We start from the raw sequence: 139,665 nt of genomic DNA on the forward strand, positions 1-139,665 counted from the left end.
TCCTTTTCTTAGAGAGAGAGAGAGAGAGAGAGAGAGAGAGAGAGAGAGAGAGAGAGAGAGAGAGAGAAGGGAGAGGCAAGAGCGTGCAATTAGAGATATTATTTTCCACGGGTGAACCAACAAGCTACGCAAAATGGCTCCGCGTCGACATCGCAGAATCTTCGGTCGAAATTGCGAATAAGATGAGATTAGATTTCGCGGCACAATTCTCACATCAAGCCTGTAAATTCATTAAGCCCGTAAATACCCAATTTAACTGTGCGAGGGTAGCTCGCGGCACAACGAGCTCTGTCACATCCACACACACACACACACACACACACACACACACACGTATATGTATACAGACATACGCGGTGTGCTTTGAGGGTCTTTCATCGCGTATCCGTGGCAAATACCTTGCGAATGTGTTACTTCTATTCACGAGCCGCATCCCGAGGTTGCAAGCACGAGGCGCTGATTTTGGAGGATTTCGGACCATAAGGCGACATTGATTCGAGGTTAAAAGATTAGTCTCTCGTCGCAACTTTTATTCCTGCGTGACAAGAAAAACGATCGAGAGATTTGAGCGACCGTGCCCGCGGTGTTAACCCTTTCACTGTTAGTGGGAAGTATTCTTCCCACCTTTTCTTGATTCAATTTTGCGTAAATCATATAATTCTGAAGAACTAATCGGGGATTTGAGTTTTCCAGATAACTGAATAGTTGTTCAACATACTCCAATAGGTTTTTAAACCCAATTATTCATTTGTGATTATTTATAACAAATCAAAGTTGAAAAAACATACTTTTTTTAGGGAAAAATCGATTCCTCGCCGAGTATTGAATGTAGAGATCTGAAATTTTCACCAAATATTTTTCTGATGTTGTACAAAAACGCTTATATACTTTTTTCAGTATTTTTTTGCAGGTTAGATTTTTTTTTATAAACAAATATTTCTACGGCCGAAATTTGATCTTTTTGCACTTTTCAGCTCTATTTTCCTAGTTTTCTCATTCTGTATCTCCATCTTTTATACATATTATCAATTTATCATATTATCAATATTATTTTACTCAAAAATGAATGTTTAATCTCTAGTGAGTATAAATATGCAGTATTGAACATTTTCCCACATAAATTTTTTCCAGCTCGATCAAGTTCCATCGTCTAGAATCATATGTTCTTATTACGACCTGGTCATTATTTAATAATAATTGGAATTTTCATTAATTTTGTACATCATGATCGCCATATTGAGTGAGCCATTTTGAATTTTGTAAATTTGACTTTAGATTCGTAATCAGCGACCTAAAAAACGTAGGACTACCAAATATTTTACTAATTTTCTCAAGTTGAAGTTAATTCAGCAGTGAAAGGGTTAACAGCACAGTGGCTAATCGCGAATTATCGCGCTTATTAATTGGCCGTAAAATGTACGAGTGAGTATATTTTGCGCGAAGTAAACGTTGCATAATTTATGGTGAACTAGTCGACAAAGCGCGCGCACGCATGCAAGGTGATCTCCGCGGCTTGTAATCTGACTATATTATATGAATAAAAGTGAGATAATTGCTTTAAACGGTAAATGGTGGCTACAGCCATTATTTTCGAATAAAAGCGCACGAACGAAAACGCACTCTACATCTCGTGCAAATAAATTCCTGTTTTGCCGCGCAAAACATTTGTTTTGCACTCCGTGCAATTTGATTACCGTGCAAATGTCATGCGATTTTCGGGATAGATATTAAATAGTTTTACTATTTAAGCGCCGAAGCGATATAATACGCATAGTCATTATGTGCGCAATTCATACTTTCTGTTCTCCGTGACTGTCCGATGACCGTTCCCCTGGAATGTCGCGTTCACCGCAGAGGTGGACAAATTAATTTCAAATACGCGCGTGCACGTTCCGTAATTTTTTTCGAAGTAAGCGCTGCATTGGCTCGTATAATCTGATGTGATGTATCCGAGATTTTAATCACCACGTGCCCGATAATTAATCGCTTGAAATCACTTGTGGATCGATATTGTCGACTAATACCAGGATCTCACCGACCTTATTAATCGCAAGAATTTTAATGAAAAAGATTTGAATATCGATGACAATGAGACGTTTGAATTTTCCTCGAGAGCTACTGCTCTCGCAATGGTCGGTAAACTGTAATAATCCGCCGCGCTAAGTACCTCGAATTATTCGCAAATTAGCTACAGAAGTGTAAACTGAAATGTAAACTGAATTAACGCCGACGTGCTTCGTCAGTTATCGTCACTAAGCGACCCACAGGCTGACGAAGTTACGACGCATTCGATCAATTCTGCATCCGCACGGTAACGCATTGCGTTCCGCGTGAACACATAGCTGGCTCAGTTTACATAATCTTAATGATGCGTAACTGTGCGACGCACACAGTACATGGCCCAAAGGTCCACACTGAGCCGGAGCTTCGCAAATAAAGGGTGTCCCAAAATTCACGCAAGAAGTAATTTTGATAGAAAACACAGGTTTATAATTAAAAATTGTAAATTTTTTATTGATTCATAAAGTATACAGTATAGGGTTATGTATGGAATAGCATATCGGGTAAACGGCCACAGCGAAGAGAGTTCGTTGAATGGATTATGGAACAACAACAAGTGGTTGCTGACTTTTCGAACAAAATCATCTTCAGCGATGAGGCTCATTTTCATCTTGATGGCTTAGTTAATCGACAGAATTGTCGTATTTGGAGTTCAGAAGATCCACGAGTGATTGTTGAGAAACAAATGCATCCACAACGTGTCACTGTTTGGTGCGGATTTTGGGCTGGAGGCATCATCGGACCATTCTTCTTCGAAAATGCGCCTGGTCAGGCAATATCAGTTAATGGTGCTCGCTATCGCGACATGATAAACCAGTTTTTTGTGCCTAAATTGCAAGATATGGATGTGGACGACATGTGGTTTCAACAAAACGGTGCCACATGCCATACAGCCCGAGAAACAATTCAATTACTGCATGAGTCATTTCCTGGTCGTGTAATTTCTCGTTTTGGTGATCAGATCAGGCCGCCCAGATCATGCGATTTAACGCCGTTGGACTTTTTTCTTTGGGGTTTTTTGAAGTCTAAGATTTATGCCAACAAGCCCACGACCACCCACGCCTTGAAGGAGGAAATTGAGCGCTGTATCAACGAAATTCAGCCACATTTATGCAAAACGGTCATGGAAAATTTCAACAAAAGAGTGCATATGTGCCAGCAAAGCCGTGAAGGCCATTTACCCGATATGCTATTCCATATATATAACCCTATACTGTATACTTTATGAATCAATAAAAAATTTACAATTTTTAATTATAAAACTGTGTTTTCTATCAAAATTACTTCTTGCGTGAATTTTGGAACACCCTTTATAAAGGACAACACCCTCCGTGGTCTATCCGCGAATAAATCACGGGTCCCCGCGCACGACTGCGCCAACTCGGTCTTATAAAACCGACAACGCTCGTCGTCAAATCTGACAAATGAAATGATACCAGCCGTACATACGTACGACCGTACTCACACGTTGGACGAGAAAGAGAAAGAGAAGAAGAGAGAAACAAGAGAGGAAAGGAAAGAAGCAAGGAAGGAAGGAAGGAAGGAGATTTTCCGTTTTTTTCACCCGTAATACCGGACGCACTACATCCCCGTCGAGAGGATGCGCGATTCGCGAGCGTTTAACGTGGTTTTTCATCCGAAAGGAAATTAACGCGACAGAGTATGCAGGACGGTGATGGCTTTCGGCAAAATTTAAACGCGATAAACCGGATGAGATACAGTCCCGCGTTGAAAAACACGTCAAGCGTTTTTCATCTCCGCCAAAGCGCGCGTGGAGGGAAAGTCACACGATATAAAGCGTAACCGCGCGCGGAAAGAGATAAGCGCCCGTTTTGCATTAACATCGCAAGCGCGTTTATTTAAGCGTTTATATAAGCGTTATTTAAGAGAACGAGCGGTCATTCGGATCGCCCGATCCAATCGCTTTAAATTTTACTGCTTCAGCTTTGACATTATCTTTTTTATGTACAGAGCAACCTATTGGATTTTCCCGCAATATTTTGCGATTGCGAGATTCCAAAGAATCGGGCGAGTTCTTACGTAAGTATGTTAGCCGAATCTACGTATTTTCCGGCGTATTTCGCGGAGTGGAAAATCTCAAATAGCAGCTAGTCACACGCGACGCGTAACACACAGCGCTGAATGGAGAATAATGCGTGCCGGAACGAAATGAAGAAAAACGTCTACATAGTCCATTATAGCGCAGAATTGCAGGACGATTTCGTCTCCGATGTAACTGCGGGGGAACAGTCCTGTTAGCATGGAGCAACGTTAATTATAGTTTCATTATACTCATTCCCGTTTGTAAATAGCGGACCGATCCTTCGACATCGAAACTTTCCCGAAGTAACTCATTTATTTTGCAAGATTTCGTCGGCAAGAAGTTTCGAGAGTCGCTGATAACAGCGACTCTTGTACAAACAAAAGATTCTCTAGTTGCAACGTGCGGTTCTTCCCGGCAAACGAAATTTCCCGTTGCGGGGTGTCTTATGAGAATTTACTTGTCGAGGTACGTCTTTACTATCTCCGTTGACCTCGAGGAGATACGCGCGTCCTACCGCGTAGCACTTGGGAAATCCGGAAATATGTTACCGAGCGGACGCATGACTTAAACAATCGTCCTCGGGACCAGACGAAACTCCGTTTCATTTTCGCAGGATGAACGGCAATCTGTCGAGCTAATATCGAACTCTTGGCATTATACGGATTCGTCCCATGAAATGGTGAGCGAGCTTCCATTGGGATACATTCCGCACGGCGAAGCTTCTGGCCTGCTTCTTCGCCGATGCTACGAAACACACACACACACACACACACACACACATAGCCGGAGTAGATCAAATTTATGATCGTAAATTCTATCTCAAGTACAAAGAAACGCGTCCAAAGTGGCTCGCGGTTTGTGGTCTGTGGTCCAAAGTAATCTGCGGTCAAGATTGCACATCGTTAGCTTTTTCTATATCGTCATCTCTGCGAGTCATATTATCGAGAAACGAGTTATTCGCATAAACGTTCCAGCAAGACGGCCATGTGTCTTCACCTTAATCATGTTATTGCTGCGAACGTCACATTCGCGCATAGAACGACGCGGCGCGCCGGGGGGAGGGGGGGGATTTTCGGAAGAGTTATAGGCGCTTAGAGAGATGAGATTAATTAATTGTGTTTCTAGCCGCGGCAAAAGCTTCTGAGCGGATGCGTATAATTCGATAGTTCGCGTAATTGGCCACCGGCTATGTATGATTCATAGCGTAGAATTATGCGAGAGGAAGAGGAAGAGTTACCGCATCGATTGTAGAACTCTATGGTTCTTCATGCTTCGTTGTTAAATCATCTTTTTCTCTCACTCCTATCCCCTCTCCCTCTCCCTGTCTCTTTCTTTCTTTCACTCTCCTCATTTTCCTCTGTGGACCTGCATCATGAGAAATTCAAAACCGATCGAAGAAGAAAACTTCTCGTTATACTTGCTTGTTCTTCTCTTCGCCCAAACTACTTTGGAAAACTCACAAGCCGTGCATTTCCGTACAAACGATGGCAATATCGGAATTTCAGCATAGTTACACACTTCACGATAATTAAAGCTCGCGTCTCCATTTTGCAAATAATAACTCGCTGATGCATCTCTCTATGCGCGATTTCACCGAAAAGCTCGCGCGGATATATTCACGTGACCGAATTACTCATTCCAATGAAGCGACTCAAGAACTTTACACGTGTACGCGCGCGAGACTTTAAATAATAAATGACAGATTGAACGGAGAAGAGTTCGCTCGCGATAAATAATTCAACGACGTACATTCCGGAAACTTGTACACACCGACATGCCCGATTGCCAGCGCGCTCATAATTTAATCGTAGCAAATCTGATTTTGATAACGTACGAATTCGCGAGCGTGTTTCGTTTGCGTGTATGCGCACAGTGGTCTCGAGCGACGACTGGATAACGCTGCTTGTAATCTTTGACACGGCTCAAAGTCGCCGTATTTCGCAATTTTCTCAACTGTTATTACAAGATACTCAAACTCCTCATGTGGCTAATACAAGTTCGGAATTCATAAACATCAGCTGGCGCAACGTTAACGGCGAATTTCCCCGAACGGGGTGAGACTCTAATTCCGAAGTGTTGACGCAATGATAACATTTAAATGGCAAACTGTTAAACTTGGCGAATCTCAAGATGTCGAAAGTTCAGGCATGTTCAGGTCCGGTATACTCCTTCCTTCCGCCGTAACTAACAGCACAAACTTCTGACGTGTCGATTTACAACTTCAACAGTTATCAAGATCTTAATATTCCCGGCGTGAATAAGCTGGACAAATAAACGAAATGACGAATGAGACTCCGAAATGAAAGTTTCGTCACAAACATTCTGCCTCGAGTATGCTCTTCAAAGGTGCGTCGATTCGAAGTTCAAAGTGATTGTGTATCACCGTGATTTCAATAAAATAATGTTCAATATATCCGGGAGCGTATGATAATTAAAGAGTTCAACACCATGTGGCCTCACTATCGTACAGCATACATATACATACACATGCGCTATGTTGGATCTGCTTCTTTAATATATTTGTTTCAGGATACGCAACGAAACAGATATCTTTGATAGCAATATCAAAGATCCCTCTGGTATCCCTCGACCCTTCTGGTTCAGACCTTTTTATCCCCTCCTTTTTTTATTAAAAAAACGAAGGGCGTAAATAAAAAGTAAGTAGTACGCGACTAAAATTCATGTATGCTTTTTGTGTTTCTGTTTATAAAATAAAGATAATTCTGTTATTTTATTATTAATGAACTCGAAATGCGTTCGAAGCATCAGCTGGGTTATTACTTTGTACCAAATCCCGCGAAAGAATGCGAAGATGGCCTCGCTAAGAGCTCCGAGACTCTAAGATAATCTAAATTTTACGCTCGCAACAGACGCGATCTGTCAGGGGACGGTATTAAAGAGGGATTTGCGAGAAAGCACGACAACTTGGTCGTCTATTAAACCGGTAGGTGCGACTTATGTATTTGACATCGCGAAACGCGCAACGAGCAATAGTGAGGAAAGAAAAGCTCTCAAGTCTTCATGTTTCATGGGAAAGTTCCAGAAGATAGTGCGCGCGCGCGTGTTTGTGTGTGTGTGTGTGTGTGTACATACGTATGTACGTGTGTCTTCTGCAATGAGCAACGACTGAACTGATAATAGCGTTCAATGCCCGAAGAAAAATAACAAAAAGGAAGACGAAGAAAAAAGAGATAAAGAGACGTTTATTTCAACTGCGAGTAACTGCGGATTGTTACGTGGCGTCTGATTTTCTTCAAATCCACCACCGCTCTCTGCAGTTCCACCGTGAAAATCGAGAGAGTTCCCGACAATATAATCGCCGTTTAAACTATTCGACAAAGGCCTCAAAGGATTACATCGTTCGTGCATTAGCACTTTCGACGAGCGATGCGACCGCAACGCGATATATCTATCGGAAGGCAACGTGAATGTATGTTAATTCCATTCGTTAGATTCAGATCATTATTAATTAGAGAGAGCTGAATATGTGGCTCGCACAAATGTTGCACGATGTTCCTGAGAGTGAGTAATTTCGTGGTACGTGGAGTCGCGCGATGATGTTCCGTATTGAGACATTTTGATTGATTATCGGTAACAATGCCTCGCGCGACAGTACATACGCTTCCTTTAATAATATAGAAGCACTGCAAACAACCAGAATATTATTACCAGAATATTATTACCAGAAAAAAACCAGTCCAGAAATATTAAACACGCGCAATGTCGACCATGATATCGTCTATAATACGTAACGCCTATAATACCCGCCCCAACGGAGTAACTCATCCAATTTTAACAAGTGAGAATAATAAAAATTAATTTCGTAAAATTTACGATCGCATCAAAGTTACGTACAGCACTCTATTTTAAATTCAAACAGGGGTGAAAATTGACTCAATACCTTCAATCCCCGCGGAACTATGGTGAGATTGTTTCTATGAAAGCTTGTCCGATTCAGTCCCGAAAGTCTTGATAAATAAATGGTTACTTTCGCCTAATACTTTTATACGAGAAAACACTTAACTTTACAAACAACCATGTGCGAGATTCGAGTAAGAAATTTGCTGAATAATCTCGTGTGTCCTACCGTCCTCATCCTTTCTCCGTTTCGCCGGAATTTTCGCGTTAATTTATAGCGAAACGTGATCATTGATCTTCCAATTACGATATACCTTCGTTTGCAGGAGATTTTACATTCTTTCATTTCCCACATAAATTTTACTTGCGCGTGACATTTTCCTCATTTCATCCAGTTTTCGTAATGATATCCTAACATTTGCCATCGAGGGATACGTTGTTGCTGAACACTTTCGCATTTTACACGGTTAAAATGATAGAAGCTGCCTGGCGGATTATATAGAAATATATTAATCGAATCTGATATAAAAAAGTGATTGTTGAGTAACGAGCGATACGTACCACCAATTGATCACATTACATTTCTTACCTCCATCAGCGAATATCAATTGAAAATATATCATTATGTTAATGTCGGGAGGAAGAATTAACGCGGGAAAGAATTAATGCATTCATGTTCAAGAATTTCTCAAAACAGCGACACGTGTAATACACGGAACGATTACATCACAGTTCATTTCTCGTATTGTGGAGTAGTTCCTTTTTCAAATCGCATTCTACTAGCATCTATACACGAGAAACATGTACGACAGACGTGGACATTCTTCGTGTTATCGTTTTAAGAACAGACTCGATGAAATCTCACGAGTAGCACGCGAGAAGGCTGTTCATCAACCGCATGACAAGAAGTAGATTTTCGGACGAAGTTCAAATCTCGAATGTTCGCGTGTCTCGAGTATTCCAATCGGCATTCGTACTACTCGTCGCGTTCATGCAAAAATTTCAAGAACTCAACGTGCTTTACCAGCTGTACGTTAGACATTGGAATGTTATATTGAATATGCGCTACATACCGTTCTGTTTATATCGCGGATCTTACAAAGGAGTCACGACACGATCGAGCTTTCATCTTGTATCGATCGCCACTGTGCAAGTGCACGTCCGCGAAATAGCACTCCAATGCTTCTCACCAGCTCGCTTTTATTAGAATTGAAAATCGATTTAATTGAACAGGACGAATCATGCAGTCATCGGCCGAGAATTTCATCCGCAAGAAATATCGCGTTACCTGCATACCGAATGAGAAATCTCGAAAGCTCCGGCGCCACTTAATTGCTATTGCGTGAAGAGAAAATGAAGCTTACGTGGCGCGTCAAACTGACGAGAAGTTGCCCGCCAAAGAAAGCAATACTGCGCGTTAAAGCTAAGTCTATAGAGCGCATACGATATTTAAAGTGACGCTTCATATTATCCTATATAAGAAAGCATGCATATGCAACAAATACGGCTAACGAATTTCGCAATTACGGTATAATCTGGTGTGCAACAATATTATCGCGTAACGTATAGGTATATTAAAATTAGAGATGTGCGAATCAAGAATTTTTATGTCGAATCGAATCGAATCGAATCTAATTTTTTTAATTCGAATTCGAATCGAATCGAATCTACGAAATTTCATTCGAATTCGAATCGAATCGAATCATTAAAAAATTTAACATGACTATTAAACATGTACATAATGATGGAAGATTTTAATATGAAAGGGGATATTGATATTGTAATATCATCTTACAGTAAAATATATATTTAAATACTTAAAGTAATTTATAATTAAGTTATTAATTATAAGTTGAGTTAATTACAAGTTAAGGGTTCAAATATACAGGCCCAGATGGCTGGTTTTGTACCTGATGCATGTAAATATAATGCACGTTAATATATTTTATTCGTAATTGAATCTTCGATTCGAAATTTTCGAATTATTCGGATTCAAATTCGAATAGTTCGCACATCTCTAATTAAAATATCGTTCCTTTCAGCGTCGCGCAATCTATTGTACATTTATTCAGGCAAGAGAATGCCTCACGATCGTGCATTTTAGTCGGAGATATAATAAAATCGTTCATACCGATGGTCGTATATTTTGAGGCGCACATCGTAACCTCATTTGTTAGAATTCCTGCTCCGTGAATATAAGCGAAAGAACTTTCCCATTATATCATTATTATTGATCGCGAATGTGTCTCGTGGATGATAAAATGTGGATGGCGTTAGAATACGCGTATACGCGGAGAGCGGCGCGAGAAAAATTTATCTTATACACCTAACCTAACACGAGTTTTATTAACAAATCGAATTAATCCGATGTTATCCAATTCGTGAATATTTCGCGCATATACTACATCGTAAATTAAATTTATCGTAATTGGGAACGAAAAAACAGGTAAGAAGGACAAAAGACAGATTAAGAATTAGAGAGTATTCGCGCGAATGGCACAAAAGGTCGCTGATTATCGAAGGGATTATATTTGTTGTTCATTCATTACTCATTTCGCAACGCGGTTTGAGCGTCGCGACTTTTAATTAAAGTAATGAATTGAATGACAACGAATTATCGCCGCTATAAATTCAGCTTTTCCGCGACATTTTTCGTTCTTATTGTATTTTAGCTACAAGCAGCAATAACCATGACTGCAAGCGACACGGGTACACAGCGAGTGCACGTATCTGTGCGCAATTATTTTTCATTCATTGGTAATTTCGTTGGTAATAGACACGTATAAGTACGTTGTAGACATATAGATTAGACTCAACTGAACAAATCAGATTCACGCGGATTATTCTTTATTATCGGCCATGACGAAGCATTCGCGCTTCTGATCGATAAATATAAACTACTGAAAAACATGACGAGAGAGAATCTACGATATCTCTTTGAAATCACAAGCTTTGCTTCTCATGGTGACTTCGAGGGATTCAAGCAAAAAAATTGTTTGTTGCAAGAAGATTAAAAATAATGGGAAAAAGCAAGTTTCCCGCCCTTTGTAGTTTTTGTGTACATCCTCTTGAATAAAAGCATGCAAAACCGTCGCAAATGAGTTTTACGACTTATTTTATAATCTCGACTTTCTCGCTGAATCAATAAGTTCTTGCAAGAGGCCCAAACGATATTATTTATAGTTAAAGCAAACCGTATTTATTTAAAAGCTTGGAGATAAGTTACTTATCCGTTGCTCTTCTTCATAGCAGATGACAATAACATTTTGAAATTATTATAAATAAAGTTTACATCTTCTCATTTCATACGTAGTCATTTTAACGTAATCACATATAGTGAAATAGAGACAAATGATACAGAAAATTTTTTTAATGCAAAGAGTAAAATACTTTTTGCGTAAGTTAAATTATTCCTATTAAAACACTTGGAAATTAAAATACTTGGGGATTAAAGGTATTCTTCAACTTTAATCATTTACGACGTCATCACGAGTTACACAATTATACAATTTATATATCGCGATAATTATAAGAAGCACGAAATCAAAATTATTCAGAGCATTCGAAATTACCTTTGCAAATCAACATTTCCATTTAAATAAAAGTTTAGCAGATATGCCGAAGGACTTAGAATTAACTTTTAATTACTTATTTTTGAGTTTTTGTTCAAAACGCGGAAAATGACGCGGAATGGTAGGATTCAAAAGATTGTATTCAGTTATTCTATCCACAATAAAAACTGTTATATTTTTAGCACTATTAAATTATATCTTGCTATTGTATCCATTTCTCTTGTTTTGCATAACAATCAGATAAAAAATGAAGATATTGATCAAGTTGAGTTTTTTCGTGTCTAGATAATAAATACGCCCTAGGGCGTCAAAGTACAAAAGTAATAATCAATAATAATTCTATGTAATAATAATTGTAAATAATTATAAATAATAATATTTGTAAATGTAATAATAATTGTAAATTAGTTATGACCTTTAATTGAGAATATAATTACGAATTCGTGATTATGAATTCATTATTTGGTTTGTTTGCATTGATATTTCTCGCTATATAAAGTGATTACTGTACAGGTTAACGGATAATCAAAGAAATTCATAAGTATATAATCAAGCTATAATTAATCAAATATGAAGACGGGCTGTGAAAACCTAAATTTCGATTCGAAATTTCAGACATCGAAATTTTTATTCTCGGTAAATTCATCACGTCAATTTAAATCGGACGTCTTGCATAATCAACGATCTCACATACCTGAAGACATATGCTATATCGCTGTTCGCGTCTCGATTTTCTGGTATTTTCTGGATTCGACATTCTGGTACACGACATTCTCGTCGTAGAATTCTGGATACTCATTTGTGGCATCGATGCTGAGACTCGCACAGACTAGATTTGATTGAAAAAAACGCGCGTTAAATAATGGTGCAATGCCAATACGAAAATCTGATTACATATTCCATAAGCCGACGAAACGTTTCAACTAACCGACAAAAGTAATAACTGTGACACTGATATGTCTCTTATTCTGGTCTGCGATTTAATTCAATACGTGATATCGACACGCGTATACTCGTTTATTTGCTCGAGACAAAATATTCGAGAAAGTTCGGCCACTCTTCCGTTCCGGCGGCATTTTCGGGGTTATGAATCAAAATCGTCAATTTACATAATATTTAAGATTCAATGACAAATATACTTGTTAGGGCACTTGTTAGACATAACAGCGTTGAAGTTTCTTGAAAAACTTATGAGGGTCAAAGACGTATTATTTTATATAACCTTTCTTACTTATTTGGAGAATACTAACCGTAAGAATATTGCTGTTGAAAGTGTCCATCTGACTGGTCGCTAACCATTTAGGCCCAGTTTTACAACTTGCTTTAAACTCTGTTTAAAGCAAGTTGTGAAACTGAGCCTTAGAGTATGTTATTACTTTGGTTAAGAAGTTTCTGATTGTATTGGAACGTCGGTAACATTCCGACAGTACGTATGTTGCATATCACTACTAGCAGAGAGAAATCTAAGAGCGGCTACCGGGCCGGTTATTCCGGAACGCTTTTTCCGATGCGCCCCCTGAGAAAATATGTGCACACTACGCCCGTCCTGGCGATAACGACAAAGCGTACACGGTTCTTATTCACTCTACTTCTTTGGAAAGATAGTAAATTAAAAACGCACAGCAACAATAAATTGCATTGATATAGTTACTGATCAAATTCTAATTATTGAATCAATTGACAACTTATCACAGCAACTGTATAATTCATTCAATCGACTAAACGTCTGATTAGCGAACTTTTTCGTTCACACAAATTTTGATAAACTGAAATATTTTCCATTCTGAGTGTAGTAATGTATATAATCAAATTGTCAAAACGATGTAACGCTGCTATAATATCTAAAACTGTAACAATATCAATTAAATTTTTCTTGTTTTAAAAATTGATTTGAATTTAGTTGGACTAAAACATGTTGAAATACATTTTTTATCGTCGGGTTATCTTCGACGTAGCTAAAATAGTCGATGCGGTCATGACTTTTGAATTACCTCCAGGTATCTCGGAGCTCCTTTATCAATACAAAAAATTACCCAGAGCAGATAGTCTTCATCATTACCTGGTTAGTGACCACAGACTTCTATATTATCAGCAGAGAGGAACATGAGAGCGGCCAACACGGCGTTTTCGGCGACACCGACTTTCCGCACTGTGAAAGGGCGCCATCTGCATCCATTCTAAGAGGGAAACTACGATGCTACATCTATTTTTAGGTTTCAGCGGTAAAACCTACATGCACTGGCAGTACGTACTACAACCATTTTCAGGCGGTTTATGTCCGTGCTACAATCATAATAGCCTACTTGACAAGCACGGCTTCGCACATTGTTAATATCTCCGTTTCTATTGAGAATTGAAAGCCGAGCTTTATGGTGAGAATAGGATAGATATAGGACGATATTGTGGTAAAAGCGTGCTCCTGTATCTTGAACCGTTTAGGAGATATCGAAGGATATATTTTTTAATTTTAATGTTCATATCTTCGTTCCTACTGGGAATTGAGAGAAGAGCTTTATGACGAGAATAGGGTTGATATAGGACTATATTGTGGCGAAAAAAGGCCTGTATCTTGAGCCGTTTAGCAGATATCGGAGGTTAAAGTCTTTCAACTTGCACCGTTAATATCTCTGCTTCTAATAGGAATTGAGAGTTGAGATTTAGGGTGAGATTTAGGGTTGATACAGGATTATATTGTAACAAGAAAACGTGCTTGTATCTTGAGCCATTTAGGAGATATCGAAGGTTAAAAGTTTCGAAGGTTAAAGTTTTCCAAATTGTACCGTTGATATCTCCGCTTCTACTGGGAGTAGAGGGTAGAAATATATGGTGGGTTGTAGGGTTTTTACAGCACTATATTTTGGTCAGAAAAAACAAGCCTGTATCTCTAGCCGTTTAGGAGATATCGAAGGTTAAAGTTTTCCAACTTGTACCGTTGATATCTCCGCTTCTATGGATTGGAGTATTTATGTTTTAATTTTACACTATATTTTGGTGAAAAAAAAACAGGCCTGTATCTCTAGCCGTTTAGGAGATATCGATGGTTAAAGTTTTCCAACTTGTACCGTTGATATCTACGCTTCTACTGGGAATTGGGAGTTAAAATTTATGATGAGAATGGAGTTGATATAGGTCTGTATTTGGCAAAAGCGTGCTCCCGTATCTTAAGCCGTTTAGGAGATTTCGAAAGTAAAATTTTTAACTTGTACTGTCAGTATCTCTTTTTCTACTGCAAATTGAGAGTCGAGCTTTATAGTGAGAATTGGGTATATGTAGTACTATTTTGGCAAAGGCGCGTTGCTGTGCCTTGAGCCGTTTAAGAGACAAAGGCGCGTTCCTATATCTTTAGCCGTTTAGGAGATGTCGAAAATTACTTTCCGCATACTTATCCGCAAAAATGGTCAAAATACGGATTAAACAGCCGCGGGAGCAGCTGCTGAAGGAAATTCAATGCGATTTTTAGGACCTCAACAGCTACAGGCTCTGATTTCTTTTCGTCTTTATCACCGACGAAAGAAACGCCCATTTTAAAGGGTGATCATAAAATACGCGACTACTTTGTCACGTTTATATCATCAACGTCCGCGTCAATCTCCCACCCTCGATAGAGTCTCAACGCACGATCTAGCGCGAGTTATGAAGATTCAGTTTCCGCGAAGAAACTAGTCGGAGGACGTTCGCAGTCACGGTGGAATTTACCGCTCACGTTCGCAAGAGCCTAACATTTTACTCGCGAAGGGGCGCTATTGCCCCTCTTTTCACAATGGTGCAGATGTTTATCTCCTTTTTTCCTTATTTTCCGCGACGATACCGCGACGAGGTGCTAACGAGTCAAGTTCGCTTATAACCAGTGTTTATGTCAAGAATGCTTCTCGGGAACATTCCGCTCGTGAGATTAATCTGCGATAGAAAACGACCGGAGGCTGCTGTGGTTTAAAGTTAAATTGCAGCAACGCATTGCTGCAATTGCTATCGGGCCGCTCTGACACGGGCTGCTGGCATCCGTCCATGACGTCTGCCGCGCGCCTTTGCGATTATTGACAAATTCAGTTTTCTCGATTGTTCGCGCGATTTCAAGTGGCCATAATATATGGCGATAATACATGGCAATATGTGGCAATAATATGGAAACAATATACGGCAACAATATATGGCAACAATATATGGTAATAATATATGGTCATAATATACGGCAATGATTCATGGAATATATTTTTCGTTACAAAAGTCAATGCAAATTTGCGGCATGCACAATGTAATAATAAAAGAGCTCTCTGTGAGCATTGAGTCAAACACTCACCGATGATGATATTGATGATGTCCCGTTGCATCTAACCAGATCAGTCAATGTCCGCCCATGTCCGCTGCCGCTCTTCATGTCGCGCAGCATCCATCTTGCAGTGCGTCCCACGTTGATTACTACACTTTCGCCACACTTCCGCGACGTGGTCGATACTTGTATGAGAGCGGCGATATTTGCGTCAATTAACAAATGTTTTACGTCGACATCGTTGGAAACTTTTTACGCGCTGCGAAACGGACTCTATAAACTCGATCAGCTAGGAGCAAGAACCGTGTAAAAATTTATCGACTCGTCCAACGGATTTTTACGGCGCTTTTCGCGATCGCGTCTGAAAAATCGCGAAAATGCCGGAGTGTCGATATGTACGAGAATATTCGCAAATGCATGTGAGAAAAGATTTGACAATTAGAAACCGGTCACTCCGAGGGAGCGCAAAGAGAGAGAGAGAGAGAGAGAGCGGGGCAAAGTTTTCACGCATAATAGTTCCGTCACGACGAAGCTTACATTCGCAATACTTTGGCGAAATGAAAATTTAAGCTTTCTTTGTTAGCAGCGCGGGTAAAAACGCGTATATTGATAACCGCGGTCGCGATATTCAAAGGCACGCGAGCGAGGATACCTCAAGCTCGGCGTGCGCTGGCGCAATTTCTGCTCGCAGTATACGCTACTCGAGACAATAGGGATCGTGATGAATGGACAATATTGCCAAATAATTCTACAGCCTGTTTTGGAAATAAAAGAAAAGTAGCCAATGGTATCGGCATTTATGCGTATGAATACATTTTACACGGACAATTGAATATTGTCAAATAATTGTCGTTAAATAATTCTGCGACCCATTTGAAAAATGAAAATAAAGTAGCTGATGACGGTATCGCGTTTGTAGAAATATCTCTTATTCAGATGACTGAACATCAGAAGAGAATCATTCGCTATTTTAAATTTCGTATGTAATGCAGGCTATCGATCAAGTAATCCCCTGATTGTTTCGAGCAATGTATTTTATTCAACGTCACAAACACACACATGCAAAATCTATTTGCAATTCGCATTGACTCGAACGATATTTTATCTCCCATAGTTCCACATCCGTCATGCAGAATTTTGCTTATCTTTTCATTTTGCATTTACTCACCAAAACGACTTGCAGTCAGAGCCGGCTACGTTCCGCTTCAACTCTGTAACAGAAAATTCACATTCGCTTATCAGATTTGACCAACGAGTACGAGCGAGTAAAAGAGTAGTTTACCCTCTGCGATCCTAATTCAAGTCGAGCCGGAAATTATAGCCCAGCTCTAGATCGCCAAAGGTCAAACAGTGGACTATAGTAAACTTGTAAGCTTACCTTCAAGCCGACTCTGCTTGGCCCGAACCGGATCCTCCGGTGCGGCATCCGCGTCCGTCGGATTGCTGTTGCTTTCCGCAACAACTGAAACAGAAAAATAATTTTCCCGGTTGATAACCTGCGGTAGAGAGAGAATATCTTTAATCGGGACAAATCGAAAATACGGAAATATTTTGATACCGAATTTTTATCTTTATATTTTAGTTCCAACATTGAAAATTTAAATGAGACATGAAGCTTTCGAGAGAGCTGATGAGGAACAAAAGCAAAGATTGTAAAGAGTTGAACACAGATGTGTAGGAAACTTGTAAACTTTACCTTCCGGCCGACCCTGGTCTGCTCGAACCAAATCCTCCGGTGCGGCATCCGCGTCCGCTGGACTTGCTTCCCGCAACGTCTGGAACAAAAATTTAGCGTTCCTGGTTGGTAAGCTGCGATAGAGAAAGAATGTTTGGTCGGGATGAGTGGAGAATATTCGCTACGATTCTTTTTCTTCATTGACATCGAAAGTCTAGATAGGAGCTTTTGAAAGAGCTGACGAAAAAAAATGACAACAAGAAGCGGAAACAACAGTTGTGTGCTCTCGAAAATACTCTTTTACGAATGGACATTTAAATTTAGATCCCGTAACGAGAGTAAACAGACTTGGAAGAAGCGCTGACCGAAAACAAAAAAGGTCGCAGTCTAAAAAGAAGGTATGACGTTGAATATTCTGCACAAGACCGGTATACTCATACAGTTGGGAATTATTCAGAATGTTTGATTAAGAACATGATGAATTAGGGATCTGCATTCATGGACCGTTATCCGTCTCTGTCTGGATCGATGTCTTTTGTATACAACAACGCAATAAATAGATAGACAGACAGAGATTGACGAGAGTAATTGCAAATTCACAAAGTGATGATTACTAGTCGGATGATGACGGATTATGAATGCCGAGCGCGAAATTCCGACTTCTTATTCCCGGAAAATTCGTCAAACGTCCGCTCTCGTTATCGGAGACCTCTCGCATAATAAATGATTCCACATACCTGGAAACGTGACGTATCGCTGCCGGCGTTCTGCTTCCAGACTGCTGAAGTCCTCTGGATTTCACTCGCTCACGCTTCTAATACCGATACTCGCGATTCGACCGTGCGGTTAATGAACGCGATGCCTACACGATGCCGATTGAGTATCTCGAGGACCGACGAGATATATTTCTTTTAATTACACGAGATGGAAGTGACGAGTGCGTCGCGCACTGTTGCTGTTGATGGAATGAGGTCGAGTACGCGAGGTGCGCAACTATTAATACGAAGGGCAAAAAGTGTCGTCGCTCGCGAGCCGATCAACACAATCGGCGCGATGTAAACATTGCTGGCCTCGGCGGCGGTTGAAGCAAGAGAGACTTGCCCTTGTGCGTCTCTTCTTTTCTCGAAGGTTCCGAGACGACGAGAGGAATGCGAGGAGGCCTTTCAATTGTATGCGACATTGATTTACTATTTATTGATTACTGAAAATAAAAAAAATTACTCTGTCGAAACATCGGACATTTGTTAGCTTTATGTTAATTAAAGAGGAATGTGTACGATTAGAAAATATGTTAGCAATTAATTGTACAGAGTGTCAAAGTTATTGTGACGCCGGTTTCGGAAAATAATTGAAGGTGATAGCGTTAAAGAAAGGAATTTCATCCCATGCGAAATTTGTCTCGTTCTTATTAAATGTTAGATTATCCGTTGCGGACAATAACTCTTCTACTTTTCATCTAATATTCAATGATGATAAATAACATTTAATTGCATTCGTTTGACTTCTTTTATTTCGAAAACAAAAAAATATATATCAGGGTGGGATTGCACCTATGACAACATCAACGTGATTTTCTTTGATGCTTTTTTTAAAAGTTCAGATATTTCGTCGACTCGCGAGATATTTATAATCGGAGTTTCGTCGCGTTAATTAACACGTGCTCCTCTTAGAGGATCGAATGCTCACCGACGGCCACTGTCAATGCCACGAGCGAATGTCCGGAACGGACGGAATGCTGAATTGAGCAGCAAGACGAAGGAAATGGGATACGAGCAACGATACATTATGCGTCTTCAGACGTGTCAAATCGTTTATTGTACAGAAGATTCTGATACAGCAACATTTGAAGATTTAATATTTAATACGTACTTTTATTTTTCCTGCTCCTGCCTCCTCCCTCCTCCCCCTCTCTTTTTAGACCTCCGGGCATAGTCTGGCATAGAGATGACAACTGTGGTTGCAGCACGGACATAAACCGTCTGAAAGCGGATGTAACACGAACTTCCATCGCATGCAGATTTTATCACCGAGACCTGAAAGTGGATGTAGCATCGTAGTTTCCCTCTCAAAATGGATGCAGATGGCGTCCTTTCCCAATGCAGAAAGTTGGTGTCGCAGAAAATGCGGTGTTGGCCACATAGACTTAGGGCAAGAGCACAGGCTTTTGCATAACACATAATACATAACACATAAGAAAATCAATCAATCAGAGTTCTTCATTTCTGTCCTGAGGAGGGAAATGAAGAAAATTAATTGGTTTATTCTCTTATGTGTTATGTATTATGTGTTATGCAAAAGCCTATGCTCTTGCCCATAGGAATATAGGGACAGAGGAACATAGGAACAGAGCATAGAGTTGCGGGGGGATAACCATTGCGGGACGATGCGACGAGGTAAACTGTGCCTAAATCTAATTGGTGCCGTGTGTAAGTATTTGATACATACATAGATGTGTATGAAGTTGTGTATGTGAGATTATGAAAAAAAGACACATGCATAACTTTTGCAAAATACTGTCAGTGTAAATAGTTCTTATCATTTTGTTACATTTACTATTTGCCAGTGACAGCCAAGTCATTGCATCACGCTCTCTGAATATGCGCACTATTGTAGCCAATGAAACTTAGGCATAGTCACCCCCCGCATTTCAGCACAACTCCCCTCGCCTATCTTGCGGGCTTACGCTCTGTCTCTATATTTCTATGTCTATGATTAGCCGCTTTCAGATTTTTCTCTTCATTGTATGAAATTAAAAAACATGACCGACTTGCAAATACGTACCTCATTTCCATCATAGTTATGTCATACACTACAAAAATAGACACACAAACTTCTCATAAATAAAATGTCACTTTTAAAAAACTTATATGCACGCTGTTTGGCAAAGGGGTTCGCACAGTTTTTTAGATATTTCCAATGGAACGGATTCAAGGGAAAAATTGCAAAATAAATTTTCAACTGTGATGAAATGAAATTAAAATATTTTCTAATAATTTTATTTGATTTTAAACAAAGCATGAAAAGAGGTAGTTATATTTAGAAACAAAATTATAATTCTTTTTTTCGAACAATATGATATATGTATATATGCAGAATTATTACACACATTCGGTATGGTACTTATAGCGTGACATTGACGATGAGCATGTGCTTTTCCTTTATTAGAAATCAAGTAAAGGTATATAAAATTAAAATTGTAATTCAGCAATATATTTTTGGAGTTATATTTATTAATGTACATTAAAGTATATTCTTTTTTAGGAATTGATACATCAAAGTAGAATGGTACGTTAAAGTGTATTCTTTTTTAGAAATTGTAGAAATATCGTTGTCGAAAACAGTTATCATCTGATTAAATCCATTCAGATAAAAATCAAAACAATTTGTTTTCTCATATCGAACGATTGCGAAAACAAATTCCATGATATCTTCATCATTACGAGTGTCATTGGTTCTTAGTCCTTAATTTCTTACTTCTTCTTATTTTTGTTAATCCAACTTAAGAAAGAGGACACTCGTGTAAATACATCAGGACATCCGAGCGCGCATGGTCTACCAAAAGAGGCGATTCCGACTTGAACGTCATTAATCACCAAAGGTCCACCAGAATCACCCTGAAGTAAAAGTACGGATACCGATAAAGAGATTATATTCGGTTAGTATCGCGTCGATAGTGAATATTTGTTTATATGTTATTAAATGTTAGTCATAATTTCTAATCGTCTTTTTGCCTGCGTTGCGATAAAAAATATTCTTGTTTGCGCAAAATAAGCACAACATTTTATTCAATGATGTTTGACGTACTTCCAATAATATTGTAATAAAATGATATAAATGCAATATTCTATGTAATATCAATGCAAACAACTTACATGGCAAACACCTTCTCCTTCTTTCGTCAGAGTACAAATGTGAGTTTTCTGAACTTTTATATTCTTTTTTTCGCACAACGAGAGAGGATATATCTCCAAATCGGTTTCTTTCAAATCGTTTGAAACATCTCCACCGAGCTAAACAAATAAATTATCAGAAAAATTATTACATTATTGATGAAATTTAAAATTCGACTAGTGTATTATGAGCACACAATTACATACGCAAGCAGATCCCCATCCAGTTAATTTGCACGGTCCGTTATCGATGTTAGTAGCCGTAAGATAGATCTTCTGCACCTTGTCGTTAAACTTGATTGGTTCTTTAAGATGAATCAGACCAATGTCATTAATGAGTAGAGGCATGCTATATCTTTCATGGGCAATGAGAGATTCAACTGAATAAACCTCGCCTGTCTCATTGAGAAAGTTCGTGCCGGCGTGGACTTTCAAATAATTCAGCTGGCTTTTTAGCCTAATAAGCAATATAAAGACATGCAAAACTAAAGTTGTATTATACTTGGACGGTAATACATATAAATGAACGCGAATGGTTTGAAACGTACCTTTCGATACAATGTGCTGCTGTTAATATGTTATTTTCGTCGATGATAGATCCGCCGCATATGTGAATCCCGTACCATCTTAACGATATATGAAACGGATATTTTTTGATTTCAACAGTTGTATCCACAACTTGGGAAATCAGCGATCCTTAATGCACAGAAAGAGAGAAACGCATTTCATATCATCGCGCAGAATATGTATCACTGGACACTGTACACACACTGTATGTGTGTGTGTATTTGCGAATAACTTCTAAATAGAATATTGATATTTTATCCGATAACAATTAAGAAATTTATGGTTACATTAGAATAAAAAAAAATATTTGATGGCGTTGACCATAATTACACAATGAATTTCTGTTAGGACAACAAAAGATAGTGGTGGCGGAAATAATTACAATTTTAGTGATTTAATATAATAATCTAACATTTGGCCAGATCATTTGCGACAACAAAAAGTTGTTGAAGTGAACAAAATCAAACAATTTCTTTTTCTTAGGCGTGCTATTTAAAAAAAGATTAAAAGTTTCCTGACAAATTGCGAGGAGGACAAAAGATAAAGATAAAAAAAGATAAAAGATAAAAGACAGACTTGTCGATACTGCGATAAAAGTGACAAGAATTATTTAAAAATTATGTTATATTGCTATCTGCCGCACGCTTATTTTTGTCGTGAGAAATTTTTGTTATACAATCTACACACTCACCCTGAGCGGCGCATTTCAGAGAGATGAGCACAAGAAGAATATACACAACCATTCCGATTCTATGCAGACCTGTCAGTATTGGTTTAAGAAAAATTGTATCCATGAGTTTGTATATGTTTCAATATTGCTTGCGAAAGAGATACGGTTATAATAATAACATAATAATGACGTTTATGAATGAAATTTTAATCGATTTCATACCATGCACAATAAAGCACGCTTAATTTCGTTGTAATTTTTATGTTTCTACAGGATTATTTGAAACAATTTACTGTCCTTGAAATTACATGTTCTTAAATGAATTTTAAGACAATTTTTCCTCTTGTAAAGTGTTATCCGAAGCTTACATTTTAAGTTATAAAGGTAAGTTGTTTGCTTGTTACAATTCGAGCATGGAAGGTATAGGCAGGGATGGCAAGCGTTGATGTTGAACGCGTGATGCGATGAGTTTATCGATTCATATGATAACATTTTACACATCATTTTTATAACTTCCGTTAATGATCATGCGGTTGAATCAAACGCCGCGAAAGAAATTTGCAAAGTTGATACGCGTTTCTCTCTTACGCAAACGCGTATGATTGCGTAGAGAAACTTAATAGTTGACAGCGATGTTGTCTGCATATAAACGGGTTAATGTGATCATAAAACAGCAAGGATTAATGCGATCGTAATAGCGAATTAAGTGTTTTAAATTAGTAAGACACGATTGTAACATAATGTTTGAAGATAAATTATTTATTACGCGAGCATTCTTTTTCAAACTGAAAATGAACTCTCTAGGATGCTAACTTCGTCAAATATGTGTGTTAGCAGATAACTATCTAACAGAATGACATTACGATATACGAGCAACCTTTTGATATCTGTATTACATGACTTTTCCACAAAAGTGATGCAAAAGATCAAGAAATGTTTATTTACAATGTCGTAATAAAAATAATGGTAAAGCACAAGGCAAGTGAACAAAGAGATATGAAAGACATATTAATATTGAAAGAAGTTTTAAACATAGCGAGATATACGTACAAGTTTGCAGTCATATGAAACGATAGAACGTACCGAACTATACATGTTCTTATATTATTACTTATCAGCTTTTATACTATTCCTTATATCTTATTCCTTATAACATATACTTATCTGTATCATGTTTATTCATGATTTGCGTTTCACAAACATGGCTGACGCGACATATTTTAAACACACTTCAAATAATAAATCTAACTTCAACGTAACTTGTTATTAAGCTTTTACTAGACTTATAAATAACAGAACAGAAATAAAAAATAAGAGGAAAACAGAATAGAAATAAAAAGTAAGAGGGAAACGGACGTCGATGAATCATCATATCGAGCTGGTTGTTGATATATGAATATTTATTTATTTAGATATTTGCAGTTAGGAGTAACATTTTATTATATATAATTATACGATGTTTTCAGTACATGTCATGGATTAAGTGGCAATTTCACGTGAAGATATATGACAAATAATAAATCTTACTCCAACGTAATTTATTATTACGCTTTTATTACACTTGTAAATAAATAGAACAGAAATAAGATAAGACGGAAACAAGGACGTCGACGAATCATCATATCAAGCTGGTTGCTGATATGTATACATGAATATTTATTTATTTAGATATTTGCAGTTAGGAGTAACATTTTATTATATATAATTATACGACATTTTCAGTACATGTCATGGATTCAGTGATAATTTCATGTTAAAAAACATAACCGATCTTGTAACTACGTGTATCGCTTCCATCGTAGTTGTTACATCACACTCTACAAAAATAAACACACAAATTTCTCATAAATAAAATATCACTTTCAAAAAACGTATATGCACGCTGTTTGGCGCAACGGTTTGCACAATTTTTTAGATACTTTCGACGATTTAAGGGAAAAATTGCAAGATGAATTTTCTGACAATAATGAAATTAAATCAAAATATTTTCTAACAACTTTATCTGGTTTTAAATAAAGCATGAAATGGGATAGTTATAATTAGAGACCAAATTTAATCTTTTTTTCGAACAGTATGACATTTGTATATATGCAGAATTGTTAGACACATTCGGTGTCTACTTGATACTTATGGCGTGGCATTGATAATGAACGTGTGCTTTTCCTTTAGAGATCGAGTAAAAGTATATAAAATTAAAGTTGTAAATCAGAATTGTACTTTTGAAATTACATTTATTAAAGATACAGGAAGTCCCATTTTAAAGGACCCACTCAAATATCTCAGAAACACTGCGTTAAATCGAAAAATGCTTAAGACAAAAGTTTGTGTAGCTTGAAGGGGGATATAGACCAGCGATAGCATTTTGTTTATAGATGGTTCCATTTTCGAGATATTTACTGATTATCAATTTTCTTAAATGAAAATTCAAATTTTTTTATTATATCATCTTCTTCTACTAATTAATTTGAACAACTTTTGTCTGAAACATTTTTTTATTTGCTTAATACATTGTGAGATATTTAAGGAAAACTTAGTAACTTTTTCAACATTTACCTTACGATATCTCGCTAACTATTCGTCGAAAGAAAAAATAATATTAGACTTTTTACTTTGTTTACTGTCAAGAATATATTACTATAATAGTGTCCTAACTTTTATTAATTTAATAATTTTGAAATTTCCAAATGTCAATAAATTAATAAAAGTTGGGGCACTATTATAGTAATATATTCTTGATAGTAAATAAAGTAAAAAAGTCTAATACTATTTCTTGTTTCGACGAATAGTTAGTGAGATATCGTAAGGTAAATGTTGGAAAAGTTACCAAGTTTTCCTTAAATATCTGAAAATATATTAAGCAAATAAAAAAATGTTTCGGACAAAAGTTGTTTAAATTAATTGATAGAAAAAGATGATATAATGAAAAACTGGAATTTCCATTAAAAAAATTGATAATCAATGAATATCTCGAAAGTGGCGCCATCTATAAACAAAATACTATAGCTGTCCTATATCTCCCTTCAACCTCAACAACTTTTGTTATAAGCATTTTTCGATTTAACGCAGTGTTTTTAAGATATTTGAGTGGGTCCTCTAAAATGGGACACCCTGTATATTAAAATATATTCTTTTCTTAGAAATTGTAGAAATCTCGTTGTCGAAAACAGTTATCATCTGATTAAATCCATTCAGATAAAAATCAAATCAATTTGTATTCTCATATCGATCGATTGCGAAAACAAATTCCATGATATCTTCATCATTACGAGTGTCATTGGTTCTTAGTCCTTAATTTCTTACTTCTTCTTATTTTTGTTAATCCAATTGAAGAAAGAGGGCACTCGTGTATATACATCAGGATATCCGAGCGCGCATGGTCTACCAAAGGAGACGATTCCGACTTGAACGTCATTAGTCACCAAAGGTCCACCGGAATCACCCTGAAGTAAAAATACGGTTACCGATAAGGAGATTACATTCGATTAGTAGTATCGCGTCGATAGTGAATGTTTGTTTATATGTTATTAAATGTAAGTCATAATTTCTAATCGTCTTTTTGCCTGCGTTGCGATAAAAAATATTCTTGTTTGCGCGAAACAAGCACAACATTTTATTCAATGTTTTATTTGCTTATTCAATGATGTTTGACGTACTTTCAATAATATTGTAGTAAAATGATATAAATGTAATATTCTATGTAATATCAATGCAAACAACTTACATGGCAAGCACCTTCTCCTGCTTTCGTCAGAGTACAAATGTGAGTTTTCTGAACTTTTATATTCTTTTTTTCGCACAGCGGGAGAGGATATATCTTCAAATCAATTTCTTGCAAATTGTTCGAAGCATCTCCATCGAGCTAAACAAATAAATTATCAGAAAAATGATTACATTATTGATGAAATTTAAAATTCGACCAGTTTATTACGAGCACACAATTACATACGCTAGTAGATCCCCATCCAGTTAACTTGCACGGTCCGTTATCGATGTTAGTAGCCGTAAGATAGATCTTCTGCACCTTGTCGTTAAACTTGATTGGTTCTTTAAGATGAATCAGACCAATGTCATTAATGCGTAGAAGTATGCTATATCCCTCATGGGCAATGAGAGATTCAACTGAATAAACCTCGCCTGTCTCATTGAGAAAGTTCGTGCCGACGTGGACTTTCAAATAATTCAGCACGTTTTCTCTCCTAATAAGCAACATAAAGACATGCAAAACTAGAGTTGTATTATACTTGGACGGTAATACATATAAATGAACGCGAATGGTGTTTGAAACGTACCCATCGATGCAATGCGCTGCTGTTAATATGTTATTTTCGTCGATGACAGATCCGCCGCACATGTGATCTCCAAACAATCTTAACGATACTTGATACGGATATTTGCCGATTTCAGCATCTTTGCCACCCACAATTTGAGGAATCAGCGATCCTTAATGCACAGAAAGAGAGAAATAAACGCGTTTCATATCATCGCGCAGAATATGTATCATTGGACGTTGTACACGTATGTGTGCGTGTATTTGCGAATAACTTCTAAATAGAATATTGATATTTTATCCGATAACAATTAAGAAATTTATGGTTACATTAGAATAAAAAAAAATATTTGATGGCGTTGACCATAATTACACAATGAATTTCTGTTAGGACAACAAAAGATAGTGGTGGCGGAAATAATTATAATTTTAGTGATTTAATATAACAATCTAACATTTGACCAGGTCATCTGCGACAACATTGAAATTAACAAAATCAAACAAACAATTCCTTTTTCTTGGGCGTGCTATTTAAAAAACATTGAAAGTTTCCTGACAAATTACGAGGGGAACAAAAGATAAACATAAAAAGAGATAAAAGTTAAAAGACAGATACTTGCCGATACTGCGATAACAGTGACAAGAATTATTAAAAAAAACACGTTATATTGCTATCTGCCGCACGCTTATTTTTGTCGTGAAAGATTTTTGTTATACAATCTACACACTCACCCTGAGCGGCGCATTCCAGAGCGACGAACACGAGAAGAGCGTATACAGCCATCCTGATTGCAGACCTGTTGGTACTAATTAGAACAGTATTGCATTCCTAGGTTTATATGTGTTTCAATATGCTTGCGGACAAGATATGGTTCACGTGATAGCAACGTTCATGAATGAAATTTTAATCAATTTTATATCATGCACGATAAAGCACACTTAATTTCGTTGTCGTAGTTTGTGTCTCTAATATAGATTGACGCGAGCGTTAAGACGGATCAATTTCGCTTTTTTATCCAGAAGTTTTTAAAAGATTAGGAAATCCCTGTCGGTTATCAGAGAAGTACGGATTACGGTCTCAAGGTTAGTTTATTTTTATCTGGTCTACATATTTCTATATCTCTCACAATTTATGATAACGCCGTTATATCGAATGTGATATGTGCTTAATCCTGTCCGTAACCGATGTATCTTGTTTTAATGAGCATAAACAAAAGAAAAAAAATTGATAAATATAACGAGCAAATGGAAAATAATGTTCTATTCGTCGCAGTTGTAGCAATTGTCTCTATTGGATTTAATTGCATGTAATTAGATTGGTAAAGTAAAATATAAACCATTTCTTTACAAATACTAATGTAATATACTCTTAAAAGGTAGATATGCCCAAATAATATTCGAATGTATCGAATATTAATAATATAATAAATTTGTTGAAATTAACTTGAATGTATCGACATACTACTGTGATAAAAAAATAAGGTCAATTTTTCATTTAAACTTCGCGGGTATTATAAAATCATGAAATTATTTTTTTGTGGGTTGGTAGCACTGTCTTTGACATTTATGCAGAGTTTCATGTCAATATATTCAATTACTGCAGAGCTATACGTGTTTTTGTAAACATACAAAAGTGAGTTTTTCGATTTTTACTATGTCTGATTTTGTTGAGCAAAGAATTTACATTAAATTTTGTTTGCGGAATGAATATTCTGCCACGGAAACATTGAGGATGTTGCAGAAGGCCTTTGGTGATAAGGCTATGTCGCAAGAAAATGTTTACAAGTGGTACAAAGACTTCAAAGAAGACCGAGAACGAGTTCAAAACGAACAACGCTCCGGACGACCATCAACATCTACCGATGAAAGCCACGTCAAGGAAATCAAACTGTTAACAAGGAATATTATTTGAGTGTTATGCGCCGTTTGCGTGAAGCTATTCGCCTCAAGAGGCCAGAATTATGGGCAGACAATTCTTGGTTTTTGCATCACGATAATGCACCGTCCCACACTGCATTGGTTCTTCGAGAACATTTCGCCAAAAATTCGACCCATATCGTTCCACAACCACCGTATTCGCCTAATTTAGCACCGTGCGACTTCTGGCTGTTCAACAAACTCAAAAGACCGCTCCGGGGACACCGTTTCGACTCGATTGAGGAGATAAAAGCCGAATCGAAGAAAGTATTGAAGGCCATCCCGGAAAAAGACTTCTCTGACTGTTTCGAGGATTGAAAAAACCTTGGCATAAGTGCATTGTGTCGGACGGGGAGTACTTTTAAGGCGATGAAATTGATTTGGAAGAATAAATTTGGAAGAATAAATAAAGATTTTCCATTTTAAAAACAAATTCACCTTATTTTTTGATCACAGTAGTATATTACACTTATAGTACGCTATTGAATTTTATTTGAGCCTGAAGTTCCATATATGAGTGTAAAATATATAAAATAAAATATATTAATAGCTCGCGCGCATTGCAAATTTATCGTTAGTTTTTAGTGCAACTGCGCCAAGATTTTGCATTAAATATTTTTATTGCATTGCACAATTAATTGTAATAATTATTATAATAAGTAATTGTAACTCTTGATACGTTACATAGTTACGAGGTTGACTGATATCAGCGACGAGCAATTGCTTTTTTATCCTTCGCAAACATGAATTTAATAATTCATAAGTATAATCTATAAATATATCGTTGTATGATCAAAATTTGAATAAATATATTCGTTAAACTCTTATGGTGGTCTTATGGTGGTCTTATACATGATACTTTTACAACTTTTATGACTCGTACGTTGTCATTAACAATGAAAATTTAAGATTTATAATATAGTGTTTTATTTTATAAATTTCGCGGATAAATTTTATTTTTAAGATGTGGTATATACATGGCAGTAACAGAAAAAGACATAGCTTTTGCTAATAGGAACTGCCATAGCCCGAACAAATTTCGAATACTGTTCGAGTACTGCAGCTGATATGAAAGCCTTCTCTAATATTTTCAACTGTCCAATGGGAAACTTACCGAATATTAAGACGAATTAAATAAAACAAAAATGTTAATCATTTAGAAAAATAACATGTTCTATCATGCGAAAAAGGCGTTTTTAATACATTAACTCAACAGTATAATTAAGAAAATGGAAATTAGATAATATTATAAAATCTCTTAATGTTGCTAAAAATAAAAATAATGTTCTACTTAAAACAAACTAGTTGTTTCGAAAGTTCAAAATTGTACCTTTTTATGTACATTGATCTGGCATTTTTAAAATAATCTAATTTATGATATGTAAATTTAAGATTTAACACATCCAATATATTCAGTGGATTCAACTTTTGTTAACATTATAGCTATTAATGAAAGATAAACTCATATAATAAAACTTCATATTAGAATTGGTCGCTTTGGTCCAATATGATTAGAAATCCCGAATTCTATCGGCTAAATAAAAATTTAAAAACTGGTCGCAAATGGCGCTAATATATTTTATGAATATATGTATATTTTATGAAACTGTATAGAATTATGATTAAAAATATAACACATACCATAAGAAAATAATAAAAATTGAAGATACATTCAAAAGAACATATAATTTCTGTTGACCTACAATCTGAAATTATTATTCTGACCTTACGATATTCAAGGGAAATATCATACATAACCCGCAAGGCGGATATAAAAATGGCGAACTTGTCATAAAATCAGCAATTAACAGAGCAAACATGAATTTTCTTTTTATTTCTATTCTATGTGCTATATAGTTTGAATAATGCAACTTAAATTAAAAATTATCGGTTTATGCTTTGCTCTTCACTGGTGACGACGATGTCCGCGATAATTATCGCGTCTTGCTTCAGAGAAGTATGTGGAAAATTATCAGACATATTGTATTTAAGGATCTTTTTTATTTATGTCACAAAAGGTCAAAATGAAGTATTTCTTAAAACAAAATACTCATACAAAAAGTAAAAAATTGGATGTTTTTTTACATGTACCTAACACTTAGGAGATAATACAATGTAACATATTATATATAAGTACATACATACGACGTAACTTCGAAAACTGTTAACGTAAAATAAACTCCACGCGTACTCAGAGATCAAGTTTCACGTACTTTCTATTTAAATTTCCTTTCGCAACGTGTGATATATTTTCTACCATAACAATAAATTCTACGTAGCATGGCTAGTATCACAATTCCGGCGTTTTATCTCTGCAACAAAAGTACGATATGCGCTAGAGAAACAGACAAGTAGACAAAAAGTGAAGTACGTAAGAAATGTGTGGTACTCTCGACTATAACTTATAGAATGATTCATTTTTACAAATCTTAATGAAGTTCATGATGAGACGGGTCTATGTACAAATGAAAGTAGATACACTATAGGTATGAAGAACGCAGTAATTCAGACACGTCGACGTAGAAATTCGCTGTTTTCTTATAACATATGAAACCTTAAGTGTGTGACACATTGTGTATGAAGCTATGCTAGAATCTGCACATTACAATAGCAGTCATCTAATTCGCTGAGCACATCGAAGTACATCTACAATACAATGTAAAGTACAGTCGTTCTACACGAAAACTTAACACAAGTTGTAAAAAATAATACTAGTATTGTACAAGCGAGTATATCTAGTAGCTGCACGACGAGGGTCTCCATCAAACGAATACTATCTGATATTTGTACAAATTAAAACAACGGAACGTTCATCCGAATGCTCCATCGAATGTCACCTAAAAACTTAACGAATCACTATATACCGATTTTACGTCTAAATTTTCCTGCCTCTAACGCTGAGAAAATCTCCCTTCCTAACCTAAAAAATCTCATGGGCTGCATGCAGCGTCGGCTCCCAGCATGCGAAAAGTGAACGCATTAGGGTTTACAGTTCAAATCCTCAGTATTGTATACTTGCAATCGTACGCGATACGAACTTTTAAAAAATGCAATAGGCATTTCGCACCACGACGGTAGAAAATGTAAAGGAGATTTAGACTTTCGTCTACGCTAACACTTTGTAATCTTGTTGGCACGACGATCAATTAACTCGCTACGGAGAAGACGATTTTCTCTTGGGCCTTTCGCCGAAGAGGTATGACATTCGATGAGGTCGACGAACCGTCCGTACGAGAAATTCAGGTGGCTCAGGTGGCTTTGTTGCCCGCGCGGAAGCGAGACATGTAGAAGTCGCAGTCCGTGCAGTAGAGCGTAGGCTCGAGCACGGTTCTCTTCCGGCAGAGGTTGCACGGATTCACGCACGCCCTCACGGTGGCCACGATGCTCGTCGGCGTCTGCATAGTGGACTGCGTCATTATCGGTTGCGTCATCGAGACGACTTTCGCGGTGGACATAGCGAAGTGCAACTGCTTGGGCAGCGGTGGGTGTTGGTAGGCGGGATACTTCATGTTCGACTGTATCTGACCGTTTTGAACGGTCTTCGGATAAGTCTGATTGGAACCCAGGATGTTTGGCTGATCTACCTTTTGAGGTGGCCGCTGATAACTGTCGTGTCTCTGTTGATAATTCACTGTGTTTTGCTGTTGCTGCTGTTGTTGTTGTTGTTGTTGTTGCTGCTGCTGCTGCTGCTGCTGCTGCTGCTGTTGTTGGTAAGACGTAGCTGGAGGGTTGGGCGGTGGTTGGTACTGCGGCAACGGTTGGGTCATTCTACTTTGCGGAGGAACAATTTGGTAGGGATAGGGAAATTGACCGTATTGATACGGACCTGGTGATTGATTGGGAGGATACGAGAACTGTTGTTGCTGCTGCTGCTGCTGCTGCTGCTGCTGCTGCTGCTGTTGCTGTTGCTGCTGCTGCGAGTGCTGCACGGTTATCGGGCTAGCGTTGTGCGTCGGGATTCTCTGGCTCAGGGTGTTCTGTTGCGGCTGCACGATCGCCTGCTTGTTTATCTGATTGTGCTGCTGCTCCAGCTGATAATACGTCCCAATGGGGTAGGTTTTCGGCAACAGTTTCGCCTGCTGGATACCGTTCTGGATGTATTGGCCATGTACTTGCGTGGGATATGGGCTGGCTGGTTTCTGGGCTTGCGACTGAGGAATAGCCTGATTCCGTGGATGAGACGTCTGCGTCTGCGGGTATAGCGACTGCACGAACGGCGGAAATCCATTCTGAATGTACCTGATCGGCTGCTGCAGCTGCGGCGAGTACGACGCGGGTTTCGTGGTACCGTTGACCGGTGTGCTGGAGTAAGTCTCTCTGACCACGTCTTTACCTTCGTTCCCGTAAGGCTTCTTATCCGTTAACGAGCCGATCGAGTCGCTCGAATTCTGTCGCCCGAACGTGGGCTTGATGGTATCTGGGATTAGTATCGGATTAACGCTCCTTAGCTGATCCTGGAAGGGTGTCGCTGGCACGCTGTCGGCTTCGCTCTTCAAAGGAAGAGTCTGCTGCTGGAACTTTGTGGCAGTGTTCTCGCGATTCATCTCTGCCTCTTGGAGGCTTCTGATTTCTCGCAGTACTTGGGCAGTTTCCGGTTTGTTCATCGCTGAACGTAGGACCCTCTCTAGGATAGGATTGGGTATGTATGAGTCCTTCTCGTCGTCTTCCGCTGTGGCTACGAGCACTACTTGGTCGCAGAAAGACACGCTTTTCTTCTTCCCCATCCGCCGTTTCACCTTTCTCGGAGCAATGTCCTCTTCGTTCGGCAAGATCGTTGTGTTCTGAATGGTGTTCTGCATCGCCACCTCGCTGATGTCGTCCTCCGGATAATCAACAGGCAAGCCGTTCTCATGCGGTAGCGTCAAGGACATCGACAGTATCGCCGCATTTAGCCCGCTCTGTTGAACGCTGGAATTGTTCGGCGGTACCAGCGAGATAAAAGTGTTTTGGCTTGAGTTCGACTCGAAGCCGGAGTTCGAGACCGACTGAGAAGGCGGGACTTCCGCCTTCGCGAAAGCTGTCGGATTCTCGGATGATAATTTGGCCGGTTTCGTCTCTTCCACCGTTGACACTTCCTGAGGAACATCGGACGACAATAGCATCGGGGACAAGCAGTTCGTGCTCTGCTTTGCCTGGACTTTTATGTCCACCTCTGATTTCGAGGTCGGTTGCAGTTTGATCTGCTCGAATCTGGCAGCCATGTCCTTCACCGAGGAGACTACTCGTGGACAGTCTGTGACGTCGCGACCTACTTGATCGTATCCCTGTCCAAGACTGTTCATCATCAAGTCGCTGGTTCGCCTGGCAATGGTTGATCCTTGAATCGTCGGTGTTCTCACCTTCGGAATATCTTGATCCAGGGATCCTTGCCTCTTCATCTTTCTCTCAGCCTGCTTAGCTTGCAGCTCTCTCAGCCACGTCTCGCTGGACGACTTCTCCTCTTCCTCGTGCTCCTCCGGCCGTTTCTCGTCGTTCAATTCGCCAGTCAAGATCTGCTCCCTTTTGCTCTGTAATTGCGCCAATAGACTGCTGATCTGCTGCGCCTCGAATTGCTGCGGACGTTGCTGCAGCTGAACGGAGACTTGATGCTGCTGCGTCTCCTGAAGATGAATCGGTTCGTCGATCGGCGGCGGTGGCGGCGGAAAGTCCTCACTGGCCTGTCTCGAATGCGACACTGAGTGAATCGATGGATACGGAGGTGGTGGGAAGTCCTCACTCGGTTGCCTCGAATGCGAGGTGTTTCCGTTTTCGGGGTAAGGTGGCAAAGGGTCCAACTGGGACTGTTGCTTAGAGGGACTCTGCTCGTTGTGCACGTCGGCGCGAGTGACGACGAAGGTCGGCTCGTAGAGTATGCCGTTGGCGTATTGCACAACGTCGTCTTGGATCCTAGGCTTGCTGTTGTAGTTCGTTTGACAGGTGCCAGCGACATTAGCACTCTGCTCGTTGTAGGACGGTAGGAATGGAAGAGAATGTGATTCTGACGAGTAATCGGAATAGTTGGAGTTCCTGTTGGACGCATTAGACGAGTTATTAGTGCTCATGTGGTTCCAATAAGCAGCGTTCTGATCCTGCGACTGGTTGGCTGTACACTGACCGTCGGGCAAAGGATATGCAGTCTTGTCGGATTGCTGCTCGTGCACTTCGCCCGAACACTTAGACTTGCTAAGCTGAGAAGTGGTCCTGAGCGGAGGGGGCGGAGGCACCTTCGCCACGTGTAACACTTTGCCGGCGCTGCCGTGGAAGCTCTTCCTCATCAGCCGGCTTCGCTCGAGATTCGGGTTGCTAGTGTTCCCTGGTCCGCCATTTCCGGCAAACTCCAGGTGTCCTTCCGAGAGGTAGCCGCTCAGCGATTGACTCACGTCGTTGCCCTTCAAACCGACGCTGGAATCGTCCACTGACTGCTTAGGCAAGGTGTTGGAGGTTCCCTCCGCGTTCTCGTTCGCTTGGCCGTCTTGCCCTTCGCGCAAATCTGGCATGCTCCTGTTCTTCCTCTTGATCAATCCGCCCATCAGCAGTTTCCTGCGAATTTTGTGCTGCTTTTTGCCCTGCTTCTGCTCTATCACGGCCGCGTTGTTGTTAGGCTGTACGCTCCTCACAGTAGACGTGTTAACCTCGACGTTTTCCTTCGGCTTCTCAATCTTCGTACCTTTTGGCGACGGCGATGCTCTGGACGGTGCTATCGAGAAGTCCTTCGATACGTTTTTGTTCCTCTCCTCGCTCCTGGCGCGCTTCTTGTCCTTCTTGTCGTCCTCGCAACGTTTCGTGCGGCTGAACAAACCGGTCCTCTGCGTCGGGCGATCGTACAGCATGTATTCCTCGTCCTCGATGACGTTCACTGCCGTCGCTTTGCTACGTAGAGTCTTCTTCTTCGGTAGAGTCGCGTAAATCTCGATGCTCTTCGTGGCAGGCTTGTCCACTACCGTCGGCGCGGCGTTCACCAGGAGCTCCCGGCTATTCTGTCGAGAATGATTACCCTTGTCCCGCGAGCTCTGCCTCGAGTGTTGACTCGACTTGCTGTTCTCTCGGGAGTGTTTTCCTTCCGGTGCCCCTTCTAAACAAAGAAAAAAATGTCGAATGCTCCTACTACTCGCACTATATTTATAACGATTATCAACGATGCCTCACCTTCCTTGTCGCCATTGACGGTTGCCTGTTCCTGCAGCATCCTCCGATGCAAACTCCTCATCCGCATGACGCAGGTGTTGTGTTTCATTCTCGCTATCGTGATCGTGTGAGGATTGTTGTACGGGGCGTCCATCGCGGCTCTGGCTTTGCTGCTGGCCGCGCTGCACAGCGCCACGGCAGTGCTGAGATCGCCGGCATCTTCAGCCGCGCGCGACTTGTCCAACAGCGCGTCCGTTTCCTTGCACAACCGCTCGCAGTCGTCGCCGGAAGACGGTTGGTAGCCCTCTGGTATTTGAGCAAGCTGCAAGACGAAAAAGAAATTTGTGAGTATCTCTTGCCAAGTGAAAGTTTGCGATACTCGAGACCTGATGACGTCCCGTGATCCTCCTCGACACTCTTCCTTCACCTGTAAGTTATGTTTCAGGCCTTGCTGAAGCGGAAGACTGTCCGTAGAAGACAAAGAATACGAGTCGTAGCCGGCGTCGTAATGACCACTGCTGCTGCTCGACAGTTCCCCGGACTTGCTGGTGGGGCTCTTGGGTACACCCGAGTTTCTTTGCATCTTGTTGACGATGTAAAGGTACGGGTTGTCCATGGTGGTCGAGGAGCTCGAAGACGCGCTGTTCCGGTCACCGGACCAATTGCCGGAATCTCGTCTTCGGGGCACATTCATGTGATCAAGAATGCTGATTCCGTCCTGCGGCGCTGAGCCGGCGCTTAGACTGCGCGTCAGTTGCATCTGCTGCTTCTTTTGATGCTGCATCACGTTCTCCACGGTGCGGCGACTGATATACTTCGACTCCACCTCGCCGTCGACTACGTCCACACCCTGCGCAAGATGAAGTTCAACTTATTCAACTGCTGCAACGTCCGTGTCTCGCGACGAAGGGAGCGCAGATTCGCGAGGGACCGTTGATAATTGCTGATTGTAACGCACCTGATTGCCGAATATGTTGTTTTGGATGTCGGTGAGATTCTGATAGTCGCTGTAAATACTTCGCTGAGTGTAAAGATGGGGCGGACTGTCAGGATTGGGTGTGATGGCACGCCTGGCAGTGCTGTTGATGGATGGCTTCTCAGGACTAGGTGTAATGGAACGGCGAACGTTGTTCTTCGGGGACGTCTTCAGGCCATTCCCGTTCGGAAAAGGGATAACAGTTTTTGGAGCGTTCTCGGTATTAACGGGAGTTCCGGCGGGCGTTGCGTACAGCAACAGCAGAGGTTGGTAACGGCCTCTCCTGCACTTCTCCACCACTTGCTCCCACCGAGGTCCGATCTCCTTCACAGTGGCGTCATCGAAGTAGATCCACACCTGGAGTGTTAGTTTTCCCGAATTGCTAATCGATTCAGTCGCCATAATCGTGAAGATTACCAAAATCTATCACTGACCTTTAACTTCGTGTGAAAAAAGAAGGTGGAATAGTGTTTCCCATAATAGGTGACCACTCCTACGAGATTATGCACAGTGGAGGCGCCCCATCGGGAGTCTACGACGCTGTGGAAGACATCGCTGAGCCGGAGGCATGTGCCCACAGTCGCGAAGACGTCCATGATATGCTCCAACGATGGCCGCTCGCTGTCCCAGACGACACCGACGGAAACTATTTCCGGTCGATTCATCAGAGTCCGGCATATTTGAATTTTCGCTCCGCAGGAGCTCTGTGAACGAAGGAGGCGAAGAGGAATATAGTTTTCGCGCGGTGTAGTAGCGGCCGCAATGATGATGACTCCAGGACTATGGATTTCGGTCAATCCACCGCGAAAGCTTCCGAGCGAGAAAGTTTCGATGACCGTGATGAGACACGAATTCGTGAGAAAAGAAGCATTCGGAAGATGGTATGTGGATGAGTCAGTACAGTTCGATGCGTCACCCTTAGGCTTCCTTGGACCGTAAAACCCCGTAAGATCCTGCACGCGACGCGTCGCTCACAGCGTCGACCGAGCGTTTTACGAAACAACGCGTGCAATGGAGCCTCGCTTACCGGGCAATCGCGGATGTCTCCCATCCCGCCAGCCTTCCGGAGAAGTTGCCCGAAGAGGTCCGGGCTGTTTCTGGAACTCGGCGACGTCTGGCGAGCCTGCGACGTCAGTGCCGACGCGGACACGTAATGCACCATCTGCGAACAGAACGATGGCGATGTCATAACGCGTGCGTTTGTCCAGCGGAAACTCACAGGAGATTCCGAACTTGCGTTTCGCAAGTTCGGAAGCTCAGCTCAACGCTGTAGGTAGGTTAGTTGACAGCCAAGGCTACTCCCCGTGGAGGTGGAAGTCGACACTTTTTTGCACGGCGAGCGAGAGACGGTAAAAGCTATCGGCCATGACCGATACATAATAGCAACTAGTTTCATGCTTTTTATGGTTCGCCGATCAACGATGCCCGATACGAGCACGCCAAGGGAAACCAACTCCACCCACGAGATGCTGGACGCCGTGCAGAACGTTACCCTCTCCGTCGCCCGTTGCAAGGAGCTCCTGTCCGACTTGAATCACGAAAAGAAGATGCGAGCCCGAATTGCAAGAACGTATCTTTTCGGTTGTAACGTTAACGACAGCACATTAGAAGGCAGTTACGTAATTACGAAGCTCATTACAAAGCAGTTATACAAGGTGAGGAAAAAGTCCCGGACCGATAAAATATCTCGAAAACCAAGCATTTTAGAAAAACATGTTTCGGACAAAAGTTGTATGATTTCAAGGGGAAGATAAAACAACTATATCATTTTGTTTACAAATGGCACCACTTTCGAGATATTCACCGATCATTAACGTTTCTTGGAAATGGAAGCCCCGATTTTTCATTACATCGTCTTTTCTTACCAATTAATTTAAACAACTTTTGTCTCTTTTTTTTAAACATTTTTTTATTTGCCTAATATTTTTTGAGATATATAAGGAAAACTTGATAACTTTTTCAATATTTAATTTTACGATATCTCGCTAACTATTTGTCGGAAAAAAATGGTACTAGACTTTTTTGCTCTATTTAATCTCAAGAATATATTGTTACAATAGCGCTCGGATTTTTGTTAACTTACTGACTTTTGGAAATTTCAAAATCATTAAATTAACAAAAGTCAGGACGCTATTGTAACAATTCTTGAGGACTTTTTCCTCACCCTGTATAATTCTTACGCGACAATCACGATTACATCACCGTCTATTAACTAATATCGACTTCTTTTCTCAGAAGCAGAATATCCCTGCGTTCTTCCCGCGATTTTTTCGGCATTCAAAGAGATTTTCACGGCTACAGGCGATTGTAGATAACTTACAGACAACGACCGTAGAAGATTATATTAGTAGCGCCAATCTGATATTGCTTTCGTCAAGAACTTTTTTCCCTTAACGATCCTTTCTCGTGAAAACTGAACATTTTGACACAAAAGATTTTATATTTTTCCGACGGTCACACACAAAAGAGGCGCCAGTTTTTGTCCGAAAGCCTGCTGACCCATCTGTGTCTGCGCTTTTAGATCCGTCAAGGGTTTTACTACCCTTCTTTCCCACAAGAAAAGGACCGAAGCCTCCTACGAACCTACTACAGACTTACTATTACTACGAGAGTAGTACTATATCCATTTTCTCATCTTTGGCGACTATGTGCTTTGTCAAGCCGTTTCGAGCCACGGAGGCCACAAAGATTTTATACAGAATGTCTCGAAAGTCCGGCTAAATATCTCGAGAATGAAGTATATTAGAGAAAAATGTTTCGTACAAAAGTTATAGAATTTCAAATGACGCATCATATATCAATACTAGTATGACCTTGAACAGCATCATCAAGATTATGGGAAAGTCACCTTAAATTTTTTTTTAAATAGGAACCCCCATTTTTTATTATATCATCTTCTTCTACCAATTAATTCGAACAAATTTGTCTGAAACACTTTTTTTTATTTTCTTAATATTCTTTTCAACTACTTGCCGGAAGAAAAAGTGGCGAGGGTACTGGACATTTTTACTCTGTTTGGTCTTAGGAATATGCTGTTACAATAGTGCCCCAACTTTTGTTAACTTGATGATTTGGAAATTTCCAAAGGTCATCAATTCTTTCTTTCCAAAGATCGATCAATATTTTCGAGATATTTGGCCGGGACTTTTTGGACACTCTGTATAACACAGATCAAATCCACCAATGTAACACCTGGTGGGACCGTTGATACGTGATATAACTGACCGAAGGAAGATGCCGAAGAATGACACTATGAAACTGGGCGTTTCAGACTTGCAGACGAGATCCATTGTCGGTCGTCTACCTTCGCGAATTTACGGTGCTCGCAAGAACCCATTATGGGCACAGAAAGATCTACAAGCTCGCGCACGTACGAAAATACGTAAAAATTATGCGGCAGTTTACTAGCTAGCATGAAGAATATTAAGCAATTCATAAAAAGCAGAGAGAGAGAGAGAGAGAGAGAGAGAGAGAGAGAGACGCATTTCTCAGACGCAGCGTCCTTCCGCGTTTCGCGCGCGGCTAAGCAACCATACCCAACGCATGAGAGCGAAAAGCATGATATATTAATTACACGAACTTGTGTAAAAGGCAGTGGCTCCGAGGTTGCACCGCAAGCCCCGCAGACGCTTTGCTCGACGAGAGTCATAGCGAACTTCTGGTGCGGCACACAATGCCTCGCGCTGCACATATCCTCGGCCTCGCCACTGGCGATATGCAGGTGTATGCGTAAGAGGATGTTTTCCTGAAATTGAAAATTGCCCGTTAGCCTACGCGCGCGCGGCTCCCTATTGTTCGCCGGGGCTGCTCGCAGCTGTAAGGCCAGCTTGAGTCAACAGAGATACGTCCGTCCTCGCCGTTCGTCGTAATGCCGCGGGAAACAAGTCGAACTTTTCCGGTAAAAAGAGGAAAACGACTTGGCGATGAGCGGCGCGGTCAACTTTGCGCGCGATGAAAACACGCGAGAGAGAGAGAGAGAGAGAGAGAGAGAGAGAAAGAGAGCGAGAACAAGTCTCTCGCCGCTGGATCCAAATGCCGCGCTCGAGAGTGCTCGAAATAACGGTACGCTACGGGGTTACACCTCTGTCCTTGCTTGTCTATTGTACATTCTCGCGATGTGAGCATGTGTGCGTGCGCGAGTACGCGCGAGTAGCAGCTTGCATCGATATTACTCAGCCGACCGGTATCGACATACATACGGACACACTAACGTCCAACGTGACTGTTGTGTAAACGAGAAAGTAGTATCGCGGCGGTATTTGCAAGGCTCAGCCAAGATCGTTACCGCCAGTCCGATCTCTGTAACTAGCCATCGTCAAGAGCGCTCGATCGGCTTCGAGGTGTTCGCGAGAACGTTAGGCGGAGTTCATCTGAGCTGATCTGAAGGGAAAATCCACGGAGGAAAATCGATTCGATGGAACTGCGCTGCATCTTTCAGCCGACCCCCTCATTATACAGCGTTTTCACCGTTCAAATGCTCGCGTCGTTTGCCGAGAAGACCGAAGGTCAGTCGCAAGCGAAACTGCAATCGCAGCAAGAGCGAAGAGCGCCGCGATAACGCGCGATCGTTCGCGAGCTGAGGAAGTAAAAAGATCGCTCGATCGCGCTCGATCGACCGGGGCGATTCGCGGACTGCGTATCGATATCTCGGCCGTGCCAATCAAAAATGGCGGCAATGGCGGCGGCGGCGACGGCAGCGGCGGCGGCGACGAAGATACTTACGAAACATTCCGCAGCGTCGTCCATGAAGCCGAGCTGGAACCTCTGCTGATCGAGGAAGCTTTCGGCCAAGGCGCGGCGCAGCGTGTCGGGCGGCAGCGCGCTTTCTTGCGAAAATTGCAGCTGCGAGAACAAATCCTGAAACGAGACAATGTGACGAGGATTTAATACGGGAGAGTGCTCGCATAGAAGCGGCCGCGTCGTCGTCGTCGTCGTCGTCGTCGTTATCCGGGAGACGCCGCCGACACGAGACGGCGCGAAACGCAAATAAATACGGTTTCCGCCGAGCAGGTGCGGATTCGAGCGCGGAGTCAACGGGCGGAATAAATTTTCATCGTGTTACGGGAGACAGAGGGGCTTCGGCTTTTCGTCTAGCGAGCGTAGCGCGCGCTGCGACTCCATCCGTTCTCGGCTGTCTGACGGATGTCGTCTCGTCGGTCTCCTGAATCACGCACGCTTATGCCCACCTTGATTAACTCAACCGGCTGCTTTCATTTTTAACCAGGAATCGACCAGACGCATCTGTCGTTAATCAGAATTAACAGTTGCGATTGGTCGATTTTGATGGAACAACCAGCTGATTGTATAAATTAACCATTAGACCAAGGGTTCCCAACCGGGGATGCGAGGAAAAGCGATTGTAATTAATAATGTTTCAGATGAATTCAGGAATAATCCGGCATTTTTACCATCAAATTAAAAAAAAATGTTATTAAAATTATATATTTTTACGTATTTGTACATATATATTCATTACGTATCACTATGCAAAGCATGGCTAATAATAATTTTATAATATTAAAATGATGGTTAATTTCTATAAAACAATACTATGTAATAATAAATTATTATTATTAATTAACTTCTTACCTTAAAACCCTAACAATTAATTTTTACCATAAAACATACGAATAATTTTTTTTTGTAGTGGGTGCGAAGGTTCATTAATAAATTTTTAGGAGTGCGGAATACAAAAAAGATTGGGAAACCTTGCATTAAACGGAAAATCATCTTCGCGGATTGGCCAAGAACCGGCCGAGATGGCCATACGGAAAAAATAGCCACGGACTGTAATTTGCTCAATTTTTTCTAGTTATTCTCACAAAGATAGTTGATATTCACAGATAGTTGATATTTATGTATTAAGTTTGTGCAAAAATAATTGCGATTTTTATCGTTTTAAGTTTGGCGGCGATTTTTTTAGAGTTACCGTTATCTTTTCCAGAATTCTATCTTGAATAAACAAACTTGTTGCCCGTTGGGAGAAATGTGTGCAGGCCAATGATCTTTATTTTGATTAACTAATATAATTTTTAACTGACATATGCATCTTTATATTCGATATAAAAACCGCAATTATTCTTGCACCAACCTAATACATACTCTATTCGAAATAACATACCGATATAAATATTATATCATAGCCATCTCTCAGCTGAGTTTATTTTATTACGCGGAGTCGCGATTATTCATAGCCTAGCGGAACAGCATCGCGATTCTCAGTTATATCTGCGAATATGGATTCTCCCGTCACGCGGAGACTCGTCTCACCTTGGATGGAATAATTATGCCGTTATAGGTAACGATCGCGCTGCATCAAGCGAGTAATTCCAAGCGCTCGATCGCGAGGACGGTCTCGGCAAAGGTCTCGCGCGAGCAAGCGGCAGGAGGAAGTTGATTTGAATTTTCTCGTCAGCGCTCTTACGTCAGCGCCGATAAAGCCGCGGATTTCGCGATAAAACCGCGACTGTGCATCGCGCCGCGCCGCGCCGCGCCGCGCCGCGCTCTGCTTCTTTCATTTGCCTAATCAACATATCCGCGAGATGATCGCGGACGCGGTGCATAGGTAATCTCGCGGAGCGAGTCCGGGCGATTTCGCAACGATCGGCCGAGCGAAAGCCCGGACTCGGCGGGCATGCACACGCGACGGGACATCGACCACGCGTTACCTCGCGATTTTTGCGACTCGCGTCGCCGCGCCGCCGCGCCGTGGTGCACGGCGGAGGTCAAATAGAAGTGCCGGCGACCGGTCGTAATTCGCGACCTATCGGCAGCAGACGGGCCCGCTGGCTTTTGCAACCGATCCCCCGGCGATCGTCGAGCAGCGGTCGCGCGTAGAAAGTCGCAGTCGCGGCGTTTGCTCAATACGCTGTATTTCGCGAATGTCCGACAAAAATGCACCGGCTGGCTGCAAGAAGTAGGAAGAACGGCTCGAGCCGAGACGCGGCCCGATCCCTCTGCCAGAGTTGTGCCAATTTTGCTTCTTACGTCTTAGGGTACAGTCATATGACGCTCAAAATAACGGAACGGAAGAGAAACGGAAAGAAAACAAGCGGTCAGGGTTAACCAGTCAGAGCAATTCCGTTCCACCGTTTCACTGTGAAACAACGGAACGGAACAGAATGATTGGTTAACCCCTAACTAATTTTCCTTTTCCGTTTCTCTTCCGTTTTGCTATTTCAAGCTCCACGTGACTGTACCCTCAGGGAGGAAGAAGAAGAAGAGAAAGAAGAAGAAGAAGAAGAAGAAAGAGCATGTGGTACTGGCATGTGTAAAACAGCAAATCGCGATGAATGGAGTAGCGGGGGACAACCAGGCGGGTTCGATTTCTAGGATTCCGCGAAGAACGCGGATGTTTCGCTCGGGATTCGTGCCAGTCATTGTCTGATTTGTTACGTCCGCGTGTCGACACCGAGGTGGTGATCCAGAGTGATCCACACTGTGTCAATTCGCGTGTCGAGTGAAATTCCTCAATGAAAGTCGCTGCGCACGACGCGGTCTGCTGACGCGGTAGTGACAGATGTGGTACGAGCGCCGGTCGACGTAAAAGCGATACGATAGTAACGGCATGTCCACGTGCGTCAGGAATAGGAGGATGCGGCACCTGTTCGTGGCGGACTCGCCGACTGGCGAGGAGGAAGAAGAAGAAGAAGCCAGCCGGTTTAAGCCGGTCTGCGCGCGTCTGAAAACGCGTTTAGATCGTCGGGCGAGAGCGTTGAATGAAATCGTCGCTCGTCGCGCTGACGCGTTTTCGCGCGAAAAATTACTTTTTTTCTTCAGTGTGATATATAATGTAACGTATATTATAATATTTCTCGTCACACATCGACGTGCGCGCTCATGCGCGCGCGAATAGGAGAGAGTGAGCTCGCAAAGCGCCATGTGCTTTTTCAGAAGCTTTCACACGCCCGAGCATTCTCAGGCGAGCAGAGCCCCCGCGGTAATATGAGGAGAAACCGAGCTCACCTGTCTGTCCTGATTGTCTCAACGCGCTCGGCCTAATGACTAAATTCATTATCGATAATTTGTCGCAGGGATTAGATTAATTAAGAAGCAGCTGCACGAAAGCCGGATTAATTGCCGCTGCGTCTGCCGTTAAAAATCAATTCTGGCGCGATGTGTATCGATGAAGCGAATAATAAGGCGTAGGAAAGCGTACTTTTTTCAAATCGCTCAGCTCATTATTCGACACCGTGTCCTCCTTCTCCATACCGCTGTCCTCCTCCTCCTCTTCTTTGCTGTCAACTTCCGCCTCGGCCCTCATCTCATCGGCCTTGATTTCCGGACGAGGCGCGGCTGATAGCGCCGCTTTCGGCACGGACGCGTTCGTCGCCGACGCGTTCTGACGAACTTTCATCCACTTCAACATCTTCACATTGCCCGCACGCTCGGAATCACAGGCGTTAACTTTTTCGTTCCGTCATCGTCGCGTTGTTCCGCGACGAGTACCTCTCGCGGTTATCTCGGCGCGTTAAGCAAATTTATACAGCGACAGACTCGGCCAAAGTGCGGATGGCAAGTCCAAACTCAGAACGAAAGCATCACGCTAAATAAACCGAATGTCTTCCAGGGACCCGCTGGAGATAAATACGAATTTCCATCCGGCGGGAAACTCCTCGTGCTGAATCCTCGACCCGATTCCCGCCGGCTGTTTGCAGTGCCTGCACGCGACACGTGTGATAACCTCACTTGGTACCCCGTATAAGCTCATAATACGCTTCCTCCCAAGCATTCCACCAAGCTTTTTAAACAATGGCGTGTCCCTTCAGTCTGCTATTTCCAAGCAGCCTCGAGCAGCTTAACTCGACCCTCATCGAACCTTCCAAATTTTTGACAAGGACCACTTCATACCCCGCTCAACCTTCCTGACATTTTCTCTCTTATCTTCGAAGTATATCGTGCTCTCTCGTGCTTTTCGCAAGCGTGGATTGCGGCTCGATGTCGCAACGTAAGGGACGCCACCGCCGACGACGTCCCTCGGTTTTACAACGTGGCTTTTGAGTAATAACACTCTCCAGCGCAGCCACCGAGATGTCAGTCAGATAAACGAGAGAGTGTTTAGGCGCATAAAACGAGCGAGAGAGGAAACGCGAAGGTTGACGATGAGCAAGCTGTTATATCTCTGGCGAGAGAGTCTCGAGGCAGATGCTGCTTCATAAAGAATGGAGGAAGAATCATATCCAGCAACAGCTTGCCGGATACGCCGGCGGGAGAACCCGTTGCCAGACGAGTATCGTAGACTCGGCAAGAAAAAGAAGACTCGTTCAGCCGGTGAAGTCACCTCGTAGATTCGCGAACTTCAGCCAGTTATCGGGACTGGCGCGAGCCTGGCAATCGATTGCGACTCCGATCCTCCGGCCGAGCTCCCCGACATGATCCCGCGGCGACATCCCCGATGAGAGAACTCGTTCGCTCGCAGCGAGGATCGGTCGGCAGGATCGTTGGAAGAATTTCAAGTGATCGCACGGCAAGAAAAGAAACGAATCTCCTTGGAAGATGATCTCCAATATCCGCTGAATATTTATGAAGATTATACCAGAATTTCCCCAGCTAGCTAGATCAGGGTGCAATGGCTGCTCGTAAATCCCAGAGTGGACCTTCCCCCCGAACGGCAACGAGATCGCTTCCCGAGATGCTGGCGATTACTTTGCTTCAGCCACTTGGTTCCATCTCGACGTACCACGTGCAGCTCTCTCTCTCTCTCTCTCTCTCTCTCTCTCTCTTGCTCTCTCGCTCTCTCTTTCTCTCTCTCTCTCGTCTCGCAGCGTTAACTTCTCAGAGTGAAGAAGAGCGACCTTCCGATGCCGTAACCGCCGCCATCGATCCACTACATCTTCCAGCACGAACATTCGCCGAGGAGGACTCCGACGTCGCTCCGCCGTACTCGCTCTCCACCATCGTTATTTAACTGTGCTGCAGCGCGTATGCACCTTCCGTCAGACGTGCACCAGAGAGAACACCATCGCGAAGAACTCGGGAGGGACCCGCTCGCGAAATCTCCCTCCCCGTGAACTTCCTCCAGAGCACTTCCGGGTCATCGAGAGAAGCCGCCGAGTCCAGAGACGCGAGCGTTCGCTCGCGCTTCGGCCGAAAGCGATGCGGTCGAACGCGCGGAGAAACGTGACGGCGAAGGAGCACAGAACTACCTGCACGCGGCACCGTGCGCCCGTACCTGAAGCCAGCGACTCCGCGGTGTGCTGGCGAACACCCCCACCCTCCTGGCTCTCTTCCTCTTCTTTCTATGGGGCCGCAGCGCGGTGCCCCTTCTCGCTTCATCCCGCCTTCCGATAGATCCAAGAAGCCAATGACGTCACCCGTTTAGCTGTCCTACGTTCACCTACCTACCTGAGCGGCCCAGGTGAGCAGGGCCGTAATTCTTCGGCGCTTCGGGGTCGCTCGTTTCGACCAGGCCAAAAAACAGGCCGGAATTGTCCCGCCGGGGAGGGGAGGGGAGGCATCGTCGCTTCCGCGAGAAAACGCGACCGATTGCGTTTGCATCGCGTTACGTCGGCGGAGAAAGTCGCACCGTCGCACCGGCTGCAAGCGCCGCTATGCGATAGATAACGAATTTATCTCGCCGCTATGTTGTAACGTCACTCTCTCTCTCTCTCCCTCTTTGTTGTGTTGCAGGTTGCGTGCGATAGGGATTATTGATGTCTCGGAGGAGCGAGAGGACATTTCTGTCTCGCGTAGGAGCGCAGATTGATATTCCCCTTCCGACGTCGCATCTTCGGTTCCCTCCGTTAGCAATCGAGGCAAGTTGTGACAAGCTTCATCGCTACAACGGCGAGGGCACCATCGCTCGGCCGAGTCGAAGCTGCAGAGACTCCGTCGGGCTGAGCGATCTTGCGGGCGACCGAAGCTCCCGCTCCAGTCCTGACGCTCAGCCAGCGGAGTTACGAGAGTCACGAGGAGCGACTTCGCGCGATTGTATCAATGTACGTGCCGGCACGTGTGTAGAGGCTGGTAGATTGTGGAGAAAATATGAGAGACGTAGTACGTGGAGACTGAAGCAACGCGCAGCCAGGCTGTTGCGTCTCGGCTGCGATTGGGCCTTGTCACTGGCACACGCAACACACGTGAGGCCCAACGGAGAAACGTCGAGGACAACACGCGAATTCTGCGCGAGCGGTGTGCTCGGGCTTGACTCGCGTCGGGAGATTTCGTTTGTTTCGTAACAAGCGTTGGATTTTGTAGAACGGGCATGCCTAAGGATTTCTTCGGAAAGGCGTTCATGGAAAGAAAATTTTGCAAAGGATCAAGAACACAGGAGTTCCCAACCGGCGGTGCGAAAAAGTAGAATCTTGTGGGTACGAGGAAAAATGATTGTAATTAATGATTAAAATGAATTCTCCGGGATAATCCGGCATTTTTACCATCGAATTAAAAAAAATGTTATTAAAATTATATATTTTTTATTATTATAAGATTATATATATTTTATATTATTAAAAATTGAATATCTTTTTTGATTTTTAACTTCTTACCTTAAAACCCTAACAACTAATTTTTACCATAAAACATACGAATAATTTTTCTTGTAGGGGGTGCGAAATACAGGGAAACCCTGATCAAGAATGATTTATTATAACGGTACACTGGTCAAATGTATCACAGAGAACTGATCGCTCGATCGGGACAGCGCCAGGCTCCTTTTCTTGAGTGTCGGCGATATTATTTAATCGAGAAGTGTGGGCGCTGCGTCGTGTAAGAGAAGTAGCCGCTTGCTCGGCTACGTGGGTTTGGGACATTTCCTCCTTCGTTTACGCGGCAGGATGCGAATCCCAGTCGAGTCGAAGCGTGTAAGACACTTCAATCCGAACGAGTATTTACAGATGGCGATGACACCTACCTGTCAGCCCTCAATTTTGTCGTGGAGAAACTCAGCAGTTCCCGAAAGAAAGAGTCTCCTTGTAAGCCTCGCCTCGGGAAGATCTCCCGAAAAACGATTGAGACATTTTATGTAAAGCATACAGAACGTAAACGTCGGGACTGTAAAACTTAAGAAAATAACAACTCCGAGTCTCCTCCCAGTCTTCTCCACCGACGAGGCGAGCTCGGAGGAACTATCGGCGCCGACCGGAAACGACCCGATAATAACGGGAAATTATGTCAGGTGTCTGTAAACGCGGTGGTAATCCGTAAACACTACCGTCTCCTTTCCGCAAATCGAGTCGAGGTGAAAAAAGCTACAGATCGTGCCTTCGGCACGATCGTCAGATATCCCGCGCGTTTCTCGGGGGGAATAACGGTTGTTGTTCAGCGACACCGGCGAACATTTCTAATTGACGATTCTCCTAATTACGTGCATAGTCGCCAATTATCATCGCCATCTGAGGAGTAACTGTACGCGAGACAGGGAGAAAGAGAGAAAAGAAGCAAAAACGAGAACATGCAAAGATGCGAGAATTATGCTCGAGCATACTGCCGATATGATCTGTGCCATTAGGGACATTCTACGGTTCATATCATACAGCCGCATCGGAACTGAATCTCATGATACAACGATTATATGCACGTTTAAACATTGTTCCGGCCTTTGAGAAATTGCAAATGGGTAAACAGGAAGTACAGCGGGAGGAGCTAGCGCCTTATTAATAACCATAAGCTTGAAATTGCCTGCTCGAGCGACGTTACCAATTCCATCCGCTTCCTGAGTTGTGACTGGAGGCGTCGTAATTTGGATCGGTCGCCGGCGATAAGGCACCGGTAATGTTTGCAGGTTAGACGAGCGAGTCTTTACGCCCGGTGTTCGTCATAAAAATTGTAAAACTTCTCGTTAGAGCGTTAGAGCCATGACGCGTGTATTGGCGACCAGACGGTAGTCCGGGGATGCCGGCGGTATCTTTGTGGGCTTAAGAATAGGCTTTATTAGGCTCCACTCTAAGGCGCTACCGCTGCTACCACATGAAAATCACAATGTCACTTTGCTGGCAAACATCAGACTCATTTAACGCTTAATTCGCAGTCAAAACATAAAAGCTTTGAAATTCAGCACGTGTCTAAGAGAGAAAGGTCGTGGCCACGCGACGAAAAGGTTCTTGTAATATCCGAATGTTCTCACCCTCCAGGATGCATTCGTAGTGAATCATCTCAGGTATGCCGAGTATGAATACGAACCTCCTCGTCAGTATGCGAGAATACAGCCCTTTCTCAGGGTCCTGCCTCCATCTCTGTCATCTTATCGCTCATCCATTTAATATCAAAATCGATCAATCTCTAATTTAATCTAAAATTTAATTCAGCGTCTTCTTTTCAATAATTATTTTCTCAAGCCTAATAATATTAGGAATGTGATTTACTTTTGAGCATTTCTTTTCTCAAAAATTGATTTACTTAAACAAGATAATGAACGAATATTTTAATCAAAATATTTCCCTTCGTTTCCTACTTTTTCCCATCTTTTTGACAAGAGATGGATTTTGCGACGATAAAAAGATTCTTCTTTGGAATTGATCCAATTTTCAACAAGTTTTCATACTTGTTCGAAGTTATGAAAGTATGTATCCTCTAGAGCAAAGGTTCCCAACCGGGGATGCTCGCATCCCCTGTATGGGGTGCGAGGAGAAGTGATTGTAATTAATAATGATTCAGATGAATTTTGGAATAATCCGGCATTTTTACCATCGAATTAAAAAAAATGTTATTAAAATTATATATATTTACGTATCTGTATGTATATGTATACGTTCATTACGTATCACTATGCGAAGCTTGATACCATGGATAATAATTTTATAATATTAAAATGATGGTTAGTTTCTATAAAACAATACTATGTAATAATAAATTGTTATAAATTAATTTCTTACCTTAAAACCCTAATAACTAATTTTTACCATAAGACATACGAATAATTCTTTTTGTAGGGAGTGCGAAGGCTCATTAATAAATCTTTAGGAGTGCGAAATACAAGAAAGATTGGAAAACCCTGTTCTAGAGCATGTTGCATCGACCGGAACAAGTGATAATCGGATGGAGCAATGTCTGGAGAATACGAGGGATACGGTAAGACTTCCTTGTTTCAGCTCCAATAACGTTTGCTTCATTGATAATGCAACATGAGGTCGAGCATTGTCATGAAGAAGGATCACTTTGTGTCGTTTTTACTCGCAATTGGTGATCGTTTTTGGTCCAATGCTCGCTTCAATTTGTATAATTGTTGTCGATAACGATCAGCGGTGACGATTTAATTTGGATTTAACAGCTCATAGTAAACAACACCTTCTTAATTCTATCAAATACATAGCAATACCTTTGATTGAACCGTGAATATTGCGCCTCGAAATGAATGTTGCTGGTTGGCTTGGATTAATAATCACTATGATTTTTTTTTGTTTGGAATTATCGAAATAGATCCATTTTTCATCCCCAGTAACAATTCGATACAAAAAATTTTTCATCTTTTGTCTGGCGATCAACGAAATGCAAATGTTCATCCGGTTCGCGATGGCATTTTCCAATATCCATTTTCCTTCTTGCGAATTTTTCCATATCATGCAAACGTTCAGTAACTGTTGTACGATCAATTTAACGATTTAATGCGCTGGCAAGTTATGAAGTGGATCGTGTTGGACTTTCGTCCAATAATGCTTACAAATCTATTACAAACACATTTTCAAGCTTCTTTACTTGTCCGGAACGTTGTCGTTAACATTGAAATCACCACTTTTGAATCGTCTAAACCAATATTCACATGTCTTAATTGATGGAGCAACATCACGACAAATTTCTATCAAAAGTTTCTATCAAAATTCTATGACCTTTTGCCGCCGTTTTCTTCTGATTAAAAAACAAAAGCGACGCATGTTGGAAATGCTCTTTAGGAAGCTCCATTTTTAAGATTGTATTAACACGATTTTTGCTACGTCTATTGTTAGTAAATGACTAAATATCATGGATTAATATCAAAACATTAAGAAACAATAGCTGTGATTGGAATGTCTTCGACTGATATTAGTGCCATCTCTTGCAAAACCGTTAAATCACATTCCAAATACAAAATATGCACAAACATATAGACGAAGTTTATTTATCTTCAAGATTTATTTACAGACTTCTTATTTTTTCCTTTATTACGAAATTAGCAGAGACACTCGACTTATCACATAAAATAAAAAAACTCGAAATATATCTTGAGGAATGATGTTATCACCCCTGTTTCGAGAGGCAGCGAGACATTATCTATTACGGACGTATTCCGAAACCTGTGTCTCCCTTGAGGACAAGCGAGCAACAGGTAGCTTTTCTAAGGGCTGTACAATAATAGCAGTGCCCTGAGTATAGCTACATTTCGATTATCGTATCTTTGTTCTAGGGTGGAACTTAGACAGAATTATCTGGCTAAAAGCTCTCGAGAGTTAATGTTACAATTAGCGCCCTAGTTCAACAAGATTATATAGAAAATCTCCAAATACGAAATTCTTCCTTGTCGTTCCCCAAACGCACGTATAGTCAACTGCAAAACAGTTTGCATTGTTTCTCCAGATGCATTTAAGAACGCAACTAGATAACTTAGAGCAGGGGTTCCTAACCGAAGGTGCGAAAAATATTCTTGAGGATGCGAGGAAAAGTGATTGTAATTAATAATGATTAAGATGAGTTCTGGAATAATCCGGCATTTTTACCATCAAATTAAAAAATTAAAAAATTAAAAAAAAATGTTATTAAAATTATATATTTTTTACGTATCTGTATGTACATATTAATTAGGTATCACTATGCGAAGCTTGATATCATGGATAATAATTTTATAATATTAAAATGGTAGTTAATTTCTATAAAACAATACTATGTATTGTTTTATATAGTAATAATAATAAATTATTATAAATTAACTTCTTACATTAAAACCCTAACAACTAATTTTTACCATAAAACATACGAATAATTTTTTTTGTAGGGGATGCGAATGTCCATTAATAAATTTTTAGAAGTGCGAAATACAACAAAGGTTGGGAAACCCTGGCTTAGAGGTTTGCGCACCGCTGCTCACGAGCTTGCGCAGGACTATTTACGCCGACAGCAGCCGAAAAGGCAAAATACCTGGTGTGAAAATAAAACGAAGCATCTCTGATCAGAGCAGCCGTTCAATAAATAATAGCCATAAGTAACATTTTTAACAATAATGTGTATATTAGTCATTAGATGATAATTCTTTCTGCAAACCTATTATTACATATGTCGTAAAAAAGAAAGATCCTTTTTGAATTAAAAAGTCTAGCGAGCACTGAATTGACAGTTCCTTTGATTGATCGTCTAAAAAGAGTAATCGTCGTCTTGCGTTCTCTTAAAGAAGAGATTATTACCAGCAGCCACACGATTGCTTGGACGTCTGCTTGGAAGTATAAATTACTTTAACTAGAAATACGACGAACATAAGATCCGTGTCATATAATCCGTCATTGTGTGTGTGTCATGAAGTTAATGAAAATAATATATATATATATATATATATTATTGTTAAAAATCTTACAATTATTATTCATTAACGGCTGCTCCGATGAGATGCTTCATTTTATTTTCACACCGTATATTGCCTTTTCGGCCGCTGCCTTAAATAGTCACGTAAATCACGCAGGTTCGTGAGCACCTAGGCAAACCTAAGCTGTCGCGTTGCGTTCTTAAACGCATCTGGGGAAACAGTGCACACCATTTTACAACAATTGTCTGTACAATGGCGTGTCGAGTTAAAATCATGCCGCGCGATTAAGTTCAGTTACAAATAATAGCGAGCAGCGCTTACACGGGGACTCGGTCGTCTGATGTGATGGAGATTGTGGGATACAAGACCCCGCAATGTTTATAAAAAAGAGAAGAAAACGACTATCGTTCTCGCGATTACTCGCGCCTGAGCCGCGCGTTATCACGCCGATGGTTACGAGTTGCGGGGTAATGTCCTCCACGGCGCACGGGAAAATGGATTTCGGCGGAATATTATCCCGAATTGCGGTACCTTGAGGCGAAATCACGCCGCGGCCGCCGGCGCAAGTAACAAAGAGAAGCCTGCACGTTCTTCCGACCGGTGACTCTTCCTGCGAATCGCGCCTAAAGCAATTAACTCGCGAGATTAATTAACCTCGTGAGAAGATCAGGGAGGAACTCGCGTTTCCACCTACTTCTCGACTAGCCTCGAATGCGCCACGTTTACCACGCCGTCTAGCCCGTTTCTCCTGCGGTTCCTCGCTCTCGCTGGATGAAACAGCTGACGATAAAGGCAGACTACGTTCGCCATGATGGAACATGATGGATCAGCGAATAAAACGGCTATCCTACAGTGTTTCTGTATGGCCAATCGCCAGCCGAGAACCAAGAGGAACATCGTTGGCGAGAAAGGCCCGCGGACCATCGACCCCGTTACAATGGCTAGTCGTATCCCCGTCCGATTGTACGGGACGCGAGGGAAAATGATACGGACGACAGATAAAGTCGACACTCACATTGTCGATATACATGACATTGAAAACAGGGAACGATTAAGATCGCGTTGGGAAAAAGATGTTTTTTTACATTGAGGTAAATGTTTAACCAGACGTTTAAGCGTAAGTCGTCACAATAAATACAATATACAGGGTGGCCCACATAACTCTTAACAGCTGAATATTTCGGAAACTATTTGTCAAATCAAAAAATTGTTCATGAGAAAGTTTTATGTATTCGAGGGGCCTTTCTAACTGTATAAATATTAAATTACTCCCTGCCCCCCTTAAAGGGAGGCAGGGGATAACTTCGCAATTTCAAACGGGACCCCCTGTAAAATGTTAAATGGTTGGGTTCTACGGTAAAAAACAAGTAACATTTTTTTTTAACATTTTTTAGCTTCGAAACTTTACACCGTTATATCTTTTAACAGAAACATCTGACAAAAAAATGTCTTGAACAAAATTTACTTGTTTTTTACCGTAGAACCCAACCATTTAACATTTTATAAGAGATCCCATTTGAAATTGCGAAGTTACCCTTTGCCCCCCTTTAAGGGAGGCAGGGAGTAACTTAATATTTATGTAGTTAGAAAGGCCCCTCGAATACATAAAACTTTCTCGTGAACAACTTTTTGATTTGACAAATTGTTTCCGAAATATTCAGCTATTAAGAGTTATGTGGGCCACCCTGTATAATATTAAGAATAGTTTTGATATAAATATTTACTCGAAAACTTTAGATTTCCTTAAGTAGAGATAAATGATTTAAACCAATATATATATATATATATATATATCTATTATTAATGAAATATTTACACAAATAATGAAGCGCATTAATGTACCAGTGACCGGACAGTTGAAATAGGTTACGGCCCGGAGATATATGTTCGGAGATAATTTGTTCCAGTGTCTGACCACAATTAGAAAATTAGTATATGGTAACGGGAAATAATATAAATATAGATGCTATCTCTTAATGAATTTATCAACGATTGACCATTATTTTGCCAAACCATAGGAGCATATTTATTCAATTAATTTTTACTTTAATATAAAAATATCAAATCGGGTATATTTTTTTTCCGACTAATCGTCAAATATTGGAGTATTTTTTTTACAATAATTATTATTTTCATTCATTATTGTTAAAATAAATGGTAAATATTTTTTTTCAAAGTGGTCGGATACTGCGACGTGTCAGGCCATTGGGACGTTTACCTTAATTATAAATTAAATGTTGTAGCAAGTAAATACAGAGAAAGTATAGTAAACAATAAGTAAACATATATACACGAGGAGCGAACAAGTAAAGTAACAAGCAAAGTAACGGGCGCGAGCGTTACAAAGTTAACGACGTTTTCGACGTAATTATTGTGTTGAATAAGTTTCCCGTTCGTGTCTCTCGCTCGGGTTTGATGCAAATGTTTTAGCGGCGAGAAAATAGCTTGCACACTGAATGGAAAATCAGCTTTACCTTCCTCACGTGTAATATATCAAGGCGTTTCATCTCGGGCACTCCTCATTTTCACTTTACCGTGAGATAATTTCGAAAGATGACCCTCGTTGAATTTCATACAGCGTAAAATTTATCCGGAAAAAAGTTTTCCCTCTCTCTCTCTCTCTCTCTCTCTCTCTCTCTCTCTCTCTCTTCTTCTCTCCCTTCTTCTTTGTGCGAGAACGCTGCCCGAGGTTTTCCGTCTCCCTTTGTTAGAGCGCCAAACGCCAGAGCTCATCGATACGTAAAAGTGTCAAGGCAACGTATTATAAAAACGCGACAAGTGCTTAGAGAGTATTTGTCCCCGGCGTAGCTACCTCGTCGTTGTATCTCACAATACGTAATTGAAAGACTACAATTGACGAAGAAACAGAGAAAAGCGATCGAAGAACTCCTCGCAGGCGGCTCTTCTGCGAATACACCTGTTCGTGTATTCGCCAAAACTTTCAAATTTGTCAAATTACGCGAGATTCTCCAACGAAATACACGAACCGAAATGAACGAACCGAAAGATAGTAAAAAGATTAATTTGTACTTCGATTTAAAGCACCTTACCTTAAGTGCGCAGAAGATGCAGGATTCCCGCATGCAAGCATGCCCAGAAAGCTCTCGGAAGCTCCGTCGAAAAATGTCGAGGTGCCATAAGACCTGAAATCAAAACGAGAAAACTCGCAACGGTCCTCTAAATTGTATTCTAAATAATTGTGTTATAAATATCCTCTATTTGCAAAACGCAAATTCGCACATTTTGAAGCCAGACATTCTTTACATCCTTTGCCAAAAATTTTTAAACGACATGCATCGCAATAAAAAATATACATCTGACATATTATGTTCCTGATATTGTTACGACTGTTGCGACGCTTCTTGTGGGCTATTATTAGCCCACTGTGGGCACGGTTCAATTTCGGCATCGGCTCTGAATGAGTATCTCGTATCCTTTGCATCGGTGTGTATTAGGTCGAGTCGAAAAAGGCAGCGCGTGGGTATGCGCAGCACACAGACGAATAAATGTAAATGTGTCGGCACCCTACATGGCACCGACCTATAACCATACACGACGACAGTAGCCGACGTAGCGCATTATTATACCGGGGGAAAGTAAATCACGATTTCCGTACCCATGTCCCGCCGCATAGCGGAACATAATTTCCTCTTTTCCGGCGTCGCGCAGCGCGAAACAATATTCGTTCCCTTTGCGGGGAATCTCGTCGCACTCGTCGCGCGCTTTGGCGAAGTTCCCATTTTCGCACTGAGGCCCGATCCCACGACTTTCATCAATCACGACTTTTTGCATCCTGCTATGAAACATGTTTTTACAAGTATCGCTATACACTTCACCGCCCAATGTATAATTATTAATTATGCAATTATGATCTCTCGTGGCAAAAGAACAGATACAACTCTAATAAGCTCTCGTTAAAACCGCGATAACGCGGTGTGGCAAGCGGCGATGAAATTTTATTATCTCGTCAAGACACAGAGTCAACACACAGAGCGAATATGCGTGTGCCGATGTGAAAGCCAATGCTCCTGCGGAGAGCGTCTTCGTTGAATGAACATGTGTCGAAAGAATCGTGAGACTGAAAGGACGGAAAGGAAATCTCTTCGCTTGAAATGTGAATGATGCGGCCGTCAAAACTCGATGGGACCTCACAAGGGACGGGCACCTCTCTCGTCCAGATACGATGCATGCACATGTGCGTAAATATTTTTGTAGATTGAAACAGTTCAGAAATTTATACATGGACAGTCATGAATCACGCCTAGCGGTCGCGCATACCGCTCTCTAAGATCAGTTTCTGAGAAAACCAATGCACTCTTACTAGCCTCTCATCCCGCGGCCGTTATTAGTTATTAGCCACTGATGATTATGCTCCTTCCCTTCTGCAAATTTACCGCAAGGTTATGATTTTATGAAGAACACTCGCGTCTCAAGAGCGCTTCGATACCTGTTAATTTGCTGTTTGCTGCTCCACGCGCGTACCAATTAGCGCTGGAGGCTTGCGGGAAGCCTGACGGTAACGGTTTTTAATGCTTATTAGTCCAACTATTGTTTATCAGACGTATCCTATGATCAGTGATTTATAAGCGCGTACAATAAAATTACAGGATTACGATTGAGCGCAATATGGAAAACGCGTAGAGAGACAAGAGACATCGAGCTTTCTCTCGACATTTTTGTCCCCGGCATTTTTCGTTTTCCACCTTCTACCCAATACGCCCCTCTTATAAATATAACTTTAATAAATATTATAAATATAACTTTAATACACAACGCACCGATTAAAGTTCGTCCAAGTATCAATTAAACATAATCGAAACAGCGATTAAACTATGCGTCGCTATTCCCCGCATAATCAGCTGTTCAGCCAAGCATGTTGGGAAAATGGAAAAAATGAGGATTCAAGAATGATCACATAAATTGTGTCTGCGGATGAGAATCTCAAAGCGCTCCAAATACCTAGTTACTGCTGCGTGACGATCGCGCGAGATATTTTCCACGGTTCGGCCACTATGGGGCTTATTTGCGCCCAAGCGCCTTCATCGACGCACGACGAAAATAATAGTTAAAAATCCTTTTATTCGAGCAACGATGCATTCGGCCAGGCTATAATTCCAGAATCCAATTATTTTACGAATAATCGATTGTGCTAGCCGTATAATGAAAGGCAGACCACACCGCAGTCAACCGCTTTACCGCGACTTCAGCAACCGCAAACAACTGACCTCGGATGATTGAAATAATTGGAAAGTCGTACCCAATATTTTTCTAGCAATTGGTCAATCCACGTCGTGTCCACTTCATCGACAGATGAAATCGTTACCCTGCGCTTTCCCGAGAAGCTCGGAATGTCAACGTTATACTTTAGCGCGTGCGCGCGCGCGCGCGGATTCTCAAGTCGCACGGCTCGTGCTGAATTGGGTTAATTGAGAGCAAATGAAAAGCGCGCCGTGCATTCCGCAGATTTTCCTACGACGAGCGGAAGGTGTCGCTGCATTATCATTGGAAAATTGCGTAAATTATCCGTCGATTTATGCGAGCGCAACCGCGCCCCTCGCGGGTCGACCTTAAACCTTTCAGCTATAGAAACATATGAATACAGCCTTGATGGATCTTGCAATCTCTCGCTCGAGATGCTGAATAAACAGCGAGAGATCGTGAGATAAAATTTTTATCGAATATACTCGCCAGAGAGAGAAACTAAGGAAACTAAGTAAACTCGCTACGTGTTCGAGTAAAACGACTTGAGCGTTTTACGAACGCAACGCCTGTGTGCTAAATTAAACGATAATATTTGGACCGCGATATCGCATGTTATTACGAGTTACATGTTACGCCTTTGTATCTGACTGAAATTTCCGCATTTTATTCGACAATTTTGCGCGATATCGAGAATCTGCTTCGTCTTACGCGCGATGCACTGTCACCGCCCCAACGACGAAATAACGCGGACCGTCGTAAACATACTGCCGCTGGAGCCGTGAAGAAATGTCCATCCAAACCAGCCAGTTTTCACGCCTGCCACCCGCCTGCCTAAGTCGAGAATATCAAAGCGATAAACGATCAAAGCGAGATCATTTACACGCCGTGACCGCGCTCTGAGAATCAACAGGTACTTGGAGAGGCGGGATAAGTATAACGGTACACCGGTTATCGGGCGATATCGAGCGGCGAGTTACAGCAACGTCCAGCAATTTAACGCGGCGATAAACGAACGAGGAGTTCCGATAAATACGATAACGAGGGAGAAACGAGGAGGGAACGAGCCGAAACAAACCTTGGCAATCTGGAAGAGGGCCTTGCCTTGCTTCCGCGGCTGCTGATCTTGTTTCATAGCTGACAGTCGGCCGCTTGCTCCAATTCGCAAGTACGATCCGTCAAAGTCGCGCCTTCATGAAAATCCGCGGCGAAGCACTTGACAGGGTTCATCGACGAGGATCTGAACGATTACGCGAGTCACATTTGCAACTGCACACCGGCTTTTTCGCGATTGTAGAAACTCGATACGTAATGCGGTCGCACTATGGTACTCTCTCTTGAGCGAGCGTCCGTCCAACAATGCCCGGACGGAGCCGGGAGGGTTCGAGAGCGACGGCAGCGCTACGCGGGCCTCCTACGGACAGGTAGGGAAACGCTCAACGGGGCCCGGTGAACGCGGTCGCATCTCCTATAGTACGAGACGTTGTCTCGTATACTATAGGAGTAGTAGTATACTATAATACGAGTCTATAGTACGCTGTAGTACGGCCTGTAGTACGCTGTAGTACGGCCTATAGTACGCTATAGTACGCTATAGTGCGGCCTATAGTACGCTGTAGTACGGCGTCCGGAGCTTTCACAGGGATGCATCCCTCCGCCGCTCATTGAGAAACTGAGCCCTCTGAGTTCATTCGACCTTTCTTGAATTTTCACTCTGCCGTTAAATACGCGATGAATCGGTACGAATCAACGCTGTCGATTAATTAAGAAATACATAACACATCACGTTTAAAGTCCGAAGACTACTTCGCAAGTACATTGCAATTACAAAATTGCACAAAGGAAACGAAGGACATCCTAGCGGTGTCCTATGGACGCCTGCAATCCCTCGCGGGTGCGGCTGTGAAGCGCGATTGTGTGAATCGTGAGATTCAACGAGGCGATGTGTGATTATTCGCCCGTTAACTAAAGTACTAAAAATATAATGCACTTTCGCATCGCGCCTGCGTATTCATAAATCAAGCGCACGACGGGGCGAGCAACAATAAGAGACAAAGTGCAAATTATGGGACACATGAGATTAACACACGCCGCCAACGAGGGGGGGGGGAGCGAGGGGAGGAGAGAGATATCATCGGGCGAGCTGTCTCTTATCTCGTGCAATTCATCGGGAGGTGGAATCACGATGATCCGATCCTGCAGTTTGCTAGCTACGTGAGGGCCGGCCATCTTTACTACGAGACTACAGTGTGGGTGAGAGGCCCGGGGTCAGTCGGCCTGGAGAAAGAGGCGAGGGGGACAAAAGGCACCGTAGTGGGGTGACCAGGTTTTCGGTGGAGCGGAAAGGGGAAGTAGAAGAGAACACAGAGTGTGTGTGCCGCGGAAGAGGTTCGGTACGGGGGAGGGGGGAGAGAAGGGACAAAGGAAAGGTAAAAGGTGGGGGTGACGAATGAAACGGACAGGGAGAGGGAATTATGGGACTGACAACGTTTTACGTTACGCTACGCTGCTACGGCAGATCGTTACGCAATTTGATTCGGGAAAGAATAAACGGCTAATTCGGGAACTCTCTCCCTCCCTCTTACCCTCCCTCTTCCTCTCTCTCTCTCCCCCTTTCCACGGCGGGGTTGGTGGATGTATGTGATTGACGGTCCGAGCAATAATTCTAGAGAGGAACTCCGGCCGTCTTAGAAAGTAGGTTTCTTCGGCTTGTCACATTAATCGGATCTGTTAAATCTGACTCGGCGGTATCTCGGGATCGGGCTCGACGTAAGTCCGAAAAAGGATTCCACTCGCAGCGACGTGGAGAGTGCGTCGCTCCAGCCGCACCAGAATTACCACCCGAGTACGCGCAGCGGTGTACTCCGCCCGCTGAAGAAAGCAAAGACCTCGGACACGGTAATTGTCGCGATTACACGGAGCGGCAATTGCGATGCTTTTGCTGACAAAATGCTGCCTTTAGCCGCAGCGTCGCGCGAGGAGAGCAGCTGTCGAAGAAGTCGACTTTCGTCGACTGCGGCGGCGTCGCGAGGACCTCTTTTTCCACGGGGGCGCGAACGCGCTCGCACATGGCCGGTAGCAATCGATACACGCGCGTGCGAATTTTTGCCGAGTGCCCACACAATGGCGAGAAAAGCGGGGGGAGTTATTACGATAGCAGTTATTGCAACACGGCGCATGAGACGGGCCCACGGTGGCTCGCGCGCGATTGCATTGTGCGCAAAGGTGCCACCTTAAACTGTTCCACGGCGCGAACGCTCGATATGTGGCAATCGCCTGGCCACGTACGCGCCACGTACGCCGGCGAACGTACGCCGCGTTGTGTGCAAAAGCTTGGCTTTTTATCAATGGCATTCGGAAAAAAAGACGGACACGTGACTCCGGCCGAGCGGCAGCCGATTGCAGGCTGCGTGATTTATATACATCGTTGCCGTGAGTCACCGCGGCGCGGCGCGGCGCGGCGGCGAGCCGAACGAACGGGATCGATTATGGTCGAGGTGCTTTAAGAGCTCTTTAGTCGCGAGAGCCCGTCGACCGGGCAGACTCGACGCCCCCGCGAATAAGAGCTGGATTTGCGTGGCGCCTGAGTCGCCTGAGTCGGACCGTCGGACTCGATCATTCCGAGCACGCAGCTCGAGGCAAGAGACGGGCTCTCTTCGACAACTCGGCGCGCGAGAGGCGCGCAAAGGCGGTTTCGCCGAAAACGTGTCGACGATGTCGACGGCGAGAGAGAATCCTTCCACGAGGGGGAATGAAAAACAAGTTCGCGGTCCGCGGATTTGAAAGAATGGCTAGGAATATTTTACAAAGAATACCTACGACGGCGACGGTCGCGTCGCTCCCTAGAGAGCGTGGTCGCCTAATCGATTCAACGTATTCTCGCGCACGTCGGATTCTTCCGCTAATGTTAGGTAATGCTAGCCGAGGACCTTCAGGTCTCAGTGTCGTGCGCCGCAACAATGCGGCGACGCTCCTTCGTCGCGGAAACTGGAAACATGCTAATAAAGAACAGCGTCGTAAGAAATATTATACGGGACGAGAACACAGCAGATGCGCGCGTTTCTCCCTCGGAAAGCTAGCTGCGCAGCTTCAGCTTTTCCCGTCGTCCCTACCTTCGGAGGCGCCCGCCCGCGCGGTCACGTTTCTCGCGTTTCCCGCCACTTTTTCACGGGTGGCCGATGGCTGACCTGCAGCGGAGGTTCGACGAGGAGGCTCTTACGATTCATCGCGCGGATAATGCTGTCGGATGCGAGGGGTTCTGCACTTTTGCTCGAGCAAAACTCCCGGCGCTCCCGCCTCTTCGCCGGTGGAATCGCGCCGCGTTACATTTCCATCGCGCACAATGAAATCAGTCCGTCGTCATTGTCGTCGCTGAAATGTCAGCCGGCCATTACTCGAGCCGCGGGGACGCTCTCGAATCATCCACGCGCGCACACGCGCCTTGCATTGGTAAACGAGACGAGCTTCGAACGCATCGCATAAGACTCCATTGTTCGAGGCGAGGCATGAAACAACATCGCGCCGGGCGTTAATTTCCCAGCGCAAAAATGTCCACGTAGGCGTAAAAGCGCGAGGAACGTGTCTGGGGCGAGCGAATCTCACCCATCCTCGAGGCCGCTAAAGAGAAAACTATCGGTTCGCCCGTATGCGTTGTTGCACAATCCCACAACGGCTCCTCGTCGAGGAACGCAGTTAACATATTTTTTGCCTTTGCGCAGGAAAAGAAAAAAAAAAAGTGTCAGTATAATGCGACTCAAGGTTTTCGCATCCTGTAAGGTTTCACGGGCGCAGCTGCCATCTTAGGCACCCTTGCGGTGCAGGTGGTAGCTGGCGAAACGTCGCCATGCTGGAAGAATCTCATCCTGGACGCGGCGAAACGCAAGAAAATTGCATCGCGCGAAATAACATGCAACATCGGCCAGGAACAATAAACACATAAATTACCAGAAGACATCGGCAGCGAGGAGGGTTCTCTCTTTTTTCATTATTAACACAGCCCACAGGGAAGCGACGGTGGAGCTACAGGTGCAACCGACTACCCCGCTGCATTAGTACAAACGACTTAAGGGACCCTGCTAGGCAAGCTGCTAGGCACAAAGGGGCAGGTAACGCTATTCGAGCTTGAAGGAAGAAGGGTCGGCCGCGAGCTACCTGCTGCATTTTGAACAACCTGAAGTCGTTGGGGCCGCTAAGCCGCTAAACCGGCGTGTATCAAGCGAGCTCTCAGGTGCTCCGATCGAAGAAGCGATCATACATTCTTATTCAGCGATGTGTGACTTCGTAACTAGCGAGCCGCCTTTAACCCCATGTGTGAGAACTATTTACATTTGAGATGATACCGGCGCAAGCAGCGGGCTCCAGTTGCATCCGGGTGTTTAGTTTCGTATGTGCGACAAGAGAGAGCGAAAGAAAGAAAGAGAGAGAGAGAGAGAGAGAGAGAGAGAACTTGGAGGCTGGAATCTTAAGTTGCCCGCTTATCGTCGGACTACGATAAAAGCCCTCTTCAAGAGGGCTTCTCCGTTTCGAGTTTGTGACCCTTTAGCCCTCTTGCTTCTCAAGGGTATATCATGCATGGTTTGGCAGAAGTAACAATTTATAATTACCATGAGTGGATTATTTATTTCCCTCTTCAAAGAATTCAAGATATTCCCAAGTTTGAGGTCAAGTACGAGAGCTGATTAGCGCAACGGGGCGAGTTATTAATTATCGCCTCCATGAAGGCGATAATCCCTCTTTATCGCGGCGTTCTATCGACAACACGAGAGTATTCGTTCTCGGATTTCGAATCTCGCCGTCGCGACGGAGAGATCACCGAGGAGAGCTGCAGGTGTTGTTGGGTCACCGAGTGATGCTGAATAAATGTCAACCTCAGGGCAGATGAGCCGCGCATTCTCGGTCTTCGTGATCGAATCGCGCGGTGAAAGGGAAGAGTTTCGCGTGTTGCGCGCCGTGCAGAATGCCACAGCGTGGGGATGGACTGCTCATCTCCCATGATTTATGCAACCTCATTGAAGACAGCGCGAAGAAGTAGCTATCCCTGTCGACGCTCCGCATTCGTTCCGCAGCCATCTCGTTACGGCGTCCCCCGAGCGGAATCTAAATCGTAAAAGGCGAATCCGAGGCAAGAACCGTCTCGTTGCCGCGTGAAAAGCGACTCTCCGCGCGAAAACGACGCGGCGACGACGCCGCCGCTGCGTGTATCATCGCACGCGCGCACTCGCCATCTTGAGAGGACTGGAGGGTCAGATTGCTGAAAAGTCGTGCTTGTTTTTGTGAATATTTCCTGACGAACTGAATAAATGTGCAGGAATGAAAATTTTAGGTATACAACATATGAAGAGTAGAAAATATTAGAAGAATAGAAAAAGAGTAGAAAAATTTCGTTTATTAACAAATGCTCGTATAAATATACGATATATATATAGCTGAAATATATTCTCCTTTGTTTCTCAAGTTATCGTTTTTGCAGTAATATCTCGGTTCTCGGTGATCCGATCAGAGCGAATTTTAACTAGAAATCTTGAGGAGGGTTATCATTATTCGGTGAATCATTAGAAAAAAAAATCGAACGATATTAACAAAATGGCAGCTATTATTGGGAAAAAATTCAAATTTATCAGTTCTTTTGCAATAAAAAAATTAATATTTCGAAATGAAATATTTTGACGAAGTTGTTCATGGCTCACCTGAGAGCCACATGAACAAATATTATTGCTTTAAAATTTCAAATCGATACGAAGCCCAGTTTTGGAGAAATCACTGCAAAAAGTTGAACAATAAAATTTCGAGAAAAACGCGTTTAAAATTTAAATGGGCGTATATTTATATGAGTATTTGTTTAAAAACCAAATTTTTCTACTCTTCATATATTATATAAATATATGTAAAATTTTCATTCTTGCACATTTATTCAGTTCGTCAAACAAAATCATTATCAAAAACAAGCACGATTTTTCAGTAATCTGATCCTCCAGTCCCCTTAAGGGGGAAAACCTGTCTGTAGGGTCAACAAATTGACTCTTTTTATTAGATTTTCCAAAAATACATATTGTTAAAAATACATATTGTCCATTCTAAAATCCGTATCGCAAAATTCAGAAAATTACGGAAGTTACAACCTATTATTCGAAGTGGTGCACAAGTCAAAATCAAAGCGCTCACTGAGTCTTACAAAGCTTCGCCATACAATTGCTGTAGAAACAGTTCTACGAAATCTAGGAATGTAAAAAAGAGTTTCATGAAGTCGAGGACAAAATGCATTATATGGACCTGGAATTGCCGATTAGGTTGAAACTTACGCGAGTACTAGAAATGATTGAATAGTACATGAAACTTTAAACGTGTCTTTTTCAAAATGACTTTGCTTTAACTGGCTCCCACGATTTAAGGCAAACTAATGAACCGATCGACTTCGGCATGCCTATTCGAAACATGTCTCTCTATCGTGTGAACTAGCGAAATTAAAAACCATTAATCTTTTATATTTATTTTTAACGTAAAACTAACGATTTTTACTGTCGATTTTTCAAATATAATTTTTAAATGTCTTAAAATTATTGCAAAAGTAGTTCGTTTTTTATTTCCCTACTTCAGACGATAGCGGTAAGCTCGTAAATTAATTATCTTACTTGCGCTTTTGTTCCAGTCCACCGTATCTCGAGATTTCATGGGAGCTATGAAACGGCGCGCGCCCAAATATGTCACGTTATTTTTTGTGTATCTGCTACATTATTATTCATATAACACTATAAAAATTTATTCTTATAAGTTCAATACATATTATTATTCCTAAGTTTGAAATCAATCGTCCGCTTAATTTCCGAAAAAAGAATTCATGAAAATTGCCTATTTTTTTTACCTACAAACAAGTTTCCCCCCCTTAATACACCAAATAAAGACTACCACACGAAATATTCCGGTGAAAAGGAAATTCATTCGCAAAAGTATACATGAAGACAGCTTATTTAGGCTCCGCAAGCTCCATAGGACGAGTTGCTTCCTCGAGAAGCGACGACCAAGCGAGCAAATAGCTGCCAACGCGAGGATCAGAATATCAGTAACGTATTTGTGATAAAAATGTCACGAGCTAACATAATCTCTGTTGCGTGCTTATATTCCACGAATGACGCTACAAGAGAACTCGTAATCTCTCTCTCTCTCTCTCTCTCTCTCTCTCTCTCTCTCTCTCTCTCTCTCTCTCTCTTTCTCTCTCGTCAGCTAGGCGTTATCGTCAGCGAGACGTCGAGATGCGACGCGTTGCAACGATTTGATTACGAAATCTCGCGGCAGGCGCTTGGCGAGGCGCATCGAATGTAAATTAGCCTCACATATTTGGGTAATAGTAATGAGAGAGAAACGCGCGTACGCGCGCGCGCGCCTGAAAAAATCTCTGGGAAATCGCGTCTCGCTTCTGCGTAGGAAAACGTGAGAGATTAACTCACAGCGACAATTGACGAGGGGAGGAGGGAGAGGGCTCTCGAAGTCTCGTTAATGAGAAATCGCGCAAACGCACAGCGGGATGCGGCTGGACGACGAACGAGGGAAGCACTTTCGTAAAATACATAACGCGCGAAGTTCGTTCTATAACTGCAGACACGAGAGATTGCATAGTTCGCCTGGTTTGGCCGTTTCCGGAAAGTTGTTAGGCAAATGAATGCACGGCCACTTCCCACAAAGAGGTAACAGCCCGAAAAGGTGTACCGCTAACATCCGATATATCCTCTTTACGCAAATAAGTTTCAACACGACGCTACTTCCCCGCGCAAAATCGCGCCCGTGGAAACAGATACGCGCGTTCGCGCTCGCGCTCTCCCCGCCCCAATTTCGCCCATTGATTATTTTCGTCGATTTTCCCCGCGCGATTCACTTCTGCGGCGCGCGCGTTCTTCTCGCCGTGAAAGAACCGTTCTCCCGTGTAAAGAACACGTAAAATTAAAGCGAAGGTAACGCGTCGTAATTGTAAATCCAGCGCTGGATCAAAGAAGCATTCCGACTCGAGAGCCGCACGTGTCGCCGACGTCGGCATTTCACCGCGTCGTGCGGCAACCGACGCACACATGCTCCAACTGTAATCGACAACAGGAGGTATAAGAGGAGTATGTACATCGATATCGAATTGTAGGGAGGGAAGGGGGCAACGCGCAATCATTGCATCCGCGTGCACCTGCAGCGGCGGGCTCGCTTCCTACGAGGCTCAGTGGGCGAATTGCGCTCGACGAGGAGTCGAAGATAACCGGCATAATGATCGGCGCGAAAAGAGACGTGAGACCGTTGATTATCGTTAAGCCGTCAAGTTGCCGCCGAGGACTATGATTGAACGCCCTAATTGCGAATCTAACTCGCCAGGTGAGATCGGCGGAATTGAATCCAGCCGCGGAATGCGGATCGATTCGGAGAGCTCGAAACCGCCGTGGAAAATCTCATCGAAGATTGCGTCTAAATCTTCACGTGGGAAATTCCATTCCTCCTGTATCTCCTACGCGCGACATAAGACGCTGTTTTTATTTGTATTCAGATTTGTAATAAATAAGTCGATCTCGAAGGGACAAGATTACTGAAGAAATTTTGAAGAAATTTGAAGAAATCGACGGAGTCATACAAAAGTGCATGTTTCCATCGGCCGATTATAGCAGGCAGATTATTTTCGTGGAGTCCGCCATTGTCTCCCTCTCCTCTCTCTCTCTCTCTCTCTCTCTCTCTCCTCGCGCGCAAAGTACTAGCCGAGTCTCCACTTTCCAAGGTGCTACTCGCACGTGCGCTCACCTCCGCTCACCACGATAAGAAGAAGAAGAAGATGATGACGACGCCGCAAAGGGGAAAAAAGCCAAGTGCCACGAGCGGGAGAAGATGGAGGAGATGAAGGAGGGAGGAAGAGGAGGAGGAGGAGGAGGAGGAGGAGGAGGAGAAGAAGGTGAAGAGAGCGGGAAGCGCGAGGGCAAAACTGGTTTCCTCTACGTCGTCGTGTTGGCGATGGTCCACGAGGTGGCATTAACGCGACGCGTATACACGCACGTGGCCGAGGTTAAAGCGAAATCATCGTTTGATTTAATGGCAGCGCGAGAGCTGATATCGAGGAAACGCCTGGATCGAATTGGCGCGAAAGAGCGGAACTTGCGCAAAAACACTTTCGCAACGCGCGCAACCGCACGGTCCACATGGAATTCCCGGTGAACGTATCCGCTCCGCGGTGGTACTCGACCCGTCTATCACGAGCGTGTTACAAGAATTCATTGTATATTAATGAGGCACAGATTTCCCGCTGTCATTACCGTCGCGAGGGAATCGAGATATCCGACGAAAAAGGACAACCGAAAAGGAAGGCGCGCGCGATAGAACTTGGAATGGACCGCAGGACGAGCGCGCTCGGTTAGCCAGGACCCTCTACGAGCGTATCCTTAAAAGCGGAAAAACTTTTCGCCTTGTAATCCCGCTTTGTAAAAGCGGCTTTACAAAAAGAACAAAAATCGATCTCCAACACAGACAGAGGCGAGGAGGTGGGTTAATACAGCTGACATGCATCTGGACGAGAAGAGTCCGCGAGCCGGAGTCTCCGGCGAGAGGAGGAAACCCGTTGCCGCGTTGTTTTCGCAGCCTGCAGGAGGCCGTATCGCTGGAAGAAAAATGGAAAGACGAGAGAGGAGACCGTGAGGAGGAGGGCCCGGTCGGCGGAGAACCGGTTCTGCGAGAGGTAAGAAGAGTAAGCGAAGGGGTGGGATTGTATATATGGGTAGTAAAGGAGGCTAGCGTGGCCTGTTACGAGAGAGAAAACCGGTTTCGCGATTCAAACTGGAGTAAAAGTGTATTGCATCGTCGTCGACGGGCCTCGCCAAATTGTCCCGCGCACTTCCATGTTTACGATATGGAACGCGCCGTAGGTGGCCCAGAAATAACTATGACTCCTGGATAAGAAGAGACGAGAGACGCGTATCGCGTATATGCGACATAAGTTCCCGAAGAAGCGCTCTCGTCGGCGAGCGGCGGAGAGCGGAAAAGTGAACGCAGACAAGTTCTAAATATTTGGCTAATTGAAGATTTACGATTCGGCGATCGGCCGTTCCGGCGAGAACCGCGTTTCGAGAGCAACGCGAAAGTCGCGTTTTCCGCGAGTCGTTGACAATCGTATGTGGGTGCCCACTTCCTCGGCAGAAGGCGGACAAGTTCTCTCTCGAATCAGGATCTTTATCCTCTTTCGAGCAGAAACGATTGTCACCGCTCCTTATCCAGAGTCCTTTCCCCTCGTCGATTGCAAAATACAATCAGGAACGAGTTTTGCACGTACACCGAGGAGTTTGCAGTGTGTAAGCGCGACGATCAAAGCTCGACCGTTCGCGTCTTGCCGCTCAGAATTTCGTCTCAAATTGTCGGAGCGAAAGTCGAGACCGATTATCGCGAATATTAAGTTTAAGTTAAATGGGTCTGCTCGCGGAGAACCCGCTATCGGACTCTATGCTCTCCCCTTTCACAGTAAGAACCAGACACTCCATTGTGCGATCGCTTCTTATTCATTGTTCGTTGGATTAAACGACCGAACGTTTACTCGCGGCTGATTTCGCGCAACAGAAGATCGATATTGGCGAAAGCGTCGCGGTACTTAGCCAGGTAACGGCGACGTTCGCGAATTTATGCAGCATGACACTTGGATTTAATAAAATTCTCGATCATTCAAATCGCGATACATCACTTTCCCTTTTATCTCCTGTCATTTCATCCCCGAGATATTTTATTTCAACAAAGTTTTTCATTAATTACAATCGCTGTATTTCGCTTTACTACCACCATTACGAGCAGAGAAATAAAATAATGTAAAAAGTAAAGATAAAGAACCAAGAACTTTCCTTCTTTTCTTGCCTTCGACTGTAAATCGTTAAAATATTATAGTTTCGTATCCGCGCGCCGGAGAAAACACGGCGTACGTTGCCGTAAGCAAGCAAGAAATACGAGAAAAACGAACATCTCGGTAATTTCAGGGGATGACCTTTTCCTCCGCTTCTGCTTTTCTGTAAAAAGCCGCCCAAGGACAAAGGCAGCGCGGGAAAGATTCTTATTGGCGCGCGCTTCCCGCGAATTTACCGAGGGTGATTTCAACGCCAACACCGTTGGCGGGAAGATGGTCTGCTGGACGCTGCTACGCTACAGGGTATTTTACTACCACCCAGAAACTCATTTGAAATCTCAAAAATTTGCATCCTCCACTTTACGAGGGGATTTATATTTTTTTAAATAAACAGCCACTCGCGCGAGTGTGCGATGCCAAAAGAGATCCTGATGCCGGCGGGATGATCGCCGCATTACAATTATCATAATCGTTGCTTGCGTACTTGCGTAATAAACATTGACCGCCTGACATTATCCGCAGTTATACTCTGTCCCGCGTTATCTTCCCGGTTTCGTCGATTTTATTTAACGAAATCTCAAGATAAAGCGGCAACTTTCTATCATTTGCATCGGATTTAGGACATCGCGTATACGCGAAGGAGCTCTCCTCTCTCGACAGCGCGAGTGAGCGGCTCTTTGTTCTTCCATACGGACGGCGCGGCGGCCCGAGGTCAGACGAAACGCAAGCGAGTGGTCCACGGTCGCAGCATCACAAACCTGTTTCCGTTAAAAAGATCTGCTCGGCGGCGCCACCGTACGACGATCTGCAAGCGCGCCTTCCGCAGCACCGCGTTCTCCAGGGCGGGAGGATGTTGACCTGCCGCCGCCATTTTGAATCGCGAGATACGTGATCGTAGTACTACTCACAGCTGGCATCTCGATATTCCTCGTGCGCGGCGTACGCGAGCGTGCGCACGAGCACGTGCTCGTTTCGGTATCAAGTCACGTATCGGAGGGGGGGGGGAGAGAGAGAGAGAGAGAGAGTGATTGTTTTTATCTAAAGAAGAATTATATATTCGACGATATACTGCACAGCGCTGGTTAATTATCAAAGTAGTAACATTGTTGGGCAATAAATAAATACCAACGTTGGTAGCGTTGTTGCGTTATTCTCTCCATGGATGGAAGCGACTTGACTTTCCTCTCCGCGGAAATGTAAAAGCGATTATTGAATGACTCAGGGTTAAACTGCCAAAGTTACATATGCTGATTAAATTTAATTAATCTTGGCCAGATAATACGATCATACATCCGGATTACGATGCTTAACACGATCCGGCGCTGAACTTTTTGTCTAAGCGGCGTTGGTCCTCGAGGATCAACAGCATCAAATTTAGAAAATAATTCCTTATCAATTATTAATGGTTTTATTAAAAAATGGGTTTTATTAAAACAGTTTGAACAAAGATACGGTTTTGCCATAATATTTAGTTGGTTGCCTTTTGGATGAGACCACTCTAAATTTTGATCATCAGCGTCATTATAATTTAATCTATACTGTCTAACGAACTACCGTCTTCAAATAAGCGCAATACTCGACGACGTCGATTTGTAGATGGCAAAAACAATTCACTCGATGCATCACTTTCTGATTCTGTCAGCATTTTAAATTTTACGAGTCGACAAAAACTCTTAAAAATACTCGATAGGTGTACTCTAGAGAACGAAACTGTATATTTTCGTGTGACTGACGATTCGTTAGTCGTCACGGCATTTCACCAGTCTGTTTCTCGTTATTTTTTATGTTTATATATTTTATGTTTATATATTTTATGTTTATATTATTATACCTTAGCTCACACGCCGTGCGAACGGAAAAGCGACAAAAATCGGCGCAGCGTTTAACATGCTAACGGTTATCGCACATTGTTTACGCGTATATGAGATGTGATCAAGAACACCTGTGGGTGTGCCCTCTATCACTGGTATTCGCTAATCAATATTACATCACGCGTGGATCACGTTTAAGATCCATCGTCGATAATATGATTGCGCGGCTATTGTCAATGAAACCGAAGGAAGACTCGTTCTCATCAGCAAGAGTATATACAGTTAGAAACCAACACGTCATTCTAAGAAAATCAATCGTATAGATATTAACCGAAAATTAAATTTCTTTTATACAGAGTGTACAAAAAATACGAGGACGGCGAATTATTCTCGAAAACTAAGCATTTTAGAGAAAAATGTTTCAGACAAAGTTGTATAGTTTCAACGGGGATATAAAACAATTATACCACTTTGTTTACAGATGGCGCTACTTTCGAGATATTCACTGATCATCGCTTTTCTTAAATAGAAACCCCAATTTTCTATTATATCATCTTTTCTACCAATTAATTTTAACAACTTTAGTCTGAGACATTTTTTGAGATATTTGAGATATCGTAAGTTAAATATTGAAAAAGTTACCAAGTTTTCCTTAAATATTTCAAATAATATTAGGTAAATAAAAAAATGTTTCAGACAAAAGTTGTTCAAGTTAATTGGTAGAGAAAGAGGATATAATAAAAAATTGGGGTTTCTATTTAAGAAAAGTAATGATTAGTAAAAAAGTCACTGGAAAGTGGCGTCATCTATAAACAGAGTAATATAGTTGTTTTATGTCCCCTTTGAAATCATACAACTTTTATCTGAAACATTTTGCCATCCCGATATCATACTTTTTATATATACTGTATAGTCTATACTTATATATAGCTCATATTCTATTTAAATTTTCCAAATATCGCGCAATATCAATTAATACTGTAATTTCCTAAAACCGCGATGTGTGTGAATCGATCCTGAAGATATCTTAAATTTATATAATTTATATTATTTATATAATTATACAGATTATTGCAAGAGAGTTTAACAAAACAAAAGTTAATTTGATGCGCGCCGATAAACGAATGCCTTGAACCAATTAGTAGATTTTCTCCTACGAAGCAAACAACCACTCGCAATACGGAATATATGCCCGGCGGCATCGGTTACAAAATTCTAAAACGCGTACACCTGTCGCCAGACCGCCAGGCATTTAAATCAACACTCGCCATGTGCCGGATAGCTCCATCGTGACGACCTGTTTTCTCCATTCAAGCCTGTTTTACATGATACGGTTGAAAAAAAAAGTACACAGTGTCCGACACTATCGTCGAAGCGAGGAAATGATTTCCCGTAGTTCACAATTAAATTAAATGCGAATGTATCGTTATTCGACACGCTCCAACGGCCAACAGCGTGTTCATTTAAACTGTCTGGAACGGTTAAATCGACCCGAAGATACATATGTTTTAAACGGAGAGGACGAATTTATATTGTTATAAAATATGCGAGAGCGTCGGACTTGCCCGAACAAAAATGATCGCTCGCTATAAAAGGCCTCTCGCGTGAGTCTTAACGTGCGCCTTGAAATCTTCTGTCCGAATTAATCTCCCGCGATGGCAGTGGCAGATACCGCGAATATCCGCGTTCACTGTAACAGTTTTCTACAGGCCATTACCCGCGGAATCTACGAATCTGGCAGTGGGTGCGTTTCTCACGGTGCATCGCGTTTAACTGCCGGAACAAGACCGAATCGAACAGATCGATATTTCGCTTGATGTTCTATCGGACATCCGGCTCTATATCGTGCAGATTAACAAGCGACGTGAGCAATCACGAGCAAGAATACACGAGAGTCCGATTAATCGAATGATTAAATTAGCGAGTGCCATGGTGAATGGTTGTTAGTTCGCTTTTACGTTGCCAGACGAAATTTCTACAATAGAATAATTTATATTATAATAAAATCCTCGCACATACAGTAAAATCGTTAGGAATCTTTTGGTTGGTAGTAAGACAAAATTAAAATAACGCATTACGATAATAAAGCCATACGATAATAAATGTCATTAAGTCACGCGATATTTTCGATCTTTAATTAGGATCACAGATGTATCTATTTTGGGTATAGTCTCTCTCTCTCTCTCTCTCTCTCTCTCTCTCTCTCTCTCTCTCTTTCTCTCAGCCTAAAACAAAGTCCAATCGCTACATAGTTGTCCGTGCCTAATTTATTTTCACGATCAATTTCTGCCGCGAATCAAAATCCTGAATCCTAATGCGTACGCACAAACATCGCTCCTAGTACGCAGCTCGTTTGCATATTCATACGTTGCTGCCTCTTACATATTCATAAAGGCTACTCGGTCGTATGATTCTCTCCGCTGTTGATGAGCCGCGAAGAAAGATCTATTGATGCGAGATGCTAAAGAGAAATAGAGAGAACGCTGAGGACTCTATTTTGAACATGAATTCTTATCTGTTGAATTGTACTTCCTGATTTTCTATTCCCGGACCAACATTTGGAATAATCCGCGTGTGCGTGGATATCACTTTGGAAAGATGGCGTTTTCGAAAAATACTCTTCAGGACGCGGAATAGTCCACCGGCTTTTTGTCGAAGAACAGAGACCGCTTGAACATGACAATACCGATGGTGCTTCGAGGCGTCGAGCAACTTTTTAGTCCAAGGGACTACTAGTGGACGAGCGGAACTGTCTAATGGGACGGATCGAATTCGGCGCTCGTCGACGGAGGAGCAGAAGAAGAAAGGAAGAAACAATAGGCGTCGGCGCGCGAAACCGCTCTTTATCTGATGCGAGAGCACTTGCACTGACACGAGAAAATTATCCTGACCTCTGCGGTGAGCGTCGGCCATGTGAACCTGCGCGGCAGAAGCTGTTCCGGTGGCGGCTTCCGGTTTAACCTGACCTCCGCACTCTTCTGCCCCTTTCCTTTCGACTTGGTCTCTCCTATTCAACCACCACCTTTCCTATCGCGTGGGCATTTTACTACGGCATTGCCTACCACGTGGTCACGGTGGCTGAGCCACGTGGGACCTGGCGCTTCTCTCGAGTGTGCTTTAATAATATCGGGGTCCCCGACGTGTACTCCGATTGGCCCTGATACTGAGACGGCATAAGGTACGTTATACAGTCCCAGAGAGTCATAATACCCTCCCTCTTCGCACCGCTCTTCTACCCACTTTTGTTCCCCTCGTAATATAGTTCCCTTTTCGCATCGTTTAGTCGTGCTACCGTGCTGATTGCCGTGCGTCGACGACTTCGTTTCGCGAAGCTCCTCGAATAATTCACGATTTCCTACATTGCTCGGTGGCGCGTGACTAATCGACGATGAAACGCACGTGAGGTTTGTCGAAGAAATGACAAGTAGTCACGGTCGAAAAGTAACGCGAGACTCGGGACGTGTATGAGCGCGATATCTCGGATGCACGCGCATTTTGCTTTTCCGTTGAATTACTTAGCGTAAACGTGGTGCGCGTGGTGCTTCTCTCTCTCTCTCTCTCTCATTCTCTCTGACTCTTTCTCTCTCTCTCTCTCTCTCTCTCTCTCTCTCTCTCTCTCTCTCTCTCTCTCTCTCTCTCTCTCTCTCTCTCTCTCGGTTTTCACTCGGCCGCCACGCTCCTTCGTGCACTTGTGATCTTTCTTAAGTATTTCCCTCAGTTATTTCGCCGTGGATGGATATCTCCCTCCTGGCTTGCATTAAGAGCGCGGTTATCTCGTTTAACAAGCTATTACCTGTCTTCTCTTTAATCAAAAAGTGCAAGCCGCTGTGGCAGAAGGGGAGAGAGAGAGAGAGAGAGAGAGAGAGAGAGAGAGAGAGAGAGAGAGAGAGAGATTGATATCGCGCAGTTATGTTTCTGCTGCTGTTTCGCTATAACTTTTACAGTTTCTCAGAAACCGATGTAAAATTCCCTTTCTCATTTTGTTAATTTTGTTGATACAAGGCATGTACCAAATAAACAAAGAGAAGATTAGATTGTTCTTCGAGATAATAAAAAATTAAGCAGATATCTAATCATACATTGACGTGATGTTAAAAATTAAAATTTTGAAGAGACATGGATTGTAACGCACCACAAATTCGAATGTGCAATCGGCTGAAGCTTTCTTTATACTTGTTTCTTGTCGTCTCGCATCACGTCACTCGATACATTCAAACGTTAAGTGATATTTAAACGTATTAACCCTTTGTGGCGCAGGCGGACACCCAGAGACCTATCTATACTCCGTCAGTTTTTTATATTTTATGAGCAGTTTTAATTATCGATTTATTAGCAATTATATTTTCTAGCTTCTTAAGACCCTAACCAGTGTTAAAAATAATTGTGATTACTTATAAATTCTTTAAATTTATTATTGCTAATAGTTAATAAATAAACACAATAAAATGTTTTTAAGAATAAATGTATGGCAAGGCGAAGAATTAACTATTTTTATTTGGGAATTGATACGCAGGGATTCTTTTGGGGCGCTGATTACGAATCCGATTGTCAAATTTTAGAAATGGCGTAGAAATTTGGGTTTTTTGAAATTCTCGCTTCGCTGTATTGAATCAGTCATCGTGAATTTTGAAAATCTGATGATAGATTCATAATTAGCGACCCAAAAATCCCTCAATACTCAATTTTTTTAGAAATTGAAGTTTTTTTTAAATTTTCAGTCCGACACATTGAATTGGTCATTTTGAATTTTGAAAATCTGATGTTGAATTCGTAATCAGCGACCCAAAAAAACCCTATTTTAAATTTCGAAAATCTGACAACGGATTCGTAATCAGCGAGACCTCTGGATACCCCTGGATACAAAGTTTTATAGAAATCGGTTAAAAGGAAAAATTCGTGGCTTAAACGTGATTTATGGTAACGAGAGACACGTGAAAAAAGCTTCCACCAATTACACGCTCACGCATGTAAAAATAACACGATCGGGTTTGCGGTGCGCGCAGGACGAGAGAAAAATTCGTTCCTTAGTACGAACGACCACTCACCAAATTCGATCCATTGCGATCGAGCGAAGTCGCAAGAAATAGGCGAGAAAGCACGGCTTATTGTGTCATTGCAGTGAGTCATCGCTGAGCCACAGAGGGTACTGCTCTCAGGGATCGGTTCAGAGAGACTCCACAGATCTCGAGACGATAGTTGCCTCCCACGTGAGGCAACAACCGTGTCCGCGACAGTGACTTTTTATTTCTGAGGCTGATAGGTGTTGATAATGAGGACGCTGTCGCGTAATCCCGACAGCGTCCTCCCGAAAAGATAAAACGACGTAAATCAGTCGGCGCGTCTCAGCCGTTCGAATTGATTTCATCCTTCATCAATGCGATTTCATTTCATTCTGATTTCATTTCATTCTGGCCGCCAAACGCCCGAGTTCGAGAAGGATCCGCTTTCGTTCGTGATCGCGCTGCGCGCGGTCGTAGGTGTTTCGACTCGAGTCGAATTAAATCCGACGTCGAGATGCATTAAGCGATCGCTTACCGGCCGCAATGTATTACAGCGTGGCCATATTGCGTGACAATTGGAGCTACAGGCGTCTTGATCTCCGTCGCCGATAGCGCGCCAGTGAGAATGCATAAAAATGGTGATCTAACGCAGCCCTTGTTAGCGAGCGTTATTATCACGGGGCATTATCGCGTTGCATTACCTTACCAAATCGTCAGTAATAGCGAAGCGACGCCGCCGTGCCGCGTCGAGCTCGTGAGAGCAACAAAATTACAACGATGATTACCTGTCCGCCGTTAATTCCGGCACTAACGATTCTCAGCATGAGGATTCCCACGAGAATGTCTCGTACGAACGCGTGTTTACCCGCCCACGCACCGAGTAGGCTCAGAACGCAGAAACTCGCCCCCGTATTTGCTACCGTTGGCTACTTCCTTTTCTCCGCTTTAACGCATCTCCATCGTGCGAACAAGTCAATGTACTTTGACACACCTCGCTGTCACGTCTCGCGCGTCTCGCGTTTCGATTGATGAGACATCGTGTCTCGCTGATATGGCAGAACCTCTTGTTTAACCACCAAGCTGATAATAATTGGAGCAAGTTTAGAAATAATGTATAAGCAAATCAGTTGTATCAACTCTTCTTCATCAACGTATAATACATAGCGAAATATGTAAAATACTTGATGAAACTACATATGCAACGCTACATTAGCGCGTATCCTAATTACCAGATAATTCAAAATCAACTCCATTATATCTAATCAAACATTGCTAGAGAAGGGTTGACAAAATAATAATTCTGTGTGTGTGTGTGTGTGTGTGTGTGTTTCACAGGAATTCGGAGAAAGAAATAGAGCAACGCGTTATTACATTAATATTTATTTTTAGCACGACACATTATATAAAATTAATAAATTATTGGATTATAAGGTTAAATAAAGTTAAGGAGGATATACATATAGAGGCTCGTACTGCAAACGTACTTTTATCAATAAAAAGGTCTGTAACGTATTTTTATCAATAAAAAGGTGTATAAAAAAGGTGTCAATAATTACGGCATAAGTATACATCACTCAGCGATATATTACAGTGCATATCGCTCAGTGCATCGCGGATGCACTGAGAAAAAGTCAGTTCTGTTGTCATAACAACTGAAACTGTTTGCTGTTTGATAATTGTACGGGGAACGAATTAAACAATTACCGGGAAAAATTTTTCGTTATTTGTAATTTTAACAAGTATACATCGCTAGAGACGTAAATCATATATGTCTGTTGAATGTATTGTATAACTTCTAAAGTAAAAAGAATTCTTTTAGTAAAAAGAAATAAAAAATAACGTCGTAATAGCGTAATATACGTCGTAAAACGCCGTCCTGGTACTTTTTATATACCCTGTATACATACATATATACGTAACTCTGTGGTCTATATTCTGAACTCTCATATACAGATAAAAATATCTTTTAAAATGATTTATAAGCTTTTCTAAGTAGCTATGAATCACTTTTATACACCTTTTTATTGATAAAAATACGTTACAGACCTTTTTATTGATAAAAGTACGTTTGCAGTACGAGCCTCTATATGTATATCCTCCTTAACTTTATTTAACCTTATAATCCAATAATTTATTAATTTTATATAATGTGTCGTGCTAAAAATAAATATTAATGTAATAACGCGTTGCTCTATTTCTTTCTCCGAATTCCTGTGAAACACACACACACACACACACACACACAGAATTATTATTTTGTCAACCCTTCTCTAGCAATGTTTGATTAGATATAATGGAGTTGATTTTGAATTATCTGGTAATTAGGATACGCGCTAATGTAGCGTTGCATATGTAGTTTCATCAAGTATTTTACATATTTCGCTATGTATTATACGTTGATGAAGAAGAGTTGATACAACTGATTTGCTTATACATTATTTCTAACCTTCGCTCGCGCGCGTATTCTGTATTACCAACAAATAAAAAAATTATGATTTGTTGGATTAACATAACGATACCATTTGTTCCTATTATAAAATTGTTGGTCAGAGCAACAAGTCATAACGTAACGAATCATTTGTTATCACAACCGCATTAACAAAATCCATTTGTTGCGGTTGATCCAACAAAATTTTTTTTACTCAATGTGGGGAGACCAAGAGACGCGCGTCTCTCGCAGTGAGCGTGTCTCTCTGCAGTGGGGAGCAAAATGTTTCAGAAATAATTTCTTTCTTTTTAGATTAAAAGGAGCAGCACGGGAAAAGACTCGCGCGACATGAAAGTAGATCTCATTTCGAGCATATCGCGCGGTTGTCGCTGCTTCCAGAGGTCGCAGAGATTTTTCAACGCCGATGTGGAACGACGAAGGTAGCGCCGAGAGGCAAGGCAGCCCGGCAGAGAAGCCTGGACGTTTAGTTTAGCCACAAAGAAACTGAGCGGCACTTTGCGCGCATTAACTGCATGTTTCGCGACTTTACGAGCGGCATTTTCCGCGGGGCTTCGCTTCTTCGAAAACGGTGCCTCCCCTTCTTGCCCCGCTGTGGCGAATTACTCGCGCGAAATGGTCGGCACGAGCTCGGGATAAGAAGAGTCTTCCGAATCATCGTCATTAGTACGTAGCGTTCCACGCTAGAAAAACATCGAAGGGATTCGATGTCGTTCCTCGACATCGCGTTTCCAGCGTTCCCCGTAGGCGTCGCGATAGCCTTCTTTCCGTAACACGGGTATTTGTCAGTGACCAACGCGCGTGGCGAATGGCAAATCGCTCTTATCAACCGTGAATAATTATCACTTTTCTCCGACATGAATCACCCAGTGTGTGATTTTGTGGGACAGCTCGTTTACAAATTAAGCGCAATCCGCCAGCGTCTCTTTCTTGCTTCAAGGGAAGTTCGGAAACTCGCGACAAGTATAATCTGAATTGCAGCCTTCCTTCCTTCCTTCAAGCAACAAACCATCCGCCGTGAACACGTGACCGCCGCGCCGCTCATTAAGCGTCCACCTAACGTCGGCGCGAAACTGTTCCATCGGCGAAATCGGCCGCGAAGCGGCGCCAAGCTCGATAATTGTTGGAAATGGCATCGTTACGAGCGAAAAATTCGTCATATCCAACTATCAGGGATAAAAATCGCCCGGAAGAGGAGGGGAGAGAGCGCAGGATATGTGCCGGGCGTTAGGAAATTCCATCGGCGACGAGAAAATTGCTTAATCGCCGCCGCGGCCGCGGCGCAGGGCAGCGCGCGGGAAAACGCGGGAGAATCGGCGGGAAACGGGAGAAAATGTCCTCCATTTGCGTGCCTCGGCATCGAAGTCGTAGCATGCGGCGGAATGCATCGAACGGCTGCGCGGCAAGAAGAACCGCAAGAACGGCCAAGCGGCTGTCTATCAGCGGCAGTTAACTCGCGCTGCGCTGCGCACTTTTCCTACCGTCTTGCTTCTTTCCTCTTTGTTTTACTTTCCCTTCAGCTGGCTCCCGCAGTGCTACCGCGTTCTAATGTGCGACCGCGCCCACGATACTCCCGTTCGTCGCGCGCAATTTCGCGTCACCGCCGCGCGGCGAGCTGCCGTGTTGCCGAAAAAGCGCCAGCGGTTCTTGCGACTTTTTATCGTCCTCGTCAAAATTATCGGCCGCTCGCGTCACTCCGTTCGGAGCGAGAAATCGCGGTAAATTATGCACATAAGATCAACCTCTTCAAAAATCCATCACCTTGACATACGTTGTTAAGGACAACTGTTCCTGAGTGTTGTGCAAAAAGTTGCAGCCATCGCTCATTGTACATTAAAAAGTTATTGACAAAAGAAGTTGAATAGAACGTATGTAATTTTCGAACAACGTGTATACATATTTTACTATTATAAAATTATCCGTGGTCGAATAATCTCGAACATACATTAAATCTCGCGTATACATTAAAAAATGTTAAATAGTAACATATATAAGCGGGGGAGGGGCGGAGCCCCTCTCTGTGTATTGTGTCCAAAAGATCTCCTGCAAGTTTTATGTATTAAATGTACATTGTGTCGAAAAATTACGCTCGATTAATGAAACTTCTTTTGCTAATAAGTTTTTAATAAACAATGACCGCCGACTGAAACATTTTGTAAATTATACAGGACTACCTTAGGACTAATATATATGGTATAAAGTTCAAAGTCATCGGCGAGGTGTCCCTTAATACATGCATAATTACCGAAATTTCTTTTGTTAGTAACTTTTTAATTGAACAATGAGCGACGGCTGCAACTTTTTGCATAACACTCAGGAACATGTCCTTAACAAATTATGTCAAAGTCATAGAGTCTTTTGAGGAGGTTGACCTTATGTGCATATTTACTCTATTATATTGCTAGAAAAGCTCAAACACTGGCGAAAACATCGTTTCTCACGTAAAAATCGCCACGTTTGAACTTTTTAAACCACTCAAAGCACTGTGATTTACCAAGAGCATGCTCACCGTAAGCTTCGACAAGCATTCGATGCGATTCTGCAGCAGTTTTCTTCAAATAGTAACAGAAAATCAATGCTGTCCGCAAATCGTAGCTTCCAGGCACAAAATTCGACATGTTCAACGCTATTACAAACTATGCTGTTGTATGAAACTTGTATTGTTATGAGTTAAAAATCTTTGTCAGATGTCAACAAATGGAAATGGCGCCAATGACGCGGTTTGACGGTAACTACATTGACAGCTAGGGCCATCTATGCGCAAATTCTGGTTTCATATTTACAGACCTGGTATATTAATCTCTCATTTCCACAGTTCTTGTACTTCAACCCAGATGCGCATGCGCGCGTTCGTTGAACCAGTACAACTTAACCAGTTTCGTTAGTTTAATCAGTTTAATCTAATTTAACAGTTAAATACGTTATTTATTGGCTTATATAAAAAGTGATAAAAAAAGAAACAAATAAGAATAACGCAATCCTACTATTTATGTGGAAGACAAGCAACATAGGCCGAAAATATTTCTTTACGCAGGTAAATTTACTGACAAACAATGAGATTAACTGTACGACCGCTCACAATGAAAATAGAAAATATGTGTGACTTAGATTACTTTCATAATCACCGGCACATATTTGGAATTCAATTTTTCTTTTATTTACACATTTCTTCCTTTTCATAATTTCATAATTTCATAATTTCATAATTAATTTTACTAAACGCAGCTTTTTAAATTAGCCTCTGCTTTTGAAATTAGCGCGCATGCGCATAACGTTCAAAATAACTTGTCACCTGTATATATCGTATCTTTTATCTCGTTTTCTCGACGCTTATTGAAAAGATCTGTAACTAGCAATGTAGCAGTATTACATACATGGCAGATATTGAAAGGTGAGTCACGCTCGCGCGTTATCGCGACTTCTATTTGGCGACCACACGCGGAACCGCAACGATCGGGACCGAGGCGACCATCGGCTGATGTCACTGCCGAGTGCCATAGAAGCAAGAAGAATGCTGCAACGAGCCTCTCGAGATCGCGGATTACACAAATCGCGAAAACGCATTCTCGCGATAAATATGTCATGACCTCGGCGTATTACGCCATTCATTGAACGAGCGATCGGACGCAGCCGGTCGGCGATCAAACGCTCAAGAGCGGAACTGGGTCGCGCCGAGTGAACGTATTCTTTCTTCGCGAACGCACGCGAGAAACACACCTTTCAACGTCCCCGACGACGACAAGGTGTCAGGAAAAATGAAGTTTACGGCGCTAAAGAGCACGCGCGCGCGCGCGAATTGTGAATTGAATTTGCAGCGCAGTAACTGAAAACTGTTCAGCGCAGGAACCAGTTCGCGCGCGTGCGCGCGCGCATTCGAAGGGAAAGAGATCGCGCTCGATCTCGAGCTACTCCCAGCTATTCTCGATTCGAGAAGAAAAAGGAGGAAGAGAGTAAAACACGCTCTCTCGCTCCGCAAACGCTCCCGAGAGAAATTCCCCGCGCCGCGCCGCGCCGGCGCGGGGTCACACGAGCGTCTGCCGCGAGGATAACGTGCGGGACGTTCGGGCGAAATGAAATGTACGGCGAGCGTCCTATGCAGACGGGATTCAGTTCCCAGAACCCGAGATGAGCGAGACGGTTCTGGTCCACTTAGACCGGGTGTTGCAGACACAACCGGTGGGCGAGTGTTTCTGAGGTCCGTCGAAGCGTCGATGGCGTTAGATTTCACAGGCTGATCCGCGTAAAGGAAATCGCTCGAGCAGGAAGATAGGAGCCCAGATAGGTCCCCATCCGAAGACGACTCGAATTAACACCGTACGTCATGCATGCGTTATGACCTACAAGATCCAGCGTCTGTGAATCATTCTGATCGCACGGCAGTCTCACACGAGGGATTAGCGTTTAGATACAGCTAGATCTTGGAATCTACCCCCTCCCCCCCGCCGTGTGAAAGAAAAATCGATGACAGCACAGTCGCGGCTAAAACCGAACGGAGGAGGATGCTTCAGGAGGATGCGCTCTCGCTTTCTGGGGACCCGAACGGAACTCTCCTTTGGACGTGTCTGTAGGAGCCGGCAATTGCGCGGCAATTTGCGGAGTCAAATTTCATTCCGTCATCTAATTTATTCAGCCGTCGGCTCCTGCACGCCCCCAAGCGCCGATTTCCATAAGCGACGACGCGCGGTGTGTCGCGCGCGTCGCTCGCGAAACGAAAAGTCCTGCGCGCTCGTAGGCGGCAGCCGAGACACATTCGCGTCCGTACCGTACCTTCGTCTACGCGCGTACATGTGTGCGTGCAGGAGCGAGGCGAACGCACACACGCGTGCACGTGCGAACTCACGATCGAACGCACGCGTTTCTCAGTCTCGCATCGCAGACTTTTCCCACACGTGGCTCGCGTAGATGCGACTCCCTTTTCTGTTCGCCTTCTAGGCCGACTTCGCTCCGTCTTAATCCCTACCATCGCCTACCATCACCGGTGCGCGTCGTCTCTTCTGGCTCCTGCTTCTGGCTCTACCTTTCGTTCTTTCTTTTCGTCTACCTCGCATCAGCAACCGTTGCGCAACCGTGGCTCGCCATGTGCGACCTTATGGCTTTGCGTAAGCTCGCCCCGCGTTCTATATAATCGGAAGCAATCCCGATCGAGACACGATCGAGGCCTCGCGATCGATACAGGATGAAGCTGTTAATGACGACGAGGGAAATGCGTATGGAGAATCAATGATCTACACGCTGGGATGTTTCGATATCAGGTATCATTATCGGACATGAGATTTAACGTGGCGTTTAATCAAGGCTAAATTGGTCTCTTAGCCGCGGCGATCTCAAATGAGAATCGTCTGCCGTGTTAGGCGCGATTATATTCGCTTGTCTCTTGTATAAAATTAGATATACCAAGTACATAATCAAATCAAATACATCAAGTATATAAAATATACGGCCGTAGCAGTTAAAAGGTTAAGCGAAATATGGAAAAGCAATTTCAACGAGAGAGCGAACAGTTAAATAATTGCGCAGTCAAACTTCATTCCGTCACTCTGGAATAATTTCGTGTATTCCGTAATTTCCACAGAAATACATGAAAATCCGCGAAATTCGTTCGAGCTCTCATCAAATACGTGTGTTTACCTTTTCCAATTCGGCCGAAAATAATATTTTTCACAGTCTCTCTCCCTTTCGCTATAATTTCGCCCGCATGACAACCGACAGCAGGAAGCCGTGTGCAAGAGCAATCGCCGAGTGACCATGAAACGCTTCGGGCAATCGTACTAGATACTAGACGTCGGCCACGCCAGGGTAAAGCTAATAAGCCGTGGCGAGAGGCGGATAAAGTTCGAAGGATGCGCGAAGCAACGACACGCTCGCCTGGCCACGAAATCAAAGTTGCAGGCAATCCCGGACAATCGCGCTCTCGCCGGCGAAGGAAAGCGAAAGAGGCGGTTTGCCTTCTGCGGACGAGCTTCCGGTTCCTTCCTGCCTTCGCCCTCGGTAGATATCACCTGGCGATGAGTCAGAAGAGTCGCTTCCCAGACACCTGCTGCCCAAATCGCGCGACAGGTTCCGCCCGCCATTGGCCACGCGTGTGTTTTTTCCCCTCGACGATCGGGAGCGCTACTTGTGCGCCGTACGAGTGTACGACGACGCCGCGTCTTCCTCCATTGTCACCGAAACGAGTCCCGGATTCATGGGCCAGCGACTTGTGACATCACGGGACCTTCGGGCCCCGGGGCACTCCTGTTTCGTCGTTACGATGTCTTACTTCGTAGACACGATACGCGTTTAACTCTCTTCCTCTCTTCCTCGTCCCGCTTTTACCGCCAACGCAGGCAAAGTACGAAGACAAGAGAGAGAAAGGGGAGGAGGAGGGGAAGGGAGAGGGGGGAGGGAGACAGAGGGAGACGGAGAGAGAGAGAAGGGGGGAGACAGAGAGAGAGAGAGAGAGAGAGAGAGAGAGAGAGAGAGAGAGAGAGAGAGAGAGAGAGAGAGAGACACAAACAGACAATAGATGCCACAGACTTTTCTATATATAAGCTAAACTGATAACTTCCATTAGTTTTCATGTATAAAAGCTTCCCCTGTTAACTTATCGACCTTTGGAAATTTCAAAATTATTAAATTAACAAAAATTAGGGCACTATTATAGTAATATATTCTTGATAGTAAATAAAGTAAAAAAATCTAATACTATTTTTTCTTTCGACGAGTAGTTAGCGAGATATCGTAAGTTAAATGTTGAAAAAGTTACCAAGTTTTCCTTAAATATTTCAGAAAATATTAAGCAAATAAAAAAATGTTTCAGACAAAAGTTGTTCAAATTAATTGGTAGAAAAAGAAGATATAACAAAAAAGTGGGCTTTCTATTTCAAATATTAAGTTGACCTTCAACTGACCTTGAAAATGCCCTCCAAATAAAAAACTGATAATGGCATTTTCTTTCCCCTTCGAAATCATGGAACACGTGTTTTAGCCTTTTTTATCTTTCATGGTTTTCGAGATTTTTTACCTGTTACGTTTGAAATTTAGTACCCTGTATAATATAGAAGTCTGCGGTGGATGTGGACGGGAGATCGCTTGGAGTCGCGGTCGATCGTCCGAGAAATCTCCTTGGAAAAAATCGATGTCGAGAGAGACGGTGCATCTGCATCGCGCGAAACAGCTGTAGCCTGGCGGCCCCGGCACGCGTCGGTATCCTACACCCTCCGTCACTCGCGCGGAGCCGAGGTCTCCTGAGAGGAGATCAGGTTAGGTGCGCGTCGATCACGTGCCGGCAGCTGGAAGATACGCTTTTTTTCATCTCGGGTAGCAGCGCCGGTTTTTGCTGCAAAGAGATGTGCGCGCCCGAGTGGCGTCCTGCGGCCAATCGTTACGTTATTCGGAGCATGTCGTCGAATATGATCGCTTAGCAGCACCGCCGGAGGACGACGAGCGGAGGACCCGCTGGAGAAGTCCGTCGACAATGGCGGTGCGTAGGTTTCGACGAAAGCTTCCTCTTACCGAAGCCGGAGCGTCGAACACGACGGACAAGCGAGATGGTCGTCCTCGAACCTCTTGAAATCGTACGTGTGACTCACGTAATCAGCGGCGTTTTGTCCGCGCGATTCTTTACGTGGGAGAATCCAAAGGAGCCCGAAGCCCGAAGCGGGCAAGCGTGATGGCAAACGGTGCAAACATACGTCGTTGAAGTTTGGAGCGTTCTTGGAGCGAAAATTGAAAATAGCTTTTATTTAACAAAAAACCACTTCGCAACATCGTATATCGGTGGTCCGGGTTTAAAACGGAGAAATCGGGCCGTTGGACAGCCGGGGAACCAAGCGTGCCAAGTGAGAACAGCGAGTCGAAGGCGGCCGATGCCAGGGCGACAAATGGCCGAGGAGAGAAAAGTACATTGTGCGTTTTACACGTTGTGTGGGAACAGGACTGTGTGAGTAGCGCGGAGCGTTACCCGGTCTTCGCGCACAGGTGCGCGCGTTTACGGAAGACACCGCTTTCCACCCTTTTACAAAGTCGCGGACGTCGTACCAATTAGAATGGGGAAACTCATTCAGTCGGACGAGCTAATTAACGCGGCGGCGATGCTCGCTCTCGCTCGCTCACGCGCGACTTTCGAATTAACTCGACGCGCTGGGTGATGGAGTGATATCGATAAACAACGTACGCACATACGCATGACGAGCGCAACGCCGCCTTCTTTCAGCAGACGATCGTCTGCAGCCGGCGATGGTGAGAATGAGAAGCACGTGGAGAACGACCGCGAGTGGAACCTTGAACCTCGGCTGGATCGGCGTGGGTGCAGGAAGCATTGAAGAGCGAGGACGACGGCGCAGGATGGTCCCGTGAGAAGCGAGACCAAATATGTAAATGATCCAACTACAGTGTGTATGTGTGTGTGTGTGTGTGTGTGCGCGCGACGTCTGTTGAGCTTGAACCAACTGCGATTGGAAGTTGTAATCTTAGCTGGCGCCTCGCGCGAAACTGTGTCCGTGAGTCACAATGTAATGTAAGGTAAGGGAAATGTCCCAGTAACCGGGCGCTTAAGCGTAGGTCGTCATAAAAAATACAATATATAATATTAAGAATCGTTTTAATATAAGTACAATGAAATTATGAAATAAAATAGTTTTATGAAGTTTATTACGTTTAGTCACAAGTTTAACCAAAGTGCTTTCTGTCATATTTTAATTAAACGTAGATATGCGAATAAAAATGTACGATGATGTAATTTTAATTGATTTTAATTAATTGCGTTCCATGCAGTTCCTTCATTCCAGCGGTATCTGTTACAGGATGCTGTGGTTTAAACAAAGACATAGATAGCTATCGGGATATAATGTTGTGTAGTAATTCGAATAATATTAGCACTAAAATTGTTTGCATTCATCAGATTACACATTTAATTCAGCTTTAAAGACTTTCTCAGCAAATAGTGTAATGTTATAAACTACTGCAAATGGTGAACATAATTTACCACGATTAATAAATTTCATAAAAAAATATTCTGAATATATTTCAGAACAATAATTATGTTCGGAAGTAATATTATTTATATTTGTATTTATTCGAACACTTAAGATTCCCTTAAGCAGAGAAAAATGATTTTAACCAATGTATATATCTATCATTAATGACATATTTACACAAGTCTTGAAGCGCATTAATGTACCAGTGACCGGACAGTTGAAATAGGTTATGGCTCAATGTTCGGAGATAATTTGTCCCGGCGTCTGACCGTAATTAGAAAATTAGTACATACTAACGGGAAATAATATAAATATAAATGCTATCTCTTAATGAATTTATCAACGTGATTGACCATTATTTTGCCAAACCATAGGTGCATACTTATTCAATTAATTTTTATTTTAATATAAGAATATCAAATTGGGTGTATTTTTTTCCGACTAATCGTCGTAAATATTGGAGTTTTTCTTTTTTTACAATAATTATTACTTTCATTCATTATTGTTGAGATAAATAGTAAATATTTTTTTTTTTCAAAGTAGTCGGGTACCGGGACGTGTCCGGCCATTGGGACGTTTACCTTAAATACATTTCATCTTCAGCGGAAAACAGACGGCGATAATCGACGCTCGTGAGCGGCCGAGTGCAGCCCCGACCCACGCGGACGGCTTAATTGCTTCCGGAAGTCCCGCGCGAATCGACAAAGTCGCTACCTCCCATGACAGATGTTGCTGCGAAAATAATAGCGGGTCACGTATGATTACCGCACGCGTACGGCCGATCTTATCCGCCGGTGAACCCGTGCGGTGCGCTTCGTCGCGTGTTATTTGTGCGGACTCGCCGCCGTGTTCGACACGTAACATTTCGTTCGCCAAAACAGGATGTCGATTAACTCGAAGTAGGGAAAGAAGTGGAGAATCAAACGCGCCTCTCCCCGCGGCGCGGCGAATTTCGCGACTTCTTGGCGAATTTACGGACCGCTAACGAAAGCAATCAGTATGCAAAGGCTGGCAAGGCAATGACAAAGTGGCGCGTTGCTCGGACATCGCGGCACCGTTACATACGGCAATCCGGATAAACAAGTATAGAGGACTGCTCCCATGCCGCACTCCTGTTTCTTTCCGCGCGCTCACGACGGCGAAATAACAGTCGCCGCTGGATTAACCGTAAAAATGAAAAAAAGAATCCCCCTCGCGCAATTTCCCCGAGCGATCAAGCTATCATCATTTCGCTCGCTCGCGGCTGCGACGTTACGTCGCAAGAATGTAGAAGAACGTATCGGAATCTAAAGTGGAGTGAACTCTCTCTCTCTGAATACTCGTCGAGCTTTCGCATACGCGAGACTCCCTAATGAACCATCTTTTTCGTGCTTGCGCGCGTCATCGCAGAAAAGCAAATTAGCCGGCCGGCGAAATGGAAGCCGCGTAAATCCTCGAGCGGCGGCAGCGTGTACATCATAAGACCTGTTCCGAAATCGGTTTCGGGAATTTTGGTTTTAGTAGAAATGTGATTTAGTTTTGAAGGTTTTTCTCTCAAACACCGATTTACTTAAACAAGATAATGAATGAATACCTCGATCAAAATCATTTCCCTTTGTTTTCTATGACCTTTTCCTATCTTTCTGGCAAGAGATGGAAGATCCGCGACGATAAAGATTCTTCTTTGAAGTTGATCCAATTTTCAACAAATTTTTGCACTTGTTCAAAGATATGAAAGTATGTATCCTCTAGAGCATGTTGCATCGACCGGAGCAAGTGATAATCAAATGGAGCAATGTCTGGAGAATACGCGAGGCATGGTAAGACTTGCCATTCCAGCTCTAATAACGTTTGCTTCACTGATAATGCAACATGAAGTCGAGCATTCTCGTGAAGAAAAATCACTTTGCGTTGTTTACTCGCAATTAATGATCGTTTTTGGCCCAATGCTTGCTTCAATTTGTATAATTATTGTAAATAATTCGGATTTAACAGTTCATACGTAGTACATAACACCCTTCTTGACCTCACCAAATACACAGCAATACCTTTGAACCGTGAAATTCGCGCTTCAAAGTGGATGTTGCTGGTTGGTCTGGATCAACCCATAATTTTTTTCGTTTGGGATTATCGAAATAGATCCATTTTTCATCCCCAGTAACAATTCGACACAATAAAACCCTTCATTTTTTGTCTGGCGGTTAACGAAATGCAAATGTTCAACTGTTTCGCAATGGCATTTTTCGATAATTGATGTGGGACCCATTTTCCTTCTTTGTGAATCTTTCTCGTATCATGTAAATGTCTAGTAACTGTTGTACGATCAACATTTAATGCTCTGGCAAATTCTGAAGTGGATTGTGCTGATTTTTTGTCCAATAATGCTTACAAACACTACATTTTCAAGCTCTTTTGCTTGTTCCGAGCGATGTTTGTCGTTAACGTTGGAAAAAAATCACCACTTTTGAATCGTCTAAACGAATATTCACGTGTCTTAATTGATGGAGCAACATTACCACAAATTTCTATCAGAATTCTATGACCTTCAGTCGCCAATTTTTCTGATTAAAAAAAGCAAGGTATGTCGAAAATGCTCTTTAAGAAGCTCCATTTTTTAAATGATATTAACACGATTTTTACTGTGTCTATTGTTAGTAAATATCTAAGTGGTTATGGATTAATATCAAAGCACTAAGAAACAATAGCTGAGATTGGAATGTTTTCGACTGGAAATTTGCATTTCGTTAGTGCCATCTCTTGCAAAATCCCGAAAACTAAATCACACCCCTAATAGTCATAAGGTAGATCTTAAACACTAACTGTAATACATTCCGTAATTGATCAACTAATCACGCTTGAATATTCACAATCATATACTACTTCTGCTTATAAAGTTAGTTTTAATTATTAATTTTGTAATATTAGATGAAAAATGGATTTTTTATTATTTATTATCTTGGTCACACCAAATCTCTCGATCGTAAAGTCGATCGCATGAATCAGCCGATTAACGTGCGGAACGTATCTAAATTCATCTGGAGCCTGCCAACTTTATAACTAAAAAGTTTCCAAAGTCGATTTGAGAACAAGCCGATCGTCTCGAAACAAAGAACGTACGATCTCCCTGCCGGCATGGCACAGCCTTGAACTTGCATATCCGTGGTACAGCCCTGAGAAGTACCCTGAGCCTATTCCTCCGAAGGCTCCTGGAATACACTCGTAACCCATGATTTGTTTCTGGCGATCGCCAACGTTCTACGCTCGTTCCGCCGAACGAGAGCCGATCGTGGTCACTCGACGATGAAATGTTTTCCCGCTCGGTGGTTGCGAAATCAGCCAGAGGAGAGTCGAACAGTTTGACGAACGTGCACCGCGAAGCATCAGACGTCGCCGACGCGTGGAAACGATCCAAGATATTACTATTGGTAAAGGGAATACATAGAGAGAGAGAGAGAGAGAGAGAGAGAGAGAGAGAGAGAGAGACAAAGAGAGAGAGAGAGAGAGCCGTACGGAAACTAAAATTGGACTTTGTCCAAAATAACGTTGACTTCATATCGCGCCGGTCGTCCGCGCGAAAGCCGGGAAAGCACGGAATTGAAGCCGACGCCGTCGCCGACGTTGTCGAATAAACCTTACGAAACACACCTGTCGATCATCCGCTCGCTTCGATTCGCCTCATATTGGCGAACGCGATGGAAAATTCACGAGCGCTTATCCCCTTTGTCTAACACGATCGACGTGAGAGGAAGACCGGTAAACCGGTAGACGACTCTGACTCGTTGCTCGTTACGCGCGGTGACGTTATCGGTGCGCATACTGTTATCGCTTACTATTCCCGTCAGTGACAGGGAGGATGGGAACGTAGATACGCGTGCATTTTTACCCCTGCAGGTATAGAACGTTCCACTCACACGATACGGCCGGCGGTCTATGCACGATAACGCGGGCGTTCAACGATTAGCAGGCAGAGCTTTGACGAAATCGGAAACACTCGGCAGGCCATTACGCACCAGGCACCGCGATAACTCGAGGGAACCGAGTTGTCCGTATCGTCGAAACGATACAGCCGGACGAACCACTCGGTCTCGACATCCGCTAATCCGTTTCGGAACTTCGCGAGCCGACTAAGGGGTTAGGCTACTTAGGACGGGTCAAAATCACTGTTATTTCCGAGGAAGAATTTTTTCTGAGGACATAACAAAAGAAATACAAAAATGAAAATAAGATATTTATTGAGCAACTCTTTGAGGGAAAAGAAGTATCTTTTTTGTAAATATTTGAAACGAGATGGCGGCGTTGAAGCCGAAACACTGGGAGCCCTTTTGGACCGACGCTCTCAACGGTGTTCAGTCTCACGACTACAGAATTGGACGTAAAACAAAAATGAAAGATTGTTATTACCTAGACGCCAGAAATTGGAGAAGTACGTATGGGTATTTAGAAATATTTATTTTTGTGGAAGTAGTAAACACTTGAAATAGGATTTCATGTTTTGACCTAAAAATTTCGTACAAAAGTGTTAATTGCAAAAAAAGTTTTTGATATTTCGCAAAATCCATATGTATTTTTTCAGTTTCTGGTATCTAGATAATAAAAATCGGAGGAGGGGGTGGGCACGTATGAAATGAAAATCCACGGAGCACGATTGCTCCGTCGCGTACGAGCCCACCGTGCAATTGATACGAGCGCCGACGTGGGTCATGTGATTATCGGAAGGTTACAAGTCTTCACGCATACGCGATCGCGAGATTGATGGTCGTCGTTAATGCAGATACTATCTCGATCGTAAAGCTCGCACCACGGTCAGGGGGAGGGGCGAGACGTCGTCACGGCTTTTATTTTCCATTCGTAACACGAGACAAAGCAGTTACCACACCCTGCGTACTGCGTGCGCGGTTTGCGCTTAAAACGTTTGTATCACGTGTCACGTAAGGCGCGGTGTTGGTACGCGTGCCTCATGTTGAGCGACCAGGTATATCGTTAACGTGCGGAATGTTAGCGCGTTTGCGCTACCCTACGCTAGATAGAATTTGAATTTCTTCAAGGTGAAATATCTGTCTGACGAGATTACGTAAAGATTGACTAATTACTCCCCAAACGAATTATTTATCCCCCCTCCCCTCGCAAGAATAATTAAAATTTTTAATGTCGTAGATGAGTGTAACGGGACGTTGAATACATTAGGTAACCGGGAAAGTTCATGCCGTTTTAACGTACGCTTTAACACATGCAAAACTTTAAATAATTAACTTCCGTTAAGAGTGTTATACACGGATAAATTCTCTGTTAAACGAGCTTTCGTTTAACGCTTACATAACCACACTTTTTAACTTATAATGCATGCGCATGCGCAGTTTGACGATGACAAAACCTAGACGAGCGGCGCGAGCTTTCTTGGCTACCTGATATTATTGGAGCTTATGATAATATGTAAAAGTTTAATTTTCAAGTGAGAACTTTCTGAAACTCCTTCGAGTCATATTTAACACGGCGCTCATGGCCGCTTTTTAGCGCCTCTTAACGTGAGCAAACGTGACCTCTTCCTCTCGACTTTGGAACCGGTGGCCGGTGTCCTTAATCGTGGAAGTAGCGTGACTATACACACACGTTGCGAAATTCGCCATGAAATAGCGAGAAGTTAACAGTACGCCGTCGAGAGAGGCGTAGCATCGACGTTCGCGAGAGAGTTAAGAGCTGCCTGACGATCCGGTCGAGAGAAGGACACGAAGAGACTCTGGAGGCTGTCACTTCGTCAGGCATGAATATTTACGCGCGTCTCTCAAAGGCTCCTTATAGGACAGTAAATTTTCCAGATTCGGCGGTGGCCCGTGTTCATAAATCGCGAGCTCGACAACGAGACTCGTAAAGTCTTCGGGAAGAAATAGCAAGCGACAGCGCCATGATACCTCTCGAATGTCAAGGATCACCGGGTTGGCGCATTTTTCTTAATCTTAATATAAATTACTGCTTAAACCCGAGGTATCATTTACGATTACCTGTGATCGTTTGACTGTGAAAACTTTATGACGAGAGGCAACCGGACGAAAGGCTACCGCGAGTCTGAATACTTTATGCTCCTTATATACGCGACACTTTAATTTAATCCTTCGCGTGGCTCGGTCGAATAAATTATTTGCGTATTATTAGACCGTATCGCTCTCTTTGCCGCACGTTTTGTAACGTCCGATGCACTCGCGCCTACCTGCCCCGAGAAGGGCAAAAGGCGCGCTTGAGCAGCGGGTTGCATACGCCAAAGGCGTCCGTTCACTTCCTAGACGCTCGCCGCAGGGCCGTGTTCCCCAATTGGCTGTGTGAGTGTGTGTACGTGGAAATGTGCGCACTTTCTCCACAAAACACACATTTCTCGTTACTTTCCTAATACAGGTGCTTTTCCCCAGCACACAACCGGATGAAATATGTTGGCGAAATTCTAATTGCGGTCGTCGGCGTGTCGACGGCGTGTCTTGTTAGTTGTTCCGCTGGAGCCACTCACCTGTACAGCACTGTTGAGGAAACAATTGTTCTGGCCGGGGCCGTTGAGCAGACCCTTCGTGCTGGTGAAGCTGCTATTGTGCTCGCGATGTGTTGATTTTTGACAACTCTGCACCTGTCCTTCCGCTTGATTTCCATGATGGCACTGTGTGGATTGCAGGTAGCCGGCGAAGTCCACCGTGTCCTGGGACGCAGCCTGCTGCTGCAGTCCCATTGTGGAAGTCATGCTCGCCGGATCAAGGTGGACTCATCTGAAAACATCGGCGACGAATGCGTTCGTTGGTTGAAACGATGTCTCGATTTACCGCGAAAGATAAGTCCTCGCGAAGAGTCCCCCATCGCGCATTGCTTCCTCTAACTACAATAAGCTTCCCCTGAAACCTTTTACGAACGAATTACGAGATACTCTTTTATCGGCGATAAAACGCGCCCGAGATGCGATTGCGAAGGACATTCGACATTGCGCAACGCGCAATTGCGTGTTTCGCCGAGTCGCGGCATCGTGCGTTGGAAAGGAAGCATTTATTATGTCTTAAGCCACGGCGGGGTGAACTCGGCGGTCTCGCAGCACTCGCGGGAACTCGTAAACTCGAGTCAGCGAGGAAGCTGTGCAGAAAGATAATTATAAGGGAAGTACGGAAAAATCAGTTTACGTATGTACGGAAACGCGACGTAAAATTTTATGAGCCGCAGTACCTACGCAGAAGAAGAAGCCGATTGCGCGCGCTCGCGCGGATGTTAATCAGGCTCGATTGGAATTCCTTTCTCTCTCTCTCTCTCTCTCTCTCTCTCTCTCTCTCTCTCTCTCTCTCTCTATCTCTATCTCTTTCTCTCTCTCCCGCGAAGGACGATGAATATTTTTCTGCAGTTCCGCTTTTCCTCTTCTTCTTTTTTTTTTTTTTACCCCAAGGAGAAGCGCATCTCGCACGCGCAAGAGAGGAGCGAGTCTCGCCGGTGAGAAGAAAAATATCGCCTCGAGTGTCGCGAAGAAGGGTGAAATCATCATAAAGGAGAGTGTAAAGGGTGAGACGAAGAGGGCGAGAAGAAGCTGCCACGCTAAATGCCAGCGCGACCGAGTGGACGGCGTTAATTTCGAGGAGCCGAGAAAAGTGGTCGGAGCGAGTACGTGCTCGAGAGCAAGCCTGGCGCCAGCAGCCCCCGCCCCGTGCCTCGGCTTTTAGGCTTCGGATACAATACTCTGGTCACATTCCTCTCCCGGGTGTCGAGGTCTCGCCATACTCGGCGCTGCACTTATTACGGAGCCGACGAAGGAAACCAGACGCGGCTGGCCGTGCCTTCGTCTTCGGCATCGGAAACGAAGGATCTGGAGGTCGCGTCGCTCGTTCCGATAGATTACGAAGCGAGTGCACGGCAATTGGGACTCTCTTTTTCCCTTTCAGTCGATTCGACGGTGTGCCATTGTGCACGAGGAATTAATAGTAATCCACTTGTAATTGGGATAATTTAACAGGCGATCAACGGAGAGCACAATTCAAAAGATGACACCGCTCCCACGTCGAATCTCTGGCGAGCGTGGAAGCGGCAGTCGTCGAAAGGAAGTGGATCTATAGATCGAATAATGAATAGCATTACGCTGCGGGTCGTCCGAGCGCGCTGAAAAGCTCGGAGGACGCAATTATGCTATCAAAGGCATCATCGATCGAGCGAGATCATTCCGGCCGTGGCACGCCGACGTCGAGCAGGAAATCCAGAGACGCCACGCCGTGTTACGATATCGCTGTTTTGTTTTGATACAATGGCAAGTAAGCGCACTGAGAGAGGCAGGAAACGGCGCACAATGATAACGAGAGCGCGCGACCGCACCAATACGTCGCTTTTCGCGCGAGCGAAAGTCCGCGATAAAGCGGAACACATCGGGCAAATGATTCGCGCGTGAGCAATTTTACGCGCGCATTTTATAGTAAGTAAAATGATGGGTTTATGGTGAATGACATTTATCTCTGCGCGGCCATGTGCAAACCGCGAATGAACCGGCCAGTTGGCCTCCCGACGTATTGTCCTCGCGCGTTTCTCGTCCTTGGTAAGACGCGCCGAGAGGAATTTCCATTTGCACGATACGTATCGCGTTAACCAAGAACGCTCGATTTCACGCCTTTCGAAGTCGCCGAGCGAATTGTACGCACGGAAACGGACTATTGTCATGCAGGGATCTAATTTTAGATAACACGTCGCGTTCTCGAACGGAACGCGTCGAATGCGCTAATTTTTCACGCTCGATGAAAACATCGGCGCTGATCGCGCTATTCATAGCTTCGTGTTAATTACTCGTCGACGATCTGCATTCGCAATGTCTGAAAACGAGAGTTTTCATGTATAAAATGCCTACATTATTCAAAGAACGACATAATTAATTAACCGTCTGTGATATGTCTACAACTTGCAGTAAAATGTGATAAAATTCATATGATTATGGTAGATTTTATGATCTCACACATGATGTTGTAAATGCAAACTGTTTTATCAGGAGGCCATCGACCTACCTACGAAACGGAACGGAACAACAATGACTGACAGTTTCATTAACTATTTTTCAAGCCTGCGTTAAATCACGACTGTGAATTTATATGTTTTTCACACGTTGAGGAAATATAAAATTTAGTCTATATTTTATATACAAACTTCGAAAAAAATATATTCCGGTACCGGGAATCGAACCCGAGCCTCCTGGGTGAGAGCCAGGTATCCTAGCCACTAGACCATACCGGATCTTGAAAGTCGAGTGATTCCCTTCACTTCAGTGGCATATTATGTATATACCTTTATATCTTGACAATATAATAAATGAATTACACTCTTAAACATGTACAAAATTTATATTTAAACATCTACATGAGAATAATATTAAATTTTCTTTCTTTTTTTTAAAATAGTATACGAAGTGTCTCGGGGATCTTTTGCAAATTGTGAAGATTATTCAGATCAAACTGAAAAGAAGAGTCATGTACCATTTTGCAAAAATGGCAATAGTTATTAAGTTATTAATGATTGAAAATAACCACATCTAGAAGCTCTTTTAATTGGTAACTTGAAAATCTGCATAATTAATTGTAAAACTCTGAATCTTGAATTTGTCGTTAGGCACAATAGTCATCATATAATTATAGATTGAGTCTGAACAAGAAAAAGTCCTTCGCTATTGCGAATAAGTATGTAAATTTTAAAGTTATCAATTAAAAGAACTTCTAGATGTGGTCATTTTCATCAATCATTAATAACTATTGTAATTTTTGCAAAATGATACTTGACTTTTCTTCTCAGTTTAATTTGATTAATCTTCACAATTTTTCGTTTCCAAAAGATCCCGGACACCCTGTATAAATCTACATTGTAATAAATCAAGAAAAACACATATACTACGAAACAAGATAAAAAATTTCTAATAAATAATTATCTTTCTCTCTCTCTCTCTCTCTCTCTCTTTTTTCTCTTTCTCAGCTAAAAAAAGATGCAACGTAATGAATTAAAAAATCCCGAGGTATAATATAAAAATAATAGTAAAAAATCTCGCCTCTTTATACTACTTTACATTGTATAAATTTAAAATTAGAATTTCTCCAAGGTAAATTATCTGTCTGACGAGATTATGTAGAGACTGACTGATTACACCGCAAACAAATTATTTATCCCCCCTCCACCGCAAGAATAATTAAAAGATGAAGAATCGCGAGACATAAAAGTAACAGTGAAAATTCTTGTCTATTTACATTACGTTATGTTGCGTAAATTTGAAAGTGGTCTCATAATATCTGCAAGGCAACGTTGGCTGCATAAAGTACACGAACGTCACATACGTCGCTCCCAAGTTCCGAAATGTGGGGAAACTTAAGCGCTCCTGGACGCGCGACGATAGTCGTCACGACCGCACGTGCGCGTGTTATGCGTACGTAACGTAACAAACGTCCGTTGTCTCGAATAACAATGGGACAAGAGGGTATTTATAGACGCGCAACGACACGCCGCATTGATACTTTTCATGCACACCCCCGACCGCGCGTGCCACTTCTCTTAATTTTCACAATTTCTTTCTCCCTCGCAAACTTCACAACTATACGGTAACGGTACGCAATTGCCTTGGAAAAGCGGAGGCAACCGTTACTGCTACGAATAAGACAGAAAACAGCAAGCGGCAGGGAGAAAGAGAGAAAGAGAGACAGAGAGAGGGGGAAGAGGGAAGAGAAAAAGAGGAAGAGAGCCAAGTTGTTGGTTGCGAGGATGGAAGACGAAGGGAGTGCGCGAACCTCGTGAATTACGACGTAAAGTTTAGGCACGCTGCTATCGCGCGCGAGAGCGCGGTTATTTTCGTTGGCGTTTCGTTCGCGACGCGGGATGTCGACGAGCAACTGTCGGAGGCGCCGCGACGCCTACCCTGTCGAAAGAAAAACATGCAAATTAGGCCGCGCTGCCAATCCTAATCCGAAGTCTTTGACGCGCGAGCTGTTTGACGGACGTAGCGTTAGATTGTAAAAGTTCGACGTATGTGATAAAAAAAAAATCGCGGCGCGAATGAACACGAAAATGACAGGCGGGGATTGGTACCGAACGCAGGATTGGAAAAGTTATTTCGCAAAAGCATCTGGTTACAGTTTCTTTACTAAAAGAAAATAAGTAGTTACAATTACAAGTCACCGATTCTGAAAAACAACGTTACACTTATATCGTTACACTTATATTTATTCAAAAAATAACTTTTCAGGTACTTTTTTGCAATGATTGTGCACTACTATTTGAAATATAAGAATCTTACATTTCTCTCAAGTTTTACTAATTTGTTACTATATATATTTAATTATGTGCTATATGATTTGATATTCAATAAATGACAATCTCTCTTTCTTGTAAAATAAAAGAATTAAATCTCATGTTTCCTCGAAATGCTGATAAATTTACTGTAAATGTAGACGTTATATGTAAGACAATATATAATATAATAAAATATAATATTTTAATATATATTTTAATATATTCAAATGTATTTTATAATAAATACAAATATATTTTATATATTTTTGCAATTATATTGATATAATTCATATTATAATAAAATATAATAATAATCTAATATTTTAATCAAAATTTATTAAAATATCAAAACATTTTATTATAATATTAATAACATATATAATATGTATAACAATAACATCAATATTCACTTTATTCAATTCCTAATCAATAATTCCCCAGCATAACCAATAATTTCTCAAACTAATCATTTCGTAACCAAGTTAAGCTACAATTACAGATGGAGAAAAAGGAATCAAATTACGTTACAGTTAGAAAAGAAGAAAAAAAATAACTGTAATTGTAATTTTGTTACGAGTAACGAATTACTTCCCAAGTCTGGACGAGCGGCTGGAGTTGGGGGGGAACCCCTTGGCGCAGGGAAATAAAATGGCGATGCGCGAAAGATTGACGCCTGCTGTTGGACGGAAGCGGTGACGCCGCGTATTCGCATAATTAATTAACGGCGGAACAAAGTTCGCGTCGGCGGTATCATCGCGCTCGGTTGCGTCTGCGACGTTTTGCGCGAGCGGAGCGCCGTGAAACTTGTCTTCGCGATAGCGAGCGTAGCCGATGCGACGCGGGTGGCAAATACATGAGCAGCGCGGAAGAAAGAGAGTTGGCGGAATTCACCGGCGCGAAAGAAAGCCTTGGCGACGCCCGCCGCGAGAGAGAGAAAAAAGCGGGATGTTCTTTGTCCGGGGAAATAATCCGCTTCTCGATTGCGGTTCGCGGTTTGCGCGGAAAATACAGCAAGCGCGAGATACGATGAGCGAGGAGATGATTTTTGCAGAGGGACCGAACGCGTTGAATATTCTAACGGTCGAACGCCGGGAGCGAGGGATTTCGCCGGATTCTGTAATTCGGGCGGCAGGATCGCGCGAGCGCGCTTCCTGCCGGCGGTGGTTTAACGTAGACGTTTAAACACGGACAATTATGAGGTCCGACAAAATTCCATTGAGATACACCTATTCTCCACGTGCACACCGGTATATCCATTTGACGTCGCACATACGAAAATACGGCCGCGCAATTGCTCGTTAGGTTTTATTTTCAAGCGAGCTGCGCCCCGCGCCGGAGCTCGTTTGAAACGCGCGAATGAATCGCGCGCGTTTCGTCGGTAAACGCCTACAAATTAATTATGAATCACATTGTACTTGGCGGTCGTGTGAAGCTACGCGAGCGAGTGTGATGGACTCGACGTTCCCGGTTTATCTGCGTAGCTTCTCCCTGCGAAGCGCCGATTACTGTGGCTCTGTATTTACGTACATATGTGCGAACACGGCAAGTGTACAGCGCGAAATGATATGCTCCTGCTGTTCGTGATTGAAACGGTGTGAGAACGACAATGAGGTCCTGATTTAAGGGGAAAGACGATCGGGAAAATTCATTTCGTGGGAGCCTTATGACGGCGAGAGGAAACGGCAAAACCGGACAGCCAAAGAGAAAAATATCCCTCCTTCCCTTTTCCCCCTCTCTCTCTCTCTCTCTCTCTCTCTTTCTCTTTCTCTAAGCCGTGCCGAGATGATCGCGAAAAAACTTGAAGAGCGCGAAGACCACCGCGCGAGTGAGAAAAGTGGCTGGAAGCTTAAGCAATGGAGCGCGCGCGGCGTCTCGTCGTGATTGACACGGTGATCCCAGCTGGATTTCGCCGGTCATTTTTCACCGCGGCCGAGTCGGGGATTTTCTACTTGTACGAGCGGGCCCCATCGAAATTTTCCACGTCAATGACGCGCGCGCTGGTCAATAAACTGTAAAATGCGGCGCATCTATCAAGCCGCGAATTCGGCGTCCAGCTTTGCGATTAAGCCGCCGTGCGAAGGCTTTATCGAGCGAAATCTCGCTGCGCGGCGATTCAAAGCGCGCACGAGCGCGATCGCACTGCAAAGTTGCGATATTGGACCGACTGCACGCGCATGCGCGACAGAATCCAGTAACGTATGACCATGTCATAACTCATAACATGAACATGTGTGTTTAGTTATGACAGTATGCGGCCGGCGGACAGGCGATGAGATAAATATACTTAATTGAGTATACATAATTGAGTATAGGGTGTCCCAGAACTGCCGGATTTCCTCTCAGGGGGTGAAAGGGGCTGTAATTTGGAATCGAAAGTTCCTCTACCACTTTTGGATCAGAACGTTAATTTATAAGTTATTAACTAATGAATCTGACCAATCGAATTATTCGGCGGGTGGGCATACTGTGGAGTAGGATTTAAGTTTTAATTTTAATTCATCAAACTGAAAATTTTCAAATCTAGAGAGGAAGAAAGAGAAGAATGGGCGCAGAGCGGGAGGGGAGGGGGAAGAGGAGGGGAGAGAGGAGGGTGGCATTAGTGTAAGATCTTTTGAGATACAGAAAATGAAAAATAGTTTTCCACGCATTGTGTAGATCTTACACTCATGCCGTCCTCTCTCACCCTTCTTCTTCTTGCCCCCCTCTGCTTCCACACCGCGCCTATCCTTTCTCGCTCCCCTTCTCTGAATTTGAAAATTTTCAGTTTGATAGATTGAAATTAAAATTTGAATCCTACTCCACTGTGTACCCGCCCACCGTATAATCTGATTGGTCAGATTTATTAGTTAATAACTCATAAATTAATGTTCTGATCCAAAAGTGGTAGAGAAACTTTCGGTTCAACAAACTTTATCCCCTTTTATCCCCCAAGAAGAAATCCGGCAGTTCTGGGACACCCTGTATACTTAATGCGGTATCTTCATGTATTTACCTGCGTTTAACCTACCCGCCGTCCGCACATCGCCAAAAATTAGACTCATTTGTTCACGCATACGTTACTGGGTTCGGTCAGATTTCGTCGCGCATGCGCGTGCAGCCGATCCAATATTGGAGCTTTGTTGCTCCGTCGAAAATCGCCGAAGACGCGCGCTTTCATCGCACGCGGCCAACTTCTCGACAGCCAATTAAACGGTAACCGGCCAAGCCCGGTCCAATCACGGCACAATTCGGCTCCCCGCGAGCAAAAGGACTCTCGGCGCAGGTCCCTTCTTCCGAGTGCTTCCGAGCGACCATCTTAGGCCCGAAAGTGCAGATTACTGTAATTTGCTCGGCGATTCACAGGTGGTGCTTTTGTTAGCGCGCCTGATTTTTTTTTTTTCAAAACAAAAGAAAAAAGTAAAAGTCTGGTCCGACGTAACCCGCAGCCGAATTTCTCAGAAGGCTACTTTTGTGCTCGATTCGCGGTTGCCGATCAGGACATGCGATCGTTAACACATCGGCTCGTACGCTATTCCATGACACGCTCGCGTGACACGAATAATATCATTACAGAAGATCGCCGCGAATCGTCGCGTATAAAATTACTGCGCGCTCCACGTGTTCTAATCGGGAAAACAGGGCGAGCAAAAAGTCACAGATACGCGAGACGCTTTATGCTGCATCGCGATAAAAGTGCGACCTGCGAAACTTTCGTTCTCGGCGAAACTCCCCGAGCTGCTGCGTTTTCTACTGCAACCGAAGCGGCCAATCCGCAGCATAAAGCCGCACACGTTTTCTTTTTCCGTTTTCAAGGGTGCACCTGCGTACAAAGTATCGAATGTTACCAAGCCGTGCGCGCATCACGCTTGCGGTATTCAGGAAAAACTTGCCCGACTGGTCATGCATAAAATACGAGTCTATTGACACGAAGAGCAACAGGAGCAGAGCGCTCGGCTCGAAGCACGAGGCTGCGGTGAAACGTTACGGACTTTTAATAAATGCCCCTTTTACGATATCCCCGCGAGACGCGAGCCGTCCTCTTCCGCGTGCCGGCAATGGCGTCTTCGCGAGCCACCTCGACTTATCTTCCAATTTCTTCACCTCTAAATAAATTATCGGTAACTTTATCCATGAGATATCTCCCAGAATTGGATTTCTTCACCTTTATAAAATTTGTATCCGGCAGATAAACTCATCCGTTACCTGAAGTAACGGATATCTGGCAGATATTGATTTCAGTGCCCCGACATAACCTAAAAATTACCTAATAATACGTAATCTGCCGTTGCTGTTGCTGTTTTTATGAAAACACAACATGGATTTGTTACTCATGAATATTAATATTTTTGAATCTGATGATGGTGAGGAGGAGGAGGAATTTATAGAAAGAAAACCCTATACAGTAAGAAATAAACCGAACAATTTTCATAATAACACTTTTTATAATAAAAACAGGCTCAAGAATATTTATTTTCACATAACCTCACTTCAGAAGAATATGTCGGTCGTAGAACTAGCCCGGAAAAGAATATGTCGCTGGTAGAATATGATGATTTATAGTAAATTTCTAGTGCATTTTACGTGTCAAAAGTTAGTAGTATGAAGAATAGCTATCTCTTAGATATGTAACCAGAGGTTTCAGTGAAGAAAACGAATTTTTAGTTATCTGACGGATATCTTTATCTGGAAGACAGTTGTTGCGAGGTGTGAAGAAGCCGGGCATTAGAGAATACGCTCTCATTAGCCCTTGGACAGATTTTCATACATAAACCGCGTGGGCACGCGAACGATGGCGACTTAATTCACGCGGCAGCACGTAAATAACTCACGAATGCGAAGAAACGCAATGTAATGGCACATTGCGACAAGTGATCATCATGATGGATGCCTGATAAACACGGAAGGGAAACATTGTCGCGCACGGCATATTTGGCTGCGGCCAACGGTCAACAATCCTCGACTCAACAACGGTGTGAAGCAGGTTGAGCAGGTGTGACAGAAGACCCGCGGTAGGCGCGCGTGCCATGTTTAAATAAATATCCAACCAGTTCCAAGATAAACTTTCGTACGAGTCGACAGGTCGGCCACGCTTGACGCATTCGAAGCTCTTCCTCTGCGCGCACGCGCGCCCAAATGTAAAATTAAGCTGCTACATATTCACCCCCGGTGGGACTATTGTCAATCAATAGAAGCCACTTAGAGGACCTCGGCGGTAAATGAAGCGGTAGTACAAAATACAATGGGCAGTTTTTGCAATACTGTCTCTCAGATTTACGGTAAACGTAAATCGTGACCGTTATTCGCTCAGAAATAACGTCGCGATGTACGCGGCCAATAGCATTCACGATTTATTACGTTTGCCGTATCTGAGAAATGATATTGCAAAAACTCCCCACTGCAAAAAGCAAACAATTAACGTCGGCTGTCTGTCGTGAGCAGTCGTGAAGATTCCAGCGTGGACGTTGCGCCGAAAAATGTCATCACAATGTGACCTCTTTTAGTCGAGACTGCTCGTGTTCGCGTTTGGAGCGCGCGACAACTTTGCTTTACTTTACACCTTCGAGGCCACGCTGGAATGCTAGCTTATCCCGCGATGATAATACAGCTCACTGATCATCGCGGAGCTCGAAGGCACCTCAGGGTCGTTTAAGTTACGTTGTAATGATGCCCAAGCGGGGCGAACCGGTTGCGGCCCCTGGGCCCTTAGGCCCTGCCACTGCACTTATTCGGCCCCGAGATCGCCCTCCATCACTAACCCGATCCCGAAGCGGACGAAGAACAAGCGAGGTGAGTGCAGGCGAAGGAAGGAACCCACAAAAATCAACCACGCACTCTCGCTCGCACCTGGTCCAAGGATGAAAACACGTAGTCGAACTGGCTCGCGGGGTCCTTCGCCGCGAAGAGAGCGGCTCCGACCGCAGCTGCGGGCCGCTCCACAGCGGCCGATCCCGAGGGCTTTTCGATCCGTCCGCGGCCGCCACGTACGACAATAAAATGGCCCATGAGCGAATAAATAAATCGCGGTCACAAGTAAATACGCAAGCGGGCACGAAATGCGAGTGCGAGCGAGCGAGAGAGAGAGAGAGAGAGAGAGAGAGAGAGAGAGAGAGAGAGAGAGAGAGAGAGAGAGAGTGAGAGAGACCCGCTCGACATTTTAATCACCCGCTGAAATATATCCGACCCATCGGCAATCGAATTGCCGACGCGAGCGCGGTGTACCAGCGCGATAAATATTTTGCCATTGTTAACCCGTCTCTATAACCCGCGCGCGCGCAATTTTTAATTTGTACCGCGTCTTCCCCCGCAACGAGAGACAGTCGACGTCGGCATTCGCCGATTCCTTCGGCTGATAACGTGGCCATTGTGAGCGTCTCCGGGCTGCACAATACGCCAGATAGTCGCGCTCCATTTTCAAAGAAATACAACACCCCGTGCGCCAAAGGGGTTGAATTTATAAACTCGACGATAAATCTATCAGCGGCAAAGGCTAACTGATATTGCGCCCGTGGCCGCTTGCCAGGAGCGTCCTGCAAATTCTGTATTGTACAGTCGCGTGCAAGGGTCTCTCTCTCTCTCTCTCTCTCTCTCTCTCTCTCTTTCATTTCACTCGTGTGGCGATACGCACTCTGTCAGCCGCCGCAGCTCTCCCGTCTCTTCTCTTTTGCGAATGAACGAGCCGTAAGCAGCGCGATTTATCCCAGCATCGTCACCTTTTATTTCACCTCCGTTCGCGCCGCACTCGCCGCTTATTCGCGGTCGGAAAGCGGGAGCCTTCGGGGTCCTCAAGGACAGAGGTTTCCTCCTCGTGAAGAAGAAACTGCAACCCCCGGGGATTCCTCGGCGAGAGACGTTCGACATGCTCGACGCATTTATCTTATTATGCAAATGTACAGACGAACGCCGCGGCAGCATGTTATTAAGACACGGCAAACTTGAGAAATGTCGCGCTCGCTCGCGGACTCGCGACGGAATTGGCTCCTGATAAATCTTTCTCGCGAAAGCCAACTATAGCGACGCGCAACACGATCCGCCGGTTACGGCTTTTCTTCTTTCTCAATGATACCATCGAATGCGCGCGAATTCTCCTAGTTTCTTCGTCGAGGTAAATGTAATTCCCGATGGCGAGCCTTGCATATCTCGTTAGAGATCCACTTTAGCAAATGAAACGGTCGCGTGTCGGCAACTTGTATTATATTGTTGCTCGTCGGCCCCACCTATATTGTTTTAAGGCGTCACACTCCCACAGAGATGAGGGTAAAACAGACGGCGATCCTGCAAACAGCTACAAGCTGCTGATGACACTCAGTAATAAGCGTGTAGAGCGTCGAGCAACATGTGCCGCCGGAATCTGTCTGTCTGTCTGTCTGTCTGTCTGTCGGCGAGCACTTCTCTCTCGTGCCTCTCTAGAAGTACAGGAACATAATTCAGCTAACATGCGTAAGGCCGATTAGATTGGACAAGTGGAGTACAGTTTAACGGCGGCACAAAGACCGAGGAGCCAGCGGGTGGAATTGGTCGAGGTGTTCGCTCTGCCGATTGCTAAGAGTCTCGAATCCGTAGATTACAGCGAGAAAAAAGTTCAACGTAGATCTTCCACAGCAGCGCTTTGTAGCACGATGCTGATGAATGAATACGACCTGGAAGACTTTCACAGATACGCGGAGGTGAAGTTATTGCATAAAAAATTGCAGTTGAACGACACGTATCTCAACCCTACGAAGATGAACACCATCATACCGATCATCCCCAAGCCCACGCGCGATATCATGGACCTCGTGCTTCTGCTGCTTGGCTGCAACTTGAATGTCCTGCTCGGTCTCGTTATCCTGCTGAATTCTTCCATGCGCACCACCGCCAATTGCTACATAATGAGCCTGGTGTGCTCGAACCTGATGATTCTGATCGAGCCGTTTAAGCAAGCGCTACGCTGGATCTTCGATATGCACCTCAGGATAAATCTCGACTATATATTTTTGGTGACCTTCGGCACGTCCGTGCTGACGACAGTTCAGCTTCACATCGAGGCGTACGTGGTGATCTGTCATCAAAGCTCACGTCTGCGCGCACCGCTCCTGAAAATCTCCACGGCCGTGAAGGGCATTCTGTTCATCTGGATAATGAGCGTTGTCCTGACATGCACCGAGCTGCACTTATACAAACACTACGAGAAAGAGGTCATGTACGACATCTGCGTGTCCTCCACCGTTATGTTCCTAATGTTCCCGTGTTTTATTTTCGTTATGCTCGACAGCTTTATTCTGTATGACCTGATAACCATGAGATCGATAGACGGAACATGGTCGAGCAAGGATATCGAGCGTTTCCTCCTGCTAGGTGAGCGAGCATGCCTGTCTTTCATTAACGCGAGTACATGGCGACATGTTCGCTTCGACACGAGCACATATGCGAACTTGGAAATAACGAACTGCTTGCAGTCAGCATCACCGTTGGATTCGTTTTCTTCATGATGCCGTATCGGGTCGCGCGATCTCTCACTCTAATAACGTCATTCTGCTGCAGCGACTTGGCGATAGAGGTGGTTTATACGATGGTTAAAATGTATCCCACAGTCCTGCCGATAACGTGTTTCGTAATGTCGGAGAAGTTCCGTCGAGCGCTCGAGGTCGGTAACGCGAGAAAATGGGCCGAAATTTGAGACATATTTATTAGGAGCGTGATTTAGCTTTCAAGTTTTTCTTTCTCAAAAACTGATTCACTTAACTGATTCACTTAAACTAGATAATGAATGAATGCCTTAATCAAAATATTTCCCTTCATTTTCTACAATCTTTTCCCATCTTTCTGACAAGAAATGGATTCCGCGACGATAAAAAGATTCTTCTTTGACGTTGATCCAATTATCAATAAATTTTCGCGCTGGTTCCAAGTTTTGAAAGTATATATCCTCTAGAGCAGGGATTTCCAACCAAGGGGGTGCGAGGAAAAGTGATTGTAATTAATAATAATGAGATGAATTTTGGAATAATCCGGCATTTTTATCAACGAATTAAAAAGAATGTTATTAAAATTACATATTTTTTATCGTACGTACATATCTGTACATATATATTCATTACGTATCACTATGCAAACCATGGATAATAATTTTATAATATTAAAATGATAGTTAATTTCTATAAAACAATATTATGTAATAATAAATTATTAGAAATTAACATCTCACCTTAAAACCTTAACAACTAATTTTTATCATAAAACATACGAATCATTTTTTGTTTGTAGGATGTACGAAGGTTTATTAATAAATTTTTAGGAGTACGAAATACAAAAAAAGTTGGGAAACTCTGCTGTAGAGCATGTTGCATCGATCGGAACTATGATGATAATCATAGTTCCGGTCGGTGCGAACAAGAATGATAAGGATGGAGAATACGCGGGGTGCGGTAAAACTTGCCATTCGAGCTCTAATAGCGTTTGCTTCACTGATAATGCAACATGAAACATGTCGTGAAGAAGGATCACTTTGCGCCGTTTACTCGCAATTGATGATCCTTTTTGGTCCAATCCTCGCTTCAATTTGTATAATTGTTGTCAATAACGATCAGCGGTGATAATTTTTCATTCGGATTTAACAGTTCATAGTACGCAACACCTTGTGGATCCCACCAAATACACACAGTGATACCTTTGAACTATAAATATTGCACCTCGAAGTGGATATTGCTGGTTGGCCTGGATCAATCCATAATTTTTTTTCGTTTGGAATTACCGAAATAGATCCATTTTTCATCCTCAATAATTCGATATAAAAAACTTTTCATTTTTTGTCTGACGAAATGCAAATGTTCATCCGGTTCGCAATGGCATTTTCCAACAATTGATGTGGGACCCATTTTCCTTCCTTGTAAATCTTTCCCATGTCACGTAAACGTTTAGTAACTGTTGTACGATCAACATTTAATGCTCTGGCATGTTCTGAAGTGGATTGTGCTGACTTTTCGTCCGATAATACTTGCAAATCTGCATATTTTCAAGCTTTTTCGTCTGTCCCGAGCGATCTTTGTCGTTAATATTGAAATCACCACTTTTGAATCGTCTAAACGAATATTCACGTGTCTTAATTGATGGAGCAACATCACTACAAATTTCTATCAGAATTCTATGACCTTCAGCCGCCGTTTTCTTCCGATTCAAAAAAGCAACGCATGTCGAAAGTGCTCTTTAGGAAGCTCCATTTTTAAGATGGTATTGACACGATTTTTATTGCGTCTATTGTTAATAATGGTAGGTGGTTAAGAAATGACTAAATATCATGATTTAATATCAAAGCATTAAGAAACAATAGCTGTGATTGGAATGTCTTCGATTGACATTAATGCCATCTCTTGCAAAACCTGCAAAACTAAATCACGCTCTTGATATAAACGAGTCACCTGACAATACGCGTATTTCTCACTGATCAAACACTAATGAATTTCCGATTTCAGGTAATGCTACATTGTCAACCACGCGAAGTTCCCGTCACGATGTGAAAGGTCGCAAATACACTCGAACGGACACGACGAAAATATGTGAAAAGCGCTTCCACGTTTCTATTGAAGCACCGTCTACATATATTTCATCGCAGTCTCGGTAATATCCGTCACTTATATGTCGCACTTTTGAATAATTTATTATCCTCCAGAAGAAGTTAAAATTCACGCGTGCAATAAGCAAACACATCCGCTCCCGCGGGAAGGGAAGAAAGGGACGACCGGCGACGAGCAGAGTCTGCACACAAATTTTCGAATTCACTGAGCTCTCTGTATGCAAATTAGTTTCCCTTTAAGCCTCTGCTCCGAGAGAGCCAGAGTTAAAGCAGCATTGTACTTATGGGCGCGCTGTATATTCATGCAGATCAGGCGATATGTATTTTGTTTCGTTTCTCATACTCTGTGAATTATAATACGTATTGTTCTAATCAGAAGTTCGACGTTTTCGAGTTGTGTACACGGCGTGTTATATTTTTCATGTGTGTCCACATTGTTATGTAAAATCCACAAATTAAATCGACGTCGATACAAATCGACGACGATGAAGAAATTTGTTAAAAAAGTTGCTGAAAAATCCAGTTGAAAAAGAAAGTTGAGAAACCGCAGCGACACTCAACATATCCGACATTCTCCGCGTATTCTCAACGCGCACTTGGTTGAATTAAAATTACATTCGAGTAAGAGGGACATTTCCTCAAACCTATTCAGCTGTGACGCGGCGCATCCTTTCTAACGAGGAGCCGGAGTTTTATCAAATCGAGAGGATAAAACCGAGTTTACAAGCATCGAGTTGTAGCTCGACTGTCCCTTGGCGATTAGGAATTCCTCTCGCGACTCGTTTCGTATTCCTTGCCTCGGCAGCGTCCAAACGAGGAGGTTTGCCAACGCCACTCGCGAAGATCGAACTGCGCATTGGAGAAGATAAGATGAAATTACCGGTAAAAGTCCGAGACGTCTCGCGGTGCTTCGCGTGTTAATTTATAACTAGCGCGTCTCGAAAGGAACGTCCGGCTCCAGTCGCATCCCCTAAACTCACGACGTTACCCCGAATGACGATATAGATTGTTAGAAGTTAACGAGAGACTTGTGCAGTTTCTCCATTTTCCAATCAAGCGTTTGAGAAAATCGTCGAATCGAGGTATTGAGGAGTTCTTGCGAATGGACGAATTATCGCGAGAGAAAAATGGTGTAAACGCAATGTGTACCGCTTTTCTCTCGCTACGGATGAATAATTCTCGTAAAATACGATAGGAAATAGATTCAACGTGTCGTCGCTGCGGGAAAAAGGAAGATCGCAGGGAGAAGCAGGAAATCGCTGAAGCAGAACGCTCGGACAGGGGCTTCCGCTTCGACAAGCGAGCTAAGTTCCTCATTCCAAAAACGTACGTTTCCCGAACGTTTGAATTTTATGAGGTTTGCCTCTTCCAATTCCATTACGATGAGAAAAAAGAGAAGCATTTCGCGATGCACGTCGGTACACGCCGAATCCACAACCACCGCAGAGAGAGACGCAGCGAAGCTCGAATCAACTAAATCAGCTTGAAATTTCGCTCGAGCGCAAGAGAGACGAATAATTGCGTGAAAATCGAGTCAAGAGTTCTTACGTTGTCCCTCATAAACGAGTAGCAAAAATAAACGTCGCTCGTGACTTATTCGCGCTTACTTCGAAAGTCATGCATCGCGCGCGTTTATCATTTTCTAGCGTGTTCCTGAGCAAAAAATTATTTAGGGCCATCCTCATGAAGCATAAGGCCCCGAAAATAGGATGCCTTAAAAAGGGATGCCTGCATTATTACCACATCAGGCCTTGAGATGGATCTTTTAGGAATACCTTAAATTTTACGGAACAAAGCTTTCATAAGAGAGAGAACTGATGAAAGCCTTAGAAGGATTTATTAAATATGCCTTAAATTTAATAAATAAGGCTTCGATAAGAAAAAGTGATAAGGACCTTAGAAGGATTTTTTAGGAATGCCTCAGATTTTGCGAAATAACGCTTTAACATGGAAAATTGATATGGGCTTTAGGAGATTCTTTTAAAAGGATGCTTTAGGTATACAAAATCAAGTTTTGTTATAGAAAATTAATAAGATCTGAAGCGTGTAATAAAATTGTCATAGTTTATTATTGTTTTAGTAGGTACGCTCTACCTGGTTCTTTTAAAGATTTTTTATTATAATTAAAATTAAAAACTAAAAAATTATAATTATAATTAAAAACAAATTTTATTAGTTTTATCAGTTGCCATATTCATTAGTCTCTTTCAAGGATTTTTCTAGTATTGCCTTCGTTTTGAAATGCAACGAATTTTAATGAAAATAGCAGCAGGATTTTTATATGTAAAGAATGTTATATTTTATTGCAAAATATGCTATATTTTTAAAATAAAAAATTCTTGTTGTATACTAACAAGATTATAAAGAAATAAACAAATTACAGTTACTAAAATTTCTTGAAATGAGAAGGACGAATATTTTTACTCAAGCAACAATAAAAATATTTCCTTATAAGACCCAATTAATATTGTCATAATATTGCCTTATAAGGATCCGTTCCACATCTTGTAGAGCCCTTGTCTTTCTATCCCTACCAGGGCTCGATTAATATTAGGGGAAAATCAGGCTCTTATCGGAGCCCTATTAATTTTTCTACTCGGGTTTAGTTAAACAATATTATTGATGGACGCTGCATCGCGCTCTTATTAACGTGGTATAACTGAAACAAAGAAAGTCTCGCGATACCTGACTTTCTCCGCGCCGCTTTGTGCGCCAGTTTTGCGTGCCGCGTGCCGAGGTGCAACTCCTATTAGTTCTTCCGAATGGCTCCTGAGAGCGCACGGAGGGGAATCTCTGCGAGAGCGAAATCCGGTCTCGCGCGGAAGAACGTCGCTCAAAAGAAGCTGAATTATACGCGCTCGTCCTTGCGTCCCAAATTTCGCAACTCTATTCGGTCTCGACGATGCTCGCGTCAGTCCGCGCGATCGCGCCGCTCTATAAATACGTGTCGCGGGCGATTGAAAAATGTAGCGCGCGACGGTAATAGCCGTCGCGGTCCTGTAACCGCAATAAAATATTTTTAGCGAGGCTCTCCGTTGTACAGGCGCGAGGATCACCACGACGACGACGACGACGACGACGCAGCTCGGCTCACTTGAAGCGCGTCTCGGCGCGCAATAATAATTTGCAATAGGTTGCATCGAGGTCGATCCACCGAGGCAGGTGCATGCATATGTATAAACAAGTCGCAGCGGGGGTAAAAGGGGACTGGCGGCGAAGATGAGTGGGAAGGGGACGGAGGGCACAGCGGGACATGGGAAAAGCAATAGACGGGCCGCGCGCTGTTTGCGGTAGCTGTGGAACGGATGAATGCGAATCGAAGGCGACGTTCGCCAGGACGTGTGAATGAAGCGACCGCACGGGTGTAACGCACGGATAGAAAGTCCATTCACGCCCGCCGGAGGAAAAAGCGTCGCGACTGTGTATCGATTGCGATCGACGGCGAGTTCGGCGGCGGGGGCCCGGCGAACACCCGCGGCTTTGTTCGGACGTGCGCGGTCTTAATTATCGACCTTCCGGCGTAAGACGAAGAGCGCGGCGTGTTGTTTATATTATGTCGCTAGGACCGGCGGAGCACTCGGGGGAAGCGTTTGCAGCGCGACGCGGTGCTAAAACGACGAAAAAAATCGCCCCCGGGGACGATTCTGGCGAAGTAACATGCGTTATCAACCTTTACGACGGCTGCGAAGCCGCCATAATGGCGTATAATGAGGGTCTCGTATTTTTTGTTTAATTTGTCCTTCGACATGTATGAAAAAAATTGTGACTCAAAGACTGCAAGAATCAGCTAAAAAAGAACCGCTCGGACTGTAAAGCTCAAGGATGCTTTTCTTCCTCGTGGAAGCTGCAATGGAAAAATCAAGATCGCTGCGAAGTAAAAGGAAGAGCCGGCGGTACCGGGCGATGCTTCGGCAAACATGTCGTGCGCAATTTATGAAACACCCACCCTCCGCATAAATCAACGCGACCTTTATTTTCACGCCAGCTAAGCCAAACATCGATCGGGTCCGCGCGCGCGTCGCGGGGAAATGTTTTATCAAGTGCGGGTGCCTGAAAGGCTGCGAGAAATTACTGGCGGCTGCGGCCGGACCGGATAATGAGAGTTTGGAAATATGCCGCGAACCTTGAGCACAACTTCTGTCACGATCTGCCACGACGATAACGGGCCTCGAATCCGCGCTATTCCAAGAGAAGATCTGGTGGGTCTTGCTAAAAATAATTAACACGGAGTCGACTTTATGCGCAAAAACTCAACTTTATAGCAAGGCTGCCCACGGTCTATAAACGGAACTACGGCAGACGCGTACTCTCGCGATGGCTTGGCTGCAGCGCCAGGTGATAAGAAAGAAAGAGAGAGAGAGAGAGACACACAGAGTGACGAAATATTGGAGAACGACGAGCATAAATTTCGAATTGTTTTTAGGTAATATTCGTGCGTATGCTTGAAGAAAGGATTACGTATTATCATTTATTGGGATCTTTATGGCCGTCGTCCGAGCCAAGTTTGGTAATCGTTACAAGCTCCAGACCCCCATCTCTGTTGGGTGAAGACGCACGAAGTTTTAATGAAATCATAGCCAGGATCATATCGCCCGAAGTTATATTCTCCTTCGACATATTGCTTCTCTCGGTGCTCACATGCAGCCGCAAACATAATCACATAGTATTTTATATTCTATCTATGCAGAGAATATTTCGTATTTCACATGCTTTATAGTTTTTATTTTATATTTTATATTAAGTGAGTGCAAAAGTTCTGATGGATTTCTGAAAGACTGATTCAATTTTATAGCAACGCTTACAAAAAAATATATATATAAATATTTTAAATTTAAAATTTTTTGAATTTAAGAAAAAAGACTGATTCAATTTTATAGCAACGCTTACAAAAAAATATATATATAAATATTTTAAATTTAAAATTTTTTGAATTTAAGAAAAAAAAAAAATATATATATATACACAGGGTCTCCGGGATCTTTTGGAAATGAAAAATTGTGAAGATTAATCAGGTCAAACTGATAAGAAAAGTCATATACCATTTTGCAAAAATCGCAATAGTTATTGATAAAAAATGACTACATCTAGAGGCCTTTTTAATTGATAACTTAAAAATTTGTATATCTTATTCGCAAAATGGTAAGGACCTTTTTGTTCAGAATGACTTAATCTACAATTATATAATAGCTATTGTGCCTACCGACAGGTTCAAGATTCAGAGTTCAAAGTTCAATATACTCGTATCTATCGCTAGACATAATAGTCGTCATTGTAGATTAGGTCATTTTGAACAAAAAAGTCCTTTACTATTTTGCAAATAGGTACGCGAATTTTCAAGTTATCAAGTAAACAATTTGATAATATGGTCATTTTCATCATTAATAACTTAATAACTACTACAATTTTTGCAAAATAATACATGATTTTTCTTCTCAGTTTGACCCGATTAACCTACCTACACAATTTTTCATCTCCAAAAGATTCAGAACACCCTATATATATGTAATTTAATTTAATTTTAATTTAATCAGTTTTAATTAAATTAATTTTAATTTTTAGTAAAATCACCTATGATAATCCACATTTTTCTGTCACAAAATCCGTCCAAACTTTCACTTTCACCCACTACAAAACTCCTCGAGGGGGACGATTTTTACGAAAATAATCAAACTTAGTCGCTCTTTCCTCCTTTTTCATTCTCGTAGCAGTTACGAAGAACGCGACGAGCGACATCAGCCACAATGATTTCACACGAAAGTATCGCGAACGAACGAGGATATACGAGCGTGCAAGCAGTAGAATAAAATGTCTGATATTTATGACATTTCCATTGGTAAGCAGTTACTAAAAATAAGGGATGAATCAAGAGGCGGCGCGTTACAATATCGAGCAATTGAATTATTCAGATCGTCAAAATGCGGCTCGGACTACACGCCGGCATGCAAGACCGGTTGACCCTATTTCGCATCGCTGTCAGTTTTGTCACACACGCGCGCGCACGGAGTGCCGCCGCATTCATAATTATATTCCCCGTATATACATGTATATGTACTCGCTCAGCTTTGTGCCATCAGCGGTCCGCCGAATATGTTATTTACGAGTCAGCCGCCCGATGTACAACGCCATCGATTTTCGTCGTTGACATTTCGCATGCCGATCACGCGGCACGGACGATTAAAAGCTGCTGCCTTCGGGCGAAATCATTTTTTCCCCCTCTCGACTCCCTCGCGCGATTTTACGACGGCGACGCGACGACAAAGGTCAGAGCGCGATCGAGTGCCGTATAAAATATGAGCGCTGCACCGCGCCGACACTTATACTCGTCTACGGCCGCACATGCGACTCATAAAACGACACGACCCCGTTATTCCGACCTGTTTTGCTCAATGAGGTTTACGGAAAAATTCACGTCTCTCGCGAGACGACTCAAGCGTGCTCTCTCAACGACGTACTTTCGCCTCTTATCGTATCTTTATTAATATTTATATCCACGGCAATTATCTCCATCCGAGCGAGACAGAAATATGTGCCACTTGTGAGTCACTGAATTCGAAATCGCGGTAGATCCGCCATTGCGTTAAACGCACCGCGCACGCACCGCGCACGCACTGTGCGCGCACACGCGGTGGGAACAGCGCACGAAGAAATGAATGGATCTTCCGTCGCGAAAACGATTAAGAAGCAGAGGAGTGTAACTCCGTCGTGCGCCGCAACGCAAAGGGAATCTCGCTGTGACCCGATGAATGGTACCGCAGCATTGTCAAGAAGGAAGACCCTGGCTTCAGAGACTTTTACAACGACGCCGCCGCTACGCGAGCGTGGAATCAAGTGAACGCGGGCGTGCGCGCGCGCGCGAGAAAGAACATTTTACCGCGTTGACAATTCTAGCCGCTGAGAGAGAATCGTGCCGTAAGAGAAGAGAAAAACCGAGACGCGATGAGAGACCGCGCGCATTCTTTGCGCGAGTACTTCCGTGCGTCGCAACAATTTCGCTTGTCTCGCGCGAGAGCGACGTCATTTTTGCGGGATCACATTTTGCTGGAGTCGACGTGTTAACGAGGCAGTAAATTTTTCAGATTCCCCGTAAAGCCCGACAACGCTTCCTAGGCGTCACCCTCGTCTAAGAGCCATCCTCCGCGATCAATGCACTTTCATGACACCCCGTATATATATACCTACAGCCCGGGGCGATGCGTGGGTGGGCGTTTCGCGATGAGCCAACAGGACCGAGGAGCATCAACGTCTCCGCAAACGCGCGGCACCGCCGCAGAATGGAGCGCCCTGTACAAATTCTTCGCTTTGAAAAATATGCCCGGCGTGAGTCAGACGACACGACGCGCTGGAGAACGGAAAGGATGCTGCGTGAACGTTTCGACACGCGCGACTATTTATACGCGCCTCGCTATAGTCCTACGAATATGACGCGAAATTGCGCCCGGTCGTTATCTCGTAAAGTGACTACAATCGTTGAGCGGCGCGTACTTGCGTGAAAAATGCGCTTGATTTTCCGCTCGGCGAGTTTCCCGCCTCATTTCGAGTATCTACGAATGTCTACTGGTTTAATAATAACAATATATTAATAATGTCGATATTATTTAGTAATTTCGAGCCTTCTGCTAACTGTTATATCTATATAATAACTGGTGTTTTTCTTCCTCTCTCGAATGATCTCCGTTGTGCATATTAGATTAATTGGAGGCATCACCAAAAAGTCGAACTTATCAGCGCCTAACGGTAAACAATGAGCCGCGATAAGAGCGATAAGAGTACCACACACCACGCTCGCTTGATTTAATTAGATTTTAATGAAGACATCACGCGCGCGCGCGCGCGCGAGAGACGTCTGTTCCCCGACGTTGGAAACGCTCAGATATTATGACGACCTCGTAAAATATCTGTTCAATACGGCGTATAATACGCAGGAGTACGATACGAAGGAGAGGGCGAGCGGGAAAGCGGAGAACGGTAGGTAGGTGGCGGTAATCGCGTTAAAATCGAATAACCGTGCGCGCCGAGCACCGGCGATAAAAATTCATCTCCGGCGCGAAGGTGGAGCTTGCTTTTTTCTTCATATCGCCGCTACGCGCTACGACGACCTAAGCGGAATAAAGCGACCTTAATCTTCCCGTCGATGCGACAAAATACCACGGAAATTCGATGTAGAAGCAGATATAAAGCGAAACGCCGGCCGGCGGTCGCCTGGCGTTCCAAAAATTAAAACGTGCTTTTCCTGAAAAGCGCCATTCCAGGTCCGACTTATTTCGATCGTAAATGAAAGAAGCGAAGGCCGTCAGAACGAGCGAGCGAGAGAGAGAAAGAGGAAGAGAGGAGAGTTGATATTTTCGCTGCGATTGCACTACGGGAAGCTCCGACAAAGAAAGACACGCGCGTGTTCTCGGCCTCGACACGTCTGAGATGTCTGAGAGCAACGAGACGAAAACGAGTCGCGGAGGTATAATCGAACAAAGCGCGCGATTTGCATGAGACCCGATAAACTGTCATCGCGTCTACGAGAATCGGGCCCGCTTCGCTTTCGTTGGCGTCTCATGTACGAGCGACGGATAAAAAGCGTACACGACGAGACACACTAAACGGCTCATTGTTCTCGAGAGGAGACAATGAGACGTGTGGGCAAAGCACTGGCGAAATTTTCTGGCTGACAATAGCTCGATAGGTTGAAAAGCAGCCGGAGCCGGCGGCGCGGGCGCGAAAAATCGGCTCGCGCAAGCGGACGACGTAGCGAGCGTCGTATATCCGTCTCGCGCGAGCACGACATCGCGACTGGAAGATACCGGCCGTGCGATATTTATAGCTGCGACTTGCCTTCGCCGGTGTTTACGAAATGAGCTTTCAATTTCGCGCGCGTGTTTAATTTCGCTCGCGCTCGCGCTCGCGCCCAGCGCGACGCGCAACACGAGCGCAAGATCAGCGGCCGAGATCGCGTCGCGTTAGCGCGGCTAAAGGCCATCGCACAATGCCAGGCAACAGGAACAGGGAATAGAAATAAAGAATAGGAAGAAGGAATTCCCCCCGTACGTATCAGAAACCATGCAGTGCACAGGCAATGGACACAGAATTTCCGTCACGTTGGAAATTCTATACCTATTGCCTGTTGCCAATCCCAATTATAGAGTTCGGATTGTTAGGTTAAATTTGTAAATTGTAGTGTACAATGATAGGTTAACTTGCATTGCATAGAGAAGTAACATATTTTCGTCGTCCATAGCTAATGACGCAGGATGTCAATGAAAATATTATTATACTAATAAAACCATATATAGTGTATCCTTATGTATACTTTTTTTTATATATTACTGATTTACTTTGTTCACACACACACACACACACACACAACAAAAGCTTTAAAATATACTAATATTTAATTTACAGCATGAATCTGAAATATAGAAAAACTTAGAACTGTATGTTTTAGATTAATGTTTGATTAGATCAGTTATGAATACTACGAGGCTAATTCGATTCGACACAATTCGATTGACTAAGGTTTTTATCGCCATAACGTCATCGTGTATCAATGCCGATAATTTCTTATCCCTTATTTCTATCGCCTGTTCCATTGCCTGTTGCCTAGCATTGTGTAAGGATCTTTATTCTGCACCACGGCCGAGGAGTTTCTAGAATGATCTCGAAACCTCGAAACATTAAGCGATGACGCTTAATGTTTCAGAAAATAATCCGTAAGCTTCCGTACGCGTCTCCTCTTTCGCGCGTTCTCGGGCGCTGAGCGATCGCGCGACCCGCTCGTCGACGCGATTGTGCGGCTGTTGTGTCGAAAAAAACGACGGCATTTTCAAATAAGCGCGGCTGTACGCGCAATCGACCGACTATAAACTATTCCGCGCTCCGCGGAACTCGATAGAGCTCTTTGCGCGCTTTCCGCCTAATGAGGCAATTACAGATCGCATTATATCGCCGGAGTCATAATTTCCAGCGCGATCATTCGTGAGCTTGAATTATGTTTTCCATCGGAGTGAGACGCGTCGAGGGAAAAGAGAGAAAGTATCTGTGTCAAATTGCTGAGCGGATTTTCGCTCATCGCTAAGTCTGCGTCTCTTCGTCATATCGGCATAATTACGTCACGAGCGACGACAGCTCGTCGGCAGGATTTTCCGAGCAAGATTCGTCGGCTGAAGACTCGCGCAAGGTATCACTTTGAAACTTTCTTTACTTGCGCAGCTGCGCCGCCAAACGAAGCCAAGCTCCGACGTTCGAAGGCACGCAGCAGAAATGATAATGCACACCTTGACGAGAGCGCAAGGTTAAGTCGGCCCGCGACCTCCCGCGCCGAACACGCGCCGCGATTATGCACCGTTTGCGCGACACGCTTTCTGCCTTGCAAGGATGTCATTGTCGCACCACGTAATCAAGGTCGCTCATCATCTTGATGGGATCGCGTGATTTAAATTCCTGTCATTTACGCGCGCTCGCGCAGGTGCGAGTGCCCCTCGCTTAACGCGGTCGTGTGTCCTTATTAACGCGTCCCGTCTACTCCCGCGAGTATCTCTCTCCGTTCACGAAATCACGACGATTAGCTTTATTTTACGGACGGGCAATCTTGCGTTTCTCTCTCGTGCTTTCTTGCTTGCCGTACGCTTAGGTAATTGAATCGAAAGCAACATCATCGTTCAATACGCTACGAATGGAAACGATGGACGACGAATCGTCCTTAAGCAAGTTGCGCTTATGTATAACAAACATGCGTACATAACCAAAATCCCAGAACGAGAGTACGATTCGTCGAACAGGATGCGCGCTCGTTCGAGTCTCTCGAGTTCGTATCCTCGAGCAGCGAAATTATCCTGCGTATATCGTACGTCAATTAGAGAGAAACAAAATTACGCTTACCTTCACCGCACTCTCTGATGCCTTTCCGCCAGAATTTCAAGGAGCCGCTTCCGTAGGATGATCGCCGTTGATGAGAGCGTTGTTGATTGACGGACGGACCTCTGGAGAACGGTGGAAAAACTGGCTAGACCACAGTAGTAGCGCGGTACCGTTCGCTTAATAATCCGATGCAAAGCTCATCATCCTCCAGCGCGATCGGCGAAACGCGCGCGTGCGGCGTTTACGAGAGGATAATGCAATTATGTCGCAGTGTTATTTACATCGCGCGTTACGCGCGAAGCAAGCGACGTGTCGTCTATCACTGTCACCCCGAGTAAATAAACGCGCGTTTTCCGCGCGTTCAAAAGTCCCGACGTCGGCGAGCGGCGAACGTCGTCGACGACGCCGTCGACTGGTCGCGGACGATCGTCGAATCCATCGCGTTGTTCCTTGTCATCCAAAAACCCAGAGGAACGGCGACAGGCCGCGTAGCGTCTCGACCGCGACGGACAGTGCGTCGCTCTCCAAGCACGATACACAACCAGCCGCGGTTCAACAGTCAGCGTGTACTGATGGTGAAGCCGCGGCGAACAGCCACGCGACTCCGATGCGAAAGCGAAGCCGCGCAAGATGGCCGCCGGCTAGCGCGCATGTCAGCTGCGCGAGGCGCGTTATCGCGCCGTGCTCCGCCACGCCGGCGAACGCGCTGATAAAGAACATCGCTGTGATTCTCTGAAGCTTGTCGTCGAGTGATATCGAGACAAGCCGCAAGCGGAATCCTTGGAACCTTCGAGCAGCATGAAATCGGCAGCTCGCGGGTCTCGAAATTTTGAATTCAATTCAAATATTTCAAAAGTGCGAGGGCGCCATCGGGCGACACGCGCGAGAATTATATGCGTTGCAAATAAATGCGCGTTCGGACAATTCTGTTTTACCGTTTTCCAAACGGGTCGGCACCCGCGCGCCGGCGCGCGGGCGGGAATGTCCGAAAGCGCGGCAGAGCGCACGGCTCTGACCGCACGGAGGAGGAATATTCGGTATTCGAAGATAATTTTCGAAAGAGTTATGCGAGTGTCGCGCCGACGATGGCGAGAGTCGAGCTCTGGTCTTGGAATTTCGGTTGCGTGCACTTTGCGCGCAACCTTGATTATGTGTGTGATTCCTCCATTTTCGCAGCGGGAGATAAGGGGCGTTCGTCGACAATTACGCGCGACGCCGTTTTCCAGCGGCGAATCTACTTTCCAGGCGGATGAAAATCATCTCCGCGACGGATTGGAAATCCCGTTTCAGTCGCGTGCAATTAACCACCCCACGGATCGCCGGCGTTCAGTCCCCAGGGCGTTCGACCCTGCAAGGTATGCAAGGTAACTGCAAATTTCCGGTAGGCTATATTCTAAGCGGGATGGGCGTGTGCTCGCTCGCTCGAACTCATCCCATCGCTCGCGACCGCCTCGGATGCCGTTCGTTTCCGATGCGCAGCCTCTCTCTTTTTACTCTGTCGTTCGATCGCAATTACACAACGGCGTCGTCACTCTTACGTAAAATCGTCCAACCTCGCTGAACACCCACGAAGTGGCGATCGCGCGCACATATCGCTAATTATCGTCTTGACACCCCATCGCGTTAAAACGCGACGCCGGAATCAGAAATGCAAAGTGTCCCCACTTGGCTGACTTTACTTTCGATTAATTCCAATGCAGTTTACGTCGCATTATGTTCGAGCTTTCCACTCGACTTTGTGCAGCAGATATAAAAGCAGATATACAATAAAATCATCTCAATCGAGTGATCGGGCTTAAGAGAGGAAATCTGTAGGGTCTTGATTTTTTTATCACATTTTCTTAAAATGTATGTATCGTTACGAATCCATTCTAACATCCGTATCGAGAAATTCAGAAAATTATGGAAGTTACCTAACCTATTATTCGAAGCAGCGCACACGTCAAAATCAAAACGCTCACTGGATCTTTCAAAGTTTCGTCATATAATCGCTGTAGAAACAGTTCTACGAACCTTGAGAATGCAAAAAACGAGTTTCATGAAGTCGAGGAGGATTTATCACATGGACCTGGAATTGCCGATTAGGCTGAAACTTACGTGAGTACTAGAAATATGATCGAATAGTACAGGAGACTTTAAACGTGTTTTTTTTTTCGAAATGACTTTGCTTCAACTGGCTCCTACGATTTGAGACAAACTAATGAATGCGTTCGACATGTACGAGTTACATATTCGAAACATGTCTCTCTATCGTGTGAACTAGCGAAATTAAAAAATATTATTTTTTTATATTTACTTTTAACGTAAAACTGTCGATTTTCATGGCGATTTGTCAAACATAATTCTTAAATGCCTTGAAATTATTGAAAAAGTAGTTCGTTTTCTATTTCCCTAATTCAGACGATAGCGGCAAGCTCGTCCACAGATTAATTATCTTGCGTTTTTGTTCCAGTCCATCGTATCTCACGATTTCATGGGAGCCGTAAAACGGCGCGCGCCTAAATACGTTATTTTTGTGTATCTGCTACATTATTATTCATATAACACTATAAAAATTTATTCTTACAAGTGAAATACATATAATTTCTTAACCAAGTTTGAAATCAATCGTCCGTTTAGTTTCCGGAACAAAATCGTGAAAATAGCCTACTTTTTGGCCTACAGACAAGCCCCTCTCTCCCTTTGTCGTTCGGTGAATTCAACGAAATTCCGAACATGTAAACGAGCAGCAGAATGTTTACGTAATTATGTTGCCGAGCTGTTGTAAAATCTGTAACAATGCCCTAACCTGTTTGTTCTGAGCACGGCGCGAACTATTCCATCTCGCGAGCGCTCATTTTTCCGCCAGACGCACCCCGCCCTCGACGTGAAGCTCCTCCGTCGCGGGGGAAAAAAACTCGCTCTCGCAGCGCGATCATTACCACCTGTTTCTGCAACAGGTGTGCCGGAATCGTTGAGTAGATTGCGAAAGGGCGACAATTCGCGGTATGCGAGATTACAAACAAGCACGCGCGCGCACACGCGAGCGTTTGCGAACGCATCCCGCGGCCATGTGCGCGCTTCTAATACACGGCTATTATGGACGGTCAAACGGATGTCGAGAACGTCGTAAATATATCGTATTCTGTCATTATGTGCCGCGCTCTAAACCGTGATTTACCGCGACCAACAGTTGCGCGATGAAGTAATCAAAACGCGTATACTTCGATAGCGCGGAGATATGTTGCGCTAGCACACATCCCTGCGTCTTCGTCGAAGCGCACATACCTGTGCATCGTCGAGATGCTAATTGCGCCGTATTACGATGTCTTCGCGATCCTACTCATTAGGCGTGAAATTGTTCAAATTGACCGTGAGAAAAACTATTCGCGCGGATAAGAACACCGTCTTCGAGTAATTCGAATTAACACCTGACACGTGGGGGTCTCTATGTGAATACGTGCGAATCGTTTCTCTCGGAAAGTTCTCAGCAAAGTTTTGCTCAACAGAAAGAGCAATCCGATTTTGAAAACCACGTAGAGGAAGATGTACACGATGTCCGGGATCTTTTGGAAACAAAAAATTAAGAAGATTAATCAAATCAGACTGAGAAGAAAAGTCATGTATCATGTTGCAAAAATCGCAGTAGTTATTAATGACTGAAAAGGACCACATCTAGAGGATCTTTTAATTGATGACTTGAAGACTTGCGTATCTTATCTCTTTGCAGAATGATATAGGACCTTTTTATTTAGAATAATCTAATCTACAATTGTTTAATTTAATTAATCTAATCTATAATTGTTTAGAACGTTTAATCCACAATTGTTTAGAATGATCTAATCTACGATGGCTATTGTGCATAGCGACAGTTTCAAGATCCGTCATATAATTGTAAATTGTCATTCTGAACAAGTAAGTCCTTTACTATTTTACAAATAAGTACGCAAGTTTTTACGTTATCAATTAAAAGAACTTTTAGATGTGGTCATTTTTTCAATCATTAATAATTTAATAACTATTACGATTTTTACAAAATGGCACATGACTTTTCTTCTCAGTTTAATTTGATTAATCTTCATAATTTTTCGTCTCCAAAAGATCCCGGATATCCTGCATATTGCATTCGAGTAAATGTCGCTCATTTCAAGCATTTCAGCTTATCCGCAAATCTATCGTAATTTCATCGTAAACATCACATTTGCTCAAAATATATTCTGAATTCTAAATTCAGTGCTTCAACCAAGAATGTTAAATTAAAACAAGAATATTAAATCGAAACAAAAATTTGGTTTGCTTCCTCTCTCTCTCTCTCTCTCTCTCTCTCTCTCTCTCTCTCTCTCTCTCTCTCTCTCTCTCTCTATATATATATATATATATATAATATATATTTTTAAAAATATTACTATATTAAAAGAGAAAATATACAAATCCTTTCTTCTTTTGAGTATATGATGATGAGTCTTGTGTAATTTATACGCGGCGACAAATTCGTCCTACTCGAAGCAGCAATCGAGCAGTCATCCACATCGTTGTAATATGAGGAAAGCAGGTCAGAGGACCATATCGATATATTCAACCGCGATGTCGATCGGGACGAAACACCGACCGTGCGAAGCTGCGATGAATCGAAGGACGATACGGTGCGTCTGCAAAGGAGTCTATTATTGCGTATAAAAGACCGCCGCGCGCGAAAATCCATTCCGTGTAAGTAAAATGATAATGTGACGCGAATAGAAATAATGATAATGACGCGGACGTCTCTAAACGTCAAATAACAGATCTTACGAGATGAAAATACGGCGGAATAATTACACAGGATCTGCTGAGGCAATAGCGCCTAAATTGCGAGCTTCTTTTGAAATCTCACTCTTATCTCCCTTTGTTTCTAAACAATGCAACGGAAGATTGTTGGTATTTGTTGGTATAGCGTGAGCATTATGTATCTTCAATATCGTGAAATCGGTCAATTTCTCTCTCTCTCTCTCTCTCTCTCTCTCTCTTCTTTCACATATCACGTACGTGCATACGTGAAAGGAAAAAATTCCTCGTGCCGAGTCGCACGCGCCTAAATGCGCGTCAAGTCCCCCATCCTGGCACGCAACAGGAAACGCGAGCGGTACGGTTCGAACAATGCGCTCGAAAAAGCGCGCAAACAATATGAGAAAACCGCGACAGCCGGCTACCACGGACTTTGCACGCGCACTTAGGAGTACCAAGCTCGATATTACACGCGACATACGGATGAACCTTCGTGAAATCGCGTGCACGTCGACCAACTGGGTCGACGGACACGCGTACAAAACACCATTGACTCATCATCGAGTCGTATATTCTCGATTTCAAATACGTATTTTCCATCGCCGAAGGCATCGCTCGCCACGAGCAGTAGTCTCCGGTGCGTACGAGGAGTCTCTGCCATCCGAAACGTAGTTTCGAAGCATTTGCATATTACTACGTTTGTACGCGACGCCACGTTGTCGATGATACCGTTATAAACGAGAAATTATCATTCCGTACGCCTATAAATACTATCGGTTGGGGGAAGGGCGGAGGTGATGCCCAAACTGGTTTTAGGTAATTGCCGAGAGACACAAAACTGTCTGCGGTCCAGCAGCTGCACGTCTGCACGGATAACCGGTTTCCCTGAACACAGGCAACTCTTCGTACATCGAGGGATAATCGAAAGGTGCATATATCCACAGGCGCAACGCGCTAAGATGCGGCCGGAACCAATTCGACGGAGACCCAGTGAGAAATCAAGGGCGACGAATATAAATTTTGCACATGTGACTCGTGACTCGTGATACACACACACGCAAGTACATATGTGTAATTGTATTTACTTCGGATACGAATCAACGCGTACTCATTCTCATGTCTTACTGATCTCTAGACTGCAACACGTAGAAGGTCTATTTTAAATAAAGAGACAAGTTTCACAAAATATGTTCAACTAAATATTATTACGCCCATTTATATATTTTATGCTGGTATTATCAGATTATGTATATATTATCAGAATGATTAATATTATCAGAATGTATATTGTAATAAAATTATGCGGTAGAGTAACTAGTTTTATACATGTGTATAAAACCAGTCTTAGATAAGTTAATATTTTATTTATAGTAAAAGTTTATTCCGGTGCTTATAAATAATTTCGCACAAGACTTATAATATGAGGAACAAGACACGAAAAATTGACGTAATCAGAACCTATGATGATCAAAAAACAGTAACATGATTTCTCAATATTAATCGCCAAGTGTTATAAATAATAAAAAAAAGTTATAAAAATGCCTTTATAATTATGTAAATCTTCTCACATGATCGTTATTCACTGACAGAGCAAAATTATTTTCAAATTGATTGTATATAAGAAAGTATTTCTTCCTTCAAATAGCCTGTAGGCATGTTCGAGCAACTACTGCCATCAGATGTGTTCCAGGAAAATTCCAAAATGGCTGTAGGTATTAATCGTAATTCTAAGAGCGTCTTTTCGAGACACTCTTCCACCAGCTTTATTCCGTCCGGTGTCATTAATGAAAAGGGCACTTCATGATAGGCTAAATTTTCAGTTACAAATTCAAGTACATTTCGGAATTTCTCGTGTACCATAAACGTACCTTGCAGTATTAAACCGTCTGGAAATTTAATACGAAGTACGGCGAATTTGTACCTTCTAAGTATACGCTGTTCGTCTTTCTCTCTCATAGCCTTTGTGCGAAGCATTTGGTTCCTTTCTACAGCTTCCGTTCTGATAATTAATATTTTCCATTCAAATAATATGTCATAAATCGGTATTTCGCTAAAGATAATATATATGTGAACTCTCACCGTAACTGTTGCTCCCTCTTTATCTCTTCCGGGGATATTGTGAAAAAACTAGGTGGCAATTCGTTCCTTACTCTAGCTTGGCAAGGCATTAATACTTGTAAATTTCTATCTAACTCAATAGGAATTTGCTCAGCGGATTTCAACGCATCACTCAAGATCACAAGCTCCTCAATATTGCAATTGTCGGGATTCCATACTAAGAAATCTTCTTCGTTCTCGTTGTGTCGTAATACCTTCTGATCAAAGCCAGCAGCTTTCAAGAAATCTAATGCACCTTCAACAGGTAGAATTTTTTCCTACAAGAATGTATGAGATTATATAGAAATTGTAGTAAATTAATTTACGGAAATAATATAGAATTAGCTAGTAACAAGCAATATCGTACTTGGAATATTCTATTAGACATTCTGATCTTCCAATATTTTTCCATCACAGGATCCTTAATAATATTCTCCAAGTATTTTCCAAGTGTTTCCACACAATTCTCAATCTTTTCCTTTCCACTGTTGCAATTTTGGATAATTAAACTCGCTGTTAATCCAGGTTCCTCTCCTCCTCGTTCGTCATATAAAAATTCTCTTATTTTTTTCTTCCATTGATCCCGTGGCAATATTTCATCGGATATGTATGGACAACGAAAAAATACATCAATAACTGCATACGTAGAAGGATCTTCAATTCTATCCTTTTCTTCTTTCAATGCTGTGCTTCCTGCCTGTTGTAAATTTTGCTGTGCCTTTTTCTCTAATTCCATTTCACGTTTAACACGTGCTTGGATAGCAGCATATGACCTTTAAATAAACATAATGCTTGCCAAATCAAACATCTCTCAAAATCAAAGAATTTCTATTATAATATTAATTACATATACAAAAACACACATATACATACATACATACATATATATATACATTCAGAGCAATACAGGATGGACAAAAAATGGAAATGACCAATTATCTCTATAAAATAATTGATTTTTAAAATATTTCAGACAAAACTTGCAGTGTTCAGAAAATTATATTAGATGGAAATGTCTGTGTGACCTTGAAATAACTTCAGAATGACTTGTTAAGACTCTTAAAAAAACTTAAATGGATACACCCACTTTTAATTACAGATTATTACAACTGACGTCGAAACACTTTTCAAAACACTATAATAATGTTAAATTCAAATCTTTAGTTCAGGAGCTAGAAAAGTTTAATGTTGACCTGCCGCCAGCATCAGTGTTACCCAATGAAAATTGTAGAGAAGTTGTCTAGTCAGCCTTTGTCATCATTGGTCTCGAAAATAGCTGATTGTGTATGTATATGTTGACATACATATGTTAAGACTTCTGATGCTGGTGATTGATCAACATTAAACCCTTATAATTCAGAAGCTTTCAACTTCTAACTGAACCAAAGATCTGAAATTAACATTATTAGTGTTTTGAAAAGGTCTTGACATCAATTATAATCAAACTTGTAATCAAAAGTAAGAGTCTAAGTTTTAAAGTTTTTTAAAATTATCTTGACCAGTTATTCCAAGGTCATTTCAAGGTCATATAGACAGCCATCTAATAGAATCTTTTGAACATTGCATGTTTTATCTGAAATATTTTTCCATAAAATTATTTCAATTATTATCAATTATTTCGGAGATAATTGGTCATTCCTAAACTTTTTGACCAACTTATATTGTTATCTCACTTATATAATTGTATCTTCAGTCGTTATATCATCACACTCGAAAATTATACTGCTGCAGAAAGATGCAGCAATATAGATATATAATATACAAAGATTATCTTCATTAATACATACGTATTGAATTTTGGTTTATCAACTTTTTTTGCTTCTAATCTTGCTAGAGCAGCTTGTCCTGCTACTTTAGCTTCTTCCGTAGGTTCTGCTCTTAACACTGGTTTTGCAGGTTCTGCTGAAGCCAATCTAGTACTAGTGGAATCTGTCAACCTATGTGCAAATATAAGTTTAATAATATAGTCAAATATAATTAATTTATTAAATCTCTACTGAATATATTATCATATACAGTAAATAAACATAAAAATATATATTATTATTGCAATTACTTGTATCCCTTTCCTGCATTCATAAACTTTGCATTCTTTTTCTTTTGTTGGAAAAATGATTTGATTTTATCAGCCATGTTTCAGATATTAAATGACTGCTACTGTTTGGCAGAAATCAAGTATATTACTCAGCTGGAGGACTACAATCTTCAGAGGAAGCACCTATAATATGAAACATATTGAAATTATTTCAACTAATTGTTTTTGTTTGTCATGCTGGGACTATATTGTTTTCAATGTCATGTCGAAGCAAAATGGAAGTAAAAATATTGATTTCTATATATTAGCTTCAATAGCATCGTATACGATGTAAAATATACGTTTTGTTCGAACACTCTTACCCGCTTTCATAAACTGCTCCGTAATTCTGGAGCCGTAAATATGCCATGCAACAAAGATCAACGCAACGCTGCTGACAAAAGTCAACAAGAAGACTTTAAGCAATTGAAGCTGAAAATCGTCAAACGATAGCAACGCTACCAATTCGTGAAACAGGTCGCGTAACTTTAACAAAGTCCCGTCATCAAAGATAACAACGTCGTTGGAATTAAAGGTTAGCCCGAAAGTCGTCGACAGTAACGAACATAGGCTGAGCACGCATTTATTGATCACCTCCAACAAATAGTTCGTCCAAGGACATGACGGATCCTCACATGCGTTGCTCATCACATGAACAAATTTCTGAATATGTGAAACTTCACTCACACCACACTCAAATTCGTCACTCTGTCGTACGTCAGACTAATCTGGAAAACAATCGGAATACATTTTCCCAGGTCGTTCCTAAGTCACGCTACCTAAACGTCGATAGTGCCCTCTTGTATGTGTATATGTTACAAGTGTTTCAATTCAGATATTTTCCGACCGAACACATCGCTAGAACTGCGTTCCGTAATTCACTGCTCACTGCTAGTACTGCAAGCGTGACGTCATCGTCGCACGTCATTGTAGTGTGCTGAACAAACATTCCGTTTTGACAAATGTGCTCTCGATGCACTGGAAACGAAACGGGGTTTTGAATACTGCGACAGTGTCTTATTATGATATCGATCTTGATAATGTACGGAGTGACTTAGAGCTTTTTGTTCGCCTCCATGGCGATTGGATGTGGTTCCTGTAACTACGCATATTTTTTGATCGTGGGGACTGCGTTATCCCTGTTTTTCTTTTATCTTCATAATTGTTGACTGGCGCAGGGGATAGAGTGTAACAGCTCTGCCCAGAGCCATTGAACCAGAATCAGTAACATACACTAGAGGAGTATGCAAAGAATACTGTAATGAATCTCTTGGAATAGTCATTGATTCCAAATACTTTATTCATGCAGATTACATGGAGTCTAGAGGTTAGCGTCAGCCTGGGGTTTTCCAGCACACAATCATTTATTGAATGAACGAATGAATGAATGAATGAATAAATGAATGAATGAATGAGTGAACGAATGGATGAATGAATGAATGAATGTACAGAGTGAAGTCACTTGATTGTCAAAATGAAAAAATTAGCAGTGATTAATAATATTGTACGCATAATATTGGACTCAAATATTTTTAGTGAATCAGTTTCTAGTGATACTGAAGAAATAGAAGAAATCCTAAAAATTATAAAACAAGATAGAACAAACAAGAATGCGATATAAGAGATAAATGGAAAATGTATCTCGATACATGGATATTGAATTTAAAAATCATTTTTGGTATATTCTAATAACTTGTTGTTCTTTGTAAGAATATAATGTGTGTGATGTATATAGGGTTGCCAGATGTCCTCCTTTGGGGAAAATTTCCTCCTTTCCGGCTCCCTGTCCTCCTGTCCTCCTCAGAATGCTATTTGTCCTCCCCAAACACACATCGATGAGCTTCTCTTTTTTTTGCTCATCAAAATTTGCCGTACCCGGTGACCTGTCTTTTCCTGTGGATCTTATATGTCTAGTAGTTACAAAGTCTCTAAATACTCCTACTGGTAATATTGCCTAGTAACATTTTTTACCCCTCTCCTATTGGTATGAGTACAGCTAGTCAGTGGCATTTAATTCTGAAAAGTGTTGATTTTAAGCTTAGAAATGTTTTCAAAGTTGTTTCGTGTGTTTTTTCAGTGTCAGGAACCTCTGCAAATTCCAAAAGAATATTCAGTGTAATGAATTCGAAGTGGCGCGATGAACGGAACAGATGCTCAGTATTGTTAATAAAGAGCGAACTTATGATCTATGTAAATTTGTCAAATAATTGTTTGAAATTTGCAGAGAAAATGAAGAATCATGCAGAGGTTTTGAAGGGTGCCAGTAGTAGTGAAAAATATGTGCAGTAAGAATAAGAAGTATATAGGTCTAAGAAAAATAATATATATTCATATATTGATATATAGATAAATGTGAAAGATATATGACAGTATGCCAAAGTAAAGTGCAATACTTTGTTTACAGAGAGCATATTAGCCACGTATTTTCCCACTCGATGACCTTTTTTTTTGCTCATTCAAACTTTTCAGCATCCTCCCCAACTGACTTTTGCATCTGGCAACCCTAGATGTATACAAAAATTTATTACTAAAAAGAATATTACTTTTAATAATAAATTTTTACTTTACACTAAATATATTAAAATACATAACATATTTTATATTAGTCTAGTAAGACCAATATTACAAACACATGAAACATCAGACAGACACACAATTCCTCCAGAAATGCAAGTATAATTCGTTCTTCGGATAATGGCTACATCTAATCATTTAAAACATTGTTGAAGATATATGATACGATTATAATAGATGATTGTGATATTTATAAAATAAAAAAAACAAAATTGTTGCATATATAATAAATGTTGATTTTATTTCAAACAATATTCTTGTGAGAATAAAAACTTTTTTATGTTTTCTATATTCCTATACATGAAAACAAAAATATCTTTTACATTTTTATAGATAAGAATAAAAATACCTTTTAAATTACTTTTAAAAACGAAAATACTTTCATTTTTAGCTTGTTATACTTATTTTTGAATTCCTAATTTGCTATATTCTAATCCATGAAACTGCTTAAGTTTATCACTCTGTCATTCTTATTTTAATTAATAGTTCTAAGCTTGTAATACATGAGTTGGAAATATAGAACCTAAGTAAGAAGTTTATAATAATTTCAAGTCAAGTAAATGATTGAGGTTTAAAGTAAATTTATTGTAAGAAAAAGATTATACAAGAAAATTGAAGATATAAGAAAATATAAAAAAAGGAGTGTTTTCGGGAAGTATACTTGATTCATATCTGTATTCATAGTCAGGCCTTATATTTGAGGCTTCCTTATATCCATCTTTAGATACTGCATGGATTATTTTATTGGCTACAGACCATCTGAAGATAAATTTAAGGAAGTCTTAAATATAAAGCTTGACTATGAATACGGGTGTTAGGCCATCACATGTATAAAGCGGAAAGCACACACCCTTACATAAAGGCATAATGCACAACACATAAGGAAATAAACCAATTAGAATCCTCATTTCTACTGCCACGCTTGAAATGAAAGACTCTGTGATTGGTCCATTTCCTTATGCGTTGTGCATTATGCCTTTATGTAATAGTGTGCGCTTCCCGCTTAAATCTAAAAATATGTAACAGTATGTCCTTTAAAGATCCTCAAATAAGCTGCATTGCACGGTAAAACTAAGAAAAATAATTGTAAATTTAGTTGCCTTTTGTTTTAGTTAGTTTTTGTCAAAATACTATTTGTATATAATTTAAAACTGACACGGCGACGGAATTCGGCGGAAAAAGCGTCCTAGCGTAATCGGCCCGGTGGTCGCTTTCAGGGTACCTATTATGGAACTTGTCGGAATCGATTCCGATCGGAATAATTCCGTTTCCCCTAGAAAAGATAATAGAAATCTAGGAAATAACGGAATAAATTCGATCGGAATCGATTCCGACGAGTTCCATAATAGGTACCGGTCTCTCTCTGCACCAGCGGTGCGATTCTTTAACTCGTCATTAGAGTTAACGACACTTTCGTTATCGTTGCGCAGGGGCTGTATTCCGTATTCGCGTACCGATAGTTGTCGATGTCGTTAGCAGTATTGTGCAGCTTTTTTGTTATATGAAAAACCTGCGCAATGCCACTAACGACACTGACAACTCGTCGATATGCAGGTACGGAATACAGCCCCAGTTTTGTATACCGTAGAAAGAAAGAGAGGAACATGAAAGCGGCCAACACGGTGTTTTCGACGACACCGATTTTTCTCACTGGGAAAGGCCGCCATCTGCATCCATTTTGAGAGGAGAACTACGAGGCTACATTCACATTCAGGTTTCGGTGGTAAAACCTGTATGTGGCAGTCCGTGCTACAACCATAATAGCATATTTGACAAGCACGGTCTCGTACATTGTTACGCGTTTATAACATGAATTAACATGTTAACATGTGCAAAAAGAAAAGAATTGACATTGTGTATGATTAATATCATGAAGATCATACGAAATGTCCGGTAATTAGCTGCCAACCCGAAGTATGAGGGTAGATTGGGTTGAGACAAACATAAAAGTCTCATACCGTTTTGCGAGATTCACAATAATTATCGAGTTATTAATGACAGAAATCTGAGGAGTAGGAGCGCGCCGACATAGATGATTGGAGAAGCATTGCAGTTGCTCAGGGCAGCGATCATGAATCTTTTCCCTAGCGTGAACTAATGAAAAGTGAAAGACTTCTGTGAATTAGTGAAAAATGAAAAATTTTATCTAAATTTGTGAAAATCGAAACATTTCACACGACAATTGAATCGTTCAACATGGCAGTTGCGCGTTCTGGATAATTCAATGAATAACAAAGAAGTCAAATTGATCAAAATAATAATGTCCGTGTAGTCCGAAGAATATTACGTGACACATAAAATCCGTTTGATATAATATCCAAAGAAAATGTTTCAAAATATGTATGTACAGGTAATATAAACCTTATGCACCGACGAGATATACTACAAAGACTGATGACCTTACGGGATTTAGCGTACCAGAGAAATTTCCCTGGTGAGGCACTCGGGCGAAAGAGACCGTCTCGCATCTAGCGCAGTAAAATTTAATGGAAACTAATACTTTTCAATCCTTTTCTTCGGATCAAAAAGATTCAGAAATCAGACATATTCAAGATGTCAATACTTTTTAATACGTTTCAATTCGACATTTTATACAGAAAAGTAGGACGAAGAGAATGGGATGCGGGCAACGATACATCATGCGTCCCCAGATGTGTCAAATCGTTTATTATAGAGAAGACTTTGATACGGCAACATGTATTCGAATATTTAATCGTCTCATGGACCACTTATATATAATAAAAAAAAAATTAACGCGGATAAATGAACGATTCGTATCAATTTTTCCTTTTCTTATAGAGCAATAAAAGAGTAAATCAGTACCAAAAATCGAATACCGATTAATACCATAAATCAGTGTCAGAAAATTATCCAAGTGCAATGACAATTTGTTCTCATTTTTCAGGTATTTACCCCTCTAATCTCATTCAACAAATTAACTTGGATAAACGAACGATTCGTATAAATTTTTTGTCTTGTAAAACAATGAGAAAATAAATCAGTACCAAAAATCGAAGACCGTTCAATATCTAATTTTTTCATCAAATTAACGCGAATAAATGAACAATTTGTATCAATCTTTTTTTCTTTTATAGAGAAATCAAAGACTAAATCAGTATCGGAAACCGGATATTGATTAATATTATAAATCAGCGTTAGAAAATTGTCTAAGTGCAATGACAAGTTGTTTTCATCTTGCAGGTACTTACCCCACTAATTTACTCAACAAATTAAGTCGGATAAAAGAACGATTCGGATTCAATTTTTATTCTGTTATAAAGAAATTAAAGAATCAGTCAGTACCGAAAATTGAAGACCTATCAATATTTAATTTATTCATTAAATTAACGCGGATAAATGAACATTTCGTATGAATTTTTTTTCTTATTGAGAAATGAAAGAGTAAATCAGTACCAAAAGTCGAATGTCGATTAATACCATAAATCAGTGTCAAAAAATTGTCCAAGTGCAATGACAATTTGTTCTCATTTTTCAAGTACTTACCCCTCTAATCTCATTCAACAAATTAACTCGGATAAACGAACGATTCGTATCAATTTTTTGTCTTGTAAAAACAATGAGAAAATAAATCAGTACCAAAAATCGAAGACCGTTCAATATCTAATTTTTTCATCAAATTAACGCGGATAAATGAACAATTTGTATCAATCTTTTTTTCTTTTATAGAGAAATCAAAGACTAAATCAATATCGAAAACCGGATATTGATTAATACTATAAATCAGCGTTAGAAAATTGTATTGATTGAATTGAAAATCAGTCAGTATCGAAAATTGAAGACCGATCAATATTGAATTTATTCATCAAATTAACGCGGGTAAATGAACGATTCGTATGAATTTTTTTTTCTTATAGAGAAATGAAAGAGTAAATCAGTACCGAAAATCGAATATCGATTAATACCATAAATCAGTGTCAAAAAATTGTCGAAGTGCAATGACAATTTGTTCTCATTTTTCAGGTACTTACCCCTCTAATCTTATTCAACAAATTAACTCGAATAAACGAATGATTTATATCAATTTTTCTTGTCTTATAAAAGAAAAGAGAGAATAAATCAGTACCGAAAATTGAAGACCGATCAATATTTAATTTATTCATCAAATTAACGCGGTTAAATGGACGAGTCGTATCAATTTCTTTTTCTTGTAGAGGAATGAAAGAGTAAATCAGTACCGAAAATCGAATATCGATCAATACCAGAAATCAATGTTAGAAGATTGTCCAAGTGCAATGACAATTCGTTCTCATTCCCGAGTCTTTCCCGAGTCGAAATATTAATTCTACATTGATCCTGCAAATTGCATCCAATTTGAAAAATCAATGTAGAATATCTAAGTGCGCAATAGTGAACAAGCTTTGTCCTACCTGAACGTTACATCTGGCTACTCTCGCAGTCTCGCCCATGATGAGTCTTCAACAGCGACGTATTCCGCAGTTATTTAATACTCGTTTATTTCGATAATGTATATGGACTTAATCCTTATATTCTTAATTTAAATGAGCAATTTTTGTTGATTTTGATTATATATTCGCTTAACAGCGCAAGAAAGAGAACAAAGATAAAAACGTAAATAGAACTGCCTTTGTTAGAACTGCGCGTGAGATAAATATATAAGAATTAAATAATCATATAAGAATTAGAGGAAATGGGGGATGAAAAACACTTTTTATTCTCATCATTCTTAAAGTTCTTTTTTCCTTTTTTCTTCTCTTTTTTTTTCTTTTCTTTTTTCTAATGAGAATGATGAGAATTGTAGCTCTTAAAAGAGCTGAAGCTGCAAAAAGACAACGGTTATGTCTAATAATGCTGTTTCACTAATAGAGATTTTAATTCTGATTCGGTACAATAAGAAAGATAAACAAGAATGAGAAACGGACATTCTAGCAGATTCTAAACGAAAACAGCAATCTGAGCATTATTAGACGAATAAAAATCAACACTTGTAAAATTTATATCAGATTCTAAGATCATTATTCATAGTTTTTTTAAATTATGTGCAATTTTTTCATTGAGAACATAATTAAAAATTTGTATTCATAAACCTTAGCTTGCCTCAGCAACCTTGCTTGAATAGACATTCATATTTTACGAGAAAAGAAAAGTAGAACTCGTGTTACGTGAAATTAGTTTAACGAATAATCAAATCTCAAGCTATTTTTCAGATGATAAACTATGAATGCTGATCTAATTTCGACTCGGGTATGTCCTTACTTCGAGAAAGGTCCGTTAAAATTAGAAAAATCCTGCGTAATAATAATTACTCGAGGTACCTCGAATACCATACATGATGTATCGCTGTCCTCGGCTACGTCTCTCGGCGCGCTCCGAGTCCTCTCTCCATCCTGACTTCTCGATCCGACGTCCTCCTTCTGGTTACTCCGTCGCAGCACCCCCGGATACTCCATCGTAGCACTAGCGACGACACTGACTCTAGCTCTAACACTCGCGCAAGTAAGATTCGGGGACAAAAAAAAGCGTATTAACCGACACTGCTCTGCGTCGCGGCATGCGCGTCGTTCGTCGGCCCGAGGCGCAATGTCCTTTCCGCAATCACGGAGTCATATATAAGCGTACGAAAACAAACAATCGGGAAGGCACGGTTACCCCCACCTTGCCGATCAATGTTAATGCCTGCGTCGTCCGTTAGCTGAAAATGAAAACAACTCGTGTTTTCAAAGCATGTCTGAGAGAGAGAGTCGCTTCAAACTTCACAATAATTATTTACGTCTGTTCCAAGGATCATATTACGCTGAATTCAAACTGTCTCTATTTTGACATCACATACACGAGATCTGCGATCACATCATTGATCTTTATTTGGACAAGAAAATCCTGAGAGGAACGCTGTTCGAGAATATCACATTTTATGTTTCAGGTGCCTTGCAGATTATCGAATCTGATGTAACAGATCAGGGAAAGTATGAATGCGTCGCTATGAATAACATGCGTGGGCACGGAGTACTCCAAGTCAATCACGTTATACGTGAAACGTACGTATATTTAATATTATATAAAACTTACCTTTTTAAACAAAAAGGTAAAAAAAAAGGCGCCAAGTACAAGCGCAACACGTATTGTGTTATTTTTAGAAGTATCAAACTCAAATTATTTTTTTTATTGTATATATGTGTACATAAGTTTTTACAAGTAAAACTTATAACTATAATAAAACTCTGCAACACTTTTCTACTGTACAAAGGAAGTGATATATTAGAACAGTAGCGCCAACTGAGAAATTCCGACTTCTTATTCCTGGAAAATTCGTCAAACGTCAAACGAAGGGCAAAAAGTGTCGTCGCTCGCGAGCCGATCAACACAATCGGCGCGATGTAAACATTGCAGGCCTCGGCGGCGGTTGAAGCAAGAGAGACTCGCCCTTGGGCATCTTTTCTTTTCTCGAAGGTTCCGGGACAACGAGGGAAATGCGAGGAGGCCTTTCAACTGTACGCGACATTGATTTATTACTTATTGATTACTGAAAATAAAGAAAATTATTCTGTCTTATTATTCGAAGCATCGGATATTTCGTGAGCATTCTTTGATTTTCCTGCGGAGGAAAGCACATGTTAATAATAGACCGTGTACGAGACTTCCGATTTCCTGTGATTAAATATTCCCGCGGAACGTTTTTCGACCGAAAATATTTGAACTTTTAAAAAAAAAAAAAGCATCAAAGAAAATCACGTGATGTTCTCACTGGCGTGAAATCTCACCCTGGTATATATTTTTTGTTATTTTCGAAATAACAAAAAAAAGCCAAAATACGATGCAATTAAATGTTATTTATTATCATTGAATATTAGATGAAAAGTAGAAGAGTTATTGTCCGAGCGGTATAATCTAACATTTAATAAGAACGAGGGCAAAATTCGCATGATAAAGAATTCCAGCTCTTTAACGTTTACCATGACCCTTAATTATTCTCCGAAAACGGCGTTACAACAACTTTGACATTCTGTACAATTAGTTGCTAACATATTTTCTAATCGTACCACAATTCCTCTTTAATTAACA

At 42.6% G+C, this 139,665-nt stretch overlaps 4 protein-coding genes and 1 non-coding gene across 9 annotated transcripts; 1 reads left to right on the top strand and 4 right to left on the bottom strand.

The window, feature by feature from the left end:
- Nucleotides 1-20,687: 20,687 nt before the first annotated feature.
- LOC105191810 (serine protease 30) lies at nucleotides 20,688-27,748 on the bottom strand. The gene is made up of 11 exons (XM_011155469.2): nucleotides 27,604-27,748; nucleotides 26,894-27,044; nucleotides 26,551-26,800; nucleotides 26,326-26,463; nucleotides 25,905-26,044; nucleotides 23,655-23,665; nucleotides 22,626-22,694; nucleotides 21,916-22,063; nucleotides 21,575-21,824; nucleotides 21,350-21,487; nucleotides 20,688-21,091 (listed from the first exon to the last, which is right to left on the bottom strand). The coding sequence occupies exons 1-11, from the start codon at nucleotides 27,653-27,655 to the stop codon at nucleotides 20,948-20,950; spliced, it is 1,491 nt and encodes a 496-aa protein (XP_011153771.2). The 5' UTR covers nucleotides 27,656-27,748; the 3' UTR covers nucleotides 20,688-20,947.
- A 3,041-nt stretch (nucleotides 27,749-30,789) lies between these two features.
- ec (ubiquitin specific peptidase echinus) lies at nucleotides 30,790-121,691 on the bottom strand. Of its 3 annotated transcripts, XM_011155463.3 has the most exons (11): nucleotides 121,164-121,691; nucleotides 95,010-95,259; nucleotides 56,342-56,434; nucleotides 41,591-41,725; nucleotides 40,449-40,613; nucleotides 37,896-38,030; nucleotides 37,303-37,572; nucleotides 36,851-37,225; nucleotides 36,320-36,742; nucleotides 35,914-36,214; nucleotides 30,790-35,839 (listed from the first exon to the last, which is right to left on the bottom strand). In XM_011155463.3, the coding sequence occupies exons 2-11, from the start codon at nucleotides 95,232-95,234 to the stop codon at nucleotides 32,037-32,039; spliced, it is 5,925 nt and encodes a 1,974-aa protein (XP_011153765.2). In that variant the 5' UTR covers nucleotides 95,235-95,259; nucleotides 121,164-121,691; the 3' UTR covers nucleotides 30,790-32,036. The 3 variants fall into 3 exon arrangements, with proteins under 3 accessions (XP_011153765.2, XP_025152547.1, XP_025152546.1); XM_025296762.1 differs by lacking the exons at nucleotides 95,010-95,259; nucleotides 121,164-121,691 and adding an exon at nucleotides 59,569-59,835 and having other exon boundaries at nucleotides 32,037-35,839; XM_025296761.1 differs by lacking the exons at nucleotides 56,342-56,434; nucleotides 95,010-95,259; nucleotides 121,164-121,691 and adding an exon at nucleotides 45,027-46,565 and having other exon boundaries at nucleotides 32,037-35,839.
- Nucleotides 97,664-97,735, bottom strand: TRNAE-CUC (transfer RNA glutamic acid (anticodon CUC)). The gene has a single exon. It is a non-coding gene; the product is annotated as a tRNA-Glu (tRNA).
- LOC109504663 (uncharacterized) lies at nucleotides 107,201-110,924 on the top strand. The gene is made up of 3 exons (XM_019845371.2): nucleotides 107,201-108,082; nucleotides 108,184-108,371; nucleotides 110,197-110,924. Exons 1-3 carry the CDS (start codon nucleotides 107,365-107,367, stop codon nucleotides 110,239-110,241), a joined length of 951 nt encoding a protein of 316 aa, XP_019700930.1. The 5' UTR covers nucleotides 107,201-107,364; the 3' UTR covers nucleotides 110,242-110,924.
- A 5,377-nt stretch (nucleotides 121,692-127,068) lies between the features above and the next one.
- On the bottom strand, nucleotides 127,069-130,913 carry Gint3 (GDI interacting protein 3). Of its 3 annotated transcripts, none has more exons than XM_019845375.2 (6): nucleotides 130,377-130,568; nucleotides 130,036-130,197; nucleotides 129,767-129,916; nucleotides 128,347-128,752; nucleotides 127,962-128,257; nucleotides 127,069-127,881 (listed from the first exon to the last, which is right to left on the bottom strand). In XM_019845375.2, the coding sequence occupies exons 2-6, from the start codon at nucleotides 130,110-130,112 to the stop codon at nucleotides 127,485-127,487; spliced, it is 1,326 nt and encodes a 441-aa protein (XP_019700934.1). In that variant the 5' UTR covers nucleotides 130,113-130,197; nucleotides 130,377-130,568; the 3' UTR covers nucleotides 127,069-127,484. The 3 variants fall into 3 exon arrangements, with proteins under 3 accessions (XP_019700934.1, XP_025152568.1, XP_025152567.1); XM_025296783.1 differs by lacking the exon at nucleotides 130,377-130,568 and adding an exon at nucleotides 130,741-130,913 and having other exon boundaries at nucleotides 127,485-127,881; XM_025296782.1 differs by lacking the exon at nucleotides 130,377-130,568 and adding an exon at nucleotides 130,648-130,901 and having other exon boundaries at nucleotides 127,485-127,881.
- Between the last annotated feature and the right edge of the window lie 8,752 nt (nucleotides 130,914-139,665).

The sequence above is a fragment of the Harpegnathos saltator genome, unplaced genomic scaffold (assembly GCF_003227715.2).
Source record: "Harpegnathos saltator strain DR-91 unplaced genomic scaffold, Hsal_v8.6 scaffold16, whole genome shotgun sequence".
NCBI classification, from domain to species: domain Eukaryota; kingdom Metazoa; phylum Arthropoda; class Insecta; order Hymenoptera; family Formicidae; genus Harpegnathos; species Harpegnathos saltator.

Coding starts and splice junctions, on each gene's coding strand:
- LOC105191810 (XM_011155469.2), bottom strand. CDS start 27,655: ATGGCTGTATACGCTCTTCTCGTGTTCGTCGCTCTGGAATGCGCCGCT. Junction 22,064..22,625: donor TCTGAAATGCGCCGCTCAGG/GTGAGTGTGTAG, acceptor CTGTGCATTAAG/GATCGCTGATTTCCCAAGTT. Junction 21,092..21,349: donor AAGGAGAAGGTGTTTGCCAT/GTAAGTTGTTTG, acceptor CTTTTACTTCAG/GGTGATTCTGGTGGACCTTT.
- ec (XM_011155463.3), bottom strand. CDS start 95,234: ATGACTTCCACAATGGGACTGCAGCAGCAGGCTGCGTCCCAGGACACG. Junction 36,215..36,319: donor GCCTGAAACATAACTTACAG/GTGAAGGAAGAG, acceptor TTCGTCTTGCAG/CTTGCTCAAATACCAGAGGG. Junction 35,840..35,913: donor CGTCAATGGCGACAAGGAAG/GTGAGGCATCGT, acceptor TTCTTTGTTTAG/AAGGGGCACCGGAAGGAAAA.
- LOC109504663 (XM_019845371.2), top strand. CDS start 107,365: ATGCTGATGAATGAATACGACCTGGAAGACTTTCACAGATACGCGGAG. Junction 108,083..108,183: donor CGAGCGTTTCCTCCTGCTAG/GTGAGCGAGCAT, acceptor AACTGCTTGCAG/TCAGCATCACCGTTGGATTC. Junction 108,372..110,196: donor AGTTCCGTCGAGCGCTCGAG/GTCGGTAACGCG, acceptor TTCCGATTTCAG/GTAATGCTACATTGTCAACC.
- Gint3 (XM_019845375.2), bottom strand. CDS start 130,112: ATGGCTGATAAAATCAAATCATTTTTCCAACAAAAGAAAAAGAATGCA. Junction 129,917..130,035: donor AATGCAGGAAAGGGATACAA/GTAATTGCAATA, acceptor ATTTGCACATAG/GTTGACAGATTCCACTAGTA. Junction 128,258..128,346: donor TGTCTAATAGAATATTCCAA/GTACGATATTGC, acceptor ACATTCTTGTAG/GAAAAAATTCTACCTGTTGA.